Source organism: Jaculus jaculus, chromosome 4 (assembly GCF_020740685.1).
Source record: "Jaculus jaculus isolate mJacJac1 chromosome 4, mJacJac1.mat.Y.cur, whole genome shotgun sequence".
Lineage (NCBI taxonomy): Eukaryota > Metazoa > Chordata > Mammalia > Rodentia > Dipodidae > Jaculus > Jaculus jaculus.
Window position 1 is genome coordinate 5,300,406 of NC_059105.1, and position 144,179 is coordinate 5,444,584.

At 42.6% G+C, this 144,179-nt stretch overlaps 2 protein-coding genes across 3 annotated transcripts; both read right to left on the reverse strand.

Moving 5' to 3' along the window:
• Positions 1-17,674: 17,674 nt before the first annotated feature.
• On the reverse strand, positions 17,675-65,594 carry Daw1 (dynein assembly factor with WD repeats 1). The gene is made up of 13 exons (XM_045148096.1): positions 65,533-65,594; positions 52,929-53,001; positions 48,068-48,212; positions 44,671-44,729; positions 41,492-41,614; positions 38,536-38,635; positions 34,914-35,021; positions 32,627-32,733; positions 30,867-30,969; positions 29,490-29,604; positions 25,502-25,578; positions 23,087-23,249; positions 17,675-18,091 (listed from the first exon to the last, which is right to left on the reverse strand). Exons 1-13 carry the CDS (start codon positions 65,570-65,572, stop codon positions 18,057-18,059), a joined length of 1,248 nt encoding a protein of 415 aa, XP_045004031.1. The 5' UTR covers positions 65,573-65,594; the 3' UTR covers positions 17,675-18,056.
• A 43,931-nt stretch (positions 65,595-109,525) lies between these two features.
• Positions 109,526-112,278, reverse strand: Ccl20 (C-C motif chemokine ligand 20). Of its 2 annotated transcripts, none has more exons than XM_004662863.2 (4): positions 112,145-112,278; positions 111,014-111,128; positions 110,309-110,386; positions 109,526-109,716 (listed from the first exon to the last, which is right to left on the reverse strand). In XM_004662863.2, the coding sequence occupies exons 1-4, from the start codon at positions 112,221-112,223 to the stop codon at positions 109,695-109,697; spliced, it is 294 nt and encodes a 97-aa protein (XP_004662920.1). In that variant the 5' UTR covers positions 112,224-112,278; the 3' UTR covers positions 109,526-109,694. The 2 variants fall into 2 exon arrangements, with proteins under 2 accessions (XP_004662920.1, XP_045004254.1); XM_045148319.1 differs by having other exon boundaries at positions 111,014-111,125; positions 112,145-112,268.
• Positions 112,279-144,179: the final 31,901 nt, after the last annotated feature.

Below are 144,179 nucleotides of genomic sequence, written 5' to 3' on the forward strand. Positions count from 1 at the left end.
GTTGGAAATGCATGACATAATATGTGCCAAGTTAAATTTTTAAAACAATCTGTTGCCCAAAATGAAACATGTTTGACCTTAAGGATTATAATGCATTAGATACCTGGGGACTAAAGGCGTGCCTAAGAGTAGGGGTGCAATGGGAAAACCGAGCGGGGTAATTTTCAAGGAGTGAGACGTGTGTGAGCTAGACTGAGAGCGACAACACGGAGCACAGGTAGTGCTGTGCCCGCATGGCCCTGCCCCCGACGGGCATCTGAGCTCTGCAGAACGTGAGTCCATGACAGGGCGGGTGGGATAGTATTCCTGGCTCACAAGGATAACACTCACTATCATTAGACCTTACGGTTTAGAAAGCTCTGGGGAAGCAAGCTTTGACCTACCTCCAGTAAGTAGCCTGGATAGCAGGCAGGAAACACATATTCCAAAGTACCTACTGAGTGACTAATGTACAGCATAGCCCCTCCCTCTTGTTCAATCCAAAGACATATTCAACGCAGTCCAGAACAAAGCATCTTAAGCAAACTCAATGTTAACCTGAAGCCTTTGCAAAATCTCCTGGAAATAATCAGGAGATCCTTCACAATGCAAATAAAGAGTTCAGAAGCACTCCAGCAGTTTCTCTTAATCTTGGCCTTACTAGCACATGGGAGCTGGAGTCGGCTGGAATTGACAAAGAACCTCAAATTGTGAACTGAAAACTAGTGTTCCGGGCCAGGGGCTCAGATTTATTTAATCATACCACTCCAAAGTTGAGATAAACAGATGGCATAATTAGCTAATAAATTTACTTCATATTTAATAACCACAAGAAAAAGTAATTCTCCTTTGGCTGCAAAGTAGGTCATTCTCAGACTCTTTTTAATTCAAATGTGGTAAGCATTATTGGTAAAGAAATTTTATTATTTAGTGAAGTCATAAATACCAAAGCACAAATGTAATTTTCTCACATTTTCACTCTGACCAGCTCAGATATATGTATTAATAATCACCCATTGAAATACCTCCCACTAAACAGTCAGAAGAGCCCTTTGCCACAACAGTTTTCCATGTGACTACTTGACTTGCAGCCCTAGAAAGAATTACTCAGCTCCAATGTGGAAAGTTTAAAGATAGAATCTACTTTCAATAATGAAAGATACGCTTTCAAATTAGCTTCTCAAAATGCCCCAAATTAACTATTAATGTGAACTTGGGGAAAATATATTTTATGACAGATAATCAACAGTAAATTCAAGCATTCCTGGCTCCAAAGTTTCTATACTGTTTTTCCTTAACAGGCATTGACTTTATAAATATTTTATTTTTAATCAAAGGGACTTTAAGGAACTCATGAGGGAGAGTTTATCCTCCTCCAAACTGAAAGTTCTCAACACTAGAACAGTTTTCAAATACATTTTCTTATGAAAATCATTGCCCCATTATTTATCCCTCTTAGAAGGATTCTGTTTATTCCAACAGAGGAGAAAATTACATTAAAGTTAATGTCTACTACCATATGGTCTTTTCTGCAAACAAGAAAAATTATGATTGTTTGTTCATGCCAGCTATGAAGTCCTCAGTATGAGCAAAGAGGGAAATAAAACCTCAAGGCAGTTAGGTACAAGCAGAAAGAATATAGTAGATTTGTACAGTCGCATGTAGAACACCCTTTAAGGGACTCTCTAAGGTCAGCTTCATACTTAGAAGTGAACTTTCCTGCCTAAGGGAGCTTCAGCTTGGATGCCACTTTAGTTAAAAAGCATGGATTAGACACTGTTGTCCCCAGATAGCCTAGAAACAAGACGATCTCAAAATCCATGTTCCCCTAAGAAGCAACCTGATAAGCAAATAACTATAACACACAGAGACCACCACAGCAAATGCCCACTCAGGAAGAGAGCTACAGAAGTTCCTTCGTGGTCTCCTTTTGTACATCTTCAACAGTATTCAGTGCTGTCTGTGCACATATTTGTGTTAGTCTCACATGTCCTATGAAGAAAACGTTACCTCTTGGGTTGGAGAGAAGGTGCTCACTGACAAAGCCAAAGGACCTAGGTTCAATTCTCCAGGTCCCATGTAAGCCAGATACACAGGTTGGAGTTGGTCTGCAGTGGCTGGAGGCCCTGGTGCCCCTATTTTCTCTCTTTCTCTTCAATAAATAAATATTTTTTAAAAAATTTTTAAAAAGTTACTTCGTAATATAAAAGGGTCCATATGGAATTATTATAGAAATACTAACACATGAATCCACTGCTTCTGACTGGGTAGCTTTTTTTATTCAGTCATCTAAGCATATCAACTGTCTCTATCTGCTCTCTCTCCTAAGTAAATAAATACTATATTTTAAATGTAAAAAGAAATAGCAAACTCATATTTGTGCAAAAGGTAGGGCATAGTCACCTTTCCATTACTATAATAAATTCTGAGAAAAAAAAAGACTTATTTTGGCTCACAGTTTTAGAGATTTTGCAGTCTGTTGGCCTCATTGCTTTGAGTTAGACAAGGGATTGAGGCAAGCATGTGACAGAGCAAATGTCTGGACAGGGGCCAAGGTCCAGCCTCAGCGGGGCTGTGGAACTCCAAGGCGTGTGGAGTAGGCGTTGTGAGGAAACATTGTGGACCAGAAGCTCAGGTGAGGCACACTGGACGCAGAGCAACACTTGGCTTCGTTATTGATACTTTTACAATACATTATTTTTTTTCAAGCAAGACATAGCAACTTATTCATGTGGCTTGTATTCTCTAAGAAAACTTGCACAATATTCCTCTTTTCCCTTGATTTCCTTTGCTTAAGCTTAACTTATGAACCTCTTATGTCATAGACATTCTGATAACATCTTAAACAAGAAAGTCAAGGATTGCAAGCTGGTTAATATCATACCCAGGCTCATAGAAACTATCCAAGAGCCCTGGCAGGCAGCTCTTGCAGTTATAAGGTGATGGACATTTTTTACCTCAGAAAGGGTGGTGTTAGCCACTCTGTACATAATATTATCTTGAGGACTGAATAACAGTACGTTTCTCTATTTCTAATACAGTACTGATTTGATTGTCTCTCTATGACCTTTCTTTGTTGCTCCATTTTACTATTTGGTTCTGACTTTGCAAGTCTCTCCATAAAAGAAAGATTTTTATATTTAACTCTTTTTCCATCTTTCTAGACTATTCTTGCTCCATTAATGTATGCCCCTGTATATGGTAAAGGTTGATCTATCCAGCCAGTGTTTTTCATTGATGTCTTTCCTTTAGGAGCCCACCAAACTCTACTGTTAATTCTGAAAATGAAAGCAAAAATAAGTAGTAATAAACTTATGGTAACTCCAAAAATTCCAAGGAAAACATGGCAGTAGTGCAAACTGTCAGACAACAGGCACTCAGGAGGTCACTAAAAGAATTCTTGGCCCTGCCAAAGAGAGTCTTGGATGCCACAGCCCTGATGAACAGTGTCCCATCAGAGTCACACTCCGGAGCTGACGGTTGCTGCTGTTTGGCCACTGACAGTCAGGAAACAGCATAACATGGGGCTGAAGAGATCAGGGCCCAACAACTCCATGCAAGAGTCTCCCCTAAAGGCTCTCAGATGCTTCTCTGAGCCGCAAACCTTTTCCTCAGGAACCTGTGTGGCACTGCCACGGCATGCATATGACAAACTGGAGATGTCCATATGGACTGAAATCTTTCTTCTCTTTCAATAAAAACGTATTTTTTTAATCACTCAAAAAGAAACAAGTGAAATTCCAAACATGATTTCAGATTGACAAATGAGAAGTGGATGGATGAAAATAGCTACTGCTAAGCAAAATTTGGAGTGCCTCACAGGAAGACATCGTCAGGCCCTCAATGTCCTAGACCACCAAGGAGCATGGTAATTCCAGGGAACAGTCAACATGCCCAAAAGTTGGACAATTACAAGATTGGCACAGAAAATTGGGTTATCAGCTCTAACCTTTCCATTGCTCTGATTTGGCTAGGAATAATGCCTGAAAATACATCTGACTGCATTATGCAGAGACATTTTCTGAACCAGAAATAACCAAAATGGTAGCTACTAGTCACATAAGGCTAGGAATAGTAAAACTGTGGCAGTATTACTGAAGCAATAATTTCCTTTATTAGGATGCTAATAATGCAGAACTGACTCAAGGATTAATGATTGAATCACGTGAGTCTCAAACATGTTCATGTTTCATGTTCATGTCAATCCTAAAGAAATATATACATCATAGAGCCGGGCGTGGTGGCACACGCCTTTAATCCCAGCACTTGGGAGGCAGAGGTAGGAGGATTGCCATGAGTTCAAGGCCACCCTGAGATGACAGAGTTAATTCCAGGTCAGCCTGGACCAGAGTAGGACCCTACCTCGAAAAACCAAAAAAAAAAAAAAAGAAAGAAATATATACATCAGAACTATCAATATGGGTGCAACTACTAAAGGAATTGATTCTTTGATACTTAGAGCAGATAGAAATATGTGTCTCCTTCTTAAAACTCACTGTGATGGGCTAGAGAGATGGCTTAGCAGTTAAAGTGCTTGACTGCAAAGCCAAAGGACCCAGGTTTGATTCCCCAGGACCCAATTAAAGCCAGATGCGCTATGTGGTACATACATCTGGAGTTTGTTTACAATGGCAAGAAGCCCTGGTGTTCTTTGTCTCTTCCTCTCTATATATTTCTGTCTTCTCTGTTTCTCTGTCTCTGTCTCTCTCTCTCTCTCCATACACCTATTTCTCATTCTCTCTCAAATAAATAAATAAAATATATTTTAAAGCTCATAATGAGGCCTGGAGAGATGGCTTAGTGGTTAAGCGCTTGCCTGTGAAGGCTAAAGGACCCTGGTTGGAATCTCGATTCCCCAGGACCCATGTTAGCCAGTTGCACACGGGGGCCCACGCGTCTGGAGTTGTTTGCAGTGGCTGGAGACCTTGGTGTGCTATTCTCCCTCTCTGCCTCTTTCTCTCTCTGTCTGTCTCTCTTAAATAAATAAATGCATAAATAAATACACAAAAATTATTTAAAACTCATTATGATATTTTTGAATAAATCCTTTAACGTTCCTCTGTGCATCGGTCAGTTTTATGTGTCTATATAGAGAAGCTGTCTTCTCTCGTTTATTTTATCACCCTGAAAGGCATGTATGAGTATAAATGAAAGAACTCTGAATAGGTGGGTGTCACTTGGAGTGTCTAGAGCCAAGGGAGAGACTTTCTGCACGGCATCAATGTGGTTAGGATAACCCATTTCTGGTGCTAATGGGCATGGATGCGTCACTGCTACTCATCCAGTCTTGCCCAGGACTCACAGCGTGTTGTAGACGGGCAGAGCCAAGATGCTGAGGCACGCTAGCCTGGAGAGGAGAGTGAGACTCACCACACACACACACACACACACACACACACACACACACACACACACACAGAGGCAGATGGCAAAGATATTGGATGCAGATTTTCCCAACAGCTAAGTATGGATTATTGCACTAATCTCAGAGATCTAATCCAAATGGACTAAATATCACTAAAGGTCATCAATACCTATGTGTCTTAAATTGATGTGCACTCAAAGGGTATATACCCTTTCCTGTCTTTTGGAGGATGGTCAGGTGAAAAAGAAAGGTGAATGGAATAGCGTATATCCACTATCAGTTTTCAGTCTTCAGTCTCCCTTCACCATGGCCACGATGGACCGCACGCTGAGGTGGATCAGTGCATGAGCTTGCCATACGTGAGCTGCTCTCAACACCCACCATAGTCTCAGAGTGGTGAACGGATTATTCACTAACTTCCTGAGAAGTGAGGGTTTTCATTTCTGTGCATAGCATACTCTGACCTGTCCTAATGAAAACTAAGTAAATAATATGAACTCCATATGCATATAATCCAGGAACATGGGTTCATGTATCTCAGTTATTAGTAACACTCATGTTTTAAGTGAAACAAATTATTCATAATTCATACAAGCACTTACTAGGAAAGAGAATCAAAATATGATTTAAATATTAAAAAGCATCCCAAAAAAGGGCTGGAGAGATGTCTTAGTGGTTAACATGCTTGCCAGCAAAGCCAAAGGGCCCAAGTTCAATTCCCTAGTACTCATTTAAAGCCAGTTGCACAAGGTGGCACATGCATCTGGAGTTGGCAGTGGCTGGAGGCCATGGTATGCCCGTTCTCTCTATGCGCCTCTCTCTTAAATAAATAAACAAATAAGAGTATTAAAAAAGACAATTTGTTGGGCATGGTGGTGCACACCTTTAATCCCAGCACTCGGGAGGCAGAGGTATGAGGATCGCCATGAGTTCAAGGCCACTCTGAGACTACAAACTTAATTCCAGGTCAGCCTGGACCATAGTGAGATCCTATGTCAAATAAAAACAAGAAAGGGCTAGAGAGATGGCTTATTGGTTAAGTGCTTGCCTGTGAAGCCTAAGGATGCCGGTTCGAGACTGGATTCCCTAGGACCCACAATAGCCAGATGCACAAGGGAGCGCACACATCTGGAGTGCATTTGCAGTGGCTGGAAGCCCTGACATGCCCATTCTCTCTCTCTCTCTCTCTCTCTCTCTCTCTCTCTCTCTCTCTCTCTCTCTCTTTCTGTCTCTGTCACTCTCAACTAAATAAATAAAAATGAACAAAAAAAATTGAAAAAAACAAGAAAAAAAGTTAATTTCAAGTCAATTAGAACACATGTTCTCAACCTTACCTACTTAAAATCACATGAGCAAGACATTAGTGAGAGGGACACATCTCTACAGATTCTAACTGGTACACAGCAGGATCCTAGAACCAGTGTTTTTCAAAGGTCCATAGTTGAAATCAATGATAGTTTACTTAAGCCCTTGGAATTAGCCAGTTAGTTTTAAACATAAACATGAAATTTAACATGGAGATTGCAGCCTGAAATTGAAGATAGGCATAATGATGTCTTCACTATTCCCTCCTTGTGGTGATGTTTCATTTTGGATGTCAACCAGGCAAGTTTCCCAGATGTTCAAACAAACACTAATCTAGGTGTTGCCCAGTGTTGTGGAGATGCTTAATGTCCATAATAATTTAACTTTCCATAAAGAGAGACTGCCCTGCATGCTCGCGTTGGCTCGGATGTGATCAGCTGAAAAACCTCAGGAACAGATCTAAGGCCCCTGGGCAGCAGCTCTGGCTGGTGAGCTTGTCTGCTCTTCCTGATAGCCTGCCCCTGGGATTTCAGTCTTGCACAGTCAGCCTCAAAGCACGTAAAAATCATTTCCTTACAATGAACTTTTTCATATATCCTACTTACTCTATTTCTCAGATTGAATCTTGACTGATGCATTTCTTAACCCCCATTAACTTGTAAAGTGTGAGGCAGAGAGATCCGTCTTATTTATTAGGAGACCTTGTACCTAGTGGCCTATTCGGTCCATTACAGGCACCTAATGAATACATAAGGAATTAGCTCGTTAATTGATGTGTGAAGAAATCAAGCATAGAACACAAAGAAGGGATGACCCTGGAGAATAATAGATGTTATCAGAATTCATTGTAAGGAGCAAGTTCCTTTGGTCCTGGAAATCAGGGAAGAACTGCAACGGGAGCTGGGATAGAAGGTTGGATTACGGAAGCAGTCCACAGATGACAGACGATGAACAGCTCCTGACACCCGCATGCACAACACTGTTGTGTCAGCCAGTAGTGTGTGCGTGTGTGTGTTGTGTTGGCCAGTAGTGTGTGCATGTGTGTGTGTTGTGTCAGCCAGTAGTGTGTGCGTGTGTGTGTGTTATGTCAGCCAGTAGTGTGTGCGTGTGTGTCTATTCCTCTGGTTTAAGTTAAGTGATAAACGAAGAAGTTCCATGTGTTCAGCCCCTCGTAAGTTACTGCTAATACAAAGATTGAAAATCAGCATATTTTCTATCAATATTTCTACTTACTTATGCAAGCAGAGACAGAGAGAGAAGGCACTCCAGGACTTCTTGTCACTGCAAACAAACTCCAAATGCATGTGCCACTTCGTGCAGCTGGCTTTCATGGGTACTGAGGAATTGAACCCAGGTCAACAGGCTTTGCAAGCAAGTACCTTTAACTATCATCATCCCAGCCCAACTGAAAATCAGTTCTTAAATAATTTAGTGCATAATTTTTCACTCATTTTTTTATTCAATCAGGGCATCAATATTCAGTACTGTGATATGACACATTTCATTCCAAGAAACTTGGAGTAAAAAAAAAAAAACAAAACAGTCATGTCTCTCGATAACATGGCCAGTTTGAAAGGCTCCCCTGAGTATATATTTCTTCTGTACATGACTGAGGTTTGCTGGGTGCCTTCTAAGAACTTTGAAGCAAATTCCCAAGAAAATGAACCTCTGATAAAAAAAAAAAAAAAAAAGTGGCAGCTTTTGTAAAAACTGGATATATGCTTGCCATATTTTTTCTAACCTCATCTCTTCTCCATGAAGTTTGGCCAGAGCCCCGAGAAGAGGAAGGAAACAGAAAAGCGCTCCATCATACAAATCTCTGAGAAACATCAATGCAGCGGCCAAGCTGCTCCCCAGTTTCACGGAAGCACAGCTGCTGTGCCAACAGGCTCCCGAAGTGGAAGACGGCAACCATGGAGTGTGTCATCATGAGACCAGGACAGGCAGAGGGTTACAGTGGTCAGAGAAGGATTACTTGTCACATTGCATTCATCCGTCTTCAAAGAAACAGGATGTCAAGCAAACGCAAAGTAGCCCAAAGAGAATTAAAGCTCTACTTTCTACTTGTGTGGTGTGTGTGTGTGTGTGTGTGTGTGTGTGTGTGTGTGTGTGTGTGTGTTACTAGGACTGTATTCAGGGATTTTATATGCTAGATAACCCCTCTATCACTAAGCTTCATCCCCAGATCCCTTCATAATTTTTACTGATTTAATTTGTATTTCTAAAATTAAATGTTTCTTGACACGAGCCCAACAGACTGGCCTTGATTATGCGAGAGAGAGAGAGGGGGAGAGAAAGAGAGAGAGGGATGGAGGGAGAGAGAGAGGATGGGCGTGCCAGGGCCTCCGGGCACTGCAATTGAACTCTAGACACATGCAACCCCTTGTGTGCATGTGTGACATTACATGCTTGTGTCACTGTGCATCTGGCTTATGTGGGACCTGGGGAGTGGAACTTGAGTCTTTAGGCTTCACAGGCAAGTGCCTTATCCACTAAGCCATCTCTCCAGCCCAAATTTTATTTTTTAAAGATTATACTCCTATATCTCCTCTCCTTGAACCCATTCCACTGAGGGTCCTCCTCAGTGGCATTATGTTCACTTCAGGATTTTTGAGACAGAATCTCACTAAGTTGCCCAACCGGGCTGCAAACTCACTCTGTAGCCTAAATAGGCCTTGACTTTGGGATCCTCCTGCCATAGCCTCCCAAGTAGCTGGCATTACAATGAGCCTATTGCAATGAGCTGTTGCTTGGTCAATCTTACAGCACAGACATTCAGTTTTGTTCCAAGTCTCCTTATTACCAGAGTGCTAGACCTTCTCTAGGGCCAACGATCTTATCATCCAGAAGGTCTCCTATTTAGAAAATCCTCTAAGATGAGTCTTTCTGTTCTCTGAGTGGTTAGTCCCTTCCTACTTTGTCTTTATTTGTATATCCCATTCTTTACAGGAAACACAGAGCTAGTCTTACCTGCACTTTCTTCTCCTGTTCTTTCAACGTGATTCTCGGTACACTCCTAATCCAGGGCCACTGTTGCGATGTACGGAGGCTCTGGCGCTGAGCAGCAAGCACCACGGGAGCCTCACGAGATCACAACCATGGCTACGATAATCCTGTACTCGCCACCCTGGGCCAGACCCTCGATCCCATCTATCAGCACTCTATGACTCTCCTCCGTGACCATCCCCAGGGCCCCAGCTGTCAATATCTACCTTAGGCCTTAAGTACCACACTCATAAGTTTCCAGGCTCACACAAACCAAGGTCCATCAGGCATTAACCAGCTAGGCAACTGTTGTCAGTGTGTCTCCAGTGGCCAGACCAGCTAGCCTGAAGAACAGGGTGGAGAATCCTAGGAAACCCTGCCTAAAATGAGGTGGAAGGCAAGGACCAACACCTAAACGTTGTCCCTGAACTCCACATGCATACAGTGGTGTATGTGTGCCCACACTCACACATATGAACACACACACACACCCACACACACACCTACCTGCATCACACAAATGCACACCCACCCCCCATAAAAAACGGTGTGAGGAAAACTTGGTATCTGGGGTTAACTGTAAAGTATGAATAAGAAGTGCCTGCTTGCACTTCAGGAAAAGAAACTTCAGAAGAGTAGATAAGAGTAAACCACATAGAAGCCAGAAATGGTGGTGCATGCCTTTAACCAGCACTCAGAAGGCAGAGGTAGGAAAATCACTAGAGTTTGAGGCTACCCTGAGACTACATAGTGAATTCCAGGTCAGCCTGAGCTAGAGTGAAATCCTACCTCGTAAAACCAAAAAAAAAAGTAAACCACAGAGATGCACATTTTGAGACCAAAGAGTAGACATATGCTGGGTGAGTCTTGGTCACTTCTGTGCTGACTGAGCTGTCTAGGGTTGCTATAGCAGTGAACCTCTAGGCTGGGCAACTTAAACAAATGAAGATGGTCTTTATGAGTTCTGGAAGACCAAGGCCAAGAAACACATGGATTTGCTTTCTTTGGCTTTCAATGGTGCTCCTCCTCACTCTGTCCTCACACGCTCTTTTCTCAGCACACACATATGACTGACATCTTTCTCTTCTTATAAGGTCATGACCATCTTGGATTACAGGCACTGTGATGGCCTCATGTAGACTTTCCCTCTGTAGTACCCCTCACTTTGAGGTACTGAGGATTACAACTTCAATATCTGAATTGTGGGAGTGGCACAGTTTAATTCACAGCACCTGGTATAGAGGAATGAGAAAGATTAGGCAATAAATGGGAATTAGAATTAGATACCTTTGAATTCAAAATCAGAAAATCCAAATTTTCTCCACTGACATTATTCACAAATAATCTATATAAGTTAAATAATATATTGTGCAGTAACTAATACTTCCCTCTGAGTCTTGCTTTCAGTATAGATAAATAGCTGATAGATGGATAGATAGATAGATATACACACATATATTCTAAAATTTCTATTTTCTTGCTTAAAACAAAACCTAATAGAAAGACCCTATAGATATTTAAAATATTGTTTGAAATGAAAAATTTACAAACAAGAATGCTCAAAGGAAAGGTTGGTCTATAACTATTCCATTCCAAATGTGACTGATCCCATCAACAAGACAAGGGTTAATTAGTGCTTATAAACTTTAGCTCAAGTGTTCCAGAAAGTAGCCAGTGCTATCCTAAATATAGGTTACCTGCTCTGCCCAAGGGAGTCGGAGAATCCTGAGTGACTTAGAGAAGTACGCTGGAAGAGGGGAAGCTCCACGAGGCAGCAGCAGCGAAGAGCCTTCAGGGGAGAAAGGTGCTCATTTCTGCCCTCTGGGAGAGGCTGGAAGGTACTCACAATCATCTTTCCCAAAAACAAGTCAGTACCAATTCCAAACTTGCAATGTCCATCCTCCATGGCGTTAGGGAATGCTGAGTGCACTTATGGACAATCAGCTCTACTACAGGCAGCAAACTTGTGAATCCACAGAAGTATTACCTCATTTTATCCCATAATTATATTTCTGTTTTTAAGATGAAGAAACGAACTCAGAACTGTGAACTCAATATTCATAAAGAATGGGACGGTGGGCTGAGCATAGTCTCATCTGAAGGTCCATCCATCAGGTTGCCTGGGATTTCCCTGTGACCGGGTATAGGGTGTTGGGTCCACAGCGAGGACCTGCCCCAGGGTAAGCCTGAGCAGAAATCTATCTCCCTGCATGGAAATAGCAATATCTTAGGTCAAACCATATGAAATTACCTTTGTTGATCAAACTTGGAAGCTCCATATAATTTGACTTAGTTGCTTATTCATGATAATAACCTAAGAGCGCCGCAACAGTTTATCTACTTCCTACTGATGACTTTCTGGCCCAGAAAATATCTGCACAGTCCTTTTTGCCTCAGGCACACATAGAAAACAAGCCTCTTCCTGCCTGGGGAAAGGAGACCAGCACCATTGTTCACTCCAGGAATAATGTACAAACTTTGTGGGAAATGAGGAAAAGCCTCATTTGAGTTAAGCATAAATGCAAGCATTCTCCCTGGAATTTTTATTTTCATAATTATATATGAGTGTTTCCAAAAAATACCTTCAAGTAACAAAATCTTTAAATGAAAAATAAAATACTGAACAAGAAGTCACACCACTATAAGTTCCCTTCCCAAAGGATCCTCACTTGAAATAAAGCAAAACTAGAAATGCTGATGGGCCACACACCAGGAGCATCCACATGAAGTTCATCCACAGCCACTAGTTCTGAAGGATTCTGGACTCTGATAGGCTAAGAGTGAATGCAATCCAAACTTGCCCAAGCCTCCAAATATATCTGAACTACTGTATATCAGAGCACCCTGGGGAATGTTTCCACCACTAAAATTTTAAAGCACTTAATAATTCTAATAAAAATACCATCTCAAGTACTGGGATGATGGTTTCTAGAAGAGTTTTAAAACTCCACTTAATTAATGATATTTACATCACTTCTTATCAACAGATGATTTCTATTATGGTGGAGGCTTAAAGAAGTAGTTTAACTGAGTTCAAGGCATAGAGCTTGCAAAGGGGAAACGTGAAAGCTCCAACTGACCCAGCATCACAACCAGTACTTGGTTGATAAGGCAAAATTTCATCCACCTTCCTCATTACTAAGAATTCATGACAGAGAAGCACTCAAGGCACTCACTGTATCTCCATAATTCCCCTTTTGTTTCCTAGAAAAAGGTGAGTGTGTAGACTTTATATCTGTTACAAAGATGCTGCAAACCAGATTATATTGATGAGAAAATGCATTCTGGATGGGCAGATTCCTCCATGGCTCGTAAGTCCATTGAATTCAAGCCACTAGAGCAGAACCCCCACATAGCATAGGTCAATGAGTATTGATGTGTATAAGTCTCTTCATGTGTTTATTAATTTATTTGAACCTCAAAGTACCTCATGTACAATTATTAATTCCATTTGAAAGATAAGAAGACTGAGTGACAAAGTTTGAGTTCTCAAGGTGCTGGTACCAAAATGCAACGAGCAGAATGCTGCAAGAGGCCTTCCCGTGCCGTCTCAGAGCTCACGTGCTTAATCACCAAGATGTCGCTCATCTCATGGCAGTCTCCACAGCCAACCCTTGCCCCAGACAAGGGACAGGAGGAAGGCTTGAGCACAGAGAAGAAACCGTCATCGTCAATCTCCAGCGGTGCAAGGACGCGGACAGTGGTCCTCACACCCCCCACCCACCCACCCACAGAAACCTCCCACAATGCCGAGCATTTCCGCTCTCTTTTGAAGACCCCAGAGTGCTCACTTTCATTCCCTTGTATTCAAACCAAATCTGCTACCTGTGTCTGGAGACCAGGCAAGTGTCTTAACCAATAACCCATCCCTCCAGCCCACCAGCCCATACCTGAAGATCAATCAGAAGGTTTCCCTATTGCCAAAGCACCTATTTTCCTGTTCATTAGGGCTGGAGAGATGGCTTAGTGGTTAAGAAGCTTGCCTGAAAAGTCTAAGAACCCAGGTCCAATCCCCCACTACCCATGTAAAGCCAGATCTACAAGGTAGCACATGTGTCTAGAGTTTGTTTGCAGTAGTTAGAGGCCCTGCAATGCCCGCCCTCTCTCTCTCTCTCTCTCTCTCTCTCTCTCTCTCTCTGTATGCTTTTTTCCAACTGCATGTATTCTCCTGCAATTCTCATTTTATTTATTCTTGTTTTTACCCTTTTATTGACAATTTGTATACATGTACAAAATATACTTTGATCATAATCCCCTCACCTCCCTCTGTCTTTTCCCCATCCCAAATTCCTTCAACTTCACCCTTCCTCCCTCCAGGGAATCCCTCTACTATTTTTCATTATGAATTTTAATTTTTTTTTACATACTGCTCCAGTCTCAAAAAATGGCTTTCAATGAGAGACCAGTAGATAATTATTCCTTTTACTCCATAAAACTCTCCCTGTGAACATCTCATCTCCTTCTGAAAAGAAAGTTACACTAGGTGGGTTCCAGTTTATGAGTAAGCGGCCTAGTTGGGTGTTGAAATTGCATCTTCTACAGCCAAATACAGACTGACAGTTCACAGTTATGTAAAAATAAATATAAAGTTCTCGTGGTACTTACATTCTCAATGCATTGAAATTACAGTGACCTTCACAAAACATGAAAGCATTCCCAGTGACACTCATCTCTGCTTGCTGACAGGGGATATTTCGTAACCAGCGGCCTTACACTTCTGCTGCCTTGCCTTCCCCACAATGACAGACTGCGTCCCCTGCACCCTATGGTGAAATAAGCCTTCCTGTCTCACAAAATAATAATAATAATAATATATCCCATACTTGTTCTGATCAAATACAAGTGTGAAAGGACAATATAGTTTCACCTTCTTTGAAGAGACTTTATCATTCTAAAATAAATTATCATTCATTGGTCCCAACAGGAGACTTATATAGAAAATGACAGAGCAATACCTTATTCACCTTACTTTGTCTCAGTCCTCACAGACAGATGGGAAAATGTCTCCAAAGAACACCAAGACCAATGAGACAGGTCATTTGGCCTAGATTCATCAAATAGTCCTAATCTTTAAACTCTACCACATATATCCCAACATAACATGGGTCTATAAGGGGCACAGAATAAAAAGTTTAGTTTCCACACTATTTGTCAAGAAAATGCAGAACTTGTCTCCAGAAAGGCAAACACTGCCACCTGCTGAGGCAAGCGAACAAAGAGTGCAACCATATGTGCTTTGAGGCCTTTGTAACCTTGGTGAGAGGGACTTGCATTCTTCCCTGTTCTGGAGTGGACACAGAGTATGGAGCAAATATTTGACCACTATCCCATGTTTCCAGGAAAAGAGTATCCAAGGCAACTATTTATTACTCTTTGGGGGAGCGATGCTTCCCCCAAAGAGAAAACAAATGCCAGTCTTCACTTTGTTGCTTCTATAGCATCAACATTGCTGGAATTCATACCTCTTGCAAGTCCACAAATTCATCATGAACTCATTTCTAGAACTTCTATATAATACAGTATAAAACTCAAAATGCAAGAGAAAGTTTAGAACTACATAAAAGCTGATGGTTTCATCAGTGACCCCCCCACACACATATACACACAAACTTAATTATGCTCCCTGAAGATTTTAACTCAATATTCATCCTGGGAACTTCTTGTAAAATCTGGAGTATTCCAGAGGAAAAGAAAAGAGAAAGTTTTGAGACTGATGGCCTCAGAATCTTAAGGACTATAAAATGGCAAGTACCCTAACATGGCCTAAGTTTCTGCGGTAGGGCCAGGAGCTCCCTGTATGAATCAAGGCAGAGGAGCCACTTATGAGTCCAAAAAAATCATATGAACAGAGCCTGCATTCCCTGAAAACCAATCCAGGTATGAGAGAGAGAAATGGCGAAGATGTCCCAAATCAAATTAAAACCTAATCCCCCTTTGCAGTCAACAGAAACTGGGTCAGGACCCCTCCCTTTTCTCATGGGAGATTTTCCATCAATAAAATCAAAAACCTCCCCAAAAAGAAGAGTCCAGGACCATATGGCTTCTCAGCTGAATTCTATCAAACCTTCATGGGAGAACTGAAACCAATTTTCCTCAAAGTGTGCCACACAACCAGAGAACAGGGAAAGCTTCCCAATTCCTTCTATGAAGCTACTATCACCCTAATACCAAAAGCAAACAGAGATGCCACATGAAAACTATAGGCCTATTTCCCTGATAAACTAGGCACAAAGGAATTCCCATTGATCGGGATAAGACAGGAGTATCCACTCTCACCTCTGCTTTTCAATGTAGTACTGGAAATCCTAGTGCAAGCAACAAATAAAAGGGATGGATGCAAATTAGAAAGGAAGAAATTAAGTTAACCTTATTTGCAGATGACATGATTCTATACATAAGATACCTGAGAACCTTCATCTCAAAACTCTTAATGGTGATTCACTCCTGCAGCAAAGCAGCAGGATACAAAATCAACACACAAAAACCAGTAGCCTTTCAATATGCAAAAGACAAAGAGACAGAGAAAGAAAATAAATGATGTTGTCCTATTTATAATAGCAACCATAACAAAAAATACCTTGGAATAACATTAACCAAGGATGTGAAAGACCTTTACCATGAAAACATAAAAACACTCAAGAAAAAAATTGAAGACTTGAGAAAATGGAAAGACCTCCCATATTCCTGGATAGGCAGAATTAACATTGTGGAAATGCCAATCTTACTAAAGGCAATATACAAATATAATGTAATACTAATAAAAATCCCAACATTTTTCTTCACAGAGATAGAAAAAAATGATCTCAAAAGTCATGTGGAATGGCAGAAGGCCTCAGATATCTAAGCATATCCTTAGCAAAAGAAACACCTCTGGAGGTATCACCATACCTGATCTAAAGCTATATTACAAAGCCATAGTAACAAAAACAACATGGTACTGGCATAAAAACAGGATTATAGACCAATGGAACACAATCCAGAACCTGGATTTCAGGTCAAGTAACTACAGCTACTTGATATTTGACAAAAGCCCTAAGATTGCAGGCTGGAAAAAAAAAAAAAAGAGCATCTTCAACAAATGGTGCTGGACAAACTGGATAACCAGATACAGGAAAATGAAACTCAATCCAAACATCTCACCATGCACAAAAATCAAGTCCAAATGGGTCAAAGACCTCACTCTGAGACCAGAAATTCTGCTTCTACTGGAAGAAAAAATAGGAAGAACTTTGCATGATATAGGAATGGTAAAAGACTTCCCAAAAAAAACCCCAGTAGAACTTAAACAATCACTCAACCATTGGGAAGCTGGAAAGTTTCTTCACAGACAAACATACAATAAGCAGAGACAACAGATTACCCACAGAATGGGAAAAATTTTTTTGCTGGCTATACAACTGATGCCTAATTTTTAGAATCTACAACGAACTCAAAAACCTAAATAATAAAAAATCAGATAACCCACTCAAAAAAATGGGGCAGAGAACAGGGAGTTCTCAGAAAAAGAAATACAAATGGCAAACACACACTTAAAAAAATTTTCATCATCCCTAATCATCAGGAAAATACAAATTAAAACAACTATGAGATTCTGCCTTACCCCAGTATGGATAGCAAACATTAAAAAATCAAATGAAAACACATGCTGGTGAGGATATGGAGAAATAGGAACCCTCATTCACTGTTGGTGGGAATGTAAGATGTACAACCACTATCAAAAGCAATATGGAGACTCCTAAAACAGTTGACTATAGAGTTACCAACACACCCAGTTATTCCCTTACTGGCCATTTACCTGAAAAGCTCCATGCCTCAGATCAGAGAGATTTGCTCAACCATGTTTATAGCTGCTCAATTCATAATAGCTAAGAGCTGGAATCAACCCAGATGTCCATCATTAGACAAATGGATCATCAAAATGTGGTATATTTACAAAATGGTATTCTACCCAGCAGTAAGGAAAAATGATACAATGAAATTTGAAAAAATATATATTTTCATCTCACCCCCTAAACATAATGAAGCCTAATTCATGACAAATTTTGACCAACAGTTTTATTAAGCAGAAATTATAACAACAGCCTTCAGGGTAGGATCTAGATGGTACATAGTTAAGGCACTCTGCTTTTATTGTTATTGTGATACTATTCAAACATAAAACACATTGTAAACAGTTACCAGAATTTTCCAACCATTCTGCTATCTCCCATCAGACTCATCAAAAAAAATATGTATCAAAAATTATGTCATTTCTTCAGGGTTCATGGCGTGTGTGTGTGTGTGTGTGTGTGTGTGTGTGTGTGTGTGTGTGTGTGTGTACTGAAGGACAGAATGCTCAATGGCTGACTGGAACAGGTTCTCTGCAGGCTCGGGTTCTTGGTCGCTGTTCCTGGCAGGTCTTGTCGCCAGCAGGCGGCCTCAGTCAGCGCCATATCCGGCAGGTGTTGTCCTTGCTCCCTGAGGAAACAATTGCAGTCGTTATCCCCTTGCCTTACTCCCTCGCCCTTTCCTACCAGGTAGACTTGCGTGGGTCACTGCTACCCAGCCCTGTGCAAAATGTGTGCGCTCCGCTCCCTACAGCCACGGAGGCCCTGAGCAACCCCAACACTTTTTCAGCAACTATTTCTTTTATGATACCAGCCAGTCATAAGTTGAGCACCTTCCTACCCTATTCACGTCAGTAAGATTCACATCTTAGAACTGGAGTCGGTATAACACTAGCCAACCCTTCTGAATGGAAACAGTAGAAATAGGTAATTTATTAAATTTTATTCATTTATTTATTTATTTTGAGAGAGAGATGCAGGTAGATATAGAGAGAATGGGTGCACCAGGGCCTCTAGCCCCTGCAAACAAACTCCAGACACATGAGCCACGTTGTGCATCTGTCTTATGTGGGTCCTGGAGAATAGAATCCAGGTCTTTTGGCTTTGCAGGAAAATGCCTTCACCACTAAGCCATCACTTCAGTCCAAGATATGGTAATTTAAATAGAAGTTTAATAGAAATAGAAATATGGTAACTTAAATATCTACAGGTTTGGATGACAAGCCAAACCTTGAGGAAATGTGGGGAAATCATTGTATGTGGGAACATTTCAAAGTAATCAACATGTTTTTCTCACCACCAGTAAGTGCTAGTGATCCTCGTTCCTCCAAGGACTGGGGATGTGATGTCAACATAAGACAGTGAGGGCCGTTTGAACAGAACAAGTTTGTAAAACCTGCACTGCTTCGAGTTTAGAGATGGCTCTGCAGTTAAAAATACTCTGTTTGCAGTGGCAAGAAACTGTGACATGCCCAACCATGCATGCACGCATGCACATGTGCACACACTCACACAAATGGATAAATTTTTTAAACTGGTGGCTTCCAAAAACACATCTCACATTAAACAAATAAAGATGGGGCTGGAGAGATGGTTTAGTGGTTAAGCACTTTCCTGTGAAGCCTAAGGACCCCAGTTTGAGGCTCGATTCCTCAGGACTCACATTATCCAGATGCACAGGGGGTGCACACCTCTGGAGTTCATTTGCAATGGCTAGCAGCCCTGGTATACACATTCTGTTTCTCTCTCTCTTTTTCTCTGTCTCCCTCTCTCCCTCCCTCTTTCTTTCTCTCTCTGTTGCTCTCAAATAAATAAATAAAATAAACAAAAAAATTAAAGATGACACTGATCACTTTTCTAGCCGTTTGTGATTCTAAACCAACTGTGGACAGCTCCTAAAAAATGGAAGCCATTAATCACAGCAGGGGTCGACCATGAAAATATGACAAACTAGTTCAAAGGGACTAGTAGCTCGGCAGGACACAGATGACACTCCATCTAATGAGCCGTGTTATCCAGTGGGCCACTAATTAGCACTTAGACAGTCACTAAATCAAGGGTAGATTAAAAGAGCTCAGGAATTTAAGTACCTAAAGAACAACAGACAACTAATACTCCTCTGAACCCTCTGAGGTCGGAGGTGAAACCATCTAGGATTTGTCTCTGCTCTGTCACTGATGGCCTATCCGGAGTGAGCGGATGTTGTTCGTGTCTCCCCAAGAAAAGTTACACAGCACAGTTGTCACCAGAATAAGGGCCAACAGAAGCAGAGGTGGTTTGGGAAGGAGTGGCTAAGTTGCCCCTGTGATGGATGATGAGGTAAGCACACGGGCTTGAGCTCTCCGAGGGTGGAGCGCCTATGATTGTGAGATGGCTGAGCTCCCCTGCTGTAGGGGTCATTGCATACACTTGGCCTGTAGTAGGTGAACAGACCTGATACCAAGCCTAGCTGCTTCAGAAAGGACAGTCCTTTTGAGGAATAAAATAAAAAAGCTATATACTCAAATTGTAAGACCAAGAGAAATTGTTCATGTAAACTTACTCATGTCCTTCAAACAAAAAGTAGCATAGTGCCTGCCCAGCAGGTTCTCAATAAATGAGACCTGAGGTTTTGGGTTGTATCCAATTCTTGTCATTATACACAGTGCTAGGATAAGCATCAGTGTGTCATATCTTTCTCCATTTATCTTCTTAGAGCAATGAATAAGTGAATCTTAAAGAAAACATGTAGACACTATCCTCTGAATTAGCCTCTAATTTGCTGGGAAAGGTGCAAAAGAAAGACAAGAGAGTTAATGGTTCTTACAGCTGGTGGGATTCAAGGAGAGTACAAGTCAGGCCTGTGCTAAACATCCCTACCTTGGTGCAAAACTTTGGAGCCCAAGGAAAGGACTGAACAGTGGTGAAGGAGATGACAGAGAAATGATTGAAGATGGCCCTCAGTCAGACCTTTTGTTCTAAGAAAGGGAAAATCCATTATTCAGCATGCAGATGGCATCCATAATAATGGTCCAGATGGAAAACTGTGATAACTAGGGAATACTATGAATCTGAGCTGATTGAACTGGGAAAGACGTTCAAATGAGGAACCAAATGAGGTTATGGGATTTGGAGAAACACAGGACCAGTCTGGATGCTATGGAAATGGAGAAACTGAGTCATATAGCTACTTGAAACAAAGGTGACATGAGGGAAATCAGCCCCTGCTGGTCTGGCTCAGGGGAGCCACTAGAGATACTTGGCTATGGCTGGCAGAGGTTCCATGAATATCAGGCACTGAAGACAGCAGAGGAATGGCAAGTCTCACTGAGGGAACCGAGGACGAGAGAAGTTGTGCTTGATATGCACTTCACCAGGCCACATACGACTGCGTTTCCAGGAGAGGTAAGAAGGAGTCTGGATCAGCAGGGACCCTCAGGTCTCGTATGCAGGCTTTAGTAGTTGTTCTTAGCCTCATAAAAGGTAGGAGAAGCCTTGGTGGATATAGAACATGGATTAGATGGATTTAGAGGCCTGAATAATTTAGTCATTTAAATATCCTCTTAGTTACTGAGTCCCATGACCACTGTCACTTGCTTGCCACAGATGGCGAGGGCCTCTAAAGGTCCTGCCCATTGTCTACAAAGTCAGCCTTCAGTGCCTTTCTTTTACACTTTGTTGCCATCTTGACTCACATATGCAATGATCATAAACCCCTCCTACCACCCTCGAGTGTCATAGATTTGGAAAAGTATCTGAAAGAATGGTAAAAATATCTGTTGAGGATTTTGAACAAATGCAACATAAGGTTTGTGAATGAAAACCCTAGCGCCAGGGGCACCGTTTCTCCCTGAGTTTCTCCCATGAAAGTCCCTGAGATTCTACAAATGACAACCCTATTGACACTGCTGCTGGTTGTAAAACAGAACTAGATGGTAAGACCTTACAGCTAAAAACATCCCTCACTGTGGCATGACATTAGGAAGTCAGACTGGGACTGAGTGTGAATCTCACTTCCTGTCAGCTGGCTGTGGTAATCTTGGAAGACGTGATGTGGGCTGGTGAGGGGCACCGTCACCTACTCGGTTCTGGATCACGCGTGGGACACCACACCAATCTGTCAGGTAAAATGTGCCTGCTGGTCCAATAGCGGCGTGACTCTTAGGGGGGCAACAAATTGCTTTCAGATTAGATTTAAGGTAACGCATGCCTGGTATTTTAAGCTATAACACAAGGAAAAGACTTATGAAAGGGGACATCAGAGTCCCCAATGGGGAAGCCAGTGTTACTAGTTTGTTAAGCTGTCATGATGCAGCTGTCAAATAGCCTTCTATGTATGTGTTTACTCGCACAGGCTCCTGATGGGGTCAGCCTTGGACAGTGGCCAGTGATAGACTGCAGCTGGTCAGGACTCTGAGAATAAGTGACTTGCTGTGGCATGGGGTCTAATGCTCAATCATGAATGGAAGAAAATAATCAGACATCAGAGTCACCCCCTCCAGGGCTCATAAAACATCAAAGAAGAGTGAGAGAAGAGAATGTAAGAACTCAAAGAAGGGGTGGGGTGGACGGTAGCTATTCCCTGTGAACTGATGACTTTCCTTCTGCAGGAAGGATGGAGGCTCAAAAGATGCAGGAACCTAGAGAAACGTACAAGACAGGACATTCGTGAAACAAAGGAGTCACGGCACACAAAGAGCAGTGCCATTTGCAAGGCCCCTTCTGGAAGTTACAAACAACTGCTGAGGACAGGAGACTTCCTGGTGGCACTGCCTTCCGGGTGGACAGGGGGCTCCAGGAATGCAACGGCCATCAGCCATCGCCCATGCCGAAGTGGCTATTTCAGCCATGCAGCCGCCTCTGAGTCACCCGTGCTACTGTAAGCAGCTCCAATAAACTCATTGTCACCAAAAGAGACTTGGGTGCAATGATGTCTTTGGTCTCTCACTGGTGTCCTAATTGGATGTTTGTCTGCATCTCCCCCCCAAAAGCCCTATAACAATGGATAATGGATGAAAATTATTCGGCATGTGTTCTTTTCCCAAGGTATTAGCACTTTAGTATGAACTATGTAAGAAAAACAAGAAGAAATTTAGCTCAAATGGTAACTCTTTACTGGGCTATGAAATAAGCTATGGACAGCTCTGGTCCTGGATTATTTGATGTCTTCTAATATCAACTGAGCAGTAACTGTTTCATCCATGTATGGCTGAGAAAGGATCATAATGAGTTACACGAACTCACAAATTGCTGCCTTACCTAGAGCAACTAAAATTCAAAATTTACAAAGGCTACAGCCAGTGACAGAGCTCACTCAAGGAAGTCCTGGCACAACTAAAATTAACCAGCAGGAGCTGGTATGATGGCTCTTGCCTATAATTCACACACTCAGTGGGCTGAGTGAGGAGGAGTGCTGCAAACTTGAGGTCAGTCTGGGCTACATGTTGAGACCCTGTCTTGAGAAAATACAAACAAAGCCAAGAACAGCACACAAAATACTGGGAACAAAACTGACATGCCAAGGCAAGCCAAGGACCCTGGAGCAGGGACAGTGGTTGGGAGTGGCGTCCTTTTAGAACTCAGCATTGACATTCTAGAAGGCAATTGGGAAGGGAAACTGATCCTGAGGTGTGTGCTGCAGCCACACCTGTGATGACTATGTCGCCTTTATAGTTGAAGAAGCAGGAAAAGATCTCATCAGTGTGGCCCTCCAGAACCTGGAGGCACTGGCCAGTCCGAGCGTCCCAGACCCTTGCTGTCCTGTCCGTGCTGCCCGTCAGAAGACGAGTCCCTTGAGGGTTGAAAGAAATCTGCAAAACAGGAGTGAAAATGAGCACAGGTTTGTTTAGTGGTTTCCAATAAATTTTCAACAACAGAAACAGGACATAATAAGACACCAGTCTTAGAATAATTTCTTCCTGGTGAGCAAAACGTTGTAGGGATTAATGGATGGAAATCGAAATCCAGATGGAAAAGTTTACTTCCTATGTATTGCAATTTTAAGAATAAAGATTAAAGTGTGATTATTCCCCGCCCAGCTTGTATCCAAGGGCTCAGGATTCCCTCTTCACCACCAAGAAAGACAGGTCCTGGCCGTGCATAAAAACAAAGTGGACTCCTTCATCTGCAAAGCCCAGTGTCATCTCTGCAACATAACCTTCTGTGTTCAAGAGCGCAGAGAGTGCTGCACCCCTCCCATCAGAATAAGTGGAGATCCACGAGAGAAGGCTTCATCTATTGCCTCCCAAAGTGCAATGCTGTCTACAGAGCCACGTGTTCTCCACTTGTGCCAGAGGCGTGAGCCCGCTCATCCTCCACTCACCGGATAGCCACAGTTATACCTGCAGTGGTTAATCTCAGTTGTCAGCAGGTCAGGATTTGAAATCATTATGGAAAGAAATCTCTGGGCATGTTTGTGAGAGATTTGGCTTAAGTTAGTTGGGGCAAGAATACCAACTCCAACTCTGGGCAGCACCATTCCATGATTTGGAGTTATGGACTACATAAAAATGAGGCAGGTAGCTGAGCATGCGTTTAGCTCTCTGCTTCCCAACTGCGGACACGTGTGACCAGCTGCTTCACGTTCCTGCTGCCGCCCCTTCCCCACCACGACAGACTGCGTCCCCTTGAGCTGTATACCACAACAAACCCTTCCTCCATGCGCTGCCTTTGTCAGCTCTTGTATCCCAACAATGACAAAAGTCACTCATGTAATGTCCCTCTATTATTGTCACACCTCAAAGGATTTGGGGAGCCTCCTCTAGACTGAAGACTTGGGACTGGCAAGGGCTATCTGTTTCTCATCACTGCCCCACCAGCGTGTACACAGCACTTAAAACAGTGGCACCTCTCCCAAAGACTTCTGAATAAATGAAAATCTGGATCCCTTAAAATGCATTAACAGATGGCAATTCTATACACAATATATGTACTTAACATGCATAAAATTTAATAATATGCTTTGAGTGTTCTTTATGATGACACCTTCACAGAACAAGCAGTGCCAGGCATTTCAGGAGCTACCTACTGCAATGCCCAGGAGCAGGGCTGGGCTGCCACCTCACCTGCCTCCCTGCAGCCACTCATCTCCTACTCATGAAGAAGGCACAGCCCATATTGCCAGGGAGACCAGCACCATCCAGCCTTAAAGGCATCATCACAAGCAGCATGGCAAAGGCAAGGTGGGTGGGGGGGAGAATGCAGTAAAGGGGGATTCTGGGTCTGCCTGAGTCCTTCACAGCCCTGAAGCGGCTGAGCTGTTATTTTATAAGGAAAAAGTAGATTTGTCCTCAGATACGAGAGCAAGGATTGGGGCTAAGCTGGGAAGTGAGTACGTCTCAGCACACTCTGCCATGTTCTAGTGACATCCTGGATTCTAAGGGGGGACGCTGTTCTGTGGAACTTTTGAAAGGTTTATAGAAAACTCTAAGGTACAGCTTTCAAGTTTCAAAATGGATAATTTCACACTAGACAGTTCCACCGTCTGTGGAATCAATGTGTTTGCAAACATTTTGAAAGAAAAATTAACTGTGATTCTGAAATTCCTACTAAATCAATTGGCAAAGTTTGTCTACTTCATCTGAAATTCTTTGGTGTCAGTGGAAAGCACACTGCCAGAAGCGAGCCTATCCAGAAAAGACCGAGCAGCATGGGAGGCTTCAGTTGTGCGTTTCGGCAAGTGTCTGTATTGGTGGCTGAGTGGCTTCCGATGCACCTACATGTTGGAGCAGCGGCTACGCACAGGCAGGCGCTGAGCAGGTCAGGGATGTGACTTCTCACCAGGCATCTCTGCAGCAGCTACCAGGCTCCACTTCAGACTCAGACTCAGCAAGAACTCACTAACCTATCGTCCTACTCCCTTAACATGATTCTGCGCTCTCTGTGGATCAGCACACCAGATGACTTATGAAATATCATTGCTCTGCTTATCCCATATTAATAAATGTTGAGTGCTTTAAAGGCAAGTTATAAACTATTAACTCAGGATTAATTATCAACCTCTATTACCCTATTCATATTAAACATGCCATTCATTTCTATTTCACATGAGAAAGAAACTCACCTTTGAGATTTCCCCATCATGGCCTTCCAGTTTGGTTATGCATTTTCTGGTGGCTGTGCAGTACACCCGTGCTGTCCCTGAGGAGCGGAGACACCGAGGAGCTCACTGGAAATTCAGAACTTTGGAGCAAAGATCTTGAAACGCCTAACTATCTATCTTCTGACACAGGAGCACCACACTATATTTCTATCGCTTCATAAGAGCCATATTACCCTCCAAATGCAAGACGCCCCTCAGCCTTCTTAGAAGAGAACGGGAGTTTCAAGGTAGGAAAACAGGGAGAGATGGGAATCCAGCTTTGGGTCTGAGTCTGCTCCCATGGACATGCACTGTCCTTCCAAGCACACTGGCCATTAGTCAGTGAGCAAAGGACAGGCTTGAGACCCGCAGCACAGAGCGACTCTACGGTGTCTTGTTTCTTGCTGCACCCAGTTCACAGAGTGCCACCACGTGACAGAGATTCCACAAAAATGAAGGGAAGGAAACAAGGAGGGAGGGAAGGACAGAGAGGGGAAGGAAGCTAGAGGAGAATTTTCCTTTTAATTAAGGAATAAGAGGGTTAAGCAGGGGAAGCAAAAATCTATCAGTGGATTTGTAGTCAGAAGGAAAGTTTCAATTGGCCTGGCCAGATGCATTCTTAACATAAATTACACTAAGTAAATGTAAAATATAGGCAATAGATAAAGCTCCAGTGGTTTTATGTGTGTTCAGGAAAAGTAAAAGTATTTCAATAAAAAAAAATTTTAAACCACCTTTTGGACAATGTTAATTTCAGAAAGAAGTAGACAAACTAATAGAAAATGCTGTTTTAGAATTAATGTGAATAAAAACATAAAGCTTGTTATCAGGAAGCTTCAGACTTTGGAGATAAGATATAGTGAGGCTGTGCATGAGCTGATCAAGGACACACCACCATGTGACGTCAGGAAGGGCTGACACAAGCATAGTGTAGCAACACAGAGTCCTGATTCCTATGCACTATGGAAGCATGTCGATGATGTCATAGACAGCTACAGCATCAAAGAATAGCAAAAGTACATCCCTCCCTTTTTTTGAAGGGAAACATAACTTTATTGGAAAAAATTTTAAAAAACACCTGAGATAATAAGTCTGTTCAATGGATGCCTTTGTGTAGTAAGAACAGCATGGTACTGGCATAAAAACAGGAGTATAGACCAATGGAATAGAACTGAGGACCTGGACTTTGGGTCAAGCAACTACAGCTACTTGATATTTGACAAAGGCCCTAACAATATAGGCTGGAAAAAAGACAGCATCTTCAGCAAATGGTGCTAGACAAACTGGATAACCATATGCAGGTAACTGAAACTTGATCCACACATCTCACCATGCAAAACACTCAAGTCCAAATGGATCAAAGTACCTCAATATAAGACCAGAAACTTGGCTACTACTGGAAGAAAAGATAGGAGGAATTTTCCATGATATATCCCTTTGTTTTGAGAAAATTCACAAGATGTCATCACGAGTATTATAAATGAATGGAACAGAAATAAATCAGAGTCACATGTAGTGATAAAGGAGATGATGTGGACATCATGTGATGTCCTCAAAGAAGCTGAGGTATTTTTAGAGATGAAGTGACATCAAATGGTTTCATATGTAATAATAAATATACAGCTCTATTGTAGCATTACATAAAGTAATACAAGAGTGATACAGATGATTATGGGATCTTTATTATCAATGGAGTGATGACTCTACACATAACTTCACAGAGTCATAAAAACTATCACTCCAACATTCTAGATATTTAGAGATTGTTGTCAAAGAAATGACACCGAAATAGTTTACCATCACAGAGAATTATCAGGCCAAGAAATAGTCATGGATTACATAACATAAAGCATTTGAAGGCATGATGCAGACATCTTGAAGCAGTAATCACAGTCTTCCCAAAGCTGACCTATTACAGACAATATCATTATTTACTTTGTTGTCAGGGAGATGATGCATATGTGTGTGATTGTGACTATTGGGATCTGACACTGGGGTATGGTATTGTGATGGCTGACTTTATGTGCTAAATAGGATGGGTTAAGGAATATTTATGTCTGTGAGAGTGTTTGAATAATGAAGACACACCCACAAAATTATGGAAAGGCATCATGCAACATGCTGAGAACCCAGACAGGACAAATAGAGGAAGATTAAATTCATTGTCTCTTCTTGAGATGGCACCATCCCTCTTGTTTGGAACTTGGCTATCAGGGTTCAGGGTCTCGGGCTTTCAGACTTGAAGTCTTACATCATTACCTCCCCGGATCTTAAATATTCAGCCTTGGGCTGAATTATACCACTGGTTCCCCTAGTACTGACTTGATCCTTGGACTAGTGATGACACTACACCTTCGCTGGTTCTATAGCTTACTGACAGCATATGTAAGGTTTCTCAATTTCCATAACCCTAAATTCTGTAATTTCCATACAAGCCAATTCTCATAAGAAATCCTGACTTCTTAATCCATCTATCATCTATCTATCTACCATATTTCTTTCTATCTATCTATCTATCTGTCTGTCTGTCTGTCTGTCTGTCTATCTGCCTGCCTGCCTGCCTGCCTGCCTGCCTGCCTGTCTGTCTGTCTAGGTGGATAGATGAATGGATAATCAGAGAGATAGATGTATTGAAAGACAGACATAGATGTCAGCATCCTGCTAGTTCTGTCTCTCTAGAGAACCAGTCCAAGTATGATGCATAGTTTTGTAGGACACGATGCAATCCCAGTGTAGCATCATGAGTGGAGGTCAAAGAAATGGCATAATGTATCAGCACACAAGTTGCCAGCCGTTGACCACATGGTGCAATGCCCACATCTTTTATGGAGATGATGTGTGATACGTATCATCTGTGATGTGTGACAGCATATCACACGTTGTGTTCATGTATCAGCAATGATATGGAACAACGTCCCAGCATATCTGGAAGCTGATGTACACAAAAGGTATGATCAAATACTTTTCTCAAAAGGGTGATGTAGGCAATGATTCCACAGACATGTCTGAGGGAGATGAGGCAGAAATATTACACATAAACTGCTAAGAATGGAATCAAACACGGCATAGATGGTGAGAGAGAATCAGATAAAGATATTGAACCAGAATAGGAGAGACAAAGCTGTGTGTGGATACTTGTGCGTAACTAGAAGGTGCCACAGACAATGTAAAGAATCACACGTGGTTATCAAGGACATGACATGGAGCAGGACCTGTTGGCACAAGTTTCACAAATACCACTATGAGGAAATGGAGGCAAGCAGACCATAAGTTCACGACCAACTGGAGCAACTGGGTGAGAGTCTGTCTCAAAATAAAGCAAGGGCCAGGTATGGTAGCACATGCCTTTAATCCCAGCACTTGGGAGGCAGAGGTAGAAAGATCACATAAGTTCAAGGCTACCCTAAGACTACATAGTGAATTCCAGGTCAGGCTGAGCTGAGCTAGAGTGAAACCCTACCTCAGAAAAAAAAGGGGGCTGGAGAGATGGCTCAGCAGGTAAATGTGCTTGCCTGCAAAGCCTGATGATCTGTGTTCAATTCCCCAGCACCCATGTAAAGCCAGATACACAAAGTGGTACATACATTTGGAGTTCATTTGTAGGAGCAAGAAGGCTTGATGCACCCACTCATCCCCTCTCTCTCTCTCTCTCTCTCTCTCTCTCTCTCTCTCCCCCTTGCAAATAAATAAATAAAAACAGTTTAAAAACTGAAAAGAATGCTGGTGATATTCATCAGTGGGAAAATGTTTGCCTAGACTGTGCCATGCCTGAGAATCAATCCCAGCAGGACAAAAGAGAAAAAAATGCCCCCCTGGCACACTGTGTCTGTAGTGACATCTATGTTCAACATGAAGATACACAATATTGTTTCCAGGCCCTTGGGATCATGACCATCATGGAGAATCATGGATATTTAACAAGGAGAATAAACAATTCCCCTTAAGTGAAGTGCATGAACAAACTACCTACCATCAGCTGAGGCAGATGCGATAAGCTTCCCAGTGTAGTCAAAGCAGCTGTCGAGTATTTCATCCTCATGGCCCGTCAATGTCGCGACACACTGTCCACTTGTAGCATCCCACAGCTGCGTGGGAAGAGAGACAACTGAATTCCTCTGTCAATGTCGCGACACACTGTGTACCTGTAGCATCCCACAGCTGCGTGGGAAGAGAGACAACTGAATTCCTCTGTCAATGTCGCGACACACTGTCCACTTGTAGCATCCCCCAGCTGCGTGGGAAGAGAGACAACTGAATTCCTCTGTCAATGTCGCGACACACTGTGTACCTGTAGCATCCCCCAGCTGCGTGGGAAGAGAGACAACTGAATTCCTCTGTCAATGTCGCGACACACTGTGTACCTGTAGCATCCCACAGCTGCGTGGGAAGAGAGACAACTGAATTCCTCTGTCAATGTCGCGACACACTGTCCACTTGTAGCATCCCACAGCTGCGTGGGAAGAGAGACAACTGAATTCCTCTGTCATTGTCGTGACACACTGTCCACTTGTAGCATCCCACAGCTGCGTGGGAAGAGAGACAACTGAATTCCTCTGTCAATGTCGCGACACACTGTCCACTTGTAGCATCCCACAGCTGCGTGGGAAGTGAGACAACTGAATTCCTCTCTAAAGAGAGATGACCAGTTGTCTACGTGACATGGGTACATCTGCTTAAATAACTATGCCAAAATTATACAAATAATTCTGCCAGATTTATTCTTCATGGATTTATGACAAGAAACCACAGCCAACCATCTACCAAGGTCACATGAGAAGAACAAAGTTGAAACCCTTAGAATCTGCCCAATATTAAGAAAAAGAAAAACAACCAGGTATGTGCACCTGCAACTGGCATGAAAGGTTCTTCTTTTTATAGGAAAAGCATTAGATGATAAGTGTTTCATCCCAACTACAATGACAGAAAATGAAAAGTACATTATGTACTTCTAATAATTGCAAAAAAAAAAATCAGATGAGAATTTAAGATCATATGCTCCCAGTAACCAGTTTTCAAAGAGCAAGAACTTCAAAGGCAGGGAGACACTTAGCTGAGGCTCCTTGGGGGTCATGCCAATCAAAGCGCAGCACATGAACAGCAGGACACTGGACAAAAGTGACTTGCTTTTTTCTTGTTTTTCAAATGAGATCGTTAGTACATTTTAAGCAGTCAAATTTGCATTGGTACCTCATAATGCTTTTGGACTTGGGAAATCTGGAACTTGGAACAAGTATTTCCTGTTAGTATTTATAAATGAACATCTGTGTCTTACAGCATCTCTGAAGTGACTCTGTGATGGTGCAGAGAGCGCAGGTACAGTGCCAAGCAAAGCTGTCTTTGAGCTCACCATGCAGGTCTTGTCCATGGAGCCCGTGAGTATCAAAGAGCAATCCCAGCTGAACATGGTGCTGCTGATCTCGGCGCAGTGACCGATTAAGGTGTGCACCCTCCTGCAAGGGGAAAAGTACTGCGACTGGTGAGAGAGCTTCCACTGCGCGTGCTCACGGGGTTAGCCCAGCCGAGCCCATCTGGGTGAGACAACCTAGACTACGTCATTTACAGACTAATACCTTTTACAATGAAACAAACATGCTTCTGTGCTGTGGCTCAGAAGGACGTTACTAATTTCAGGAAAAATACTTAAATTTTAAACAATCAAAAGTAACATAAGTATAACTGACTAATTCCACTTAACATATTTCTTTTTGGCTCCAGGAATTTTCTGCTTTGATTGGATCAGTAATGCACTATATCATGTATTCAAATATCGAAATTACCCCACAAATTTGTGCAATTATGTGTTAATAAAACATTCAGAAATTTTAAAAAGCAATGCTCAAGGCAATGTATATGTTAACTGCACTGTTTTGATCATTAAACATTGTATACTTGTATGGAATTCTCACACTGTACATAAAAATATGTACATGTAAAATAACTTTTAAAACTATAATATGGCTGGGAGGTGGAGATACAGTTTGATGGGTCAAGTGTTTACTCTGCAAGCATGAAAACCTGAGTTCCATTTCCAGCACCAAGTAAAATACCAGGCAAAAGTGGTGCATGTGTGTAATTCCAGCTCTAGGGAATGGAGAGAGAAGGATCCCTGGAGTTCCCTGGCTAGCTAATCTAGTCTGATGGTGAGCTTCAGGACAACGAAAAACCCTGTCTCAAAAAGAATTAGACAGGAACTGGAGAGATGTCTCAGTGGTTAAAGGCACTTACTTACAAAGCCTGATGGCCTGGGTTTAATTTCCCAGGACCCACATAAAGCTAGATGTCAGATGCATAAAGTGGTGCATGCATCTGTAATTTGTTTTCAGTGGTAAGAGGCCATGGCATGTCCATGTTTCTCTCTCTCTTTCTCTCTTAAATAAATAAATAATATTTTTTAAAAAGAAGTGGATGGCATTCTTGAGGGTGACATCACCCCAATTTCTTTTTGCCTCCATATGCATATGCACACATATCAGGACATGCATGCATTTCACAGAGGGATGGGTAACAAACAGCTAAAGCAGTCTGAAATTCTAGAAGGGTTCTTATATCAGATGAGTGTGTGAATGAATGAAAGGCCCTTCCTTCCCCCATTTCCTCTTGAACATACCTAGATTGATTGCCCTGATAATGAACTCTCCACCAAAATGCAGTCTAAGAGTAGAGTCTTCCAACACTAATATGCTACTTTAGCAAAGTTTTTAGTAACTAACTCCAAACTTACTAGGAAGGAAACTGAAGTTTGTGAGCTAAATGAAATTTGAGACATTAACTATGGTTTTATTTATTCATGATAGTCATAATTACCATAATAAGTCATTGAAATTTGATTATGTAGTGCATAGAATAATAGCTATGTAACCAAGCTATTGAAGATGTTCTTCTCTTTTGTTACTGTTTTGTATTAGTTGCTCAGAATTCTGAGAAAGTGTGTTTCTGCTTCCAATCCATTCATTTTGTTGATCAGAAATATCATTAAAGAATAAATCATGTTCTCAATGTGTACTGCTCTATAGCAATCCATAGATAAGTTATACATTAAACTAAGGATATATGATCTTCTTACCCCCAGACACAGGATTTTAAAAATTATAAAGGATTAGAAATCACCTTCCAGTACCAGCGTCCCACACTACCACTGTGTGATCAAAGGACCCTGTGATGATTCTGCTTCCTGAGTTGTCAAATGATAACGAAATGATTTCTGCCAGGTGTCCCTAGAAAAAGAACAGATACTGTCACGCACACCTGTAGATGTAACAAGTCCTCTGGGTATACTAACTGTATTAACATCTGAAAAGAAAGGTGCAAAAAAAGGAACCTGTGGCTGGCTAGAGGGAGGAAGGGCTGTAAAATGTACAGGTTTCTTTTTGCAATGCCAAGAAAGCTGTAAGGGTAGAATTTAGTGATAACTACACAATATCATTACACTGGAGAGACTGCTTGATGGTTAAAGTGCTTGTCTTCAAAGCCCAACAACCCAGGTTCAACTTCCCAGTACCCGCGTATAGCCAGATGCACAATAGTTCATGCATCTGAAGTTCATTTGCACTATAGAGGTCTTGGTGTGTCCGTCCTCTCACTCTCTCTCTATGTTTCTCTTCTTTCTTTCTATTGCTCTCTACTTGCAAAGGAATGAAAATTAAAATTAAAAGATGAATAAACCTCATTGCCTCCCATGTATAAGCAAGTTCATTTTAGTGCAATAAAGATGTTGTAAGGGTAGGGTTTAAAAAGAATGCTTGGGGACATTAGAGGGCTCCTTTCATACTACCATGGGAACACCAAAAAGGGCTTTGTCTTCATAATAATCAGTGTTTGGAAAAATAGAAAGTTGGTGGAATGAACTTAGTAGCTTTCGGGATACTGCTAGGATAACTGGGTGTGTAATCTCTGCCTTGGCACCGACACCCTGCTGATGAGCCCCATGGGGTGAGAGCCCAGGAAGCAGTCTCCCTTGACCCAGACTCTGCAGCTCTGCTGAGAGGGTCCTGTTTGGAGTGAAAGACTCATCTTCTCGACTATTTCAGTAAATAAACCTAAATAGATGCTTCATTTGTATTATTATTGCTTTGGTTTTGGCATGTAGCCCGGCTGGCCACAAACTTGGGATCCCCCTGTCTCAGCCACTCAAGTGCTAGTATTGCATGTGTACGCCACCGTGTTCAGCTTAGTCGTACACTAATAGAATAATCTGAAAAGCTCATTTATGGAATGATTTTCTGGGTGATTCCAAATGGCAAATGTGAAACATGGCTGAGCACCAGGCTCTGAGGCACAATGGCGCTCTCCGCAGAGCCAGACTCCTCTTCCAAATGCACTGAGAACCAGCCACAGTATGAAATATTACGGGGTTCTCCCCTCTTCATTTTCCTGAAAGAAGGGGTAATAAGGAAGCATGGCCCCCGAAATCATGAAAACTGATGTCACAGGTGTGCTTACACTGACAGTGCTGTGTCCTTGGGTTTCAAAAAGGAAAGCTCTTGGTATTATTTTAAAATGGTAATTTTGTTCTTTTGTTTTAGTAAATTTGTAATAGGTTTAGTAGCATATGTGTATAAAGTAGATGTGTGCTGTGGTATGTTTGACGTAGGCACATGTGTGTGCAGACATGCATGCCCCGTGCGCTGTAGACCCAGCTCTTACAGCCCATCTGTGTGCGCGTCCTCGAGACGCAGTTTCTCTCAGGCCGGAGCTGTGTCTGGCAGAGAGTTCCAGCCATCCTCCGCCCCACGCACACCCCACTGCGATCAGGCCACACCCAGCATTTTTTGTGGATTCTAGGAAGTCAAACTTGACTGCCTCTCATCCAAGAGGCCTTCTGTTTAACTGGCAAGCGCTGTTAACTACTGAGCCATCCTCCTCAGTCCAGTCTTTGACTTTTTAAAGGGAAAGAATTCAGCTTGAGTTTTCTAATTCACTTGCAGTTTTGAAAGGACAAGGAAATGAGATCCCCATCCAGTCATTCCCATGATTATCACCCAGTCACCCTTGCTTGGTTGTGACCACTTGGGCTGGGGTGGGAAGAAGGGGAGGTGACAGGCCCCAGAAGTTGACATTCATGTGCTGACGGGAAAACTCAGATCCCACTGGCACCCACTGTGGGCTGTGTCCTTTATCCTGTTGGTCGTTGGTCACCAGCCTCGTCCTTCTACGTAACCCAGGAGAGGTCTGTGATTGGCAGGAGGGAAGAGGGCACACTGCCCTTCCACAGAGGAATCTTCCCAACAAGCCCTTCAAAACAAAAGCCTGTCTCCATTCTCTAACACCTCCACCAAGTCTTTTGGAACAGTCAGAAAATCTGTTGTAACATCTTCCATGGTTTGAAAACCACGAATTCAAAACCATCTTCTAACAAATGCAACTAAAAGCGGAAGGTTTATTAAAATTGACATACTATTAGAGTGAACACTTCCTCTCCGCTCTGGATGTCCCACAGCTTGGCCACTGTGTCCATACTTCCAGTAGCCACCACGGTACTTTGAGGGTTAAACGACAAACATACCTACATGACAGGAAATAGAAGAAACTTGAGAAAAGAATGCTTAAAATTCTAAACTCTGCATGGATACTGTTGGAATTACTTTAGAAAATGTGTTTCATTCTTTCTACAAAGGCAAACCTTCAAAATCAGAAAGTCGATATGATAGGTGGAGCCCTGACACAGCTTCCTCCTAAACAGAAGCCTGTTCTCTGGCATCACCTGCTCAGTTTTCTTTTTTGAATATTTTATTTTATTGATTTATTTGAGAGAGATAGAGAAAGGAGCAGATAGACCGAAAGAATGGGAGCACCAGGGCCTTTAGCCCTGCAAATGAACTCCAGATGTATGTACCACCTGGTGCATCTGGCTTACGTGGGTCCTGGGAAATTGAACCTGGGTCCTTCAGCTTTGCAGGCAAGCGCCTGAACCACTAAGCTATCTTCCCACCTTTGGTCTTCTTTTGTCACTTTGAGGACACAAAACAAGAGCCTGAGCTCACCCTGTCTCCCTTGAGTCTCATTCCAGGAGCTCCCCTCGTCCTTGTTTTCACTGCTACAGTGCTTCTGAGCAAGGCCCCTCACTAGCCAGTTGTGATTACCATCCACAGTATCAGTTACCATGTCCTTGGCAGCCTCTTGTGTGGACGGTCCTTCCAGCACTCCAGACCCATGCCACTGGTCTCTACTTCAGTAATTACTCCTATGGCTACAAGAGGAATGTCTACCTTACCTTCTCCAGAAGGTCTACCACCAACTCACCCATCTCTGTCTAGTTTCAAAATTCTTCCTCTCTCACTCCCCATCCACGCCTCCCTGCAGGGTGGTTTCCACTGGATGGAGATCACCGTGTTTACTCCTGACCTGTCGTCATTCAGTTGACTCTGGAAGCATCACTCCTGGCTGCATCTTCAACACTGAAATTTCCTACTTGTCACATTTACTCCCCATGCAAACTCCTAACATTAACTTTCACCAAACGATGGTTTTAAGTCATCTCCCCTCTCTGCTTCATTACTCAACCACAGAAGCGAGGAAATCTTCATAAATGACTGGTGTTGCTTATGCGGGCCTTCCTTCCTCAACGGTCCTCAGCACTGTGGACTTGAATATGCCTCCAGCTCAGTGCAGTCTCCTCTTTCCGCTATTCCTTACTTTTCCTCAGCAGGTAAACTAGCCCTACCATATCCCTGAGAAACACACCTCCCCCGAGGGAATTTCGTATCCTGATTTTCTCTCCTGTGTCACATCCAGAAGGGTCCCTTTGCACATCTTACCAACCCTCCCCTGAGCTCCATGGGATATGCACCATTCACTTTCCTTCCCTGAACCCTGTCCCCTCCAACTGGCCTATAAATATGCTTGATTTTTCTCTACATTAAAAACAAATGCTCATTGACTCTATATATTCATTTCGTTGCTTTTCCTCTTTATAACTAGATTCTCTGGAGCAGACAGTGACCATCACCCCTTGCTCATTCCCTCCTCACCCCTCCATACTGCTGACACCATCCAGCTCCATGTCAGATCTAAGAGGCGCAGCCAGCGTGGACGCCTGCAGTGTTGACTTCTGTATTCTCGAACTTTTTGCAGCTTTGAGAATTCTCTGCTTTTCTCCTCTTGTGTTTTCTTTTTGTTGTGTGTGTGCATGTGTGTGTGTGTGTGTGTGTGTGTGTGTGTGTTGCATATGCATTCAAGCACAGGGACATGTGTGCCACAGCCACAGCACACAAGCAGGAGTCAGAGGACGACTTTGTGGCATTGATCCTCATCTTCTATGTCATTTGAAACAGGATTTAGTTTTTTACCTTTCCATTTAGCAGGCTAGCTGGCCTGTGAGCTTCTGTTGGAGTCTCCTGTCTTACCTCCTGTAGCAGAAAGCTTTAGGTTCACTGAGATGAACTTTCAGACCACACACAGTTATGGAGGAAGGGATATTTATCGAAGCCTACAGATCCAGGGGAAGTTCCATAAATGTCAGAAGAAGCTGGCCTGCCTTCACAGGACCAAGCAGAGAGAGAGAAGTATAAGCCTAAAGGTCAAAAGCCACTGCATACTTCAAAAACTCAAGCTGGGCACACTTTGTATATCTTTAGATTGAAATCTGAAACCCACCACCACATCTTAAGATCACCCAGTGACACTGCCTCCAGCAAGGTGACTGCAGATGCAAACTAAAAACAGTAAAGAACTGAATATATTGGGGGCCATCTATTCAGACCGCCACATCTCCCTTCTCCGTGTAAATGAGCTAGGACTTCAGATGCCCTCTGCAGCACTGGGCTCTTATGTGGGCTCCAGCAATCCAAACTCAGGCACTGACCGCTGCACGGCGAGCGCCCTACCTACTTAGCCGTCTCCTTAGCCCTCGGTACCCTCAGCTAGTCCTCCAATTTGCAAAACGTCTATCACTTAGGAGTCTCAGGAGACAGAACTATGTTACTACATGCCAAACACTCATGACCAGTAAGTGCCACAATTTAAAAGAGCCACTTCAATATCCTGTGTCTATAAAGGTCCTTACATACAACATGTTCAATGAATAAACCATGAGTTTAAAGGATGTATATGTGCCAGGTGTGGTGGTGCACACCTTTAATCCCAGTACTCAGGAGGTAGAAGAGAAGCCATGAGTTAAAGTCCACCCTGAGAATACACAGTGAATTCCAGTTCATGCTGGGCTAGAGCAAGATCTTACCTCCATAAGCCAAAAAAAAAAAAAAAAGCATAAATATAAAAAAAGGTGTGTTGGGCTGGAGAGATGGCTTAGCAGTTATGGGCTTGCCTGAGAAGCCTAAGGACCCCTGTTTGAGGCTCAATTCCCCAGGTCCCATGTTAGCCAGATGCACAAGGGGGCACTTGCATCTGGAGTTCATTTGCAGTGGCTGGAGGCCCTGGCGTGCCCATTTTTTCTCTCTCTCTGCCTCTTTCTCTCTCTGTCTGTCCTTCTCAAATAAATAAATAAAAATAAACAGTTTTTTTTTAAAAAAATGTGCTCCTAATATAGGAAGCCTATTCACTTCCAAGACTCCCATGTGTTTTATAAGGTGTGAATTATCTCACTAATTGTTACAAAATATAGTATAGAATTAGTTGAAGGCAAGGGCCTCCCAAGGGGGAAGCTCTTTAGAACATCAGACTACTTGTAAAAATTTGAGTTAGTAATGATATCTACAAATAATAAGCCCAGATATCTCTCACAATTCAGAAAAGTTATTTTAAAGCTAGTGTGCATCACAAACCCTCATTGAGTCAGTTCTTCAATAAAAAGCAAATGAAAACAAAAGGCAAGGTTTCATGCTATGCTCATAGACTTATGAGCTCATGTCTGCTTAGTGTAAGATACCATTCTTTAATAGTATCTGCAAATTGCTAAGGTAAGTGCTTTTTAATTAAATCAATACCACCATAGATAATGCATGCAAAGAATGCATGGTTGAAATTTTAATTCTAATGATGAAAGTTGAATTCTGCATTCATAATGAAATTCTGAAAAGAAAGCAATATAAAATACTCTTTAAAATATTAACGATACTCACTATTTCTGCTGTGTGGCCCCTGAAGGTGTGGAAACACTTTCCTGTTTCTGCACTCCACAGTTTGCAAGTCTTGTCAAAGGACCCAGTGGCAACTTTGTCACTGTAATTTTTCAAAGTTTGGATTAGTTTAGAAGAAGAAGGGTCTGGTGGGAGGGAAGGAGATAAGAGAGGGCAATGGGGGTGAATAGAGTCAAAATACATTGTATACATGTATGAAATTGTTAAAATAGAACTTAAAACTAAATTCAGCTACATTGTGCTATGTAACCAAGATGAGAGGCACTGACGTGTGTTTGTCAATGTACTTAGACATTTAGCTCGCCTTAAGAGCTACAAGAATCTTATGTTTGTTTCAATGACTAAGAAAATAAACATGTAAGTTTAATTTTTGAATGTATCAATTCACATGTTCAGTAGAAAAGATTTTACATTAAAGATGCAAATGTTTGTGATTATAGCACTTTAAAATTAACATGATGAACATGACAAGATTAAGTTTAGAAAATTAGTAGCATGAATATCAATATGTATTATTATATAGTATTAGCTATGACCTCTGAGCTACATTCTCAGCCCCTGAGTTATCATTTATGGATTTAAATTCATTTTCCTGAAACCTAAATGCCATAAACTACAATAAAAAACCTCCTCTTTAACTCATCAGTAAATCAGTCATCATATTGGGATTTTTATTTCCATAATCCAACAAGGGAATTTTCATCAGAGGCACAGGTAGGGTCCAATAGAAAGGGGCTACAATCCCAGACAACCTTATTTTAGGACACCCACAAATTCCATATTTGCTAAGGAGATAATGGAAAGATAGTATCATAGAGAAGTGTATTGTGGTAAAAGCAGAAATTATACTAGAGGTAAAATAGTAAACTTATAATTTCAACATTTTTCACTTCCACGAGTTAGTATAATAAATTATTAGATTTATCATCTTCTATGTAGTAAAAATGCCTACATCAAAGTTAAATTTTCTACAATTTAATTGTAACATTCAATCAGTTTAATGTACCAATTAAGGTTAATTGTGCCATCAGAGTTAATGTGTTTTGAAGGCACTGCATTTTTAAAGATATAATGACATTAGAAATCTAGATATCGATGTTTTTAATTGTAGGATAAAATTTCTTCTCTAAGTGCATCCAGTTTTTAGTAGACTCCTTCCACTCCCTCTGTCACTCTGCCAGTGAAGTCTTCATCAAGGCGTGCGTGGATCCTTGTCCCTGCGTCCACACGGAGCCCTTGGCCTCCATCCTGCGCTGTTCCCCCCGCCCCCACCCCCCAGGGCAGTCCCTCCGCGGGGTGCGCCCCCGCCCCGTCCCCCCGCTGTGTGCACACACCTCTGCTAGCGGCTCAGTCCTGCGGGGCAGTCTGCCCTCCGCAGAGGCCTCTGGCCTTGCCTCCATGTTTCTCTGCAGAAAGTGGCCACCTGAGCGGGACTGACTGGTTTCCAGCCTGCCGGGCAAGTCCACACTTTGTCATCCTAAAATGCTTCTGTCTCCTCACCCAGGTCTCTATTTTCAGGCTCAGGCTTTAACCTTTTTTAAAAATAATGTACTTATTTATTTAAGAGAGGGGGTGGAGATAGAGAGAGCAAATGGGCATGCCAGGGTTGCTAACCACTGCAAAGAAATCCAGTTGTGTTTGCTACCCTACATCTGGCTTTACATGGGTACTGGGTAATTGAACCTGGGTCCTTTGGCTTTGCAGGTAAGCCCCTTAACCACTAAGCCATCTCATCAGCCCTTAGGCTTTAATCTTGGTCAGCTTTAAAAAAAAAAAAAAAAAAAACTCAAACATGAAAAACAACCCCAGTGATTCCCTCCTCTAAGATTCTATTTAAACCACAAATTGTTTTGTCGTGGTCACCAAAATAGAAAGTACATGAATCAGTTTCATTAATGAAGAAGTTATTTTAAGTGATTAGTGAACAGTTGTGGAACAAAAAGATATTGTTTAAATTTTTACTCAAATATCTATAAAAATACATTGATTTGTCAGTTCTGTAACAAAGTCCCAAGACCTGTGAACTCACCAAGCCAAAGACGTGGCTGTGCCCGGCTCATTCAGTGCTCCATCGCAGAGCCCTTATTGAAGCTCTACGACTTTGAGCTTCCTTGTCATTAAAATGGGAGGATGAGGCTAAAACTTTAAATGCACTGGAAGAATAACCTGAGGGCAGAGTCCTTACTTCATGATGCCTTCTCTAATTTCCTGTTGATCCTACCCACAACTTCACTTAAGAACGTTGACTTCACAATAGCTAAGGCCTGGAAACAGCCCAAACGCCCATTGTCCACATGAGTGGACAATGAAAATGTATGCACGATGGAGTTCTGTTTGGCAGTACAGACAGGCCTCTTGATAAGCCAAGGAGCTTGAAACGAGAAGTGGTGTAAGCACACCGGTGGATTGCCTTGTTGCTACAAACACCCAGCGGGCCGTGAGCGTCAGGAATGCGTCAGGTGTAGAGTCAGAAACCGCTCCTGGGTCAGCTTATCAGACAGTGTGAGCGCTTCTACTGCTCTGTGCACTGTCGCTTGGCACGTTACTATGTGTGTTTTTTCTACGTAGAAAGACTGAAAACTAACATCCCAACGAAGTAAGCCACGCTACCCACATACGAATGCCATCCTCTCCAGAGCCACCTCCTCAGGGCCCAGTGCTGCCCACATCCAGAGGAGCGTCCGACCAGGGACCTCTCAAGGGCAGAGACTCGGCCTGGGGCACGCGGCCACCGCTTCTCCTCCTTACACCGCGCCATCCTGGGAAGGCTGGTTCAACTCCGCATTCCGCGTAAAAGGAATACCTACCCCACGGGCAGCAGAGACTGAGGGACACCCTGGACAGGCATCCAGGACACAGAGAAGGCGCGCGATAGCCATTACCCCCGGCGGGGTGAAGGGCGCGAGTTCAGGACGCGTGAAGGGATGAGCAAACCCACCCGTAGGGATTGTTGAAGGCTATGGCGTACACCACGTTCTTGTGGCCCTCCAGCGTGTGCAGCTCCTCTCCAGATGCCATGTCCCAGACCTTGCACGTGCGGTCGTAGCTTCCTGTGATAAAGCTGGCGCAACACAACACGGGGTGTGAGCAGGAGAAAGGCAGCCCTGAGCTCATAACCCTTCAGCTTCTGCCTGAGGACGATGCGGAGATTGCGTGCGCAGAGCAAGCAAAGTAAGAGCAACATCTAAGCTCTGGACTAGAAACTTGCCAAGAAAAATAAAATAAAATCTACTAATACATACTTTATCTCACTAAATAATGTGTGTTATAGTCAGTTACATGTTAGGAAACTATAAATATATCTCTATAAATAGGTTGTTTTTCCAGTCATTCAGACCATAACATTTTAACAATATCTCTGTTCCCCTATTCCTCTGCATTCCACACACCCTCTATCACGATATCTGCAATATCAAAATATACCCCCATTGGGGTTATTTCATCCCAGGCCTATTGCCTCCAACTCTCGCTTAACCAAAAGGCCACATCTAGCAGGTCATCACAAATGCATTTGTTTTTTGTTTGTTTGTTTTTCATTTTTTTAGTTATTTATTTATTGGAGAGTGACAGATAGAGAAAGAGGCAGAGAGAGAGAGAGAGAATGGGGCACGTCAGGGCCTCCAGCCACTGCAGACAAACTCCAGACACATGCGTCCCCTTGTGCATCTGGCTAACGTGGGTCCTGGAGAATTGAGCCTCGAACCGGGGTCCTTAAGTTTCACAGGCAAGCACTTAACCGCTAAGCCATCTCTCCAGCCCCACAAATGCATTTGTGTTGAGAGATGTTGGTATTTCTTTATCCTCCATCAAGTGATTTCTTAGCAATTCAGAGGAAAATTCAAACTTCTGCCCATGGTCTATAAGGCTAGCAGCCTGGCTATGTCTGAGGTCCCACTGAGGTCCTCCCTGCGTCTAAGATCCCATCCCGCCCCTGGCTGTCACTGAGATCTCAGCTTCTCCCAAAACACACTCCCTGGCCAGCCATGGTCATCTCCTCGCCCACTCCCTGAAGAACCAGGTGGCTTCACTACAGCTACTGCTATGGTGGACCCTTGTCCCCAACGTCAGATGACTGCATGCCAGGAAGTACTGTAGAAAATATCCTGCTTGTATTAAGTTAAAAGATGTTCCATTACCACTGTCCTACCACAGAACAGCTAGCACACTGGCATGTAATATTTTAAAGTACAGAAGAAGCTTCTAGTCATTCATTGAGTATTTAATGAGGAAAGATATTTTCTTTTTAAAACATCTTTGAGGGCTGGAGAAATGCCTTAGTGGTTAAAGCTCTTACCTGCAAAGTCTAAGGACCCATGTTTGACTCTCCAGATCTCACGTGAGCCAGATGCAGGGCAAGGTAAGCACAAGGCTGCACATGCCCACTAGGTGATACAAGCATCAGGAGTTTGATTTCAGCGGCTGGTGCCCTGGTGCACCAGGTCTCTCTCCTTTCCTCCCTCCCTCCCTCCTGCCCTCTAAAAATAAATAAATAAAATCTTTGAAATAAAAATATTACTTTAAAAGTAAAACAAACATATATTTCCCCAACACAGAAAAAAAAATATAAAAGATTGACTAGCCAGTCTGACTGTGGAGTGGTGAGGATAAAAGTGAAAACAAATTCAAACACTTAAACCCAAGTAAAGAGAAAGTGATTAGACAGCTTTGTCCTTAACATTGCCTACTGGCTACATTGCCCATACCCTTCCTCCACCTTGGACAGATGCAAGCTTATGTGTACAGTCACACACATGCACACTATAATCATCTTCACTATGGGTTGAATTGCCAAATTTATATGTTGAAGGTTTAACTCTTTGGTACCTCAAAAAGTGATTTATGTAGAAGTAGGGTAATTGCATATATAATTAGTTACAATAAGAGAAATCTGGGCTGGAGAGATGGCTTAGCACTTAAAGTGCTTGCATGCAAAGCCAGAGGACCTTGGTTTGATTCCCCATGACCCCACGTTAGCCAGATGCACAAGGCATGCTTCTGGAGTTCGTTTGCAGTGCCTAGAGGCACTGATGTGCCCATTCTGTCTCCCTCCCTCCCTCTCTCTCTCTCTCTATCTCAAATAACTAAATAAATAAAATTAAAATATTTTTTTAAATACTATCCTATTCCTTTAAAAAATAGGGGAAAACTATTGGGGTCTAATGTGACTGGTGTAGACACAGGCCATTCATCCCACAGGACTGACATCCCAGTAAGTGGGCACACAGAAAGCATCTGTGAAGGTGAAGGTGACGGCAAGGGGGGTTCTCAATGGTCACAGGCACACCCCCAGAAGGCAGAACAAAGCAGTGAAACAGGATCTTCCTCGGTACACTGAGAAGGAAGAGTCTTGATTTGCACTGTGTTACACAATGGTCCTCGCAAACCAGCTGGACATGCTTGTTATCAGGTCTGTAGGTCAGGTTGACCCTCTTATTTCTCTCTCCAACCCAGAACCTCAGATTTCCAAGCTGATCAAAGTATTCTCTGGACACAGCCTTGGAGATTCAGTTCATCATCCATCCCAAATCCAGAACTGCATGGAGACTGCACCCCCTGAACTGACCAATCCTGACCAACACTGTTGCTGCCCCTGTCTAGCTGCTCCTGTTGCTAAGGCAAACAGGTGGTCACCCCAATGACTGTTCCTGAGTCCTGTTGCTCACAGCTGTCATATATGCTGAGAACCCAGGGTGCCTCCAACCCAAAATGACACAAATGTTCTTCAAATAGTTGGAAGGAGTGCTTTCATTTTTCCTCTGTATGCTGCAGGACATGGAGATAAGAGAGGTGAACACAGTACATCTGTAACCGACTGAAATATTTTTAAACTCAGATATATTTATCCCTTGATTACTAAAATATGGAAATAAAGGGCTGGAGAGATGGCTTAGCAGTTAAGCCCTTGCCTGTGAAGCCTAAGGACCCTGGTTCGAGGCTCAATTCCCCAGGACCCACATAAGCCAGATGCACAAGGTAGAGCATGCATCTGGAGTTCATTTATAGTGATACCCATTCTCTGTTTCTCTCTCTCCCTCTTTCTCTCTCTGTCTGTCAGTCTCAAGTAAATAAAAATATACAAAAAATTTTTTAAACAACTAGAAATAAAGAGAGCCTTACCATGAGCCTGACTTGTTAAGCGCCACATTGGTCAGTGGCAATATGTGCGCTCTGAGGACCTTGAACAGAAGAAAACACCAAATTAAGTTCAATTCATTCATTTTAACTTCAAATAAATAAAAACATCCTATGTATTCATTGTTTTTGCCTTGTGCATGCATAAGTAAGAGTATTGTGATATGTGGTAATCAAGGAGAAAGAAGAGAAAGCTAGCTTCATTTAGACAGTTTTGGTTAGAAATTAAGGCCCAGAGAGAACCAAGAGATGCCACCCCATATGCCAACCCTCCTTGGCAGGAATGGAGGTCAATGTCTGATCAAGACTCCTCTAAAAGACTGATCTACAACTGGCTACAGTGCCCCTACTGCCTTGCTTTCTCCCTAGGTGGGCTACCCTCTGGGGGTCCTCCCTCCACATCTACAAACCAATCAGGTCTTCCCCTTACATTCCTGAATCCGATGAAGGAATACATTTTAAACCACTGTAAAAGCTGAGTTCTGCCTCCTCACACACATCTCTCTCTCTCTCTCTCTCTCTCTCGCTCTCGCTCTCGCTCTCGCTCTCTTGGATTCTCCTGGCCTTACCTGTACTGACTGGATACACATGAGTCCAGCTGGATGTGGGGGAGAGCATGGTACTGTTTCTTGGTCTGAATAATTCTCTGATTGCCTCTGTTTTATAGCATGGGGTAACTTTTCACTTTAATGACATATATGCTTTTTCTCTACTCTCTGAATCTACCGCATGCATACTTCCCTTGCACTCCATATGTACCGCGTGGCTGCCTCTCTCACTCTAGGCCTGTTACCTGTGTAACTTCCCTCAATCCCGGGTAGCCATGGGGATAACTCTCTTCTCATTTCTCATCTGAATATCGTGATATTTGCCCTCTGCTAATCTTCCTCAAGCTCCCACCATTTGCCTTCAACTTCCTTGTGCTTCCAGGAAGCACATATGCGACGTGTGTTTCTTCTAAATCTCCCTATATTCTCATCTACATTCTATCTTCTATCTACTTCTATCTAGTACATATTTGTGGCTCTACTCCAGTCCTTCCCTAAAAACCTCAACTTCTCTTTGATGAGTTTTATGAACTGTACTCCACATGCTCTCGGCTCTTTTCCAGTCTTTCCTTAAAAACCTCAGTTTCTCTTAAATGAATCTTGTGAACTATGCAGTGTTTTCCACATGAGTGTGTGTCTCCTACATCCCACATGCTTATGACTCTGCTCTAGACTTCCTCCTCGATCCCAATTTCCATAAATAAACCACAATTTGTGACTTTTTCCATAAATAAACTTAATTCATAGTTTATCCTTTAGTTCCCGTTTATCAATTCTTTGTTAAAAATAGAACAGGAGCCAAAATTGGGGTTCATAATTCTGGGGACCCTGCCTGAACCCCAAAATCCTGCATTGGTATGTGTGTGGCATATGCACAAGTGCATGCATGGGTAGAGTATTGGGGTGTGTGATACACGTGTGGAATATGCACATGGGTGTGGAAACGCAGAGGAGAAAATCGGGTTCCCTCTTCGGCCACTCAGTCACGTATTTCATTGAGAAGTTGCTCTCTCAACTCACAGCTGCTGGTCTTTGGTCAGCAGACCCAGTGACCCTCCATCCTCTGTTTCCTATAGGACTGGTGTTACAGACATGCAGGCCCAGTGACCCTCCACCCCGTCTCCTATCGACTGGGGTTATGGACTTGCAGGCCCAGTGACCCTCCATCCTGGACATGCATGGCCATGCCAAGGTTTTTATGTGGGGGTTAGGAAATGGAACTCCGCTGGTCTGGGGTCCTCTTAGGCCCTCATGACTAAGCCGCAAGTGCTCTTACCAGCAGAGCCATCTCACTAGCTCTGTGCATTCTTAACTTGATGTGATAAATGGACAATAGCCAACATCCAAGCAGAGAAAAAGTTGCGCCTCCTGTGGTGGTCTGATTCAGGTGTCCCCAGTAAACTCAGGTGTTCTGAATGCTAGGTTCCCAGCTGATGGAGATTTGAGAATTAACGCCACCTGGAGGCAGTGTATTGTTGCGGGCAGGCTTATGGGTGTTATAGCCAGTTTCCCCTTGCTAGTATTTGGCACACTCTCCTGCTGCTGTTGTCCACCTGATGTTGACCAGTGGGTGATGTCCACCCTATGCTCATGCCATCATTTTCCCCTGCCATCATGGAGCTTCCCCTTAGCCTGTAAGCTGAAATAAACCTCTTTTTTCCCACAAGCTGCTCTTGATTGGGTGGTTTCCACCAGCAATGTAAACCTGACTACAACACCTCCCATTAACACAAATTTATATTTGGAAGTTATGGATAATTACAAAAATAGTGGACTCTGTGTTTTCCACTCAAAAAGATAACAAGCAGTACTCTCTTGTAACTTTTCCTCTTACATACAAGGTCAGTGAAATTAGAGCTCATATTTTTGTAGATAAATGCTGCCACCTAGTGGACTTAATATATATTGCATGGACAACTTGATTTTTCTATGAACTTCAATGGATAAGGACCAAGGAGCACATGGTAGTTTATATCAGATAGAATAGATGAGTGCATAAGTGTCACGGATATTTCTTATAACAAGTATACTTAAAACATAAAAATAAAATCAATGCAATATTAAGCAATTTTAAACTAAAATTTTAAATTATAAAAGTTGCTCTTAGAGTACTAAGTGGCATTTGTTACTTTTTTTGTTGTTTTGGTTTTTGTTTTCGAGGTAGGATTTCACTCTAGCCCAGGCTGACCTGGAATTCACTGTGTAGTCTCAGGGTGGCCTCAAACTCATGGTAATTCTCCTACCTCTGCCTCCTGAGTGCTGGGATTAAAGGCATGTGTCACCATGCCCGGCTTTTATACTTTTCATTTAGATATGAGGAAATGGGAAAGAAACTAAACATGTTTATATCACGTTCAACTTACATATGTCATATGAATAATTTACCAAGGTACAATTTAGTTCATGTAGAAACATGAAATGTTAGTGTAGCATAGAAACACAATGTCTTACAATTACAGAAACTGGAAAATTCTTTTAGTTATTCAAAAACAAAGTCTCACATTAATGGTAATAACCCTTTACATGTGTCATTATAAAGGGGAGCTAAATTTACCACAAGTTTTCATTGAACATCTCATGAAATAAATAGTTTGAATTTCCCACACTCATTCGAAAAGTGATTATGGAAACTTGGTCTTAAATATGTAAAGCACCCAAGCCAGAAACAAACATCCTTCTTGGAGGGGAAAAAGCCTCTTTCATTCATTTATTAGCATACAAAGACTAGGTTTCATAGGTTAAAAACATACTTTAAGAGAAAATTACTTTCATAGGATAACAAAACACCAAATCTTTCACCACAGTGGTCCGTCTGCTCCTCGTCAGCGCCTCACCTTGAACAGGTAGAAGCGGTGGCTGCCCTGAGGGGCCAGTTTCTCCTGCAGCCTCCGGACGAGCAGTTTCACCTGCTCTGCGCGGGTCGCTGTGATCAGGGGCTCCGCTCTCTGAATCTCTTCCACCAAAGCACCCACATCTGTGCTGAAATTCACCCCAACACGTTTGCAAGTCAAGGATTGCAATATATGTTCATGATACTGTGCTTATGAAGCACAAGATTTATAAAACAATGCTATAAACATCATACTCTTTTCCAAAGAAAAATCGCACGGGTCAGTAAGAAGCATGAGGTGCGGGAAGCAAGGTGCTGGGACAGTTCCTTCCATACCTGAGCTCTTTCTGGTGACCACTGTGCCAAGATTCTCGGGCAGCCCCTATAGCTATGGCTGGGATACATATGCTCTCACCAAAATGTATGTTGAAATGTAATCACTATGACATACTATTAAGAAATGGGCTGAGACTAGAGTGAATTCCAGGTCAGCCTGGGCTAGAGTGTGACCCTACCTCAAAAAAAACAAACCAAAAAGACAATGGGAGTCAGGAGGTGACCAGCTTGAGGGGACGTTGTCCTTCTGAAGGGGCTAAGTGGAAGAAGTTTGCTGTTTCACCCTCTCTTTTCTCCATGTGAGAACACAGTATTAAGATACCCGAGGAAACAGAGTGAGCGCCAAGCAGCCATGCCTACCTCTACTTGAGCTTGGCATCTGCAGTCCCCAGAACTGAGAGACTGGACTTCCTGTTCCCTCAGCCTCGGGTATTCTTGTCAGAGAAGCACAAATACAACCAAAACGCCGAGTGAGCTCGAGGACACACCGGTTCTGAGCACGGTGAACTCCATGCCTTTTGTACAGTTTCCACTGACCGTGTTTTGAATGTGCGGGGCACTACACTTCCTGACCCTATGTACGTTTTCTCACTGAATTCTGTAACCTACTAAGGTAATGCTTTTATCGTAGTTACTTCAAGGATGAAGATGCTGATGTAGAAAAGTTAGGCTTTGAGCAGGGCGTGGTGGCGCACGCCTTTAATCCCAGAACTCGGGAGGCAGAGGTAGGAGAATCACGGAGAGTTCGAGGCCACCCTGAGAATACACAGTGAATTCCAGCTCAGCCTGGGCTACAGTGAAACCCTACCCCAAAAACACAAACAAAAACAAAATTAAGGGCTTTGAATATTTTGAAGAACAGAGGAAATACCTAGCTATAAATAAACTTTTAAAGGACGTTGTTAATTATTGTTTCTTGTGTGTGGACATTTCCTTAAGAGAGCTAAGCTGAAAATAAAGTATGAACAGATTTTAGATTGCCTCAGAAATCAAATCACACAAGAAATTCTGGTAAATATTGCTGATGTAGAATGAGTTCATTTCCAGAAATGTATCAATGTCCTTATACCAAGCAGCCAAAATAGAGTCTATTTTCACATCGTGTCACAGGCATTCCTGGAAGCTGCACTGTGTGGTGCCCCGGCCAGCAGGGAGTTGAACAAGGAACTCAAGGAGAAGCTAACCTGGGTGAAAGAAGGCAAACAGACACAAGAAGGAGACCATGCTAGGTGTTTGTCACGGCCTCAAGAGCTTATTCTTACATGTAGGTTTATATAGGGTTGTAGGGGGAAGGGGACGTGGTTAGGGCAAAGATCACAGAGTTATTGGTTAAACCACAATGCCTTTGTTTCTTCATCAGCTACCGGCAGGATGGGGGAGTGTTTAGCCAGGTGTACGATCCCATTGTTTCTGGTAGTTGAATATTAGGTGAGGAAGTAGAAAGTTAACTTGCTATATGGCAGTCTTTGTTTCTAGTAGTTGAGTATTAGATGAGGAAGTAAAAACTTAACTTGCTATATGGCAGTCTCTGTTAACATGGCCCAGGTTTGGTTCATAGTTCCCAACAGTGTGGGTCCAGCTGCAAGGAGGACTCCTGGCCAGCTATAAGGAATCTAGATAGCTCACAAGCGCCCCCTCGTGTTCCTTCGTGGTCACTGCAGCACTGACACCAAGCCCGCAGTAAGCAATGGGCCTTTTCTGCCTCAAGAGAGACTCTTCGAAATAACCCACTTTGCTTGGTGGCTCCCCTTGGGTTGGTAGGGATCTTTATCCAGATGGCAGAGTCCCAGATGATGCGGTCCAGGCTGCAGCAGCCCAGATGGCATTGTCCATTCTGCATCATCCCAAAAGATGTGGTCCAGTCTGCAGCACCCAGTCTGCATCACCAAGCGGCTCTGGCTCAAGGTAGCTCACACTGGGGTCTGTCCCAGATCTCACTGCGTGAAAAAGCTCGTACCCACTGATGGCTCTCTCAGCACGTCCTTCCCTACATGTGACCTCGAGTAAGCACACCTCCCCTCCTCTTTGGTCAAGATTCCCCTGAGCTCCAGTCTTAACCAGGGCACTGAGCTAGAAGCCTGTGCGTTTGATCAACTGTTGAGTATCTCTGACAGCTTAACCTCTGCGAATGCAAAAAATACAAGCTGGGCCTCAAAAGAGTCCAGTTAATTAGAATAGGAAGGAATATTATGAACAAAAATGGATTAGAGACCATTTATAACCATTACATGGATAAACTCAGATTATTCAGTAAACAGAATGGTTTTAATGGGATGGGGAAGGGAACAGGAGAAGGGAGTTGGGAGCAATAAGATCAAAATATATTATATGCATGGATGAAAATGTCAAAGTGGATTTTTTAATGTAAAGAACTACCCTTTCATAAGAACTAAAAGAAAAATAATGCCTCTTGAATGTTTGTTTACACTTGCTAAGGATCAAAGCAGATTTCCTGGCAAGATCCAAATTAATGAGATCCTTAGTATGGACACCCAGCCCTGTGCAGTATTCTAATCCAATGTGGCATCTATAAGGCACCTTTTCTTTTTTATTTTAAGGCACTAGTTTTGTAGGCATAATACTTTCAGGTTCTTGAGAAGAGCTAGAAATAAGAGTCATACTTTTTTAAACATTTAGATAATGATGTACTGTCCCACAGTCTCATTGTGGCTTTTGAAGCGTAAACTATGGTGATCTTGGGAAACTGCAACTCACATCTCCTCTGGGACACAGATTACAGCTGCGTGATTATGTCATGTGTGTGGCCATGCCCAGACTTTCACAGGGGTTAGGTTATCAAACTCAGGAGTTCTCAGGCCCTCTCAAGCTCTCATGCTGAAGCAGCGAGTGCATTTACCTACTGAGTCATCTTCCCAGTCCCCATAGCTGATTCCTGAATACACAGTAAGCCTACTGAGGGCAGAGATTATGAATAGCATCTTTGTTCAATCTTCAGAATCCAATCTTGAATTACTCTGCATGTGGCAGGTGCAAACATAGAATCACTAACTAAAAAGGAACATAGCAAACCCTGCAACCTAGCACGCTCACATGAATCAGTCACAGACCACTTACAAAAGTAATCAAGGTTTGTTTGATCTTAAACCCTCCTCTTACCTGAAAATAGATTAAATAAACAATTCTGTGGATAAAATTCAATGACATTATTTATTTGTGTCATTGTTTATTTGATTTACAAAACTACCTATCAAGTATCTGTTTTGCACTAGGCACCCAGAACAAAATGTCGACCCTACCTGGAGCGGCATCCTCTGGGCCACACCTTTTTATTACCCTGAGATAAGCGTCTCCCTTAAACACCCCGGTGTCATCAGCTCGAGGACTGCCCGCCCCTCCCCGGCTGGCTATGATGCTATTTGGGATCATTTTACAAGTACAGAGAAGCCCTCACGTAACTGTCCTTTCGCTGACAGTCTCAAGCCACCACTCCATAGCACAGTATTTCTATTCTAAGATTTAATTTCCACAGCATTCACCTTATCTGGATTTGAACTCCCACTGTGCAGACACACTCTGACTCTGCTGAAGTGGAGAATTATGCATGAGATTTCCTATGGTGAGACAGTTTTTGGCATTTTGACTTTCTGGAGAATTCCTCTGGGCTCACACCATTCTACAGAGATAGTTCAAAGCTCTGCCCCTCCCTGACAATCAGTCAGCCCTGTGAGATACATATTTACTGAGACAACAACACACTCGAGAATGCTTCTGAAACTCAAGTAAGAAACCAGTTCTCCTTAAGAAATATAAAGGTCCCTGACGATAAAGAAACTGTCACAGGGCTGGAGGGACGGCTCAGCAGTTAAGGCATTTCCCTGCAAAGCTGAAGGACCCAGGTTCTATTTCCCAGGACCCCCATTAGCCAGATACACAAGGGGCGCACATATCTGGAGTTCATTTGCAGTGGTTGGAGGCCCTGGTGCTCCCATTCTCTCTTTCTCTTTCTCCCTCCTGCCCCCCTCTTTCTTTCTCCCCCCCCCCTTCTCCCTCTCTTTCTCTGTCAAATAAATAAATAAATCAAAATAAACTATTTTTTAAAAAGAAACTGTCACAGCTAACTTGAGCCCAAGGAGATGAGTTGATTAAATGTGTTATGCTGACCAAGGTCCTGGAAGACAAAGGAAATTACAGAAAAAGTCAGGATGCGTGAATCAAGTACTCAAGTACATTAGTAATAGCAGATCAATAATGATATGTTAACTGCGACAACTCTACTGAGTCAATCTAAGGTGTTATCAATAGAAGAGGGCTATGCGGCAAAGGGCTCAGTCTTTAGAACTTTTCTAAAACTATTCCTGACCAAACAATTTGTCCTTAACCACCACTACCTCAACACTCACAAGTCCAACTCATGGAGACAAGCAGGAAATAGCACCTGGCACAACAATGTCTGAATGACGCGTTCCCTGTAAGCAAGGCAGTCCACCCTCCGTGCATCACCCTGCACTGGGGTTTTCCACTAAAAGGCTCTGACTGAAAATACGTACTACATAATGCCACTCGCTTACCTAGGACTGAGTTCAAGCAAGTCTATGGATTTGGTCTTCAATTTTCCACCTTTTTCATACTCCAGCATAATTCCTACAAAATAAACAGACATACACAGAATTTTAAAGTTAATATAATTTGACTAAGTTCTTTTACTTTTTTTTTTTTTTTGGTTTTTCAAGGTAGGGTTTCACTTTAGCCCAGGCTGACCTGGAACTCATGGTGGCCCTCCTACCTTTGTCTCCCAAGTGCTGGGACTAAAGCATGTACCACCACACCCAGCTCCATGTTTTTAATTCTTTAAGATAAAATCATACATACTGCTATCCACCTCTGGGCCAAGGTTGCATAGGGTAACTTCTCCTGGCCTTGTCTACTAAATGTCCTTGAAATTATTCAACAGACAGTGAGTCATGAACAGTGGGCTAGAAGGTGGAATCGTTGCTTGGCTAGAGGATTGATGTGAAGAATAACAAAATGTGAGTTTCTGGGCTGTCTTTTTATCTCCTAAATTCCCCAAACTGGGACCCAGCCACCTGAAGCCAGAATCGGCAATACGCACAGGCTGAGAAACAAGAAGCCAGCAGTTTGTTCCCTGTTAGGAACCAGGCAGAGGGCAGCCAAAGCATAGAAGGAGCCTAGAACAAGAACATAATCTCAAACTCCACCAAATCCAGGAAAAGGCAGTCAACATACGCCAGTATCCAGTATACAACAGTTGCAGCTTCCTTCTCATGGCTGGGACAAACGCCTGGCGCGATGCAGCTCAAGGGAGGGAAGGGTTTATTTCCAGCTTACAGACTGGGGGAAGCTCCAGCACGGCGGGAGGAGGCTGGCTCGCTCCACCATGGCTGCACAGCAGGGACACAGCAGCGTGCCCCAGCGGGCACGAGCCCCCTGAACACACACAGCTAGACCAACGTCAGGGGACACACGTCATCTGGCAGGACGTCGCTAAATAGGAAACGTAATCACACCAAACAGGAAACTTAATCACAAACACCTGAGGGCATAGGGGCATTGCATTCAAAACCACCACAACAATATTCTTTTAAATTCACTCATCATACCAAGAACTGGAAAAAAAAAAAGTCAATAAGAAACACTGATCCTGAGATGAATGAGATTTTGGAATTACCTGATAAGGATGTTTAAGAAAGTGTTCATTAAAAATAAATGCCTCAGTGGGGGCTGCGGAGACAGCTCAGTCAGTAAAGTGCTTGCCAGCATTATTGGTACCTGAATGCAGCCCCCGGGTCCCACCTAAGAAAGGTGGACATGGTACAACCCCAGCACTGGGGAAGCAGAAACAGGCTAGTCCCCGGGTATCGAGCCACTTCGTGGGTTCGAGGCCGGCAAGAGAACCTGTCTCTCAGAAGCCGGACAGCACCTGCAGGAGTAAGGGTGTTCTCTGCCCTCCACCTGATCACACACACATGAGCACCCACACGTACGTGCACATACACACAAAAGGCCTCAGGAATCACAAACCCACTTGCAATAATTTTTTTAAATGGGAAAAAATCTCAGGAAATAAACTGAAGTTAATAAACTGGATCGCAGGCTGGAGAGAGGGCTCAGTGGTTCAGCGCACTTGCTGCACAAGCGGGAGGCCTGCGTAGGGCGTCAACTGTCCGAGTTCAAACCTCCACTAACTCCAGTCCAGCAGAGGAGGACACAGATCAGGGAAGATCCCAGGCTTGCAAAACTGACAAGAGCCGGTTTCAGTAAGAGGCTCTCACTCAGACAGGAGCAATGGGCTGAAGAGCGGAGCACGCGGCGTGCAGCCCCGGCCACGGCGGTGAGCGGCCTCTGTCATACGTGAGCATATTCGATGTGCATATGCCATGCCACATACATACACATGCATGCACACACACACACACATGCAAAAACAATGAATCGTACAGAAATTACAGAACCAAACAATGCAATAACTTAATTTAGTGAATGAGTGCAGTACTAGATATGACAGAGGACAGAGTCAGAGACCTTTAGGACTGGGAAATACAATATACTGACTGTGAACAACAGAGAGAAAGCAAGTGGGGGACTGGCCACCAATCTCATTTGTCACCTGTCTCGTCGCAGTCCTCTCTGGATGTTGTTTCTACTTATAAACTCAGATTGTTGGCCACTTTGAAAATTCAGCAAGGACACAAAAAGGCATTTATATGTAACGTTTTCCTTGTTAAAATTGAGGGATTTTAAATGTATCTTAGGTTGATGGAAGGGTATGTGTGTGTGTGCGTGCAATGGGCATGACACCCCGTGGGCCAGTCCCCGCCTGCCCCCACGTATGAGGCAGGGTCACTTGCTGTTCACGGCTGCATTCACCCGAGCAGCAGGGCTCACATCCTTCTGGGGCGTCCTCTTGTCCGTCCCTGCCATCTGACCACAGAAGCGCTGGGATTACAGACACGTGCTAAGGCTTGCTGCCTTTCACGGGCTCTTGGAATCCACACTCGGGTTCTCGGCTTGTACAGCAAGAGCCTTATCCACAAGCCAGCTCCCCAGCCCTTAAGAGGTTTTACAGTAGATTCAGTCTATACACATGCATTTATTTAAAAAAAAAAAAAAAAAGTGGTCTGGAAATACTGCTTAGTGGTTAAGGCATTTGTCTGTAAAGTCTAAGTACCCAGGTTTGGTTTCCTAGTACCCTCACAAGCCAGATGCACAGGTGGGCACATTCATCTGGAGCTTGTTTACAGTGGCTAGAGGCCCTGGCATGCCCATTCCCCACAAGCCTGCCTCCCTCTCTCTCTCTCTAATAAATATATAAAATTTTAAAAATAGCCCCATGTTTCCTCTCCCCCAAAAGTCAACAGTATATATACATAATTTTGCAGCATCATTAATATCTGGCCTAATTAAGACCAACTGGATTCTCACTCTGTCTCGGCCTTCAAGATATTGCCATATATTGTCTTAGATAAAATACAAAGAAAAAACCTGCCCATGCATACATAAGTAGCATTTAGCTTTTGTAGATAATTGTCATTCTTTTTGGGTATGGTGTTAAAACCCAACAAATCATAGTTTCGTAAACGCTAGTTGCAATGTTGACTTGGAAGCCACTCGGGGACTCTCCCACACTTGCCTACAGTAGAGCCCTTACTTTGCATGGCTCTTCTATCCAGACATGATTGAAAGGTACTGTCTCACTGCATTATGCATATCCACTAAATGCTGGCATACTTTATCACACAGCTCCCAGCAATCACATTGGTTAATATCACTTCCTCCAACACTACAAAACTTCCTGCTGGCAAGCTTTTAACTTATGGTAGATACTAGTTTTCTGAATTTCTATTTTTTGTTTGAAAGCTCAAATCTTATCACTGGCAAGAAATGCTGACAGTTTCAGTGGAAACTTTCAGGCTTACTTTATTCTTTATCAAAAAGTGTCTGCCAAATCCCCAAAGCTGGACAAAATCTGTTTATCTTTAAAGTGAAAGGGATGTTTGGGCCTGGGGAGATGGCTTATCTTAGTGGGTAACAACATTTGCCACACAAGCTTAAGAGAGTCTGAGACAGCCTGGATTTGACTCCCCAGCACCCACATAAACAGCTGGGTATAGCCACGTATATCTGTAACCCCAGTCCTGTGAGGAAGAGAGACCAGAGAATTGCTGAGGCTCACTGGTCAGCCAGTCTGACTGAAAATAGCAACTCTGGGTTCCCTGAGAAACTCTCAAGAAAATACTCAGACAAGCAAGAGGAAGACACCCAGAGTTCTCCTCCGGCCTCCGCATGTTGCACATGGGGCATCTGCACACACATGGGCATATACCACTTGCTCATCAGAGCATTTAAAGATACAAGCTGTGGTGGTTTGATGCAGGTGTTCCACATAAACTCATGTGTTCTGAATGCTAGGTCCCCACCTGGTGGCAGTTGGGGAATTGGAGCCTCCTGGAGGCAGTGTATTGTTGGGGACAGGCTCATGGGTGTTATAGCCAGCTTCCCCTTGCCAGTGTTTGGCACACTCTCCTGCTGCTGTTGTCCATCTGATGTTGGCATGCATATATCAACACAGTGAAAAATCAGACAGCACCTGCTATTGTTTGCATACCCTTAGTCACTCCTGAAAACGTTCAAAGCTGCAGGGGCTTGCTACACACGTTGAGAATCTCTGCTCTACACCAGACACAATGGCTCTCCTTTCTCCACACGCCAGAGCAAGGGGGAAAGCAAGGCTCTGACCTATGTAAATCCACCTGTAAACACTGAAGCACAAGGTAGGAGCGTGGCCTTGCTGTAAAGGCATGCTCCTGGATAAGACTAAAGTTTGAGCTTCTTCTTAATCCTTTTCCATTGTCATACTGACAAGTTTTTTTTTTTAATTTATTTGTTTGTTTGCGAGAGATAAAGAGGCAGAGAGAGAGAGATTGAGAATGGGTACACCAGAGCCTCCAGCCACTGCAAACCAACTCCAGATGCATGTGATCCCCCTGTGTATCTGGCTTATGTGGGTCCTGAAGAATCGTACTGGGACTCTTTGGCTTTGCAGGCAAATACCTTAACTGCTAAGCCATCTCTCCAGCCTATAATCTCTTTTTTTATTCATTTCTTTTTACATGTGTAGAGTGTATGCATGTATGTGTGTTCATATGAGTGGAGTTCCACATGTGTACACATAGGTACTCATGCACATATGTGGATGTGGAAGCTCGAGTCCAACATCAGGCATCCTCCTCAGTCACTCCTGGGTTTTGGAGATAGGGTCTTGCAATGAGCCTAGAGCCTGTACATATACATATATATATGATAGTCCATGTAGGAAGTCTAAATGACCAGGTGTTTCCTTGCTGTTAACCAAATATGGTCTGTGGTATGACCCACATGGTCCTTTGAATCACAACTGCTCTTAAGTCCTCTCTTCCCAGCGAGACCATAACATCTATGGGGAAGGGAGAAAAGCATATCATATGTGAATCACTTACTTTCTCAGTTTGGGGACAAAATACACAACCAGAAGCAACGTATGCAAGGGAAGGATTTACTTCAGCTTACAGTTTTGAGGGGAAGTGCCCATAGTGGAGGGAAAGCATGGCAGGCACAGAGAGAAGATGTCATATCCTCATACCAGCATGGAAGAGTAAAGAACAGTCAGGGCTGGACCAAAACACCTCAGCACCTGACCCCAGTGACACACGTCCATCAACAGGATCCATAACCTTCCACAACAGACCACCAACTGGGAAGTAGGGATTCAGATACAGGACTCTATGGGAGGCATTTTACATTCAAAACCACCACAATATGTTGCCATATATTTCTTGGAATAGATTCTTCTTTAAAGGTCATTATTATTTATTTATTTATTTATTTATTTGACACAGAGAGAGATTGGGTGTGCCAGGGCTTCCAGCCACCGCAAACAAACTCCAGAAGCTTGTGCCACCTTGTGCATCTGGCTAACATGGGTCCTGGGGAATTGAAACTGGGTCCTTTGGCTTTTCAGGCAAATGTCTTAACCGCTAAGCCATCCCTTCAGCCTGGGATAGATTCTTCATCTTAATTCCTGATGACGTGAGCACCAGATGTACATGATTTGGCCAGAATCATGCACAAGTAACATTTTGAAAATCACACTTTTCCCTCCCAGGCTCCCATTTCTCTCCCGACGGTTGCCTGCCCCGACTGCCATCTCCATTGGGCTTTCAAAGCACTCAAGCAACGCTGCGCGTGTCCCTTGGATGCTTAATTCAATTGCCACTTCCTATCTTTCCAGTCTCGTGACCTTTCAAAGTGTTGACTAAACCTTTTAGCAGGGGAGACATGAACACAGTCGACTCACCCAGTTGTGCAGGGGGCCACACAACTCAGACACGAGCTGCGCTGCACCCAAATCCAATTCTGCTGAACCAGTGAGTGTACTGGGTTTACTCATGGTACGGCTGTACAGTAACTTCCTCTTTACTGTCAGGCTTTGTTCTGAAGGAACGTTCGTTAAGGTCCAGGAGGAGGTAAGTATAAGTACCCCATAAGTCTTGGGATGCTCCTGAAACTTACAAGATCATAAGACCCCTGGATGGCGAAAGCGGCAGTAAACAAATGCCTGATGAGAGCCTCTGGCCACCCAGCTCCCTGAAGACTTGCAGTGTGCCCGGAGGATGCCACTTCCGGGGGTTGCCACCTGTGGGGAGCTGGGCCCTGTGGTGACGCAGCTGCCTTGGACGCCACGCTCCTGTCAGCAGCCTCTCACCCCCAGCTGGCTCTGTAAGTCACTGCAGTCAGCTCAGCGGTTCACCTCAAGTAGGTTTGGTCTGTCACTGTGTCCTGCCTGGCATGGACAGATGTGTGCTCATGACTTACCAACACAAACTAATCACGCCACAACCAACCCCCATTTTCCTCAAATCTATTCACTCTGGGTCTTTCTGCAGTCTCCCCTTTCTCCTCCTTCTCCATTGCCTTGTTACTTTTCCTCCCCCTTTAATAATAAATATTAGTGACTGGTCTTTAAAGCTCAAGTCCAAGAATTCTTTTCTTCTCAGTTTATGGCTTTCACTGCCATCACTAGGCTAACCAGTGATCATAGCTCTGCAGTCTAGACCTCTGGCCTCCAGACATGGGGGTGACCTGATTCGCCTTAACTAAGGCACACTCTTTCCTGACAGTCTGTCTTCCTTTAGGGTCCTTCCTTGGTGTCACAGTCTTGGAAAGAATCCTTGTCCACAGTCTCACTGCCCTGACTTGGTAAAACCCACACAGGTTCCCCAAGCATCTGTTGAGCAATGAAGCTGACTACCTTAGAAGAGAAAAGTCATTCAGAACGCTTTGAACAACCCAGGAAGTTGCCCCGAACACTCCAGAACAGAGAGCAAACAACTAGAGTTAAGAGCTTTGTTTGGCATAATTCAGTCTTGAAATTTCCCCCAAACTGTAGTTCTTTTGCATTAAAGATTTGAAGTCAAACTCTAGTCTGAAAAAGCAAGGAAGGGTTTTACACAGAGCCAACCACTGAAAATTACAATTTTTTAGAGTGAAAGTATACAGCACTTTACAATTTTCAAAATATGAATTTTATAACATTACAAAAATCTTCTTTAAAACCTAGTTATATGCCATGTGCCCTAGGAATAATTGAAAGTGATATATAAAAAATAAACAGCCGGGTGTGGTGGTGCACATCTTTAATCCCAGCACTTGGGAGGCAGAGGTAGGAGAATCGCCATGAGTTTGAGGCCACCCTGAGACTACATAGTGAATTCCAGGTCAGTCTGGGCTAGAGTAAGACCCTACCTTGAAAAACCAAAAATAAATAAATAAACAGAACTTCTCTCCCCCCCCCCCCTCACTTTCTCTCTTTCTCTACCTGGCTCTCTCTCTCTCTTTCTCTCTCTAAGGTTGAAAGATGAGAAGCAGATATGTTGACAAATGTAGATGCTGCTAGTGGAAACAGCACATTTACAATTAAAAAAGAAAAAAATAATGACTGAGGATCTGAAAACAAAGTTAATGAGAAACATACAAGATCTTCTAGAACTATTCAAAATGAAAATTGTAATAGCTGGACAGATGCATTTTTTGTTGCAGAAGTCAGTGTTGTAGAGATGTCACATTAATACATGAAACTGATGTGAAAATTTTATGTTTGGAATCTGAAAATTTACTTTTCTAGTTATTGTAAATAACTTATATTGCACAAAATTAACTGACCCAAAATTAAGTCACTGAGTTAGAATTATCTCTTCATTGAAATTTTAAAGTAAGGTGAGAATACCATATCAAATTAATGGGAAAATAGTTTGTTTAGGGCTGAAGAGATTGCTCAGTGATTAAAGGCATTTGCTTGCAAAGCCTGCAGGCCCAGGTTAGTTACCTAGTACTCACATAAAGCCTGATGCACAAACGAGTGCATATGTCTGGAGTTTGTTTGCAAGGGCAAGAGGCCCAGATGCACTCATATGTATTTCTTCCTCTTTCTCTCTGTGTGTAATAAATAAATAAAATATTTTAAAAGAATTACTTAATAAATGTACCAGTTGTATTTTTGAAAAATTAATAATAGATTTCTACCACATAGTGAACACAAGTTTTTCAGAAATGTTAACACTTAAAATAGCCAGAATAATAGAACATATTTATATTTTAGTTTCTGTAATAATTTTTTTTTTTTAGTTTTTTTGAAGTAAGGTCTCACTCTATCCCAGGCTGATCTGGAATTCACTATGTAGTCTCAGGGTGGCCTCAAACTCACAGCCATCCTCCTACCTCTCTGCCTCATGAGTGCTGAGATTAAAGATGTGTACCACCATGCTTGGCCTATGACCTCAAATTTATTTTATTTTACTTATTTGAGAGAGAAAGAAAGAGGCAGAGAAAGACAGATAGGAAGAGATAGAGAGAGGAGAGAGAAGGGTGTGCCACGACCTCTAGACACTGCAAACAAATTCCAGATACATGCATCACCTTATGCTTCTGGCATACATGAGTACTGGGGAATCGAACCTGGATACTTAGGCTTTGCAGGCAAGCACCTTAACCACTAAACCATCTCTCCTGCTCAATAATTAACTTTTTAAGCATGATTTGAAAATCAATAACTAGGAGATGGGCAGATAAATCCATGGTTAAAAGTGCTTGTTATGCAAGCATGACCTGGAAAATTGGCTATTAATTAACGGTACTTACACATAAAGCCACATGCAAAGTAGTACATGTGCCCGGTATTCGCTTCCCATGGCAAGAGACCCTGACACCCCTGTCTTCCCCCTCTCCCTCTGTCTGCCTCTCTCAAATAAATAATAAAAATATTTAACTGGGGCTGGAAAGATGGCTTAGCAGTTAAGTACTTGCCTGTGAAGCCTAAGGACCCTGGTTCGAGGCTCAATTCCCCAGGACCCACATTAGCCAGATGCACAAGGGGGCACACATATCTGGAATTTGTCTGCAGTGGCTGGAGGCCCTGACATGCCCATTCTCTCTCTCTCTCTCTCTCTCTCCCTCTCTCTCTCCCTCCCTCTCTCTCTCTCTCTCTCTCTGCCTCTTTCTCTGTCTGTTGCTCTCAAATAAATTAAAAAAAATATTTAACAAAAATATGCATACTTGTAAATACACACACTAGTACATACACGTCATGCAAAAGAAAAAAACAGAAAGGACTAAGATGATGTTTTGACAGATTTTTCTGAAGAAAGTTTCAGACTTCTATACAGTAAAAGAAAAATGACAATTGGCAAAAACATTTCAACAACAAACAAAACTTAGGGTATTTGATATGAAGAACTCTAAACCTGATTTTAAATGAGCTTTATTCATTTAGGGCATGAAAATAAACACAGGCAATGATGAGGAAATAAGCAAAACAAAGGGCTTTCCTGTAAGCCTCATTAATAAGAAAAATGCAAGCTAGAAACAAATTTTCTTCATCAGAATAACAAAAATTACAAAGACATTAGCTGCTTAAAGAAACAGTGTTCATTTAACGGTTAACTAAAGCAACATGTTAAATGGCTTTTTGGTGACCATGACAAAAAGAGAGTAAAGATAATAGTGCTGGAAATTATTTGAATATAAATGCTTCACAAGGCTACTTGACCCCAATAAGAAACAGTACTTTAAAAGGTATAAAGCCAATCTGGGCATAGTGGTGCATGCCTTTAATTCCAGCACTTGGGAGGAAGAGGTAGGAAGATTATTGTGAGTTTGAGGCCAGCCTGAGACTACATAGTGAATTCCAGGTCAACCTGCACTACAGTGAGACCCTACCTTAAATTTAAAAATAAAATAAAATAAAATCTGTGAAGTTTACATAAATTCAAGGCATAAATATTGTTAAGAATTATTTCTTGGGCTGGAAAGATGAGTTAGTAGTTAAGGTGCTTGCCTGTGAAGCCTAAGAAGCCTAAGGACCTATGTTTGACTCTTTAGATCCCACATAAGCCAGACACACAAGGTGATGCAGGAGTGCAAGGTTACACCTGCACACAAGGTGGTCGTGTGTCTGGAGCTCAATTACAGTGACTAGAGGATGTGGCATGCTAATTCTCTCCCTGCCTCTCTCTCTCTCTCCCTCTTGCTCTCTTGCATAAAGGAAAAAGGTCAGTCTGTTGGGCTTGCCTCAAGAAAAAAAGAAAAGAATTATTTCTTTCCCTTTCTGTGGTTGTGGGGCTTTTACATTGTATATAAAAGTGTTCAGTGTGTACTGCATATTCATGAGGAATGTATGCACTCAGTGAATATAAGTACGCTATGAACAATGAATAGATATATAATAGTCTATAATGAAAAAATTAAAAGATCACATCTTATGTAGCATAATCTAACATTTTTAGGAAATATATCAAAACTTACTACATGAACAAAATTCAACTTTCTCTATTTGCTACTGTCTTGTTTCTAGAAAAATGAACAATATTCAAATCCCTTATGCTGACTACTGAAAATCATTTGAGTTGCTGTACAAATAGATTCAAAAATTAAGTGCAAAATTTGAAACATACAATGTCCAATGTCCATAATTTCATTGACCTCCAGCATAAGCAAAAGGCTGTGGCCTGTTGAATAAGGATCTCAAGAGAAAACAGACAAAGAAGCTGGCATAAGTGTGTATATCTTCCCTTGGGACAGTTTTCCCATAACATCTCAACATTTCTCATCTTCCCTTGATTATTAATAATTATACAATAAGCCTAATTCTCAGAATACTTAGGCAAAATGCCTGTACCTGCATAATTTTGCCAAGTAGGAGACCATGCATCAAAAAATAACAGGTTGGGGCTGGAGAGATGGCTTAGCGGTTAAGCGCTTGCCTGTGAGGCCTAAGGACCCCGGTTCAAGGCTCGGTTCTCCAGGTCCCACGTTAGCCAGATGCACAAGGGGGCGCATGCGTCTGGAGTTCGTTTGCAGAGGCTGGAAGCCCTGGTGCACCCATTCTCTCTCTCTCCCTCTATCTGTCTTTCTCTCTGTGTCTGTCGCTCTCAAATAAATAATAATAATAATAAATTTTAAAAAAATAACAGGTTGGAGAGATGGCTTAGTGGGTAAGGTGCTTGCCTGTGAAGCCCAAGGACCCAAGGGCTTCCCTGGGTTTGATTCTCCAGAACCCACATAAGCCAGGTGTACATGGTGGTAATGCGTTGGCAGTTTGTTTGCAGTGGCTAGAGGACCTGCCATGCCCATTCTCATTCTCTCCCTCTCTCTTCTTCTCACTCTCTCTAATATATAAATAATTTTTAAAAATTAAAAATATACACACAATAGTATTTTGCACTCAGATTAGTAGAAATATTTAAGTGCTTAGCATATTAGCCAGTTTAATTGATGTTTATCTACTTCCTGGCCAGGGAATGTGGGACCTTACACAAAATAATAAAGGAGATATATAACCTGTCAAGATTGATTTCATGTCTACTCTTCACAAAGCCAAGAGTTGATGGATTAATGAACATGGCCAAAATGGAAAGAAAATGCCCTGTGTTTGGTTAGCCCTATGCTTTTGGTCACCAGAGATTTAGGTAGGAGGAGGGGTACTTTACTGGATGTTAGCAGAAGGATGTTCCAGTCTTTGTAAGTGGGCGGGCTGAAATGAGAGGATTGGAACATCAAACAGAATTGCTCTACATGCAGCAGATAAGGGGAGTATGTGAGTGATTCAGTAGCAATTTTGTTTCCTCTTTGATAATGTCATTGAAACACCCACCTGCTATTCAGTGGTGTCTGGGAAACTTGCATATACTATGGCACACCAATGACTGAAACTAGAAATTAAATATCTAACATAGTCTTACTATAAGACAATCATTAAGGCAAGAGTTGCAAACATGAGTGTAAATAAAATGGAATCAGAAACTAAGTAGCTAATGGTGGTAATGTGACCTCATTGTAAGACAATCTTTAAGAGCTGCACACTTGAGTTTAAATAAGTCTAAAACAAGGAACCACTGGCTTTCCGAGTTGGAACAAACAGAAATCACTTATCTGATAGGGATGTTGAGTCATGAGAACTGTAATTGATAATAAATAATGTGATAAATTCATGGACTGCTGTGGAAGCATAGCTTACAGGACCTCTTGATAGAATAAAGAGAGTGTAAAAAGCTGCAGTGAGCAGCGAAATAAGGCATGGCCACCACTGGCTTTTACGGAAAAACAACCTGAACGGGTGGTGATGTCATCTACCACGAGAGCAATGCAAAAATGGAATTACGGTGAGTCATGAGATTTCTGCCTACTAGACATTTTACTCAATATGTTAACTATTTGGTGAGATGTTAACTATTGGCTACATTGCTGGGGAGATGAGACATGAACCCTGACATTCCTTAAGACCCTCCCTCCATAAAATTAGCTTACCTGCTTCAATGTGATCATCATTCCAAGTTCACTTTCATCATGTCACCCCGTGTCATGTTTTGCAGACTTTATTTTATTAACTTACTCTTAGGACACATTCTGACTTAGAACACAAAAATTCTCTTATTTTGCCCCTTACAAGCTTGGCTTCACTTGCTCTCTAAAGATGACTGTTGTCACACTGTAAACAAGGGGTCCAGAAAGGTCTGTCCTAAAACTATAGACTTACACACACGCACGCACGCACGCACGCACGCACGCACTGCCCCAGACCTTCTCAGTCCAGCAGCCCAGGATCTACATTTGGGGACCCCGTACCTGGCGGGTAATAGCGGAGCAGGAGACTCTTGAGCTTCATGTTTCTCCACTCGGATGGGCTTCGTAGCCATGGAAACAGACAAACAGCAGCTGGTAGCAGCGCGCATGCGCAGGTGACTGAGCTGGAGCGCGGCTTCCTCTGCGGAGCCGCCTGCAGAGCGCGGTGCCTCCTGGACTGAAAACCCTATTGGTGAAACTTGCCTAAATTGACTCGCTTATTCTACCTCTTGTTTAAAAAGTGAGGGGGGGAAAAGTTACCATGGTAAAAAAAAATTACATACAGTTTTCAATAGTGAGCAGGTAAAAACTGCAACTTTTTAAAGCTATTAAATTAGTATATTTTCTTGCCAAAGGCTCTAAACCCAAGACCTTTTCTTTCTTTTATTTGTTAATAAATAAATAAATAAAGGAGAGAGAGAGAGAAAAAAGAATGGAAACTCTGAGATTTTTTTTTTTAGACTGGCTGACAGCCACCTAAGCACTTCCTGTACTCAGAAGACCAGAAAGATCTTTGAAACAGTAAAACTTTGCTAGTCAGTAACACAATTAAACACAGTAGAAATGAGCAATATGAAAAATCATCTCCCGTACCAGCCCACATGTTTCCATACTGGGCAAACAGAGCCTTGTAAACGCTGAGCTTGCTTTCAGCTCCTAGTCACTGGGGCTGGGAAGAGGTAAATTAGGAGGAGGGAAGCCCATTTGATAGAAATGAAGAAGTGTTCGGTAGATTTTCTTTTCCCCCATATGCACATGTTACTTTAAAAGGGGACCGCAGACGTCATAGGTAGGTAGAGAAAAGTCTTGGTCTCAGGGGTGCGCATACCTCCTAGTGAGTTGTTGGTCAGGAAGGCCCATGAGGCTTCCAAAACAGCACAGGCTACTGTCAATGCTCTTGGCTCCCACTACAACTAGAACATAAAACATCAAGCCCGCACTGAGTTCTGGGCCTCCTCTGCTGACTAGCTGTCACAGTGCTGGAAGAGAGAAAAATCATGCCAGGCTTAACCAGCAGTGGATCCTGTAAGTTACACGCCTGACCATGTGCCAGGCACCATGTGCCCACCACTGCAGCAGTAGCATGGTTGTGTGGAGCTAACCAACTACCTCCTGGAATCCTTTCCTGAAGCCGGATCCATGGGAGGAAATGAATACCTGCTACTGAGAGCCTGTGGCTTGTAAGGTCATGGGACCTAGGAGGAAAACTGCTACTGTTGCTTGGCTATATGGATACATTATGCCCATCAAATTCTCCTTTAAATATTTACGTTTACATCCATAGATTAGTGCTGGTCTCGCCTTTGGTCAGAAAGGTATTTTTGTTTGTTTGTTTAAGTTGGCAGTAACTACTGACAAGACTCAAAGCTCATCAAAATACTGAGTGCTTAGAACTAAATGAGACCTCTCTATCATGTGTTTGACGTTCGGAGAACATTGCAAAAGAGGAGGTGAGGAGACTGTGAGAACCAGAGGGTGGGGAGGTGTGTTGTGAAATCCCTTCTTCCAGACACGGAGTAGGCTCTGCATTCATGACCTCACAGTGACTATCACCACTTGCACAAGCTGCACAATATTGGGCCTGTTAACATTCCATCAAGGGTGGTGAAGGGGGACAAAAAGAAAGACATCAAAACAGAAGAGGAACTAGATGCTCTTTACATGAGAACAATTTTTCCAGGGGTCCCAAAAAGCACCTTGATTTGGCTTCCAAAGCCTTAGCTTCTCCCAAGAACCTGGAGCATCTCCTATAAATAGCTTGCCTAGGGTCCTCAACTGATAACTTAGAACTTTTATCAAATTCCCAATTTAACCCACTCTATCCCCCTTTTCTAGAAGACAACAGGTTATTTAAAATGAAGAGGTGATCTAAAGGAGAGCAAGTGACGTTCTTGGCATGGACCTAAACTGAGGTTAAAGCTGTGTTGCACTGCCTCGCGCCTGCGCATTGCCAGAAGCTGTGGAGCCGTGCCCTCAGCCCGACACAGGCTTCTCCCACCTGCAGTGCGTCTGTTACGAACGATACACAGACGTTCGCAAACAAGCACATGCATCGCTCGGGTGATACTCCTCGCCCCTGTCTAAGGCTGACCTTGGTATGGCTGCCTTACAGGCTACTGTAGAGGCCTTCCTGACAGTTTTGTAACTCTGAATCTAGTAATGGCGCCCTCTACACTTTTGAGCATTGCCTCGCCATAGGAACAATAGATTGATGCATGGAAATACAGTATTTGGCTCTGGGTTTCTTCCCTGCATTAGGCTATCTGTGCAACCCCTACAAACTTCATATGTGAAAATTCCAAACCAAATATTATCATCTAGAAAGTGGAATCTTCATGAAGTCATAAGAGTAGAGCTGTTATAAAAGGCCCCCTTTCTACCATGTCCAGTGAGACACAGACAGCTTGCAGTTCACAAGAACTGAGTAGGGAGGCACGTTGAGCTCAGACTTCCCAAACCAGGAGAAATAGGTTTTTTAACGCATGAGCCACCTAACTGGGTTTAGCCTCTTGAGCTAAGACATCCTCACTGCAGCCAGCCGTGAATGGCCAGAAGCTAAATTGTGAGTGTCATTAATTTCATTCCTCCAGACTAATCCCAGGTAGTCAAGTGAGGCTACTATAGCCTTCAGTCCTCACATGTGTTCCCTCCTCTGCAGCAGCAGCCATAGGCTGACCTGAGGTCTCCTTGGAGACGCTGATTCTTGCCTCTGTCCTGCCTCCCTAGACCTGCGGGATCTGGAAGGTGAGTGGTCAGGCTCAACAGTCCCTGTGGAAGCTCGGTTTCCTGGTGACCATGGCAGAGGGTAGCTTAATAGGTGACTCTGGCTTGACAGTGAGGAGACGGCCCCAGCAATTTAAAAGGGAGAAAGGGGTCTATCAATTTACAAGTTAGAGAAAGTCCAGAGATCATTCTTTTTCTGTGCTAGTCCAAAACACCGTGGGAAGGCCCAGGATGGGCAGCACCTTCCATTACCTGTGTACAATACGTTCTTGAGTTAGCGATGCTTAAGAACTTGGCCGATCCATCTGGAAGAGGGAGTAACTGACTACACGTAAGGCTGCGGAAGGGCGGTGAGATCAGGGTGTGGAAGCCGGGTCAACTCGATATAATTTTGTGCCGGTTCATAGCAGCAATAAATTAGGCTGTGCTAGCATTTGGATCTAGGATGTCCCCCAAAAGTTCATGTTTTCAAGGCTTAGTCCTAGTTTGGTGTTGTTAGGAGATGGTAGGACCTTTAGAATATGGGGCATCTCCTTCCCTTACATTAATAAAGTATCATTAAACTTTATTTTTTAAATCTTACTAAGATTATACTAGGGTGTGCACTCAGAGGCAAAGGGAGCCTAGCTTCTTCTCTCTCCCTCTCCCTCTCCCTCTCTCCCTCTCTCCCTCTCTCCCTCTCCCTCCCTCCCTCTCTCTCTCTCTCTCTCTCTCTCTCTCTCTCTCTCTCTCTCTCTCTCTGTGTGTGTGTGTGTGTGTGTGTGTGTGTGTCTTGGGCTTGTCTGCCTTGAGGTGAGAGCTCTTCTCTGGCACGCGCTCCCCACCATGACACTGCCTCACCACAAGCCCAAAGCATCAAGCCCAAACCCTCATGTCCAGAAGCCTCCAAAAGTGAGCCAAGATAGCTGTCCTCTCTCAAATTTGATTTATCTCAGGTATTGCTTACAGCAATGGAATGATGACTAACCCAGGCTGTCTTCCACAGTCCAAAGAATTTCCCAGTGTTAGAAGCGTTATCACAGGCATACTGCAACCAGCTGCCAGGACTGGTACAGGGCACAGCACCAAATTGGCTGAGAAACAGAAAGAGATAAGATTTCCCTCATGATTCTAAGATTGTGTACATTCTCGGTGTCTGTTTTCACAAGACAGTAAAGGAAGAGAGGTAAGTCAGTGTGCTGCTACTTGAAAGGCTAACCAGCCCTGGTCCTCTCATCCATAACCTTTATTAAGCAAATTCTTATCCTTCTCACCCTTGGTGACTCAACTGCAGATGATTTTCATTCGTTCCGTTCAGCTCTCACGTACCACAGCCTACTTATTCCTGCTCTGGAATTGTGTTCTTGCCATGCCTGCTACCTGATAAGACTCCCACTTCAGCTGTTTGAAGCCTTACCAGGCTAGAATCATCTTGTCCGTGTGCTCAATTCAATTTTGTGTCACTGTGTGGTGGGCGTGGATTGCATGTCACAGATTCCAGAATGCTTCATTCTCTTATCCCAAACCTCCATATACATCTGGCCACTCCCAGCTAACATCACATGAACCATGGGTTCCTTACTCACTTCATGTTGAAATCTTCATTACATCCCATATTCTTTTTTTTTTTTTTCTTTATAGATCTTACTCCTTTTGATGTTTATTTCCTTCATTCTAAAATCCTATGGAAACATAATCCGGCTTCCAACTGGGACACAGAAGTCCAGCCCCTAAAGGATGGTGAGTCCTTCCTTTCACACCAGGGTCCCAGGAAACCTAAGACAAGAGACAGAAAAGCTGAATAAATGTAAGCCTTGGCTACTTCATGGGTAATGCGTGGGCAAAACATTGGCCTGGGACCACTGTTCAGCAGGCCATGTGTGCTATTTGCCTGCAGTTCTGCATTTTTCACGTTCTGCCCTAGGAAGTAACCAGGACCCATGGACAATCTTTTCAAGTCCACCAACATCATTGCCAGAAAACTACAGAAACTCCTGAGAGCCACTCTCTCAACGGTCCAGTATCCAGCAAGATTCCAGTTTCCTGCAGGGCTCTTGGGTACTGGTCAGAGGAAAGGGCGGTGTTTGTTCCCTGAAATCTTCATGCCATCTCCAAAAGTACTCACATTGCAATATGGGACTTTGCCATCCTGAAAGGACCTTTCCAACTCTTGGTAACTTCCACACTGTACCCCAGAGTCCAGTGGTCTTTCAAACACCTACAATTGTCTGTTTCACAAGAAAAGAAAAAAAAGGGAGAGAGACTTTTCTCCAGCCTACAGCTGGCTGACATTTCTGCTTAATTTCCACCTGTTTTGATAATTCTTGAAATCTCCTTTGTGGGCTTTCTAGTGAAACCTTAGGGGATATAGGCATTATCCACTTTTTTCATCTTGGATCCCAAATTCTGAGGAAGTTAGCTCTTGCCCTCCTACGTCTGTGACAATGTCTCTCTGCTCCCTTCATATACCCAGCTCAATGGACCGCGTTCAGTTCTCAGACTCCTTGGCCTTGCCTGAAAATTCCAGCAATGCTTACACACAGCTGCCACTAGCAAATGCTGGGCTTTGAGATAATCATGAAAAATGTCACCTCTAGGTTAAGGAGAGTTCCTTCATACTCCAGGGCCAGGTCTGAAGAGGATATTCCCACAGTGTGGATGCTAGAACTGAGAAGGCCAGACTTGACCCCACTCATGTTCCTTAGCAGAGGTCTGTCTGCTGACTAGACTGGCAATTGTCAGTGGGAGCTGAGTGTCCTTATGAGCCTTCCATGGGTTATCCAATTTAGGACAGTTTGAAGTTTTTGAGTTTTTTCCTTGTACAATGGGAAAGAAATATTACATAGCAGAAATCATTCACTTTGAGTTTTGAATTTTTGATTTTCACTCAGGCAACAAACCATAGCTCCCAATTAGCTCCAAGATCTCAAGGGCAACATGGATAATACTGGACAGGGTACCTACCATGCCGCTAAGCTGTGGTGTTCAGTGGGACATTCTCAGCTTGGAGGAGATGTTGGGGTGTAACTAAAGACGCATCTGTATTTGCTTTTCAAGGTTGCTTTTAAACAAGGAAGTAGGGGGAAGATGGTGACATGCATACTTAGGTTAGCATGGCCAAGAGTCTCCCGTCTTCAGGGAGGAGAGACGCCATGGTCGTCAGAGGACACAGTCATGGACCAGAGAAGTCGATGTGTGAGCATCAGTTCTGCCTCTTAGTCACAGAGCCACTTCTAGAAGGTTAGTTTCCCCAACTTAGAAAGTGGGAAGCACAACTTTCTGTCTCACTGTTAGAGGATTTAACCATCTGTTCAAAATAAAATCACTTTCAGGGCATTTTGCAATTCAGGAATGTTTCTGTATCTGCTGAATAGCTTACTGCCAGCAGAGGGCAGCAGTGTACATACCTCCTCCATGGGCAAGGATGCTTTTCTTTGCAAGCCCATGGCCCAGCCAGACCAAGAGTATTTATTATGTACTGTGCTAAGTAAACACCTTCATTTTGGCTTTCTGAAACCTATCTTTGAAGGTAATTTCTTTGATATACCAAAAGAGTATATAGACATAGTCTTATTTGTTTTTTGGTTTTTTTCCTTTTTAAAAGTGTGCATTTGGGCTGGAGAGATGGCTTAGCGGTTAAACGCTTGCCTGTGAAGCCTAAGGACCCCGGTTCGAGGCTCGGTTCCCCAGGTCCCACGTTAGCCAGATGCACAAGGGGGCGCACGCATCTGGAGTTTGTTTGCAGAGGCTGGAGGCCCTGGCGCGCCCATTCTCTCTCTCTTCCTCTATCTGTCCTTCTCTCTGTGTCTGTCACTCTCAAATAAATAAATAAATTTTTTTAAAAAGTGTGCATTTATTTATTAAAAGTAATGCAATGTGAAGGTAAGGTGTCCTCTTTGCTTTGAAAGAATGTTCAAACGTGATGAGCTAGTTGCATACATGCACTGAAATGTCACAGGGTACCCCATAAATATGTATAATTAATAAATATAAATTAAATATAAGAAGTGTATCTTCAAAACTTTTTTAATTGATGAATTTGGGCAGAAGAGATGGTTCAGCCATTAAGATGTTTGCCTGCAAAGCCAAAGGAGCCAGGTTTGATTCCCCAGTAGCCACAGAAAGCCAGATGCACAAAGTGGCACTTGCGTCTGTAGTTCATTTGCAGGATCCAGAGGCCCTGGTGCATCTATACTCCCTCTCTCTTTCTCTCTCTCTCTCTCTCTCTCTCTCTCTCTCTCTCTCTCTCTCTCTCTCTCCTGCCTCTTTCTCTTTCTCACACTGTCTCAAATAAATATAAATAAATAAATAGACAAATTGATGAACTAGATTTGCTTGCCATTTTCTACTGAATTTAACTTCATGAATTTAACTTCATGTATTTAATACTATTGTAGTTTTAGCCAAATCTTAATGCATTTGGCTGAAACAAAGAATATATCCATGTCTTGAATATATAATTGAATGGCAACAGTTATGGTGGACAGAACTATAGAATTAAAACTCCAGATTTGAATAGCCCTACAAAAGGCATACAGATATGCTAGAAGCAGCACTCATAATTCACATTCCTTGAGTGCCCACTGTTTCGCCCAGTGCTCGCTAAGTACACTACACAAATTATCACCTAATGCAATCTTCACTAATCTCCTTGACATAAAGACCATTTCTGCCATTTTAGAGATGAGAAAATGAGACTCTGAAAGGATTTTTTAAAAACTTGAGCTTCTTACATTCTGTATTCATATATTTCATGGTTCTTTTATTTAGCCCACTTTCTTGCTTGCCTTTTAGTGTACATTGTCTTCTTTTAACAAATGAAACTGTATTTTCTTCTGTCTTTGCTTGTGAGAATGAAATGCCGTCACCGTGAACCCAGAACTGCTGGTGCTGGTTTTCCAGTGCTTTGTAAATATCTGCACGCACAGCACACGCTCTCACCACGGAGCCGTCTCCCCAGCCCCTCCCTATGGATGATGCTGAGAGACCCATCTCTGGGCTTGTTGCCATATAGCCTACAAATAAAAAATAATAATAATAAGATGCTGCACTCTTTACCTCATCCCATTAAGAAGCAAAAGTTGGGGCTGGGAAGATCAGCAGTTAAAGGTGCTTGCTTGTAAAGGCTGCCAGCCCAGGCTCAGTTCCTAATCTACCCATGTTAGAGAGACATAAAAAATAAAATGGTGTAAGAGTATGGTGCTCATTTGTAGCATCAAGAGGCATTAGCATGCCCTCCACCCAGTAACACACACAAAGAAAGAGAGAGGGGGAGGGAGGTAGAGAGGGACAGAGGGCAGGGGAAAAGAAGGAAGGAAAGAAGGAAGGAAGGGAGGGAGGGAGGAAGGAAGGAAGGAAATCTTGGTGAGAATGTTTTGAGTTGTCAACTTTGACTTTATTGTAAAGTAAACCAAGCAACCTGAACGGAAAGGAGTTTGAGAAAGATCTTTATCCGGTCCAGGAGAGATGCAAGAGAGTGAAAGGGTCTCTGGCTGCTGAGGACATGGCACTCAGCCAGGCACTGATGGAAGAATCACAGTGCAGAGCCCAGGATTTGAAGTGATTCATCCCCTCTTCTCTAAGTAATTCTTCCTTTGAAAACAGTTCTTGGCTTCCTACAGGGATCTGGAAGAGACTAAGGCCAGATCTTGTAAACAGGTGTCTATCCTGAACTGACTCATCGACCCATGATCCAGGCAAAACCAACAGCACGCTAGATTAGGTGGGAAAAGAATTTACAGTTTCTGGTCAGAGAAAATCCTGAGTCAGTTATGTGAACAAGTGTTAAATCTGCGCATGGCTCCTTGCTAACGTCCTCTCCTGTGCCCGTGTCTACAGCTCCATGGAGAGCTCAGTTGGTTTCAATAGAAAAGAAAAATCAAGTATAGTTAAAGTACGTCCTCACAAGAGGGAAATGAACTGCTGCAAAGTTATAGTCCCAGCCAGGGTGGCCCTAAAGGACAGTGTGGATGAAAAGCCATGCCGTGAGACTGAACGTGGGCCAGCCCACACTCACGCCCTTCACTGGGAAAGGAGGTGGGAGGGAGATGGTCTAGTGAATGGGCAATTGCTGCAGTCTGGGTCAGGGTTCAGAAGGAAAAACATAAAATTTGAAGATAAGGAAGTCTTGGAAGAAGGAAACCGCTATCTAAACCCCCACAGGGGGCTGGATTACGTGAACGCTTACCAAAGGCCTGCACAGGAGTGGAAGGTCTCAGCAATGGTTGTGAAGACTTCTTTTTCAGTGTCAGTGATTGTACCCATGGCCTCGTGCAGAGGAAGCACCCTATGACTGAGCTATATCCCTAGCCCTGGAAAGATAACCATTAATCAATAGAAAAAGAAACCCCCAGTGGAGCTGTCCATCATGCTTCCTTCCCCCACCACCCCACCTGAACCCTGTACTCAATGGGATCATGCATGAGCTTTGTAACTCACACCCACACTTGAGCTATTGTCTTGGCTAAACGTTGAGGTATGTTCCGGTAGGAAAAATGGGAGTTCAACTCCCTCTACTACTACCAAATCCTACAAGCAAGTGGGCAACTTATTCACTACGTAGGAGTCTAGGCTTCATGGTCCCACGTGAAAAGGGCTCTCCATACCTGGGAGGATTAAAGAAAAAAATCGTAAACCACCTGGCACAAGTCACAAGATACTGGTTGTCTATCCCTTAACAACTGACACATCAATTTGGCACTGTGACAATTGGTCGTGTCTTTTCCAAGGACATAGCAAGTAAAAACTGTGCAATGTTACAGGAGTGATAAGAAAAGAATTTATGATATTGTCTAAGTGGGCATGAAGCCAGGGGAAATCTTACCCCAACTGGGGTCTGGTATCTTTATGACTGTGAAAAGTTCTCTAAGCAAAAGCTTCCCGAACTCACAGTGAAACCTGCAGCATATCTCACCACCTCCAGAAATAAGTACTGAGAGTCTGTCTGTAGTTGCTGGGGATGAGGGGCGGACTTGTGTTCACCTGCAGACCCCCGCGCCCTCTACCACCTTAGTGTCTGTCTTACCTGGAGCAGGAAATGCTGTTGAACACATTGTTATTACCTTCAGGGATATCTTTTTCAGTACTTTCCAAGTTAAAGGTCCTGAAAGATGTTATTACACGCTCTCCAGTTTCTTATTAAAGCAGAACAAGTTGAAATGTTTGTTTTTCAAATTTGATTGTGAGTTTAACTTCCAGAAGTGAAAAATTCAAGTCATTTCTTCACAGTGGAAACCACCCCTTTTTAAACAATGAGGTGCAGTGAGCCATCCTCCTGATTCTGGACACCTGAGCACAGTGGGCAGAACAAGAAGGCTGTTCATTAGGCAGGAACAGAACACACCGAGCGTGAGAGTCCCCACGGTAAGCACGTCAGGACTTCCTGAGCAGAAGGTCAAGCGAGAAAGTTCCCCTTCTTATTGGAAGGGGAAAGGAATCTGTTTTCTCTTTTATTCAAACATGTCACGAGTTCAACTAAAGTTATGCAGGTGATACTTGAATATTTGCAGACTGCTTTACCTTTCTACTGTAACCAGAAGCATAGAAACAGCTTTAAAATATTTCTATAAGTATAGTAGTTAGACATTATTTCATAAACACAGGTATAAGCAGTTGTAGGTAGCTCTTAACTAAACCAATCTCAAAGTTTAGAAGTTGGGAAAGATGTGGGAGCAACGTTGTATATTTCCCTACTTTGAACTCTTGTGCTGAGGTTAGGTTGAGGGATCCTCAGAACAGAAGCACGGGTCAGTCACAAGTATTTGAAGAACTAGACTCACGCCACAGTCAGTTCAGCACTACTGGATCTTTTTGGAAATCAAGGATGCTCTTCACAGAACACTGGGAGATAACTTTCTCCTAACAGGTTAAGTCCTCCTTCTTGTATCGACTACAAACTTTAGCCCTTCACACTGTAAGGAGCAAATCCAGCTCTCTTCTCCAGGACAGCTCAGTAGAAACCTACTGGGCATGCCTTTGGAGATCACCCCAAAACCCCCACTGATACCTTTTATCAGTTTTTTCTTAGTCCTCAGCTAGTGGTGCTGTTTGGAAGCTGGTGGGACCAGACGTTTCGACCAAGTTGGTTGCTGGGGATGGGACAGTCTTGGGGATTATGTTCCTGCCTCACTTCTGGTTTTTGTTCAGCTTCCTGATCTACTGAGATCCGAGCCACACAACAGCTCCATCCTGCATGTTCTCCCCACTGTGAAGATTGTATCCCCTAACCCAGAGCCGAAATAAAATCATCCTCCCTGAAGTTGTTTATTTGGGGATTTGGGGTAATTAATTCACAACCCCAGACTCCTTTTCCAAGTGTGGCTCATTTTTCGGGTGTGGTCCAAATAGCACAAAGGAATAGGACCACATTCACCCTCATTCTAGAAGTCTATCATACTGTGCTTTCCATTCAAACGATTTGGGGACACAGCAGAGGAACATCATAAATAAGAAGAGCTCACCCTGAAAAGCGCCTTACAGCTTACATGCCTTGCACTGAAAATCAGATTCTGTCCCCTCCTCTGGGGAGCTACTGAATAGTGAAAGGCTGCATGTCTTTACTCAAACAAACATCCTGCACTCACTCTCCTTCCTGCTGGGAATGTCCCCAAGTACTCTTCCTTCAGCTTCTGCGTTTAACAAGGCTCTCTGTGGACTCACTCTAATCAGTTAAACCTCTGTACTGGCTTCCCTCTGGAAAAATCCCTCCATAAGCCCTTTCCCAGACAAGTGCTAAATACTTCTGGCCAACAGTCCAGTGAAGAGGCAAACACTGAGCAAGGCCACATCCTACACAGCAGCAGGAATCTAAGCAGTAGACCTAACCTCCATTCCCTCGCCTGCAACAAGAGGGTGGTCTGTGGGAGATATGCTAACCTCTGCACCCCTACCGTAAGACTGGAGGCTCAGCACATCCTCAGGAAGTTCTGCTCCCTGTCATTCTGCTTACCCTGGCTCTGCATTCTATGCAAGCCCAGGATTTATACACTGAGGAGTGGCAGACTATTGGCTTCAGAGTATCATGGATGGTATTGCCTAATGTTGGGCTCAAGGAATGGCATGCACATGCATGCATTTTCTCCTTAAATACTCTACTATGGTTGCAGACCAGCATTATGTGGGGAACCTTTATAACTTTTCTGTCATGGTGTTTCACTAGCCATATATATTAATTCCATTTGAATAAAGTCATTTTTTAAATGCAGTAAATTTAGCTTGGTTTTCACATTTAAAAAAATTTTGTTCATTTTTATTTATTTATTTGAGAGCAACAGACAGAGAGAGAGAGAGAGAATGGGCATGCCAGGGCCTCCAGCCATTGCAAACGAACTCCAGATGCGTGTGTCCCCTTGTGCATCTGGCTAACGTGGGTCCTGGGAAATGGAGCCTCCAACATGGGTCCTTAGGCTTCACAGGCAAGCGCTTAACTGCTAAGCCATCTCTCCAGCCCTGGTTTGCATATTTTTGTATGTATCTGGAGAGCTCCTTTAAGGCCAGTATTTTGAAGATATTGTTTCATAAGGATTCAATTATATCAGTGGGGCCCAGGTATTTGTACATTGGTTAAGCATCTTGAAGTATTTTTTAAAGTTCTTTTTCTCATTGTTTAGGCTCTTATTTATGGCGCAGGGGCCTTCCCTGTAAGTTAGACAAGAGCTCTATACTTGGTAGAGAGCAGCTATTTCCAAGACTCTGGATTTCATGGACATATTTTAAAAAATCATTGGGCAGAAACAGCAGTAGGGGCACAAAGAAAAGAATTGTCAGTTCTTTATTTCCAAGTAAGGTCATTAACACAAAGAACAAGCAACATTTCATTGATGGATGCATATTTTAACATTGAATATGTGGAAAGAGCAGTTTCAGATGTGGTACTTTGAATAGATGCCCCCAAATATATTCAGTGTTTTATTAGTTTGTATTTTTCATCCGCAGCCACCTGTCACTGGGCGGATCTTAAGGGATAATGGTGGGTTTGAGATTTCAATCTAAAGATATGCAAAGTGTGCCTTGCTGGAGTTCCTGAAGTGTGCTGTGCTGTGTGGTTTTTGACTTTTAGGCTTGTGCTTCTATCTGTTTGGTCCCATTAAAGCAGGCCAATTTCTTCTGCCATTATGGAACTTCCTCTGGATGTAAACTTCAGTAAATTCCTTCCTCCATAAGTGTGCCTGGTCTGGAAGTTCATCTCAGTGAACCTAAGGCTGTCTGCTACACAGAACAATAGCAAACATTTAAGAAATCATCAGAGGTGAACTTATATTGATATGTAAGTGTCTGAAAAAGCATATTGAAGAATTTAGATAGATAAAAGTTATAGCACAATGGCTTATTTGGCCTTATTTTTTTTTCTTGATACAAGTTTGTCCATTCATACACCTATTCTTGGTGCAGTGCAAAATGGAGTGACAACAGCCTACATCTCCTAGATTTCATTTCCATCAGTCTATTACTAAAAATCTGATCCCGTACGTGTATCTGCAGATATAGAAATGACTACTTACTTCAGGCTATTTGTTTCAGGTGAAAGTACTATGGATAGAGATAAAGAGGAAGACATCAGTCATTTTTCTATCTTGTCTCATCCTCACGGAAAGAGAGACTACTGTGGTTGATTTGCTCCAGGGTCACTGTTTCCTGGAATCTACTCACAAACAATGCTGATCCGTTGGGGGCTTGAAGCCAAGCCTGTGGGTCCACATGAGAGAAGTCTGGCCAGGGAAACGTCCTCCTCAGTAGTTGCTATCATGCTGACTTCTGTTTGGGAGCCAACCTTTGCTCATCAGCTTGCAAGTCAGTGGTCATTAGAGCAGACCAGAACTAACTGTGTAGATTTAGAACCATGCACTTTTCAGTTTTACTTCAGACCCACGGGATCAGAGGTGCTGGGGCATCGGTATCATTTCTCCTTGAACCACCCGGGCAGTCGTATGCCCACTTCTCTTAAGAACTCGTAACAGCTTCAGCGTCACAGGTCTACCTAGGGCTGCTTCTACTTGAATGTCCGGTGACATGATGGTGCTGAGGTGGACTTTGCACTAAAAGTTATAAACGTTCCCCACATAATGCTGGTCTGCAACCATAGTAGAGTATTTTAGGAGAAAATGCATGCATGTGCATGTCATTCCTTGAGCCCAACATTAGGCAATATCATCCATGATCAAATGTTTCTGAGAAGTCGGGAATAGCGACTTCGAAAGTGCCCTTTTGGAATCAATAGAGTCAGGCAGGAGAAAGAATGTTAGATGGATGGATGAATGGATGGGTGTTGAAGCAGGAAGACAAGAAGGGACTTGGAAGAAAGAGATGATTAGATGTAAAAGAAGAGGAACCCATGGCATGGGCAGCATTGAGAAAAGAATGAGGAATCATTTTCAGCCCCTTCTGAAAATGAACTGAGATGTTCTGGTTGTCCCCAGTGTCCTTTCCGGTAGTGCGTTTCCTGTGTGTCCGTCAGGTCACCTATCAGTTTCCTACCGTCACTGCAACAAGTCAGTCGCAGCACCCTTGCCTGGCCTCTCACAGTGGGAAGTGAGGGGACCTGCGTTCCAGGGATCTGTGCAGCCCTCCTGTAGCTCCAGGCAGGCCGAGGCGATTTGCATCTTCTGCTTCCTTGTTCTGCTCATACCTCTCAAGATTGCCACATTGCCTTGGGATAGGGTGGCCGGATTGAGCAAATAAAATTACAGAACAAATCTTTAGCCTTGAATTCCAGAAAGCAGTATATTTTTAAAACTACATGTGGGTTCCAAATACTACATAGAACGTAACTTTGTTTTAATTTTTTTTTTAACAAACAACATGCTCTTTGTCTGAAATTCAAATTTGCTCGGGCATCTCCTCATTTATTTTTTCTGGCATCCTTCCTTGAAGATCATACCTGACTCACCCTGCCAGATGGAAAACGCCATACGGAATCATGCTCAGAGGGCTATTTGTGATCTGGGTCAGGCCGTATTAGCTCATCAAGCAGTAGCCTCCGACACTGGCTCCACACTCTGCCCAGGGTCTCCTACATCATTTTCAGCCCCTTCTGAAAGTGAACTGAAATGTTCTGGTCATCTGGAAAGGACACTGGGGATGACCAGGACAGGCACCAGGCACTCTAGTCCTCCTGGGCATCTGCTGCAGGATGCAACTTTGTGCTTGTAGCCTCTTTTTATCGCCCTGCCAGGCCCTTCGTCAGGGTGCCCCTGCCAGAACCCAGCTCAGCAGCCTCCTCTATGACCTGCTCCTGCTGCCTCCACTTCTGCCACAGGGCTCTTCTTCCTTCCCTCCTAGAATTCCTTGTTCCAAGCTGGAGCCATCCGCACCTTTGAAATTGCCCTGCAAGGAACACATGCCATAACAGACATGAGCCCATTGTCATTTGAGACCCAGAACCAGCAAGGAGGGGCTCTTTTGGCTAGTTTTCCTCTTTCCTGTGAAATCAATCCCAGATGGTCTCCTGTCTGTGGATTTTTGACTCAGGCTCTCTAACTGGCCTGGGCAACTCTTCTCAGCATCTCCAAAGAGGTAGAATGGAAATTGATGATAGAAAATGATGCAAACTATGAAATGATTTAAGGCAAGGTGGTTTTGAGATTTCCATTCAAATAGTTTTTTTGTAATTGTCTGACCCAGTTTCCAACTAGGCCAAGATGCGGTTGACTGAGTGAAATCATGAAAAGCACAAGTTATGAGAGCCAGATAACTTTGTCAAGTAACTTCCGGGGCGCTCTGTTGGCTGGTGAAGAACTTGCCCTTCCAGTGGAGTGAGTGTTGTACCCACAGGGGTGAAGAGAGCTGAATGCATAACTCAGTCCTCTGCTGGAGTTTTCCCATCCTCCTCCCAGCTTTTACCCAGTCGCACACTCCTTTCTGCAGAGGTTAGTTTCCCCTGTGCCAGTGACCGGGGACGGCTCAAACTGGATGAATGCAGTGCTTTTCATTTTTAGGTTTTACTTTTTAGTGAAATCAGGTGCAAGTAGAATTGACTTTAGAGACCTTGCCAGCTTTTTGTTTTCAATATTTGTGTCAGTTTATTTTGGAGAAAGAAGGGGAGAGAGGAGACATGAGCTCACCAGGGCCTCTTGCCACTGCATGTCAACTGCAGATGCACACGCCACTTTGCGCAGCTGGCTTTACGCTGGTCCTGGGAACTGAACCCAGGCTGACAGGTTTTGCTAGCAAGAACCTTCTACCTCAGAAACAGATCCCCAGCCCAAGAATTGACTAGTTGTTTTTACTTTAGTTGTATATATCTTCTGTGGCATCATTTGGTCCTTACCAAATGATCAATAATCAAATTAGTACTTCCAGGTTAGCCACGTTTTCTCTTACTTGATTCTTCTGATCTTGGAAATCTGATTCCTTTTGATTATCTGCAAAAGTTTGTTCCTTTAAAAAAGGAGAAACAGGCCGGGCGTGGTGGCGCATGCCTTTAATCCCAGCACTCGGGAGGCAGAGGTAGGAGAATCGCTGTGAGTTCAAGGCCACCCTGAGACTACAGAGTTAATTCCAGGTCAGCCTGGACCAGAGTGAGACCCTACCTCGAAAAACCAAAAAAAAAAAAAAAAAAAGGAGAAACAGGGCTGGAGAGATGGCTTAGTAGTTAAGGTGCTTGCTTGTGAAGCATAGGGACCCAGATTCGATTCTCCAGGACCCACATTAGCCAAATGCACAAGGTGGCACATGCATCTGGAGTTCATTTGCAGTGGCTAGATGCCCTGGTGCACCTATTTTCTCTTTGTCCCTCTCTCTAATAAACAAATAAATTATTTTAAATAAAAATGAGAAATAAAAATAGCCTTAACTTGCATGTTTCTTTTTTATGTAATTCTGATTAATTTCTCTCTTTAGGCTAACACTGATTTTTACCCTTTCTTCCCCTGACGAGGAATGTTTGTAAACTCTCCTGTCCTCTCTGCTTCTCCTTTCTCCCTGTAGCTCTCCCTTTCCCCTGCTTCTTCTCCAGAAAAAAATTGCTGAGTCACAGCGTACATTTTATTAGAAAATGCCAAAATTATTTTCCCAACACTGTTGCCACAGTTTACAGTCCAACCAGCAGGGAATGGGAAATCCTTCCCCTCTGCAGTCAAAAGTCTTGCTCATAGGATGGGAAAAGGTGGGATTTTCATTTCTGTTTCCCAGAGCTACCAACTTGACTGACACGTAGGAGTTTCCATCCATTAGTTAATTCATAAAATTCCTGTGCATCCATGAATCATTCATTACCAGCTCTTTCTCTGTCTCAGAAAATTTCCAGGGATTAACGTTAAGATGACTTGTGGTCAAGAACATATGAACAAATCAAAACCTGCCCCCCAAACATCTATTTTCCATTAGCTTATAAAATATTTTTTTTACTAGTACTGTAAGTTTATAGGGCAAAGTGTATTAAACTTTTTACAGAACAGGGTGTGGGAGGCAACAATGTATCACACAGCCAATACATAAAGCCCTAAAGGATGGGGTTGACCACAAGTCTCCTCTCCTCTCCTCTCCACAGGGCACTGAACCCAGGTTCAGGTCCTCACGTATGCTAATCAACCACTACATGGTAAGAGTCCTAATAACCATATGCTTGGTCTCAGGAGAAATCTTCCACCACTACCTCACATTTAAGTTCTGTGTCCAGGGGCTGGTGAGATGGCTCAGCAGTTAAGATGCTTGCCTGCAATGCCAAAGGACCCCGGTCTGATTCCCCAGGATCCACACAAGCCGCATGCACAAGATGGCACATGTGTGTAGAGCTCATTTGCAGTGTTCAGAAGTGCTGGTGTACTCATTCTCTCTCCTCCTCCTCCTCGTCCTCTGATTCTTCTCTGTCTCTCAAATCAATAAATTAATTAAAATAAGTTCTGTGTGCAACAGATTTGAAATTGCTTAGAATTTCCAAAGAATTCTGTTAGTTTGTGGAGCCGAACTGCTAGGAGGATACTGCTTTTCTACCATCACTATGTGGAGCTTCCACTTAAATTCCACCACCAGTAAATAAATTGATACCCAGGTCCCTACGTGTTTATTTATTTATTTATTTCCTTTTGAAGGGTACTCAAGGGAGGGTCTTGCTCTAGGCTAAACTGGAATTCACTGTGTAGTCTCAGGCTGATTCAAACTCACCAATCTTGGCCTCCTAAGTGCTGGTATTAAAGGCCTGTGGCAATAGACACTTTTAAATAAATCTAACACTGCTCCATGATATAAAGAAAAAAATAGACCTAATTATCTTTCATATTGATGCTAAAACACAGATAAACAACATTACTTCAGGAAATATTTTAACACAGAACTTTGTAGAAGCTATAGGATGCATTCCAAGGTCAAGTAAATAAATTTCATTCCTGGGTTTTATTCACAGAAGCCATTCTTTTTCTCTAGCCATAATACTTGTACATGTTTGTGAGGGATGGTGCAAGGGTTCAATATATGCGTGCCTTTTATGACGATGAGCCAGTATAAGTAGCGTTTACGTCACCTCAAACATTATTCGGTTTGGTGGAGCAACCATATCCTTCACTGCCTGCTTTTCTAGTTACAAAAAGAAGATGAGGTCCTGTCATGTAGCCTAGGCTGGCACTGATCTTCTTACCTCTGTCTCCCAAGTGTGGTGATTATAGGTGTATTCCATACATGTGCTATGTAGAAATGCAGTGTCTTAAGGAGGAGGAAGAGGAGAAGGAGATGAAGAAAAGGAAAGAGGACTGGAAAATGAAGGAAGATGGAAGGAGAAGAGAAGAGAAAGGAAGAAAATAAAAGAGGAAAGAAAAGAGAAACAAAATGGAATGAGGGAAGGAGACATATATTTGCTGATAATGTCAGTTATCTGTCATTCTGCATCCTTAACCTGTAAAACAAGGGCTTCATAAGAACAACAGATTAAAGGGGTAGATCACAGATGAGCCTAAATAATGGTACCAAACTGCCTGTATTTACTGAAAAGAAAACTAATAAATTAAATTAAAAAAAAAAAAAAAGAACAACAGATTACCCCGGGAAGTGGTTGGTTCCAGCAAGTATCACTGTGTGTATCAAACAACCTCGTAAAATCCTAACAGGGAACTGGATATGATGTCACAGGACCGCCCCATGAACTGTCATGTGTAAAGGAAACCCTCCAGGGAATAAACAGATCCTCTGTCACAATCTCCCCAAAGCAAACAAATTAGCATTAGTAATTGTGGGACAGGCTGGCATGAAACAAAATGTATAATGCTAGCCTCGTATATGAAACTATGTCAGAAACGTTTCATGAAACTGTGAAACATGATGAAATAAGAACCTTCCCAGAAAGTCAATGTGATTTTTAAAAAAGATACTGAGGGAAATCACAAAGAATTTTTAGATTCATCCACTAAGTACAGCCCATAAACCTTTGTTGGAATATAATTTGGAAAAAAAAAAATTTAACTCAAAAGACATGTGAGGCAGAGTTTTGAGAAGTGTAATATGGTTGGATATTAGATATATTAGAGATTATTAATTTTAATAGTTCTGATATTGACATTAATTTTAGGAAATAATTTTATTATCTTTAGGAGATTTATACTAAATACATGTGAGATATTGCCCTCTCTGCAAATTATATGAAAATTTCAGGTAAATAAATCAGAGAGAGAGAGAGAGAGAGAGGATGATGTGGCAAAATGATTACAAGTGTCAAAAAGTAGTTGGTAGATAGACAGTTTTCATTGTTGCAGCCATTTGACATTTCTATACATTTAATATTTCATAATAAAGGGTTTTAACAAAAACAATGAATAGTGATAAATACAATGTGTCATAACCTCATAACAAATAACGTGATTTTAAAATAAGGCAGCATCCAATCAAAATATGTTTGTTTCAAATAAAATTAAGTAAACTTCAGAGCCAGGCAAGCCTGGTGGGATAAGCTTGTAACCCCAGCTAGAGTCATTGGCCAGAGAAGCTCATCTTCAAGGCTTGACTGAAGACCAGAACAAGTTCATGACAATCTTGGGTAACTTATCAAGACCCTATCTTGAAATAAAAGTAAAGTAAAAAGAAGGCTAGAGACCCCGAGGCAATGGCTCAGTGGAAAAACCGAAGCAAGCATACTGCCTGACTTTGAATCCTCAGAATCCGCACAAAGCCAGATGCCAAAGCGCAAGCCTCTGGAATCTCAGCATCCTGTGGATAGCTGGGGATCAGAGACCCAGCTGTCTGGAAGCTCACAGGGCAGCAGTGAACCGGTGACCCTGCCTCAAGTACGGTAAAGGTAAGGAGGGAAATCCAAACTCGTGCCGTGACCGCTGCATGTGCACCTTAGTCCACATTACGTGAGCATGCCGACACACGACAAAAACACATAACACATGCACCCAAATACATCAATCAACAGTAAGAGGGCTGGCACAATAGCTCAGTGCGCAGGGCTGGCCTAGCACTGGGGACAATAGGCTCATTGCAAACACGGGCGTGGGGAGGGTCCCGACGACTTTCCTCCATTCATGGAGGCACAGGTCCTGGTCTCTAATCCAATCAACGCCTCGTGACAAAAAATGACTTTGCAAAGACTTCCATGAAGTAAAATAAAAATGACAACCGATTTGTCCCCTGAAATACTCCTAGTCAGTCAGACAAATGACTAGCTGACAGAAAAATGTCTTTTGCTCCAAAGACTGCTTTGTTTTCCCAGAGTGAGAGATACTGTAGATGGTTACCTCGATAGTAGTTCTATCTTCCTTCCTCCCTCCCTATAGATTAGAAAGCAAAGAGCAACATCCTTCAAGCTGCTTGTCATCCACGCAGCAGGATGGAGGGAGTCGCATGTGCCGTAGATGGAGCGCTTCAGGACTAAGAGCGGGGAGCGGGGTGGAACATCGTTACTTCCTAGCTTGCTGCTGCTATCACCTAGAAAAGCCGTGCGTGCTGACTGTTTACTAGCGCTCTACACCCGTCTCCAGCATCAAACGAAGTGGGAAGGACTTCCTCCTCTCCCATTTCTGGATTGCATAGCATGAAACTCCTTAGACAGTTGAGAAAAGCAATATATTCCCAGATGCCTCCCCATCCTTAGAGGGTAACAATCTCTGGAGGTAGAACTCAAATGTGTATGATGCATCTTGTCTAGCATGGAAATCCAAGCCCTGCTATGTAAGATTTTTTTTAATGTAAGGTCACATAGATGTCATGCAACCCAACCTGCTTCCTGATGCAAGAGTCTCGGGGCTGACATTTTCGCGTTGCCTAACCCTCCTCTCCTGCGCATTCCAGGCCCCTGTGTGCAGCGCTTTGTCCGCCCCGCCCGACCTGCCTACCTGAGGTAGACAGCATCGTCACAGAAGGAATGAAGTCACTGCTTTCGAAACTACCTAGTCAAGTAAGCGTCATGTTGAAGTGTGACACAAAATACCGCAGAAAATACAAATTAGGCTCACAACAGCATGGACTGCACAACTGAACTCTTTAGAAATTTAGAAATGGTGTGAATGTAAAACTCTCTTCACAGGCTCACATGTTTGAGCACTTGTCCTAAAATGGTGGTGCTGTTTGGGGAGGTTGTGGAATCTGAGACCTAAGCCCTAGGTGATGGAAGTGGGTCACTAGGGACAGTTATCAAAGGTTTTGGTGGCATCTAGTTTCAGCCAGAGCTCTCTGCTTCCTCGTCATTTACCACAGATTCTCGGTGACACAGACTAAGACACTGCTACCACTATATGGACTTAAACTCCCTGGAACTATGAGCCCAAATAAATCCTTCTTCCTTATGTTGTTTCTGTTGGACATGTTTGTCACAGCAATAAGAGCAGTGACTACTGTATGAATTTAAAACACATCCCAGGGCTCGAAAGATGGCTCAGGCAATAAAGCGCTCCCCACCCAGTGCCTGAGTTTGATCCGCAGGCCCCAGAGAAAACGCAATGGTAGGCTTCTGTAATCCCAATATGCTGACACTCATGGCAAGACAGCCGATATGGAGACAGAATTTTCTGGAAGACCGTGCTGAACACAGCAAAGGGAAGCTGTGTTAGCATGCAGAGCAAGAGGCTCAGCTCAAATGAGGTAGACAGGGGAGGGCTGACTACAATTGTCCTCTTAACCCCATCATGTGCTGTGGCATGTGCATACATGTACACATAGAACACACACATAAATGACAATAAAAATCTAAAAGCATATTCCAGGTACTGTTGGTATACAAAAGAGGACATGTTATCAGCATGCCATGGAAATATGGAATTATAAAATTAGAAGTAAACTGGAGGATGATTATTTTATTTATCTTATTACACAGATCTATAGTTGAAGGCATACTTTAAAATAAGAACACTGGGAGAAATATGAACTCATGGGCACTTACCCTGCCTGGTCTTTCACTCAATGACTAGTTGTCCAAACAACAATGCATTGAAAAGGGAATGTGGGGTTCTTTTTAAGTAAATGCCAGCACATGTTCATTCCCTCCTTATTCATCCTTTAATTTTATTGAAACTATTCTTTGAGGTGTTCATTAACATATCCCCTTCTGCGGATAGCATTTTAACATAAAGACAGAAAGCTGACAAGAAACGTTCTTGGTGGTCGATAAAACAAAGGGAAGTAAGATAAAGGAAGCAGCAATCTATGATTGTCAAAGAGGTGAAGGAACAAAGCCTCCCCCAAACTCACTTCAGCAAGCTCCCATTCCAGAAAGCCAGCCCATCTTAGTGATCACGCTCTGACGCCAGCACTGCGCTGAGTCACTTTTCTCTCGACGCCAGAGGTGGGACACAGCTGAGCCCACGTTCCTTTGAGTTTTTCCTTCCCTCTTTTGGGAAATACATGTGTTTTCTTGAAGCTTATTATGACTGAACAGGTGAATGTTAGTTAAATATCACAGAAACAGTCTTAAGTGACCTTTAAAGAATTGTTATTCACAATTAAAGAAACACGAGACATTTACACATCCTTTCTAGCCTGTGCAGAAACAAGTTCCTGGTACACAGCTTCACGCAGATTCAGCATCTGATGAAAATGAAGTCCGCCTCAGAGTTTAGAGTGGAAACTACTGCTACCATGTCCCATCAGAATGACTGTCAAGAAAGACTGTGTGCCTAACAGAAAACAGGAAACCAACTAGCTGCTCAAACCTTGGAACATCACACCTTTATTGTGCTGCACTTGTCCAGGTGAACTCAAGATCCTTCAGGTGGTGAGATGTGCCCTGGGTACCTCACAGGGGCCAGGTGCTCTGTCTACCTGGGACAGAGTGGTGAAGAGGGTCCTTGTTACTGTTGTGCCTATGACCTTCAGGGCGTGGTACAGGTGCCTGGAATGTTGCTGGTGGCCCCAGGCTTGTTTTTTCTCTTTCTCTCCAAAAATACCTAAAGACATAAGCATTGGGGCCAAGCTGATGTGGGCTTGATGACCAGTTTCACCTCTTGGTAACCATGATTATTGGTTCCATCTCTTGTCCCTCCACTTCTCGGCTCACCAGGAGGGATGTGTCCACTAACAAGGTACCACTTTGTGACAGCAAATGATCTGATCTCACAGTCAGAGAGACACTTCAACTGTGTCCTTCAGAAGAGGAAGGCCAATACTTGGAGAAAGAAAATAAAATTCAGATGGGACCTCTGCCACCTGCCCCGGGCCTCCACTGAGGAGAATAGTCCTGTTCCCTCTGCATGGACTTGGTCCAGAAGCCATGGTCACCTGGTAATGAAAAGGGGCTGCTGCACATGCCTTGGCCCCACTCAAGGTCTCATACGTGTAGACCACTGGGAATGTCTATTTGTAACAAGCAATATGGAAAACGTGCAACTTAACGATCAGACACCTCTGGACACAGTCTAACGCACAACTTAAACCAGATGGCTTGCCAACTACCAGAGAAATGTTCTCCCAAGGTGCTCCCAGAAAATATAGTCATCCAATTTCTTTGGACACCACCAGGAGTAGCCTAACTTTTAATTACAGGATATAAGGAAAGAGGGCTGGCATATGGTACCTTGTTACAACTTCCCCTAGTATTCAGGTTTTCTTTGAAATTGAAGTGTTGCTTTCCTGTTAGATTCACAAATATTTCTCCAGGCATCCTACAAATGTACTGCCAATATATCTTATCAGAATTCTAGATAACTTTCTTTTTTGAACTTTCGCTGATTATGAAATTAATGCACATACATAGCATTATGTTTTGTAAAAGGAAAAACATGTTAGGAAGAAAACAAAATGTGTTTATTGCCTCAAGGCTTACAATTAAAAAAATATTTGATCATTGTTTCTCTTTTCATTTTGTTTAATATGCACATATATAGTGACTATAATATTTTTCTACTTCTATCATTTATTTGCTTATGCTTGTATGATGTATGTGTAAGCTCATATGTCCCATGGTTTGTACTATGGCTTCATGTGAGCTCTAAGTCAAACTTGGGTCAGTGATAGACTTGAAAAGAGAAGGTTTAACCACCAAAATATCCCTCCTGCCCCTAAAAGATTTTTGTTGTTGTTGTTTGCTTTTTGAGACAGTCTTACTTCTAACCCAGGCAGAACTGAAACTAACTTTGTAGGCCAAACTAGTCATAAGAGCATGATGATTATCCTACCTCAGACTTCTGAGTGCTGAGAATAAAGATGAACCACCATATTCATAATGAAAATCATACTATAATACAGAGATTTCCTTAGCTATTTTTATATTTATTTTCCTCTTTATACATAAAAATGCATGGTTAATATTTATACATGTGATATATAATATATCTGTGTATATATTGAATACATGTCTGATTAACATTGTACAGAAATCATTTCCTTCACCATTGTTAACAAGCATCCCCTATGTGCAAACACTGTTTCAAGTGTTGGGAAGGCAACAATGAACAAGAAGGAATAAACTACTTCAATGGTGAGAAATGGTCAAGATACAAAATAACCCATGCATGAAATAAAATAACTGTAGGCAATCTGAGAGTCAAGGAAGATAACATTAGGATGTGTGGTGGGTGTCAGGAATGGTTCACAGTTAAGCTCAATTCTCACAGCAGCCCTACATGATAAGGACTAAGATGAGCTGTTGGGCCTTGAGAGGCCCGGACGTGAGGCCTAGTGGAACTTCCTGAGCCTAGCTAAAGTTTGGCGATCTGTCTCTGGCCAGCTATGACTCAACAGGATGCCTAATGGCCTCTGGCCTGCTACTTCCGTGTAGGAAGTTGGAGTTCTCTCACGCGTGCTTAGAACCAATCATTTCAAAAGTTTCAGTAGATCAATTTTTAGCTGTCTTAGGAACCTCCATACTGATTTCCACAATGGCTGGACCAGATTGTATTCCCACCAAGAGTGCAGAAGCTAAAAATTGATCTACCATATGACCCAGATATAGCACTCCTAGGCATATATCCTAAGGACTCATCTCATTTCCTTAGAAGTACGTGCTCAACCATGTTTATTGCTGCTCAATTTATAATAGCTGTGAAATGGAAGCAGCCTAGATGGCCCTCAACTGATGTGTGGATAATGAAGATGTGGCACATTTATACAATGGAGTTCTACTCAGTGGTAAAGAAAAATGAAGTAATAAAATTTGCAGGAAAATGGATGGATCTGGAAAGGATTATTCTAAGTGAGGTAACCCAGACCCAGAAAGCCAAGTGCCACATGTACTCCTTCATATGTGGATCCTAGCTACAGATGATTAGGCTTCTGTGTGAGAAGGAAAAAACTCAGTAGCAGAGACCAGTAAGTTAAAAAGGAGATATAAAGGGAAGAGAAAGGAAGGGAGGAGGGTACTTAATAGGTTGGTATTGTATATATGTAAGTACAAGAATAGATTAATGGGAGTGAAAAGGCCCAAAGTGAGGTCAGGGGAAGAGATTGAGTAAAGGGAGGGCTAATCAAAATCTAAGAGGATGCAAATGAATCATATGGAATTCTCCAGTTTAGGACAATATAACACTCAGAAGCCATAGATAGTTGTTAGAAAATTTTCAGTGCCAGGGATGGGATACATCCAGTGAGTCATTGGCCAGGAAGGTCCCTGATGCCCCCAAAATATTATAGGCCATTGCCGAGGCCCTTGGTTTACCACCAGGAATAGATGGTAAGACCCTGTTGCTGAAGACTCCACCTACTTGGGCTGCAAGGCCACTGAAAAATCCTGCTGGAACCGAGCTGATAACCTCCTCCATGTAGACCAGCTTACAGAAAGATGGAAGAAGCCATTCTACATGTAGTTCAATGGGAAAAAGAAATACTGCCAGTGAAGATACTCAACAGTGGACACTGCAAGCCTTATAATTGGCCAGCCAGGCCAAATGAGCCAACAGGTGCAACAGTGGCACGTCTGTCATGGTGGAAACCAACTGCCCTCCAATTGGACTGGAGGCCCGCTCCATGGGGTGGGGGGGAATACATCCCTCATACTGAAAACTTAAAACAGGGATAGTCATGAGCCCTAGTAGTGTAACATCTGCTGATGTCTGGATAAGTGTTTATACTATGCTTAATCAAACTACCCAGTAAGCACATCTCTTAATTTTTTTTTTAATTTTTATTTATTTATTTATTTGAGAGTGACAGACACAGAGAGAAGGACAGATAGAGGAAGAGAGAGAGAATGGGCGCGCCAGGGCTTCCAGCCTCTGCAAACGAACTCCAGTCACGTGCGCCCCCTTGTGCATCTGGCTAACGTGGGACCTGGGGAACTGAGCCTCGAACCGGGGTCCTTAGGCTTCACAGGCAAGCGTTTAACTGCTAAGCCATCTCTCCATCCCACATCTCTTAATATTTATATCCTTATATTAATGCTACTCTCACTTTGGGTAGAGAATCTTCTCTTTTCAGATGGCAGTGACTTTAGGATGACTCAGAAAGTATCATAGTGCTGGAAAGAAGTGACTGGAGTACTGAGTAATGTCTCAATCACACCTTCCAAGGCTCAGGGTCTAATGCGAAAGAGGTGGCAGAAAGAATTGTAAGAGCCAAAGGAAGGGTAGGACTACTTACAACATGCTCCTCCAGACACCAAATGGCCTGCATATCCATGACCTCACCATGCCTGACACTACCTACACAAGACCATCATAAGAGGAGGAAATGATCATGACATCAAAATAAAAGAGAGACTGATTGAGATGGGGAGGGGATATGATGGAGAATGGAATTTCAAAGGGGAAAGTGTGGGGGGGGTGGAGGGTATTACCATGGGATATTTTTTATAATCATGAAAAATGTTCATAAAAATTGAGAAAAAAAAATTTTTTTGGCCCTTACCTATCCCCCATCCTAGAATCCCCACCCTTGTTCTCAATGATATATAGGTACCTGCCTGTTACAATAAAGTGAGATCCTGCTTTGACAAGACTCCCGGCTTTGTGGTGTGTTCCTGGCCATCAACACTCACCCTCCACCTCAACCCCTTGGGAGGAACCATCAGGCCTGGTCCTTCCTCAGCACTACCTGCCGGGGGAGCCCGGCAGTCTGGCACCCAACGTGGGGCTATGGGAACCAAGCAGACTGGTGCCCTTTGTGAGGCATTCTCATTGAGGAGGTCAATGGTTGTGTGGGTGAGTGTACCCTCATAAGTTATGAGGCAGTCTTCATATTTAATGTGCTAAACTTTGCTTCTATAACCTGTACTTGCTTGTCAACATCTCCTCATTCTCTTTCCTTTCACTTTTGGTCCACTGGCAAGCTGCATCTGCAGCTCTTGTATTTCTGAAGGGGTCATACATCCCTAGTGGTCACACCATGTGGGCAGACCTGGAGGAGACTCAAGGTATATTGCCCCCTCATTTGAGTGAGGGCTCTGTCCTGGAAGACAAAGCAAATTTGCTAGGGAGACCTGCTCCCATCAAGCCATCCCCTAAGGACACAGACTCGTCTGGACATCACAAATCTAAACTGAACTCAATGCTACCGCATGTTCACCTGTCTTTTGGGTCCTTGTGTTTGTGTTGTACTTTGTGTCTGGGGGTTGCTATTGCCCTAATTTTACAGACATTTGTCTCTCAACTTTATAATATAGGATGGTCTACCTCTAAATCCAGTCCTGCCTTAGAATCTCCCAAGACACTCCTGAAGAGTAGAGGGCTTGATATGACTAATAATCAGGTTCGACAGACCTGGGATTGCCTTCTTAAGGTGGTGCCATGGCTGCTGGAAGTAAATTTCTTTTATTGGGACACTTGGGACAGGGTGGAGGCCCTTGTTCATCGGGCACATGTGGAGAAGGGTCAGATACCCCCCCTTAGGGGTCCTCCCTACTATCTCCGCCCTTAAGGGCTACTTCCCTCCAAGACCAACCAAACAAAAACAAAAGACAGAGGAAAAAGGACAAGATAGTATACAGCCTGATCCAGCTACTCCTCCTGGAGATGCAGCATTAAAAACCTCAGAAAAAGGTGGATCCTTATACCCCTTACTCAATCCCTTTGGGAGTGCTCCTTGGCCTTCAGGGTGACCTCCCCCACCTTCTCCATCAACTATGCCATTAGTCATATGCATCAATGCTTTGCCACCCTTGGACTACCTGACCAAGTTAAGACAGATAATGGCCCCTGCTTCATAAGCAAGGCCTTTGTAGAGTTTCTCCAGACCTGGAAAATCTCACATTCCACAAGCATCCCATACAACCCCCAGGGCCAGGCTAATGTTGAAAGATATAATTAGACTCTCAAGTCTCAATTACAAAAACAAAAGGGGGAATCCTTACCCCCACACGACCAACTAAAAAAGGCATTATTTACCCTAAATATTTTAAAATTTTCCAAAGAAGATAAACCATTATCCCCTTTTGAAAAACATTGGTCCTCATCCATTACCTACAGTTCTATCTGGGTAAGGTGGAGAGACCCATTGACTGGGGCCTGGAGAGGACCAGACTTGCTCCTCACAGCAGGGAGAGGGTTTGGATGTGTCTTTCCTCAAGATGAAAAAAGACCCATTTGGGTACCAGCGAGAGACCTAAAATATTTGTCCCAACAAGGGGACACTGACAATCACTTCCCCAGGGAGTGTCCCACCCCTGAGGACTGATCCTAAAATGGTCTTCTACTACCAAACAACTCCCTCCCCTGCAGAGGATTGCTGGCTTTGGCTCCACTCTGGGCCTCCCTGGCTGCTTGCAGTAATTACCAATTATACAACTACAGTTGCCCATATCCATATGACCCTAAAAAATTGATCAGCCACCTCCCCATCCCCATCCAGCTTTTCTCAGTGTCTCCTTCTGGAACTTGCCTTTGGGCCCCGCCTTCCCCTAATAATTCCAATATAGATGTGGGATACATTCATCCTTCCTTCTGTATTTTTAACACAACAGAGCCCAGTACTCAACGCTGCCCACCTTCTGGAATGGTTTGATTGTGGAGGTGGGATGGCCTATGACTTTCTGCCCACCAATTGGACGGGCCTTTGTGCCCCAGCCACCTTAATCCCAGATGTAGATATCACTCCTAAAAATGAGGCCCTCCCTATACCCTCTTTTGATTATACCCGAGGGAGACCTAAGAGAGCTGTACAAATGATACCTTTATTCATTGGGATGGGAATAACCACAGGAATGGCCTCCAGAATAGCCAGGATAGGTATGGCAGTCCATCTCCACTGAAAGCTCTCTCTTCAGTTGATTAGTGACATAAAAGCCATGTCCAACACTATCCTTGATCTCCAACAACAGCTAGATTCCCTGGCTGAGGTAGTCCTACAAAACAGGAGGGGACTAGCCTACTAATGGCCAAAAAGGGAGGCATATACTTGTTTTTATAGGAAAAATGCTGCTTTTATGCCAATAAATTGGGAATCTTCCAGGACAAGATTGAGAGGCTCCAGGAAGTCTTGGAGAGGAGGCAGCAGGACCTCCAGGACAACCCACTGTGGACGGGCTTACATGGCTTCTTACCCTACCTTCTCCCTCTACCTGGACCCCTCCTTTTCCTTATCCTCATCCTCACTGTCAGGCCTTGTGTAATTAACAAAATTACACAATTCATTCACCAGTGGCTAAAGGCAATAAAACTCCATCATGTTGAGCTACATTACCACAGGCTGGCAAATCAGGAATTAACTTCCTCAGATGACCCACTGCCACCTCCTCTGCCCTCCATGTGACCGAGGACGGGTAAGACCTCAGACTGACTGAGACAACCTAAGACAGGCCATGGAGTGGGTTCTCAGTGAGCTAAACACATGGTACCCAGTGATGGGTAAGATCCCCAGAGGGGGACAACCTAAGGCAGGGGCCATGGTGACTAATGCTCTTACAAAAACAAAAGGGGTAGATGTTGAGTCTTGAGAGGCCCGGATGTGAGGCCTAGTGGAATTTCCTGAACCTAGCTAAAGTTTGATGACCTGTCTCTGACCAGCTATGACTCAGCAGGGCGCCAAGTGGCCTCTGGCCTGCTACTTCCACATAGGAAGTTGGAGTTCTCTAACACGCACTTAGAACCAATCATTTCAAAAGTCACAGTATACCATTGGTCCTTACCTCTCCCCTGATCCTAGAATCCCCACCCTTGTTCTCAACACTATATAGGCAACCACCTGTAACAATAAAGTGAGTTCCTGCTTCGACAAGACTACCGGCTTGGTGGTGAGTTCCTGGCCATCAACACTCACCCTCCTCCTCAACCCCTTGGGAGGGACCAGCCGGCCTGGTCCTTCCTCAGCACTACCTGCCAGGGGAGCCCGGCAATGAGCCTCATTTTTCAAGTGCAAAGACAAGAAAAAATTATGTACGAATATGTCTATTAATGAGATGCTATGAAGTAAATCAGTAGGAAAACCAATTGAAGTCAGGTGACCAGGAAAATCTTCTCTGAGGAGATATTTGCTTAAGGACTATACTTTAGAGAACAAGGATATTGTAATTTAAAACCTGAGTAGAAGGGCTGGAGAGATGGCTTAGTGCTTAAGGTGCATGCCTAAGATGCAAAAGGACCCAGGCTTGAATCTCCAGGTCCCACATAAGCCAGATGCACAAGGGGGCACATGCATCTGGAGTTCATTTGCAGTGGCTAGAGGCCCTGGCACACCCATTCTCTTCCTCTCTCTCTCTCTCTTTCTCTCTCTCCCTACCTCCTTCCTTCCCTCTCTGTCTAATAAAGAAATAAATAAAAGTAAATCTTTAAAATTTGAGTAGGAGAAAACTATAAACAGTGGAATACCCCCTTTACTATTTTGCTGGGTAAGGCAGTGCTCCCTTTAGTTTCGATGTTGTAAAGAATTCTGGGTACTTTGGGAAGGCAAGTCTAATATTTTTTACAAATAATAGGTCGGCTGCATATAATCCATGGATGCACTGGATGTGCAAGAATATAAAGCCACAGTATATTTAAATTATCCCTCCTATTTAAATATTTCAATACAATATTTCAAGAGCTATTTTTAAAAAATAGGGAAGCTTTTATGTGCATTTGTATCTACACATTTATGTGCCCTCATGCAATGATTTCTTTAGGATAAACTGTAGGAAATAGAAATGCTATAAAATCTATACATATCATTACAAAACTTATAATGCCCTCTGAAAACTTGTCTTTAGAAAAATTCTATAGTTATACTTCTCCTAGTTTTATAGATAAGAATGCTGGTATGTTTCCTGGGAATAATCAAATCATTTTCAGTACCAAAGACCACTTTCTAGGCATGATTATCAAACCTAGGCACTGCAAAAAATGAAAAATAAATACAGTATAATATTCTTCGCCTGAATAAGAGCACAGTATTCTGCAGAAATGAGGAACATATGGTAAGTACATAAAAGTACATGGGAAAATAATGGATATATTCCATCAGTGGCAAAAAGATATATGTGCTATGGATTAAGAACAGGCAGAAGGGCTGGAGAGATGGCTTAGTGGTTAAAGTGCTTGCCTGCAAAGCACAAGGATCCAGGTTGGATTTCCTGGTACCCATGCAAGCCAGATGCACATGGTAGTGCATGCATCTATCTGCTTCTTTTCTCTCTCTCTCTCTCATAAATAATTAAAATATTTAAATATTTTAAATTATGTTGAATATTTAAATATGCTTGTCTGGATGAGTTTGTGAATGATCCACATTGGAGCTCAAGCACTGGAGATGAGTCTTGTTTATATAGTGCTGAAGGCGATGTGGAGTATGTGGTACACTTAAGTGGTTCTTAAAATCAAGCAACACTCAGTCATAAGGGCTCTGCAATCCAGGATGAGGACTTGACGTGTAATGGAGACCCAGGAACAATTTATAATCCTGAGAGTTCCAAGATTGTTATTGGGAGATAAAGATGGCCTAAGGACAAGAGCTACAGAAAGAAGGCGAGGACAACGGACAAAGAGCAGGGGTGACAGTGTTCATAAACAGCAATGGGCAGGAAGGTCAGCCATCAGCGGAGTAGGGAGCAGAGGATGGCTTTGGAGGGTTAGAGCCCAAGTGACTCCTCTGGAGAGAAAGAAGGTTGGACAGAATAACAGAGGAAGTTCAACCTCAAGGTGAAGTAGGAGGTCGTGTGAGTCATCTTCTTGTTATAATAACTAGCACCTGAGATAAATGAGTTGATAAAGAGGAAAGTGTCCTTTGGGCTCACAGTTTTCGAGATTTCAGTCCATGAACAATAATCCCTGCTGCTTTAGGCCTGTGGGAGCACAACATGGTGGAAAAGCACAGCAGAACAGAGCTGGTCACCTCGTGGCTGGGGATGAAAGGAAAGAAGGCATGGGTTGTGGTACCAATGACCCCTTCAGGGGAACACAAATGACTGGAAGGTCTTCTACAAGCCCTGTCTCTGAAGGGTTCCACTGTCTTCTGACAGTTCTAAGCCAGGAGTGAAGCCTTTCACAGATGAGCCTACGTCTAACTGTAGCAGGAGAGAGAGGCCTGGTAGCTGTCTGAACACAAGAAGGAAGAGCAAAGCTGTTTGAGAATCAGAATAAAATAATTTTAAAACTCACTTATTTATTTACTTGAGAGAGAGAAGGAGGCAGAGAAAGAGAATGGGCATGCCAGGTCCTCTAGCCCTGGCAAACTAAGTCCAGATGCATATGCCATCTTGTGCATCTTGCTTTATGTGGGTAATGGGTAATTAAACCCAGGTCCCTTGGCTTTGCCAGCAAGTACCTTAACCATTAAGCAATCTCCCCAGCCCAAGAATGAAGTTACTTTTGGACCAAAGTTATGAGAAAGATAAATAAAAGGTTCCATGTGCTGGAGGGATGGCTAAGCAGTTAAGACACTTGCCTCCAAAGCCTAAGGTCCCCAGTAACCATGTAAAGCCAGATGCACAAGGTGGCACAAGTGTCCTGCATCCATTTGCAGTGGCAGGAGATCTCTGATATTGATATGTTTGTTCCCTCTCTCTCTCTCTCTCTCTCTCTCTCTCTCTCTCTCTCTCTCTCTCTCTCTCTTTCTCTCTCTCCCTCCCTCCCTCCCTCCCTCCCTCCCTCTTTCTTTCAAATAAATAAATGTTAAAAAGAGAGAAATTCTTGCTAGAGAGGATAGGGTGACCTTGGTCTAAGGCAGAGTCCATTTGTCAATCAGAGTGTATTCCCTAGCCTAAGGACATCTGCCAATGACCTCTGTTCCTTGTGAGGCATAAAAAATGAGGGTCCCTGAAGGAGCTGTGCATGATGACCCCTTGGTGATACAGGAACATGGGGTGTGTTTGAGAGTGACAACGCCATCTTTGGCTCTTTGTTGAGTTTCAATCCAGGAGTTAGGGTGCCAGATGGTCTTGGTCACTCTAACTTTCCAGAGTCAGTGGCTTCTATGTTTGTCTTTCATGAGTTCCATAAATGAAATCTTTGGAACCACAGAGGGTGAGGTTTAGGAAGGTTTTATTGTAGACCTTAAGAGAAGGAAAGAAGACAGAGTTCCCTTCTAGCAGGAGGGGTCCCAAGAGAGTCATCCACTCAGAGACTCAGATAAAGATTTCTTATAGGAATAATACTTCATTGGATGGGGGGATGAAGTGCTGATATCCGGAAAGTTTAGGAGTGGCAGGGCCCCAAAAGCAAAGATAAGGAATGTCCTTGAGTTTGTAAGGGACAATCTGAGTCACACTTATCTCCTTCCCCAAAGGACTAGAATCCTTACAGCCTCTACTTTTCTAGAGGCCAGCAACATAAGGGAAGAACCTGGTTTCCCCATGTCTCTCTCTTTCCCAGAGGAGACAACTAAGTCATGAGATCACTCCCCTCCCTGAAAACCTAGCGGCACCCAGACACATGACCAGTCCAGCTCCCCATCCAGTAGACTCCCATAAAAGACCTCAATCTGGGTCCCTAGGTGGGCTTCCCCATTTCTTTGAACTTTATCCTTGCCTCCTCTTGGACAGGAGCTCTATATTCTTTCCTCTTCCATCTCTACCTGTGCTATAATCAAATCTCTCTAAACTCAAGCCTCTGTGATCTGTGAATATCATTCTTCAAATTCACTAGACCAGAGCATGGGAGGTGCTGACTCGGCAGAAGCTTTGTGTGGTTGTGGTGCTAAGAACCCCAGATCCTGCCACCCAAGATGCAAGAAGGGCTCTGTTGCTCTCAATGGTGCTCCCAAAATTCCTGTATCAATATGGCAAAACGGAGTAAATGGGACATGTAGACAAGATAATTGGTTTGGTGTTACATTCAGGGACTTAGGCTAGCTGGAAAAATAAGTGGAGCCTATTGACAGATGGAAAGAAAAAGGAGGAATCAAGGGATTTGAGGACTTCATGAAAATTTTTTTAAAAAGCAGGTGTAAGTACTGAATAAAATGGATGCCAGTGAAATTTAAATAGCAGGAACAGCAGCCTTCTGCAGAGAAATGGGCAAATTCAGAAGGGGCCACTGGCTGCTGGAGTCTGTTGGGGGTTGCTGGTGTGTCGGGAATGAAGGAATTTCTTTTAGACAGCTGCTGCCTCGTGCACACTCATCTCCAGCCACCTCTACAGCATGGGCACACGCACACTCACTAGCACAGCCGCACACACGCTGGCCCATGCACACGTGAATTATTGTGCACACACTGATTTCTCCACCGGAAAACTTAGAACACTCTAAGCAACTCTTGAAAGCCTTCTCCAAGGCCCAGGTAGAAATCACTGTCCTCTTATCCTCTGTAGCATTTATATTAGAGTAAAAAAAAAAAAAAAAAAAAAAAAATCTGTGCTTCTCAAGTGTAGGTTAAAATGGGAGAGTTAGGATTTTGTTCATAGTTTTTCATGTTGGTGGGAGACAATAATTTATCCCCAACCCCTTTGCTGTGCAACAGAAAACATTCTTTCACTCAAACTGACAATTGTACCCAAAATGACTCATGTGCAGGCAGGTTGCATCATCCCGAGAAAGTCAAGCTGCGCTTTCAGAGCAAGCGTGGAGCGGGGCAGGCTGGGTCAGGCCCAGGCAAGGTCAGACGTGGGCTGAGCATGGTGGCAAAGCGGGAGGCGGTGGGAGGGAAGCCCTGGCCAGGACCCTGAGGGTTGAAACTAGAGAAGTGGAGTACTTTCAGCAAGTGAAATGCAGTATTTGGGCCAAATCAGATTGCACCCTGCCCTCCGAATACAGGGAGCCACCGGAACCAGGTGATGAAAGAGGGTGGAGGGAGCTGCCACAGTCACCGTAGACTTTATCTCCCTAAAGTAGGCAAGCACCACGCAGCCTATATGCAATCTCTGCTCTCATGCTTCTAACAAAACTCCGTGACCAGGGAGAACACAGCCAGAGACAGAGATTGTACTAGTCCTCTGTTCTGTGCCCTTCAGCAAAAACAGCCATTCCCACCTTCACCAGGAGCAGCTGTGACCACCTATGAGTGACCCTGGACAGGGAGCTTGTTGGCATTCCCTACAGAAAGCAGGGTATGGTTCTTAGACCCCCACCTGAAATCTCACCTGCTCACTGTGCCGGTTGTTTGTGGTGATGTGTGAGATCTCATGGTGCCAGAGAGACAGAGCATATCTAGAGTACAAGATCTAGATATACGGAATGGGGACCTTCATATACACTACTGTGGGGAGCGGTCATCCACGCTGGGATGAGACTCAGCGCTCTGGCTGCGCTGAAGTTATCCATGCTCCTGAAATAACCCCTCACCTCTGCTCCACAGGGAGGTGCAACGTCAGCGGAATCATACTTGAGTCTGTCCTTGGCTCTCTACCTCAGGGGAACAAGTGCTTGTCTTCATCTCCCCAGAGAAAAGTTAACACGACACTCCCCACGCCCCATCCAGGGTACGGGAGAACACACGTATATACACACAACCATATCCTTCATCTGCTTCAAGGCAAACCATGCATGGAAGACTCTGCCTTGTGATGGAATGGATTGTTTGCAAATAATTAATTGAGGTGGTATGGGTCAGTCCATTAATTAACAAAGAAGCATTGTCACTTGGTGGGTGTAGTTTCCCCATATAGAGCTAAAATAGACGTGAGAAAGCGTTGGTGTCTGAGGAACTCACGTCAGGATTTGAAGATCCTATAAGAAAGTGCAGTTTCGGTGGACATTGCAAGTGGATTTATGGACAGATGTGTCCCAAAGTTAGGCTTCCCTATGGTCTTTTTGACGTTTTGTATTTTGAGTTCCAGATCCCCACCTGCCTGGATACACCTCAAGATCTGACCTCTAGGTGGCGAGAAGTCTGTTTTCTCTGTATTTGGGCCTTGAAGCTCACTATCTCGTGAGTCTAATGTCTCTAAATCCTACCGTTCCCAATCCCCTGAAGTTTAGGTAGATTTAACTTGATATGTTACTGTTAAGATTATTATTATTTGGCCTGAGGAGGAAGATAGCAGGGCCATAAAACATGTAAAGATGTTCCTGTGTTAGATTTTCAAACCTATGACGGACTGTTCCTTGCTAACAATGCCTTGATGCCAATCACTGGGAAAGGGAGATGGTTTAGCATCCTAGGCTATGGACAGCATTGTCCTTAATCACATTGTTGCAGAGTGATTCGTAAGCAAGGTTTACTTGTTTTCACTGAACAGAAAACATACCCTATATGCTATAAACCATAAGTCAACTTAACAAAGAAGAAAGGCACAACACTGAGATGTGCATCTGCCACTGCCAGGGAGAGTGGCATTACAACTGAAGCTTCCTCCTTGAAGGAGTGCCCTTTGGCAGCAAAGTCTTTGTGATATAAAGAGAGAAGTCTGAAATAGCCTAGCATTTTGGTACCTTCTAAAGCTATGGAGCGGGTTCAGATGAGGACTGCAGAGAGTGAATATCAAGGACCCCGGGAGGCCAAAAGTGCTTCTCTCTTCATTGCCACAGATAGGCCTCCTCACCCGAGGCCTGGGTACCATGCACAGGACTACTAATTCCGTGATTTCTCTAAATATGGAGTGGCCTTTAGTAAGCTCCTTAATTCCACCTATAGTCTTTATTCCTTTACAGTACTTTACTCCTCTGGTCAGGAGGATGTGTCTTTATCCAACATATGTGTATTCAAAACTCACACCTGCTTCGTGTTTAAGTGAAATAACATACTAGCAGTATTAGCAAGCCATCTTAGCACTAAAACATATAGTGAGGCAAGTAGGCATTAGGGTTAGAGGTCATTGAAGAAAGAACTTCATCTTCTGTTTCCATGGAAATCCACCTTCAAATGGCTCTACAAAAATTAACTCTTTACCCAGGTCCCTTCTGATTGTCCTGCAGGGCCTGAAAGTCAGCAATAGTGGAGACCGTACAAAACCGTCTACTCCTGGGTGAAGTCTAAGCGAGCTAGATTGAGTTGCCACCCATCTCCTAAATGACTTTAGAGTCTTAAGTCTTGAGTGGGGGATGTTGTAGGTAGGCAGACATTGGTCTTAGAGGTCTTTATGGAAGGTCTGCACCTTCTGTTTTTCTGACAATATTAGAAAAGGAAGAGACACTTCCTCTGACCCACCTTCTGTATATAAATTGAGGTCAGAAAACAAGCCAAGAACTATACATGCAAAGCAAGACCTAGAAGGCCAGCCACTACAGAACAAGTGCTCTTGTTTCTCCAGAGAAGAGATTGCAAAAGAAAGAGAAATTGGTGGTGAGGAATTTTCAGGTTACAAGGAAACATAAACAAAGCAAGGAAATGCCTCTCCCTGGTATCTTCATTCAAATAGCTGAACTTAAAAAAAAATTGAAGAAAATCTGAATATTGACTAGATATTTGGTGCACATTAGGGAATTACTACTGATTTTTAAATTTATAATAATGAATTTATACATTTTAAAAGTATATATATATATATATATATATATATATATATATATGACTGATATTGAAATATTTATAGACAATTTGATTCAGGGGATTGCTACAAAGTGATTTAGCAGACAGAGATGGGGAGAAGGGAGTTGGGTGACACAAATAAAAGAGGACTGCCCACTAGTTTGTTGACGCTGGTGGTGAGTAAATGTCTGTTCTTGTATTTCCCCTGAAAAAGGGAGGGAAGATCAGTAGCGATGACTAACCCATCCCAGGGGCACTCAAACCTCCATTGCCCGTGAGCAGAGCACCCAGTCACACCCCTGGACCTTGGCTTCTGCATCTGCCTCCACCCTCAGGCTACCCACTCTCTTCTGCCCTTTGAACACATCTGAAGGCCTTTTATCTGGGGCCTCTCCATTTCCTGCTGGTCTAATCCAGGCTCACTGTCTGGTCATGCACTCTAAACCCCATGATTTTGTGCTGCACCCCCTTTATAGACACCCCTGTCATCAGCTCCTCTCCTCTGCATGCGAGGCCTCAGCTGAGCTTGTACAGCCACTGGCCCCACCCCACAGTGTATGTCAAGTGTGGCCATTGCAGCTCCATGACCGGCAGCCTGGTGAAGGCCAGCACCATGGGGCGACCCTCAGGGGTCTCCCACCACTACTACTCTGGAGCTTCCTCCAGCTCCAAGGCCCCACTCTGCCCACTCCACTGGCTCATTGGTATCCATGGCAAACCAAGGCAAGTCCACCAGATTCAAGCCCACCAACTTCCTCTTCCCCAAAGTAGGAAGTTTTCCTTTGCTATTCCCATTCTTTCTCTTCTCCCTCCTCCTCAAGGTGGCTGAACCACCATTTATCCCAGTCTCCCTCCCTTCCCCCTGTCCTTTTATCTCCCTCCCCTTTCTCTCCTCTATTGCTTCTTTGTATAATTTTCCATTCCACAGCAGACTAATTTCTAGGTTGTTGTCTCCTCTTACTTTGTTTGCCAAAACACTTGTCACCACTCATTCCTCAGCTCATTGTCATTGAGGTGGCCTCCCCTATGTCTCACTGAACCCCTCCAAATCTCCAATGATAACAAATTTCCAGAGTCAAAATGCAGCATCCTATCCTTATCTTAGCTGATATCTTAATGACTATGACATCAGCGGATCAGTGAGGCTCTGAAGAACTTGAAGACATCCCTAGGAAGACACAGTAAGATCCACATACCGGGTCCCAACATGAGCCATCTTAGAACGTTTTGAAATATATGGCTTAAACCTCAGAAGCACTAAGATGGCCAGAAAGCAATTCCAGGAGATAGGCATAGACCCATGTTATAAGTCAGTGGTGGTTTGTGTTCTCAGGAGCCTGTATGAGCCATAATTATCTAAGTCTGAGGATAGAACAGACAAATTCTGTGGTATTACCTCTGGAGAGTCCAGGGCTTAATGGGGTTTGCCACTCTGATTCACTGCGTCACCACTGCTTGAACCTAAGAATAAAAATAAATTCATGGATTACATATGTAGTTCAAAATAAGTTAACCAGTTGAAAATAACTTATAAGGGAAATTACAAAGATTTTGCACCGCAAAGGACACAGTGAAAAAAGCAAAGAGGCAACCTACAGAATGGGAAAAAATCTTCGCCAGCTATATATCTGAATGAGGATTAATATCTAGGATATACAAAGAACTCAAAAAGTTAAATAATAAGGAATCAAACAAGCCAATCAAAAAATGGGCTATGGAGCTAAATAGAGAGTTCTCAAAGGAAGAAATACGAATGGCATATAAGCATCTAAAAAAATGTTCTACGTCACTAGTCATCAGGGAAATGCAGATTAAAACTACATTGAGATTCCATCTCACTCCTGTCAGATTGGCCACCATCATGAAAACAAATGATCATAAATGTTGGCGGGGATGTGGAAAAAAGGAACTCTTCTGCACTGCTGGTGGGAATGCAATCTGGTCCAGCCATTGTGGAAAACAGTGTGGAGGTTCCTAAAACAGCTAGAGATTGATCTACCATATGACCCAGCTATAGCACTCCTAGGCATATATCCAAAGGACTTATCTCATTTCCTTAGAAGTATGTGCTCAACCATGTTTATTGCTGCTCAATTTATAATAGCTGGGAAATGGAACCAGCCTAGATGTCCCTCAACAGATGAGTGGATAATGAAGATGTGGCACATTTATACAATGGAGTTCTACTCAGCGGTAAAGAAAAATGAAGCTATGAAATTTGCAGAAAAATGGATGGACCTGGAAAGTATTATACTAAGTGAGGTAACCCAGACCCAGAAAGCCAAGCGCCACATGTTCTCTCTCATATGTGGATCCTAGCTACAGATGACTGGGCTTCTGCGTGAGAATGAAAATACTTAGTAGCAGAGGCCAGTAAGTTAAAAAGGAGACATATGGGTAGAGAAAGGAAGGGAGGAGGATACTTAGTAGGTTAATATTGTACATATGTAATTACAATGAATGTAATGGGGAGGTAATATGATGGAAAATGGAATTTCAAATGGGAAAGTGTGGGGGTGGGGAGGGAGGGAATTATCATGAGATATATTTTATAATCATGGAAAATGTTAATAAAAAAATGAACAGAAAAAAAAGAAAAGAAAATAACTTATAAGGGAGACTCCAATGAAAGAAGCCAGGTACCAAGAATATATTTTGTAAAGCTCCACATAGGTTAAATAAAGAAAAAGAAAGTGAATCAACTGTGAAATTAGTGCAGACAGATATTGCAATGAGGATAGCATTTTCAGCCTTACTTTTTCCCTCCCAGATGAGAGAGTGTACAAAGACATATTTCTGGGCACTAAGAACATCAAAGGAGCACAGTTGCTACACAGATATGTACCACCTTAAAAATTCATTAAGCCTTATATCGATGTGTATTTTGATACATGAAACTGAACTGAGAGCATATCCCTAATCCAAGAACACGGTTAATCCAATAAGAGTAATGGATGAAATGCTCAAATTACAAAATGAGCACCCCTACCACCACCAAGCATTCAGGCCAGCCTTTGTGATTTCAATGTGACTTCTCAAGTGTCTTGCTCACCTCATCCAACTGTGAGTTCATATCCATGCACTTAACTTTCATTGATGGCCACTCTGTCAGGCAGCCATTCTGTCCTGGAGACTTTGGTTTCCAGAAACTTGCCTAATAGTTATTCAAATGTCTCATTCCCAAAGACTTAGGCACCGTCAGAATATTAACATGTTTTCTTAAATTTTCTCACCATGCAAGGCTTACCTAGTGGGCTCTCCTAGCAATCAAATTTTGTGTCCCTTCACGATGACGTTCTTTAGCTGTGCAGTTCCAAGAAAGAGTGCCTAGTCGGGGTAAGCTAGAACGTTGTCTAGGATGCCTCAGCGTTCACTACTTGTCTCTTCTGAACGTTTTCTTCTATCTCATCGGTAACTGATTAGTGACATTCCTCATTGCTGTGACAAAACACCCGGCAAAAACAATTTAAAGATGAGATTAAAAAGAGTTATCTGGGCTCATGATTCAAGGACATAGTCCATCAGAGCCAGAAAGTAAAGCCACAGAGCATGAGGTGGGCAATCACATTGCATCTGCAGTCAGGAAGCAATGCGATAAGTGTTGGCACTTGGCTGTCTCTTTATTTGGTCCACGACCTCACCCACCCATGGAATAATGTTGCACATAGTTACGGTGGGTCTCCCACTTCAATTAACCTGATGTTTAAAAAGTCCCTCAAAATATGCCCAAAGAAGGTCTCCTATGGGATTGTAGGTTCCGTCCAGTTGGCAATATTAACCATCACAACTGACATTTTACCAGCTCTCACCTTACGACAGGTACCCCTTGTACGTCTGCTTCCCTTTGCCCAGCCTGCCTTTCCTGTGCCACCCTGAGCTCACCCTGGACCTTTCAGTGGCTCCTCGATGATTTCACGTTCAAGGTCAAACCACCACACCTACGCCAGCTCTCGGCCCTGTGCGATCGGCAGCTACTCGGGCCCCACCGCACCCCCACGTCCGTGCTGCTGGGTACGGCGCGATTCAGGGGAGGCGTGAGTGTCACTTAGGGAGAGACACTTCCTCACTGCGCAGAAGTGCCTCGTGCACTTCAGCACACTTAGCATCCCAGGTTCCTGTCAGCCAAATGTCTGTGGTCCCCCACCCACAGGTATTGTGACAACTCCAACAGGTCCTCGGTGTTTCCAAGCACTGCCTGCTGCCCCTTCCCATCTACCCGCCTCTCCTGGTCCCTCTCGCCTCAGATGAAGCCCTGGGCTGAGCCATGCCAACCTCCTTATTCATAGTCTAAGAACATGGGGTTAGCTATCTGATATGGCCAAACTCAATATTCGGTCCATCCGAAGCCTTCCTAATGATATCCAATGACACCGCATGGTTTCCTTTGCTAAGGATGCTTGTCACCATTGCTGTAATAGCTTGGTGATTTGTTATCCCTCCCTCTGGCCGCATTGTTCAACCCTAATTAACTATGAGCAAATTACAAACCTTAAGTCACTCCATCTCTCTAGCACTTGGCGCAGTGCCTGGCACGCAAAACAACTAAGCTTGAATGAACAACAGGATGTTGAGCATACTTTCCCTGATGACTCAGGGTTTCTATTTCATGGCAGGGAGATGTCTCCAGGGCAGATTGAACCTCTTATACTTTTTGCCTCTGCATCAAAAGACGCACCTCTGCTCTGTCTTAGGGATGTGTGTGTGTCTAGAGTGCACGTTGCTTCATCAGCATGCATGCCTGAAGTGGTCCTTCCCATTCTTTGGAAACTGAGGCAGACCATCTGCAGGGCTGTGGTGAGGCATTCTGTGAGCTTTGGCTCCCTGAATATTATGAAGCAACTGTATCCTTTCAGGATCCGGAGTCATATTCCTGATTCTCATGAACTTTCATATGTTTTGAGTCTTGGTTTATGGGACCCTCCTGAGCAATTATTGTATTTTGGGAATCTTCTTTAAAGATGTTTAAAGATATATGTGTATGTTTAAAGAAGATGCATTGTGCCAGCTGAAATGATTGGTTTATAACTGAGTGATGTACTAAGTGATTTCTCCAAGTATCATGTTTCTTGGTCACAAAGTATCTGGCTGTGCCTCTTTATATTTTTGGATGACTTTCAACTTACAAACAGCAACATTTTCATTGTAATTTATATATAATCAAGCCTGAAATCTTAAGAAGATAGGTAAACAGTCAGGCATAATTAAATGATGATTATAAATTTTCAGAAAATTTTCATAATTATTGTGCCTTTAAATATTTTCAGTCAGGGGCTGGGAAGATGGTTCAACAGTTAAAGGTGCTTCCTTGCAAAGCCTGGTGGACTAGGTTCAATTCCCATGCCACCTATATAAAACTGACAAAAAATGGTGTAAGTGGCTAAAAGGATGGATTAGCAATTAAGGTATCTGCCTGCAAAGCCAAAGGACCCGGGTTCAGGTCCCCAGGACCCACATTAGCCAATTGCACAAGGGAGCACATGTGTCTGGAGTTTGTTTGCAGTGGCTGTAGGCCCTGGCATGCCCATTCTCTCATTCTCTCTCTCTCTCTCTCTTCCCCTCTCCCTCTTTTTCCATCAAATAAATGAATAAAATATTTTTTAAGTGATGTAAGTGACTGATGTTAGATGCAGTGGCAAAGGCCTTGGTATGCCTCAAACCCCCCCACACACATACATATGCAAATAGGTAAAGAAAAATTTGTAAAACTATATTTCAGTGGGTATCTTATAAAAGATGAGACTCAGTCAATAAGTAGCTTGTTAGTTCCTTTATTTTCAATATTCATTCTTATAATCAGTTTCTTCTTACAAAGTAATTATAATTTATTAGACAAAATTAAGCATACAGAAGAAAATTTAAAAGTTTGAAAAAATTAGCTGGGTGTGGTGGTGCATGCCTTTAATCCCAGCACTTGGGAGCCAGAAGTAGGAGGATTGCCATGAGTTCAAGGCCACCCTGAGATTACATAGTAAATTCTAGGTCAGCCTGAGCTAGAGTGAAACCCTACCTCAAAAAATCAAGAAAGAAAAAATTGCTTGTAAGAAGCCCCATATAATCTTATTCCCCCCAAACCATAGTATAATAACTTGCACTGAACCACATAGTTTATGGGAAATTAGTATTAAATAACTAACTATAGAACATCTAAAACTATAAATAACTTAAAATAAAATACAGCATAACTCTAACATGAGCTGAAACAAAGCAAAGTATGATGCAATATGAATCAATTTCATCCATTGGACAAGTCCAATGAGACACAGATCATGTAAGTGCTGAATGGGGTGCGGGTGAGATCTTTGACCCCAGTTGTATTCTTTTACTTCTTGGGCTGTGTCCAGTTCCATCACAGAAGACATCAGTTCTCACATCCTCTTGACTTTTCGGCTGTAGGAAGAAGAGTGCACACAATGAAGGGGGAACTAGTTGGTAGGGATGGCCTTGGCACCTAAAAGTTTCCTCACATACCCTCAATCTCATCTCAAGAAGCAAAGCAGCTCAGAGTGCACATGAAGAAACTGAGGTTGAGGGAGGAAGTCTTCACCCAACACAACTGAGCTAGTTAAAAAAATAGGACATGACACTCATCTTCTGTTTCCCCATGCAGTGTCCATGGTACACTACTGTTAGGTGCCAGCTATGGAAAAAATGTGACCCTCTGTTATATTAATATAAACCAGAACCATTTGGCATCTTTTTAACTAATGTCAGGAAGTCTAATATTCGTGTGGTGTGTGTGTGTGTATAAAGGTTCAAGCAGCTAGGGACTAACAAATGTACAGGGAAATCTAATATATAATGTTAAAAAGAAAGTAATCACAATAATGATGATAATCTATAGGTGGAAAATGTATTCTTTGCTTGCATGGTCCAATCTAAATTTTTCCTTCCATTGTACTTAGGCAGGAGAATTCCAGCAGACCCATGATCCACCTTTCTTGCCCATCCTACCTTTATTTCCTTTGAAAAGATCTCATACCTGAGGATTTGAACAGCCTTCTTCACCCAGCTCTGTTTTGGATTGGCACACACAGACAACTTCATTTTTGTGTGAAAGCTGAAAAGCAGAAAGTTTGATTAGTGTTTAGCAAGCTTTTTAATGCCTTTTACAGAACATGCAATGGGAATTTTAAATCCCAGATGACTCTACACACTAAACATTTTACTTCAAGACATGAAATGAGAGGGAAAAACTGATTATGATAAATCTTGATACAAGAAATGAAATTGATTCTTCTTGACTTTCTCTGTAACATAACAGGTGACCACACAGTGTGGGAAGATAAAGTCCAGAAATTATCATTCAACTTTGCTGCTTTGGCTGCATGTAAAACACATGAATCTGATTGATAACGTATCATTCCAAAACATAACATTCCATATGATTCATAAATATCATAGCTGACAATATAATTAGTCCCAAACATTGTCCAGTAGAAGATGCACATTTCAAAGCCTATGCTTTCGTTGCACGGCATTCAACAATGTATAAGTTTATCTAAGAAAGCGATTTCTGCCTTATGCTACCTAGCTTAAAAAAACCAAACAAAGTTTTTGGCTTATTTCCATCTTAAGTTAAGCTTTGAAGAACATATGAAATAAAGCTATTCTTACCACAAAAAAGTGAAAGAAAATTATACCTGTATTCCTGACCTAACTGAGTGAAAACGGAGAGGTAACTTACATAACAGCATCGATGTCACAAGCCTCGTTGGCCGTCTGCTTGGTGAAACCCACAATGAGGTGGTTAGGGATGGTCTTCTCCGTGTACCGGAGGCAGCAGTCAAAGTTGCTCGCTGCTAAAAGGAAAACAAAAGGCATCAAGTCCACAGCAATAAACTTCTCCTATAACTGGTATTGTGGAATTAGTTAAAGTTGCTACAAGTCTACTGCATCTGATTTTTATGGTAAACAATCTGTGTAGTGGAAGGGTTTTCGGACCTTTGAAACCTGTTTGGGGTAATTAAGATCCAATTTAATGGTTTCCAGTGATTATTTTAAAATGCTGTGCTGAGAAGTTCAGGTTCACTTATGTTGTTTAGAAACCACAACTTTTCTCTCTCTAGCAAGAAATGTAATTGACCGTTTCACCATAGTTACTCAAGAAGATGGACACCTATCCCAACCTCAACATTTAGGAAATATCATGGTTTATTGTCTATAATTATGTAAGTTGTCACTAAAAATAGTTTTAAAAACACTTCTTTAGATATATTAGGCTTTCAAATTCAGAAAAAGATAATGACAGGTTTTAATTTTTATCGGGCTTTGCACCTGCAGCTTAAGTGAACACCAGTAACAAAGCAACGCTTGAACACCCCGCTGAGTCACCCTGTGACCTGCTGTAAGGTGCTGGTAAACACGACCTCAAAGCTAGAGAGCAGTGTCCCCATTCGGGAGGACATCCAAGTGAAGTTCCACAATTTGCACCTAAATGGACAAGTTATGAACTTTCCTGACATTTAGTTGGGAGGTGAAAAGGCTGGGAAGGGGAAGCGATCTCTAGATCTCAGAAGGACCTTACATACTGGGAATGCTAGACAGTGTTACCTCACCCCGAGGACCTTGTCCTGAAGTTCTGACACTTCTGAAAGAATATCACGCCCTAACTTTCCTGGAATTGCCAGCAGGGAGCCTGCCTGATTGCTAGCCATGGCGCTTCCCTCCTCCACTCCCCAGACAGCTGACGACTACCCCCTCTCCCTCTGCTACACTTCCTAGCAGGCTGGCATCCCTTGGGCCTCCTGGGTGAGCCTGGGGCTGAGGGAGGAAGGAAAACAGGCGTCTCTGCTGCACAAGCATCCAGGGTGCTTACCTTCCGACTGGCTGCAGAGGCAGAGGAGCAAGGCTGACCCCACAGCAAGGAGAAGGAGAGTCTTGCTGCTGCATGCCATGCTCAGCTCCAGGGGAGATCAGCTCCTCGCCCAGTGCCAGGAGTGCCAGCTTGGCTCTGCCAGCCGCCCTACTTATAGCAAAATATTGGGAATGTACACAAAGAAGGCGGGCTCTCACTGGGGTTTTCCCCATTGATTAATCTGCCCCACCATGGTGTCGTCACAAAGAAAACCCACAGGGAAAACTTCCTGCTTTCCTTAATGTTGGGAAGGTGTAAAGTTTAAGTAGGGGTTGGGGCGGGCTGGAAAGGAAAGAATTATGTCAATTCCTCTGGATGTACAAAGAGGAAAAGCAGCTCCTTGCGTAGCTCAGAAATGGCTTTTGTCCATTGTTAACTGGATTGCTCTTGACTCTGAAATAGAGGAGCCCCGGTGATACGAAGATCAGCCCCTGCATGGAAACGTTTCAATACTTTTGCACCCTGCGTCCTGCCCACAACCACACAGGGAGGGGAACAGTTAGGTGGGATGCCAGGAATCCTCGGACACACACTTAAAATTGTATGATTGAGAGTCAGCTGAGAGAAAAGCCCTTGGATTTCTAGACCAACCTTCACAGCGGGTAATGTAAGAGCTTGGTAGTTGCCCAAACTATCATGGAAAAAGCTAGCATGTAAGATTGAGATTGGAGCCTCCACTTAGGTCAGTTTGATGTCAGTGTATCTAAGCATCTTATCTATTTATATGGCTCAAATCAGTGTTGCAGCCCAGAAAATTAGACCCACCTGCCTACATTCTTTGTGATATGTACTTATACAACACACAATTTCAGAAGGGTCAGTAAAAATCCTGTCAGCAATAGCCAACCAGAAAAACATTTCTAATGGTGACAACGACTATAATGTGTTAGGAATTTCTAATCTAAGGTGGCTTAACAAGAACTGCTCACCAGGATTGAATTGATTGGAAGAAAAAAGATATGCTTTGAAAGAATAAACACAAGAGGGCTAGAATTGCAGACAAAACATATTTTTAAACAAAATAATCCCAGCACCATGAATTTGAGGCCATCCTGAGACTACAAAGTGAATTCCAGGTCAGACTGAACTAAAGCCAGAACTTATCTCAAAATAGCAAAAATAAGTTATTACAATAAAGATGAATTTTCTGAATATTAAAAGATCATCAATCAATGATCAGGAATATACATATATATGTATATATATGTGTGTATATATACATATATATGTATATGTATACATATGTATACATATATATATACATATATGTATATATATATGTATATATATATATGTGTGTGTGTGTGTGTGTGTGTGTGTGTGTATGTGTATTTATAGCAAAGAAAAAAAGAAAGAAAATTCCCACAGAAATAAATGTACATCACTGACTGGAAAGAAACAAAGGACTATAAGGCAAAACTATAAACTCCACACCAGCAAAAAAGAAGATGCAAATTAGTAAAATATATGATTAAAGAAAAAAAGATATAAAACAATAATTAAATAGAAAAATTGACCCAATTTATGACAAGGTATCATACTGATAATTATCTCTTTTCCACAAAGAAAATCCCAGGACCAAATTTCTTCACTGGTAAATTCTATCAGTCAAAGAAGAAATAGTGTCAACCTTCCAAATCTTTTCCAAAAACTTAGAAGAGAAACTTTCTATTTATTTTATTTTTCTGTTTTTTTGAGACAGGGTTTCACTCTCGGAGAACTGTCTAAATCCTTCTATGAGTAGAACCCTGACAATAACAATGTAAGAAAAGGACAGACCAGGGAAAGAAAACTGCAGATTTATCCTCTCATGAATACACACATGAAAATACTCAACAAAATAGTACAGTACATTTAATCTTAGATAAAAGGATTATATATTATAATCAATTGGGATTTATTATACAATCCCACCAGGGCATTGACCACTCAGAAGAGTATGAGTTGAAGAAAATGTAAGACAAGAGTTAGTGGAATCAAAAATGAAATCCATATGAAAATACTTGACTATTTTCTCATGAGAAGAGCACTCAGCAAATAGGAATAGTAGTGAAATTCTTCAGTCTGATAAAATTAATCTGTAAAAATCCCAGAATTCAAATGATACTTAATGTGGAGAGGCTGAACACTTCCCCCGAGATCATGGACAAGGCCGTCTGCTTCCAGCATTTCTACTTAGCCTTGTAGTGGAGGTGCACTTAACACAGGAGGAAATGGGCAACTGGGCTATACAGGAAGGAGTAACTATGTTAATTTGTTGGTGACAGTATGATGTATATGAAAAACCTAAAGAATTCATTAAAAAGTAATAAATGAGTTATGCAAGATTCAGTATCTATATACAAAAAAAAAAAGAAAGAAAGAAAGAATTGTGGGCTGTAGAAATGGTTTAGCAATTAAGGCACTTGCCTACAAAGCCAAAGAACCCAGATTTGATTTACCAGGACACACATAAGCCAGATGCACAAGGTGGCCCATGTGTCTGGAGTTCATTTGCAGTGACTGAAGACCCTGGTACACCCATTTTCTCTCCCTCTCTCTCTCTCTCTCTCTCTCTCTCTTTCTCTCTGTCTCTTTTTCTCTTGCTCTCAAATAAATTTTTAAAAATTTATTTCCTATATATTAGTAATGCACATTCTGAAAATAAAGCTACAAAAACAACTCAATGCATGAAAAAGAATAAAATATGAGCTGGGTGTGGTGGCACTTGGAAGGTTAAGGCAGGAAGTTCCTAATAATTCTGAAGCTAAACTTGGCTACATAGTGAATTCCTGACCTACCTTGAATATATAACAAGACCCTATCTCAAAAGATAAAGACAAAACAAAGAAAAAAATCAAATAGGTATAGTATTGATTCAAAAAGTTAAAATGTAACTAAAAATTATAAAACATCATTTTAAAAATAAAAAAGACCTAAGTACATGGAAATGTTTTCTATGTTCATACACTAGAAGAAAGTATTATAAAGCTGACAATATTCCCCTCAATTAATCTACAGATTCAACAAAATTCCTAATAAAATACAAATTAGCTCCTTTTTAGAAATAGGAAAAAAAATTAAATTCATATAGAATTTCAAGAGATCCTGAATAGCCCATAAAATCTTCAAAAAAGAAAGGAATAAAATTAGAGAAGTGAGTTTCTGATTCTAAAACTTATTATGAAACTATACCTGTCATGGCATGGTACTGGCATGAATCTGATTATATAGACCAGTGACATAGAATTGAGAACCCAGAGATTGCCTTGCTGACAGTGACCAGAGCATTTAATGAGAGGAATAAGTCTCCAGAAAATCATGCTAATTACATGAAAAAAATTAAGTCAGACACAAAATACACAAAGTGTGTCACAGTAAATTTAAACTATGAAACTCTAGAGAGAAATCAATCTTCATAACCTTGGGCTTAGCAAGGCTTTTTTTTCAGACATCAACAGCTCAAGTAACAGTATAAAATATAAATAAAATGGATGATAGCAAAACCAGCAGGAAGGCAGAGGGGGTAAGAGGATAGTATGGTTGAATAAGAAAAAACTGTAATGACATATGCATGGAAAGGTCAAAATAAGATCCATCCCTTTGTATGCTAATTATTTTAAATTAAAACCTTTTTGTTTCAATGAATGCCATAAAGAATCTGAAAATAATTCCAATGGAAAGGAAGGAAATATTTGCAAATCACATATATGGTAAAGAGCTTCTCATGTATCCAGAATATATAGAGAACCCTTACAATGATATGGTAAATAACTTAATTGCCATCTAAAATTGAAAACTGAAAAGCTACCATTTAAAATTTAAAAATTAACAATATATGTAAATAGACATTTCTCCAAAAGGAACACAGAAATGTCCATGAGGTACAAAAAAACCACAAGATGTTCAGTGCTCTTAGTCGTTAGGGACTGTCAACCAAAGCCTCCACAACATGCCAGTGCGCACCCACAAGGGTGTCCATAATCAAAGACAAGGAGAGCTGACAGGGAAGGAGAGAAACTGGAACATAATGTGTCGTTGCTGAGAAAACAAAAACGAAAAGATGGGTGGCAAACATTCCTCAAATGAGAAAATTCCTCAAATGTTTAATCATAGAGTTGACTTCCCACTCCTAGGTGTACCAAAGATAAAGAAATACATATTTATATATATTATACTTTTAATATTTATATATCATATTTAATATGTTATATGTGATGTATATATACTTTGTATATGAATGCTCATAATAACTGTATTCATAATAGATAACATGTAGTAATAACTAAAATGTCATCAATTGACAAATACATAAATAGAATGTAAGAAATTTATAGCAACCTAAAGCAATCTACACATTTAATGCAATCTCTATCAAAATTCCAAAGGCTTTCTTCATGGAAATAGAAAAAAACAATCCAAAGATTCATTTGGAATCACAAAAAAACTCGAATATCTAAAATAATACTGAGCAACAAAAAAGAGGCTGGTGGTATCACCATACCTGATTTTAACCTATACTACAGAGCCATAGTAACAAAAACAGCATGGTACTGGCACAAAAACAGACATGTAGATCAGTGGAACAGAATAGAGGATCCAGATGTAAGCCCAAGTAGCTATAGCCACCCGATATTCGATAAAAATGCCAAAAATACTCATTGGAGAAGAGACAGCCTCTTCAGCAAATGGTGTTTTGAAAACTGGAAATATATCTGCAGAAGGATGAAAATAGATTCTTTTCTCTCACCATGCACAAGAATTAAGTCCAAATGGATTAAAGACCTTAACATCAGACCGGAAACTCTGAAACTGCTAGAGGGAAAAGTAAGGGAAACCTTTCAACATATTGGTCTTGGCAAAGACTTTCTGAATACAACCCCAATTGCTCAGGCAATAAAACCACAGATTAACCACTGGGACCTAATGAAATTACAAAGATTTTGCACCACAAAGGACACAGTGAAAAAAGCAAAGAGGCAACCTACAGAATGGGAAAAAATCTTCGCCAGCTATATATCTGATAAAAGATTAATATCTAGGATATACAAAGAACTCAAAAAGTTAAATAATAAGGAATCAAACAAGCCAATCAAAAAATGGGCTGTGGAGCTAAATAGAGCATTCTCAAAGGAAGAAATACGAATGGCATATAAGCATCTAAAAAAATGTTCTACGTCACTAGTCATCAGGGAAATGCAGATTAAAACTACATTGAGATTCCATCTCACTCCTGTCAGATTGGCCACCATCATGAAAACAAATGATCATAAATGTTGGCGGGGATATGGAAAAAAAGGAACCCTTCTGCACTGCTGGTGGGAATGCAATCTGGTCCAGCCATTGTGGAAAACAGTGTGGAGGTTCCTAAAACAGCTAGAGATTGATCTACCATATGACCCAGCTATAGCACTCCTAGGCATATATCCAAAGGACTCATCTCATTTCCTTAGAAGTACGTGCTCAACCATGTTTATTGCTGCTCAATTTATAATAGCTGGGAAATGGAACCAGCCTAGATGTCCCTCAACAGATGAGTGGATAATGAAGATGTGGCACATTTATACAATGGAGTTCTACTCAGCGGTAAAGAAAAATGAAGCTATGAAATTTGCAGAAAAATGGATGGACCTGGAAAGTATTATACTAAGTGAGGTAACCCAGACCCAGAAAGCCAAGCGCCACATGTTCTCTCTCATATGTGGATCCTAGCTACAGATGACTGGGCTTCTGCGTGAGAATGAAAATACTTAGTAGCAGAGGCCAGTAAGTTAAAAAGGAGACATAAAGGGTAGAGAAAGGAAGGGGGGAAGATACTTAATAGGTTGATATTGTATATATGTAATTACAATGATTGTAATGGGGAGGTAATATGATGGAGAATGGAATTTCAAATGGGAAAGTGTGGGGGTGGGGAGGGAGGGAATTAGCATGGGATATATTTTATAATCATGGAAAATGTTAATAATAAATAAAATAAAAAAGAAATTTATAGCAACAAAAATAATGAGATGCTAGCAGAAACAACAAAATGAATGAATTTTGGAAAACACTGTGCCAAGTACAAAAGGCCACTAAGCATGATTCCCTGGGTATCATGTGTTCAGAGCTGGAAATCTATACACTGAGGGTCTAAGACAGGCTGGCATGCTAGGGAACAGAAGAAAAAACAACAGGATGGGGAGTGTGCCAGTAGATAAGTTTTTGTTGTTGTGTATCTAAAAATAGATACTGCCCGACCTGGGGAATAAAGCTCACCGGATTGTATAGTTCTCAACGAGTGAATTTTATGGCATGTCAATTGCACCTCAATAAAGCTGACAACAAGGGAACTCTCCATCCACCTGGGTCTAATGCCAACCCCAGCCCACAGTCAGCCCTTCCTCTTCATCGCTACAGATGGCTGCCAGCGTTTCTCCATCCTTTTGTCTTTTCCTCCCCCCCTCCCCCGTCTAAATCACGTTTATCCCTTCAGCTTCCTTTAGTAGCCATTAAAACAACAATGACTTTTTAGCTTTTTATGCTTATCAAAATGTTTGTTTCTCTCTGTTTCAGTGTGACGTATCATTTCAAATGCATCACTTGAATACTTTCTCCTTGGGCAATTTTTTTCTATTTTTTGTCAATTTTTTTGTAACTAAAATATGTTTGTTTGAATAAGCTTCAAATATTCTTTCATTTAATTCTATTATTGGATAAAAATTTCAAGCCGAAAAGAGTTTCATGCAGTGGTGGATTTTGCTATATTTCTTTTTTTAACTTTTTGTTGACAGCTTCGATAAGTACAGGCATTTTGGCATTTTATTAGTTTTTTTGTTAGCATACAGAGTATTGGACTTTGCTAAGACATTATCAAACATTATTTATGTTTCATCCTAATGCATCTGCTTCCCTGGCGCCTCCCTCTCCTCTTCCTCCATTCTGGCCAGTTCTCTATTGCCCCTGAACAGTAGCAACTTCTGCTTTCATGTGACATGCATTCCACCACCTTCTCCCCCCACTCTCTTAATATGGCTTTTTCTCCCCTCATGATCCCCTTTCTAGTTTCATGTTCTACACACACACACATACACAATCTTTAAACCCAGAATCCACAAACAGAAATCATGTGATATTCGGCTTTGTGAGTCGGGCTTATTTCAAGTAATGTAATGATTTCCAGTTCCATCTATTTTCCAGTTAAGGTTGCACTTTCATTTTTACCTATGGCTGAATAAAATTCCATTATGTGTATGCACCATATTTGTTTCATTCAGTTGTTGATAGACATCTAGGGTCTTTCAGTGTCTTAGCTATTGTGAATAGAGCAGTAATCGGCATGGATGTGTAAGTAACTGTGCCGTATGCTGAATTGGAGTCCTCAGTATATACCCAGGAGTGATACAGTGGGTCATGCGGTTGTTATATTTTTAGGGGGGGTGAGGAGCCTCCATTCTGATTTTCACAGTGGCTACACCAGCTCACATTCCCACCAGTAGTGAATAAGCGATCTTCCTTCTATATTCCTACCACTATTTGTTGCTTTCTTGACAGTAGCCACTCTGACTGGGATGAAATAAAGTATCAAAATGGTTTTGCATTCCCTGATGTCTAAAGATATTGGGTATTTTTTTTAATATTTTTGACCATTTATGCTGCTTATATTGAGAATTATTTATCCAGTTTCTTGATTGGAAGGCATGTACTTGATTTTTTGCTTTTCTGTATACATTCTAGATTTCAACCCTCAGTGTGACATATGGTTGGCAAGATATTTTTCCCCATTCTGTAGGCTGTCTCTCTGAGTGATTGTTTTCTTTTCCGTGATGAAGCTGTTTAATTTCATGTAGCCCCTTCTGTCAGTTCTTGGGGTTATTTCCTCTGCTGTTGGCATCCTGTTCAGAAAGTGCTTGCCTGAACCTATATCTTGAAGTATTTTCCCCTAGCAGTTTCAACATTTCAGGTCTTAAATTAAGGTCTTTGATTATTTTCAAGTTGGTTTGGATGCAGTATTAGAAACACAGGTCTAATTTCACTCTTCTAAATACGGATATCTTTTCTGTCCAACACCACTTTCTTCAAGTGTATGTTTCTGGAACCTTTGTTAAAAATTAGGTAGCTGTATTTTTTAAAACATCTTAAAAATATTTTATCTATCTGCAAGGAGAGAGAGAAGGAGAGAACAAGCCAAAGTCCTCTTGGCCCTGCAAACAAACTCCGGATGCATGTGCCCCTTTGTGTATCTAGCTTTACATGGGTACTGGGGCAGTGAATCTAGGCTGTCAGGCTTTGCAAGGAAGTACTTTTATCTGCTGAACCACCACTATTGCCTTAGATGGCTGTATATGTGTGAGTTTATTTCTGAGTTCTCTATTGTTTTCCACTAGCAACATAGCTAGCTTTGTGTCACTTTAAAACTTTCTGAAATGACCCTTACTAGTTCTTTTGTTTATTTGATTATTTGTTTGGCTGAGGATGGGATAGCCAATGAATAAGGTAATAAAAAGATGGCCTAAGAAAATTATTTTCATGGTTTTAGCATAAGTTATTAAAATGTTATGCATTCTACTAAAGTTCAGACTTTTTAATTTTTTATTTATCTTTTCAAGCAAAGAGAGACAGAAAGAGAAGAGAGAAAAAGAATAGGCATACCAGGGCCTCTAGCCACTGCAAATGAACTCCAGATGCAGGGCCACTTTTTGCATCTGGTGTTACATGGGTACAGGGGAATTGAACCCAGGATCATTTGGGCTTTGCAATCAAGTGTCTTAACTGTTAAGCCATCTCTCCAGCCCCATCAGCCATTCTTTTTTAATATGTCAGACAAACTCTTAGTGAGTCATAATTCATGCATGCCTTAGGGTTTGTACTTTGTTTTCCGCAAAATTATGACAAGTATCTTTTGGAAAGAGTTTAGTGGTGTGCACAAATGGCTGGAACTTGAAGTTTGAATGTAATGAAACTTACAAGAAGATGGCACACATCAAGCATCGATAGAATGATGCAATATGCAATGTGTCATGTGCATATTATTTAAAACACTATCATAGAGATAGTTAACAAAAGTTATCATCTACAAGTTGCATAACTTCTCTTCCATTTCCATGACAGTTGAGTATTATCTTGGTGTGCTCTGGAAATTGTGTGTCCATCTAAAGTGTTCTCTACCTGGTGAATTTCCATGACAAGTTTTAGGAAGATAGTGAGAGTTCCTTTTAAAAACTATACATATTGTGTATGTACCAGTTGCAAATTGTCCTAATAGAGAATGTAGTATGAAAACAAGGAGACTCTTTAATTCTTCCTAGGTAAAGCTCATTCCAGAAGGAATGTCACTGGCCTGGCATGGTGGCACTGATCACTGAGTTCCGCAACGGAAGCTCAAAAATGCTGTGTTAAAGAGAAAGCAGGAGCTCAAGTGGCATGAGATGCCCAGGTAAGTGTAGGAGAAGTGCCAGGGCATCGACTCAAAGTGAAATTACATAGTCCTTTCAGAAGATCAAGTTTGAATATTCCCAGCCTCTCTTCATGATCACCAAGAAACCAACAACTTTAAATTTCTTATGTCTTTCAGTGAAACTAAATTATGCACTTACTGGAAAGTATTGTGTATTCGTGCAGATTTAAATCTTAGCTCTCTCCCTGACTACTTGGCTTTGAAAGTAAGATTTGAACTGACTCCCAGATCTGTTTCTTGTGAGTGACATAATGAAATATTTCACAGCCCAGGGTGGGGTGGGTTTCAACAAATATTCTTCTCTTCTTCCTTCTCTCCTTTACATTTTAGTCTTAGACTTATGTCTACTTTTGACTAAAAATAATAGTATATTCATGTGCAACAAAACAAGGCTAAGATGATAAGGAAATGGGAAATTTCTGATTGCCTAGTAATGTAGTCATAAGAGCGTCTTAGCATTGCTCATAAGTGGTGTTGGTTCTGCTGTAAATGAATGTACCATGCTGTCAATGCCTGGAATAGAGCCTACAATGATGTATAGCACATGACAGTTGCTTATGGTAATAACTTACCATGTCACTGGCTTATGGGCTTACTAAATCATGGTTTTATTATCCTTTTTGAATATATGTTTATTACTTAAATTTTTTTTATTTTTTTTTTAATTTATTTATTTGAGAGCGACAGACACAGAGAGAAAGACAGTGGGGGAGAGAGAGAGAATGGGCGTGCCAGGGCTTCCAGCCTCTGCAAATGAACTCCAGACGTGGGCGCCCCCTGTGCATCTGGCTAACGTGGGACCTGGGGAACTGAGCCTCGAGCCGGGGTCCTTAGGCTTCACAGGCAAGTGCTTAACCGCTAAGCCATCTCTCCAGCCCTATTACTTAAATTTTAAAAATCTATCTTGGTCCTTCAGGAAGCCATTGTTACCCTTGGGGACAAAAGTTCCACGTTGTCATTGTCTCTGAAGACCTTCCACCAGGCTGGGATGTGGAGGCAGAATCCAGTGATATTGCTGACATCGACCCAGCTTAGGTATTGTCCCCCACAAACTCCTGTGTTTAAACACTTGGTCCCCAACTGGTGGCATTGTTTTGGGAACTTGGGGCCTAGCTAGCAGAAGTGGATTGCTGAGAGTGGACCTTGCAGGTAATATGTGCTTCTGATTCCAGCCAGAACGCTATTGCCTGATATGCTAAGGTGCAAACATGTTGTTGCAGTCTAGTTCGCATAGCTGGTAGAAATCACCCAACCAAGAGCAACAGAAAACGATGGCATGAGCAGAGGGTGGACATCACCCCCTGGCTAACATAAGGTGGACCATAGCAGGAGAGTGTGCCAAACACTGGCAAAGGGAAACTGGCTATAAAGCCCATAAATCCGCCCCCAACAATATACTCCCTCCAGGAGGTGTTAATTCCCAAATCTCCATCAGCTGGGAACCTAGCATTCAGAACACCTGAGTTTCTGGGGGACACCTGAATCAAACCCCCACACACGTTGTTCCTCACGCACCTGTCACCGTGAGCAGACCGTTCCAGCCACCGTGCTTTCCCTACCATGATGCACTATCTCCTGAAACTGGGAGCTAAAATAGGCCACTCCTTTCTTGAGATGCTTCTGTCAGGAATTTTGTCACAGCAATGCGAAAAGTAAAACAGCTGCTGTTCCACTGGCCCCAGGGTGTGACCAAAGAAAAGAGGCAGACAGAGCCCGCATCGCAGAGTGAAAGTTACTGGGGGACTCATTGACTCACTGACAGAAGTATGGTCCCTGGATTATAGAAAACCCATGTGGAACTCCACAGTTTGGGTGAAAAAATGAGGGCTTAAACCATTGTTAAAACTAAAGTGACTTCCCCCAAGCTGGAATGCACCTAGTTTATCTCAAGATAATATCAGAGGGTCAGGCCTCTGCCTGGCACCATTGTAAAGCTCCATACAGTAGCCTAATAGCTTTGTCTTTTCATAGTAGGCTTGGAAAGTGAGGGGAAAACCAGCTGAATTTACTCCAGAGAACCACACGAATTATGTCTCAAGATGGCTGCACCCATGGGAAGTAAAATTCACATAGAGGGCCTAAGCTAGTGTGTGTGCCTGTTTCTTTTTATTCACAATTAAAGTTTAAAAAAACCTGGAGCTTATGAGCTAACTCACTTAGTAAGTTATATCGTGCATAAGCATGAAAAGCTGGGTTCAAAATCCACAACTCACATTAAAAAAAAAAGAAAATCCAGAGCCGGGAGTGGTGGCGCACGCCTTTAATCCCAGCACTTGGGAGGCAGGGGTAGGAGGATCTCCATGAGTTTGAGGCCACCCTGAGACGACATAGTGAATTCCAGGTCAGCCTGGGCTAGAGTGAAACCCTACCTCAAAAAATCAAAAAAATAAATAAATAAATCCAAGTAAGGATTTTTATAATCACAGCACTGAGAGGAGAGAAAGAAACTAGATTCCTGAGGCTGTCTAGCCCGCCAGTGTAGCCTACTTGGAAAGTTCCAAGCCAATGAGAGACTCTGTCTCAAAAGCAGGTGGGCAGCGCCTGAGGAAGAGCATCCAAGATGGCTCTCTGGTCTCTACCCATGCGCACATGAAACTGCACACACATGAACACACACATATGCACAGGAAATGGTCTTAGTTAAAATAGAAAATACCCTTTGGAGCAAGGAAATAAAGAAGGAAAAGTGGACCAGGAGTGGCAGCACACACCTTTATTCCCCAGGACTCGGGAGGGCAAGGTGTGAGGGTTGCTGTGAGTTCAAGGCCAGGCTGATAGTACAGAGTGAATGTCAGTTCAGCCTGAGCTAGAGTGATTCTACCTCAAAAGCCAGAAAGAAAAAAATAATTAAAGTAAGAAGAAAGGAACTATTTCTGTGCAGTCACATGCTGTGTTTATGCTCGAAGCTACATGTCACAACGAAAGTCAAACAGGTTTTAAGACTTGAAGTCAATAGAGTGGAACTACTATGGCATGGAAAGGTTAATTTGTTACTTAGGGACTGGCAAATCTAGTGTGCCCTGTGTTCTAGTACTTATAAACATGGCAGGGGTTTGGACCAGTGCCCCTGGCCCTCTCATCACTCACCACTCACTGACTCACCCAGGGCAACAGCCGTTCACCGTAACTGCCTTGTACAACCTCACCATTTTTTACCTTTTACATCCTACTTTTATTGTGCCCTTTCCATGTTTATGTACGCAAACACCTAGACCTGTCTGCCGTAATCAGTACGGGAACATGCTGTGCAGGTTTATAGCCCAAGAACAATGTGCCATACTGTATAGCTTAGGTTTGCAATGGGCTGTACATCCAGGTTTGCATAGGAGACTTGGCCTGATAGGAACTCCCAACCACACATTTCTTGGAAGTAAGTCCCATTGTTAAACAATGCATGACTACAGTTCCTTTCATTGGCTTAAATCAAAACAAGTTTAATTTCAAGAAATTTCTCACAAAAATAGTATTCAGTATCTTCTGGAATCATTTTGTGTCTTCTTGGAAAAAAACATGTCATGCAATAACATGACATAAGCCTAAGGGGTATCAACATATCAGTACTAAAATACTGTTTTTCTATTTATTTCTAAAACATTGATAACACTGATTCATACTTACCTGCTTTCTGTCTCTGAAAATGTCTTTCATGATAATGCTATCATTTTATCATTTCTTTCTGTTTTATCATAATAGGCTTCCCATTTTTATACTTTCTTTTAAAAGTAAAAACATGCATGTGATTACTGTTATTTTTTATATATGAACACTTTCCTAATGACTAAAAAGATAGACATTTGCTGTAAAAAAATAATAATAATAAATAAAACCCTTCAATCTCACCCAATTCCAGGACTTCTCGACTGCCACTTGCTACATTGTGTGCAGTCATTGTTTGCCATCAGAGCTGCTGCACTGTGTAGTGCCCCGTGGAGCAATAAGCAGTCTTCTTCCCCCTAGCTGGGGTATCCACCACTGCCTCCCACCTTCAGCTATGACACATGAAAGGTCAATTGCCCCTGGAGGAAAAATAAAAAGCATCTCCAACTAAGAATCATAGTCCCACAGCCGGGCGTGGTGGTGCACGCCTTTAATCCCAGCACTTGGAAGGTATAGGTAGGAGGATTGCCATGAGTTCAAGGCCACCCTGAGACTCCATAGTGAATTCCAGGTAATCCTGGGCTAGAGTGAGACCCTACCTCGAAAAACCAAAAAAAAAAAAAAAAAGAATCATAGTCCCCAGTGAAGCACAGCTCATACTTTATTTTATTTCTGACTAATAATTTTCAAATATACATCTTCCTTTAAGAAAAACTGCATAGCCTATTTTTTAAAAAAAAATATTGTGGGTATTTTCTCATAGTATAATATTCTGTGAATCAAGAGTCTTCAAACTATGGCCCACTCTCCACTTTGTGAATAAAGGTTTGTTAGTATGTCACCCCAAACCCTTGTTCAGGTCTCCTACAGCTGCTTTATCATTCCGTGGCAGACATGAGTACTTGGGATGGACTATGTGGCATGAAAAACCTAAAATACTGGCCATCTAGTAGGGTTGTCTAACTTTCTGACATTGAGAAATGACTGTCATCAACAAATGTGCTGGGGCACATCCATGGTTATCCCAAGACTCATGTGGAGATTGCAGGTTGGACACACCTGGGACTTTTCACAAATCTGCTTCCCAAACCATTTTCTTAAATATGATCTTTAATGGCTACACAGTGTTTCATCATTCGGGTAAACTACAGTTTAGTCAATCACTTGCAACATTTAATTGTTTCTGGTTTTTATTATGAGAAAATAATTTTTGGTGAGCAAATACTTTGTATTTGCACTCTGGGACCGATTATACACTATAGGCAATTAGTCACTGCTTTTTTGTGTAATCTTTTCAATCTTCAATGATGGATAAGGTAGAACATTTCTATTCATCTCACAAGACTTTTATTCCTTTTACTCTAGTACAAATGAAAAAAAACAAACCTGACTTACTATCTTGGCTATTTCTCAATATTACTTATTCCACTAACTTCCTGGTCAGATACATTTCAATACATCATCAATATAACCATTATATTCTTATCAGAGTTTTTGAATAGTGTCAAACTATACAGTTTCCGAAACAACAGAAAAAAACAACAACCATAAAGGCCATTTAGTCCAATACGTTAATATTCACAATGAGGACACAGAAGCCAGAGACACTTGAGACATCACCCATGACCATCTGTGAGGGACAAGGACTGGAAACAGACCTGGAACCTGGCCTCCTCTCTAGGTCAGTGAGTTATTCCATTTCCTCCCCAAGGGTTTATTATCTAATAATGGTATTGGATCTCATTACATGTTATTAACCTACACCTCAGAGTTTTTTTTTTTAGGTAGTAAATGAATTGTAGTTTCCATGCACACTTAATCATATATGGAAGTATTAGAAAGATCACTAAAACTGGGGCTGGAGAGATGGCTTAGTGGTTAAGTGTTTGCCTGTGAAGCCTAAAGACCCTGGTTCAAGACTGGATTCCCCAGTACCCATGCAAGCCAGATGCACAAGGTGGTGCATGTATCTGAAGTTCATTTGCAGTGGCTGAAGGCCCTGGTGTGCCCATTTCCCGCCCCCCTCCTGTCTGTTGCTCTCAGGTAAATAAATAAAAATAAACAAAATTTTAAAAAAAAAGATCTGTCACACAGCTCTAGTCTCAGCTACTCAGAAGCTAAGATGAGAGAATTGCCCCAGCCTAGAAAGGATTGAGCTGAAACCTGGGCAAAGAAGCAGGATTCCAAGACCCTGTCTCGGAACAGAAGACAGATGACAGATAGTGATACAAAATAAAAATAACAAACCACTCTTTCATGGGTGAAAACAACTACCTGAATTATTATATTGCCAAACACTGGCAAGGGGAAACTGGCTATAACACCCATAAGCACACCCCCAACAATACACTCTCACCAAGAGCATTAATTCCAAAATCTCCATCAGCTGGGAACCTAGCATTCAGAACACCTAAGTTTATGGGGGTCACCTGAATCAAACCACTACATTCGGCCCCTGGCCCCCATAAACTGATATCCATTCATGATGTAAAATACAACGCATTCAGTCTGACTTTAAAAGTCCCATAGTTTTTATCAATCCCAATGATGTTCATACATCCCCATAGTTCAACATCTTTTAACTGAGCCATAATACCAAAAAATAGCCTCAAAAAATAACCTCAAAAAAAAATACATAATGGCACAGAATAAATATTCACAGTGCAAAAGATGGCATTGGGCATAGCAAAGAAACATTCAACCAATACAAGATTTAAAACAACTAGGGAAAACATCAACCTCTATAGCTTCAAGTCCAGCAACTCTAGCCAGTGACAAATCTTCAAGTCTGATAATTCTAATCAGCATGAATTCTCTGGAGTTCCAATTCCGCCCCTCCAGCTAGACTACTCACAGTCCTGGGAAACTTCATCAGGGCCGGCAGCTCTCCTTGGCAGCCATCTCATGGTCCCGGCATCTCCACTGGGTCTCCACTGCAAGCCACAGTTCATCCTCATGGCCCCATGGGGTCTCTATGCAGTCAACCAGCAAACCCACTTCACACTGCCCATGGCTATTTCCAAAACACAAGACAGTGTTGCAAACTCAATGACCCTCTTTCCAGCCTTCCTTATACTCCACGATACCAGGTAGGGTGCCAAATTGTTAATCCAGGGGGGAATAAAGCAGACTTTGAAGAACAGGACACTCCTTGAGCATTCAGACCCCTTCAAAAGAGTCTACATTCTTCCTGTTGCCCCAGCACAGGTCAGCTAGCCCAGTCTCAAAGGTTGTAATCTCTTAGTTGTAGCTGAACAGGCAACAGTTCACCCAAAGATTTTTCTTACTGTGCCATATCCCTCTGCACACACCAGTTCATTTCTACGCAAAGCAACCCTGCACAACTTCTCAGGACATTTGCATAAGAGCAAGCTTCTCACACAAACTGCTAGCCCAGTCCAAACAAAGCTCTTTCTCACCCTCATAAGCCAAACCTCATAGTCCATAGTTCTTACTGCATTCAAGTCATGCAGCTCAGACCAGAATAGTCCATCAAGCTGTACTTACAGCACTGCAAGGCATCTCTTAGGCCAAGGTTTCAAATCCCTGCACATTCCTCTTGAAAATCAGCCAAAGCCACACAGTCAGGTGTCTAGCAGCAATCCCACTCCTCAGTACCACTTTACTTTTGCAGTCCGGTTCGCATTGCTGGTAGAAATCACCCAACCAAGAGCAGCTTCTGGGAAAAAGAGGTTTATTTTGGTTTACAGGCTCAAGGGGAAGCTCCACAATAACAGGGGAAAACAATGGCATGAGCAGAGGGTGGACATCACCCCCTGGCCAACATAAGGTGGACCACAGCAACAGGAGGGTGTGCCAAACACTGGCAAGGGGAAACTGGCTATAACACCCATAAGCCCACCCCCAACAATACACTCCCTCCAGGAGGCATTAATTCCCAAATCTCCATCAGCTGGGAACCTAGCATTCAGAACACCTAAGTTTATGGGAGACAGCTGAATCAAACCACCACACCCAGGTATGCTTTGACATTGTGATTCTCCTGCCTTAGCTTCCTGAGTAGCTAGGGTTATGTTTGTATTACCAGGCCTACTTTCAGCTGCTTTTTGTTTTTGTTTTTGTTTTTTTTTTCTGAGGTAGAGTCTCACTCTAGGCCAGGTTGACCTAAAATTCACTATGTGGTTTCAGGCTGGCCTGGAACTCACAGTGATCTTCCTACCGCAGTCTCCAGAGTGCTGGGATTAAAGGCATGTGCCACCACACCTGGCTTGTTTTTGAAGGGTGAAAAGGTTTACATGGATACTATTGTTCTCTAAAGAAGGATAGACTAGCTAGGCATGGTGGCACACGCCTTTAATCCCAGCACTCGGGAGGCAGAGGTAGGAGGATCATGGTGAGTTCAAGGCCATCCTGAGACTACATAGTGAAATCTAGGTCAACCTGGGCTAGAATAAAACCCGACCTTGAAAAAAAAAGGGGGGAGATAGACTAAATCCACTTGCTGATTCAGTATAAACTTACTGGATACCTCGTTTGTGCTACACTATGCATGGGACATGTTCTCTACCCACATGCCATTTGGATTGTAGGAGATGAGACAGATGAAGAAAAAGCACAATTAATTTGATATGAAGTAGCAGAAATATAATGGAGAGAAACAAAGCAATGAGTTTTCCATGTTAGATAACGTGGCCAGGAAAACATCTTCTAGAAAAGACACAGAAATCACAAAATCATTCATAGAAAGGAAGAGATGCTGCCCTGTTACCTTTCCATTTTGATGTTCAGGTTCAATGTTTTTGTGATCAAAAAGGTTCGTTATTAGACATTAAAAGGAGAGAGAGAGAGAGATGGCTCATGATTATTCCAGACCTTTACTTCTGCTGCATGAGGAAGTTAGGAACTTGGCTGCCTTCCAAAGAACCTTTTGTTGTTCTAAGAAAGCTCAGATTATTAATGTAATGAGAGCTCAAAGGTTTTTGTAGGAATTTCCCACTGTGAGTTTTGCAGCCAATAGCCTTCTGTGCCATTGCAAGTAATTTGCATAACCAAGCCAGTCTGTTTCCCATGGCTCAATTTTCCTTTCAATAAAACTCTGCTCTACCAAGATTTATTTTTCAACACACTAATTCATTGTTAAGATCTTCACAACTTTCAGCCCTCTTTCTGGATTTCAGAGTATAGATCTTCGTTGAAACAGCCAAGTTTGAGGTACTCAGTTAGTGAATGAGTAGAGAAATGCACAGTTGGTTTGAGAATAGTAAGATATGAGTACTCTAAATTTGACTGGCTCATCCAAAACCTACCTGAAATCCAAACTGACTGAGAATTAAAATTCTGCTAAGAATCAAGATAAATACTACTTTATACAGCAGTGTCGATGCTGCAAGTCTGTTCATGTGAGCATGCTATATAACTATGTGAAGACACCTGAGTTTTCTAGGTGCATTATGTTAACACTTGTGCACTGATTGACTGCACCTCATAAACATTCTTCACTCTCTGTATTTGTGACACTTGGACTGGAGAGATAGCTCAGCAGTTGAGGTGTTTGTCTACAATGTCTAATGACCCTAGTCCAATTCCTCAGCATCTACATATGCACACAAAGAGGTACATGCATCTAGAGTTTGTTTAAGTTTGTTTGGAGTAGCTAGAGGCCTTGGCACACCCATTTTCTCTCTGTGTCACCTTTAAAATAAATAAATAAAATATTTCAAAAAATTCATCTCACTAAAGTTACACTTTAGCTGCATATTTAAATATTCTGAGGCATTCATTGTATTTTCTTCAAAGGACTTGCCTGGAAGAAATACTAAACTTCTTGTTATAGTAGAGTTCCCTAATAATAATAGTCAGTGGGAAAATATGACAAATATTCTGCAACAATTTTATAACTGATGTTAGTATGATAACTTCTCAAGATGCCAAAGAGATACCAACCTCTTGTGAAAGTGTTTTGTTGATAAGGCTCTCAAGGAAAGAGCATCATATGTGCTTTGAGTCTGCGGAGTTATAATACAAAGATGGCATATTTGTAGGCCTCTGAGCCTCCCTCTGGATTTTTAATGTGGTACTGATGCAATGATTAAATATTTGATCTTTTCCATGTGAGGAGATTTTGATCACAAAACAAGATGTGTATATTAAGCTAAATACATAAATCTTCTAGTCTTTCCTTTCTCTTGAAAGTTGGAGAAAATCTATGAAGTATAATACTGAAAAAGTAGTTTCAAAGTTTACTCTGTACTTAAAAATGGCCATAAGTGTTGGGTATGATAGTACACATCTTTAATCCCAGAACTCAGGAGGCAGAGGTAGGAGAATTGCCTTGAGTTCAAGGTGATCCTAAGACTGCATAGTGAATTCTAGTTCAGCCTGGGTTAGAGTGATACCCTACCTTGAAACTCTGAAAAATGGGGGATTGGGAGGCCATAATACATACCCTGTTAAGATATTGAAATACATAAGTCATAAACTCAGCATCCACAAAACTAGAATTAAACTAGAATTAAATACTGTATAACTTTTAGACTGATTTCTCTTTGTATATTTAACAGAAGTTAGATGCATCTTAAAATGAGTCCTCTTTATCTAAGGCCATGAATATGGTCACCTGTCTATGTCAAAAAATTAATTTTTCATACCATCATTCAGCTAATTTTACTTTCTATTGCATGGTTATCTGTGATTTTATTCCCTAGGTTGTTATCAATTTCTCAATTATTAAAAATAGTGCTGCATGGCCGGGCATGGTGGCACACACCTTTAATCCCAGCACTTGAGAGACAGAAGTAGGAAGATCACCATGAGTTCAAGGCCACTCTGAGACTACATAGTGAATTCCAGGTCAGCCTGGGCTATAGTGAAACCCTACCTCAAAAAAAAAAAAAAATAGTGCTGTGTAGGGGCTGAAGAGATGGCACCATGGTTAAAAGCATTTATAGACACAGCCTGTTGACCTGGGTTCAGTTCCCCAGCACCCATGTAAAGCCAGAATTACCAAGTGGCACATGAAAGTGGAGTTGCTTTGCAGTGGCAAGAAGTCCAAGCATGCCCACTATCCCTTCTCTCACTCTTTCTCTCTCTCTCATCTTTTCTCTCTCACTTTCTTCTGGAAAATTTAAAAAAGATGAAAAATTAGTACTGTGAAGAATATTTTTGCAGGGGAGTCTTTGAATATATTGTTAATGATTTTCTTAAGATAAATTAAATATGTAATCTTGGAATTGAAAGGATTGGGTAACATTGCAAAACTACCTTCCAGAAATTCCTGGTTGGGCAGCCCTTCTTCCCTACATAGTGCACAGACCAGGAAATAAGTGAATTTTCTCAGGCAGGGGTTTATGAAACAACTAAATCTTCTCCTTGGTGAAATGATTCAGTAGTAGCCCCTGCAGTGAAAGGCCCTGGCGTCTGCCTCATGAACAGCTGGGGACTTTTACTTTTTATGCTGGCACAAAGAAAACATGCCCAGTGAAGCATAGACTCCCTACCCTCATCCCTTAAAGTCAATATTTTCCCAGATAAATCAAAGAACCAGAAGGAGAGAACCAAAGGAAGGAGGGCAGGCAGTCTCTATCACCCCCGTACTTTCCAAAGGTGCCTCTAGACCCTAAGTGTATTTATTTATTTAACAGACCAAAGGTTTTGAATATGTAACTGAGCTATCATTCTGATGATGATGAAATCTTGGTAGCTCCCTATAGTAGACTGGAAAATTCCCCTGCACAATTTCTCAAAGCTGCCACAGAGAAGCCAACTAAATTAATATGTGACAATAAAAAACTTTTTTTAAAAAGCCAACCATAATAACCATCTGACTAGTCAGAGTAATTTGCAAAGGAAGTCTGTCCGCTGGAGGTGCCATGTCCCATGTTCCTTCACAACACAAAATTTCAGGACAAAGCCAAGGATTTTCCTTTAGTCCTTACAAATGACCTTAGCTAAGAGGCCAGGATGTGTCTATGTGCTATGCTGAAATCCTTCAGTTTCAAATAGGTTTAAGTTTACTGTACTTCTGAGAGAAGTGTTCAGATAGCTGTTTGTTATATGTCTAGAGCCTAATTACTTATTAAAGACAACATGTGTCTATTACAAATACAAGAAAATTGTAAACTTGTTATTCTCCTGCTTAGCTTCCTGAGTTAGGTTTGCATTGCTGGTAGAAATCACCCAACCAAGAGCAGCTTGTGGGAAAAATAGGTTTATTTTGGCTTATAGCCTTGAGGGGAAGCTCCATGATGGCAGGGGAAACAATGGCATAAGCAGAGAGCGAACATCACCTCTTGGCCCACATAAGGTGGACAACAGGAACAGGAGAGTGTGCCAAACACTGGCATAGGGAAGCTAGCTATAACACCCATAAGCCCGCCCCCAACAATAGATTGCTTCTAGGAGGCTTTAATTTCCAATTGCCATCAGCTGGGGAACCTAGCATCCAGAACACCTAATTTTATGGGGGACACCGGAATCAAACCACCACATGGTTTTAAGTGGCAGTGGCTTTATTCACTTGGAAAAATGTATCCCTAAGGCAGTTTTCAAACAGTTTGTTGTGTATGGGTTGGGATGAAGAAGGACTGACTATCCATGCCACTGTGTTTTGGGGGTCTTGTCAGCTCTATTAGAAATGTGCAAATAGTGAACTCACAGCAGCTGGGGTCACCTACACAAGACCTGCACAAGCCAGGGTCAGTTAACCGTCCACCGTGCACGAGCTGTTGGTTGCTGGGGTAGGGGTCATGCCTTTCAGTGCGGTATCCAGTGAATATACTATGCGGTAAAATGGACTCAGCAGGGGCGGAAAGGAGGTTAAGAGAGGGTAATGGGGTCTATATAATCAAAATACTAAATAGATAATGGATTGATAGGCAGATGATAGACACATAGCTAGATGATGATAGATAGATAGATGATAGATAAAATGGCAGAGAACAATTTTTTTTAAATGTGCAAATATCTGCCCTCTAAATGTTTTTGGGGAAATAGTATCAAAAAAATTGCCATACATTTCAATAGTATGAAATAATGTTTATTACCTATTATTGTACTCAACAGAAAAGTTACTATAAGCTCTTACAATATTACAGCCTTATGATTTAAGCCAGCTTATACTAAGCCAGTTTAGCCAGTAGACTTGCATACTCTCTTGCTTTCCACCATGGTCTGACCTTACATAAGCTTCCACTTTGACCCATGTGATTCTCCAGGACTGTATTACATCACGCCATTTTCATCATCCATTCCTCTCACAACGTAAGTTAGGCAAATCTTAAACTGCCTTGAGTCTTCCTACTCCATACATGACCATCTATGGCACAGGTCGCCAGTGCTCACAGGTGCCACAGGGAGTAAACCCACAGCAGAACCAGACAAGCCACTGTGATGCCTCATCATGTCCTCCAGCTCCAGCCAAGAGCCATTGATCTTCTTGGAATCTGTATATACAGAGAATGAAATGAATCATCAGGGCCATCCCAGGGATGTAGGGATTGCCACTAAAATGAGCCACAGTGATGAGATATCTACCCAGAGAGCAAGGCTAATAAATCCAGCATTTGGGGACAATGTTGAGTGATTAATTGATTGACTCTGTCCATTTCTGCTTCATGGGAGGGGGAAGAATGTATAATGGGTCAGAACAAAATATGATTTCCACTAACCTAAAAAAAAAAATCAACACAACTCCAAAACTACCTCACAATCTTTAAGCAGACTGCCCAACAAGAGCCACCCATGTGATGAGGAGAGAGAGAGGGTGAGAAAGATGGGAAGGGAGCAGGCACAAGGCCTCTCACCACTGCACAGGAACTCCAGTTGCATGTTCTAGCTTGTGCATCTGGCTTCACACATGAGTTCTTTCACCTGATGTGAGAACCACTGATTCTCCTTGGTGGAGACTCTCAGGTGAACAAAGTGAACCCTTCAAACTCCTGGACCACACAGACCAAGGACTCCAGAAAGAACCTGCTCCTAGAGACGAGTCAAGTCTGTACAGATGACTTACCTAAGCTGGAGGGAAAGTGGGACCATGAAGGAATTCAAGGCTAAGAAAACTACTACATGATTTTAAGAAATCAGGTGTCCCACCATGTAGGTCATGGGGGCTTTTATTCCCTAAACCTATTTGTTTCTAACAACAGAAATGCACAGTCATGTTAGAAAGGTGATTACAATTACAAGAGAATATAAAATATTGAATGTAAGATGTGTTACTTCATTTTTCTACTTTTTTGGGGGAGGGGGGAAGTTTGAGGTAGTGTCTCACTTTAGCCCAAGCTAACCTGGAATGTAGTCTCGAACTCATGGTGATCCTCCTACCTCTGCCTCCCAAGTGCAGGGATTCAAGGTGTGTATCACCACGCCACCAATTTGTGCATTTTTTTTTATTCCTTACTCTCAGTGTCAAATAATAACATATGACTAGAATTTGGGGCTGGGGAGATGGGTCATTGGTTAAAGGCACTTACTTACCAAGTTTGCCTGCCTGCCCAGAGTTCAATTCCCAAGTACCCATGTAAACCCTGATGCACAAAATAGCACATGCATCTGGAGTCCATAGCATTGGATGCACCCATTCTCTCTCTTTCTCTCCCCTTGCAAATAAATATTTAAAAGCATATAAAAGAAGGGCTGGAAATATGGCTTAGCAGTTAAGGTGCTTGCCTGCAAAGCCAAAGGACCTTGGTTCGATCCCCCAGTACCCACTAAAGCCAGGTGCACAAGGTGATGCATGCATTGAGAGTTTGTTTTCAGTGGCTGAAAGCCCTGACATGCCCATTCTCTTTCTTCTCTCTCCCTCTCTCTCTCTCTCTCTCTCTCTCTCTCTCTCTCTCTCTCTCATTCTCTCTCTCTCTCTCATTCTGCCTCTGTCCCTTACTGAAATAAATAAAAATAAAATATTTTTAAAATAGATACTAAAAAGAGCAAGAAATGAACGCTTAACAGCAAGCAAGTTACTGTAAATATGTGAAATACGATCACACAAACATTTCGTGAACATCTGCCATGTGCTCAGATGACCTGGAAGAAAGAGTCCTACACCAGAGAGCAGAAGAATTAAGTTCTAGAGTCACCTCTGCCACACGCTAGTCACGTTAGCCATGTGGCTCTGACCAAGCCACCATGCTTTAAGCTCACTTTCTGCATCTGACGAGCAGCGGACAGACGTGGCCTATCTAAGCACCATTGAGAGGAGTGATGAGGGGATTGCGAGAAAGCACTTTGTATGCTACAGGACAATCAAATACAAACTATTGTGATTAACACCACTTGGACCACACTAAACAAGGTGGTCAAGCTAAAGACATAAGAGAGACAGCCTCGCGCTTGAGAAGTCTTGAATTTTCAGAGAAGAACAAAACATAAATCCAGAAACAGTAGAGGCAGGTACTTCCATAGCTCAGCTATGCATATTGTTTGCATGATCATTATAATTTGGGGCGGCAGAGTAGGCAGTTAGATTAGTGAGGCAGGCCCGGGGCAGCCTGAAAGGGAGCGGTCTTAGGACGTCACACCCTCCCATGGCCCGTCTCAACAGCCAGTCTCGGGATTTACTGTTTGCCAGGCTCTCCCAGTTAGATACCTCTCAAGGTGCACCCTGCCGAGGTATGGGTGGATTTCTCCTCTAAACACAGGCCAACTGCCTGCGACTCCTGTGTAGGTGTGCCCAGGTGGGATGCCATAAACCCTACATCCCCCTGGATCCACAGAGAGAGGGGACACTTTTGTCTCTCTCTCTCTCTTCAGAGCTGGCAGCAACATTTTGGGGGCTTTCCCAGGGTGGGAGAGACACTTGTGATGCTTCTTGAGAAGGCACGTTTTTTAAAATCCCTTCTCCTGTTTTATTGTTTTCCCTAAGATCCCCGCTAGGTTATATGGACTCCTGGGCTATACATGGCCGCTGTGGGTTTTTGGCTCTCCGTGTGTCCTGCTCTCCCCCTTACCTATCTCCCCGCGCCTCCCATTTCCTCGCTTCCCCACTCATTTGTGAGATCCGAATAAAATGTGGTATTCTAAAAATCATTTTTCTTGAACGTGGAATTGTAAATTCTTTAGTTAAATTGCAGACATGAACTCGGGGCTTGGAGTTCCAGAAAGTACCCCAGAACCCCAGTTCCACCCATTACATAGCAATAGCCAATATTCTCACATACTCTAATTTTGTATATTACAGACTTACAATTCATCTTTAGCTAATGAAAAACTATAACAAAAAAATATGAAGTAATGTGCTCAGAGTCACAGATAGTAAGCAACAGAAAAGAGATCTGAACCAGTAGTAGGGAGGAAGTCACAGAGAGGGACAACAGAAAGAAAGAAGAAAGCAAGGAGAAGGGCTGGGCTGTGGCTCACTGGATGGTGCTTGCCAAGAATTCATGAGGCCCTGAGTTTAATTTCCAATATTGCCAAGGAAGGAAAAAAATGAAACATAGAAAGAGGACTGGAGACATGGCTTAATGGTTAAGGCCTTTGCTTGCAAACCCTAACAACCCAGGTTCAATTCCTGAGTACCCATGTAAAGTCAGATGTTCAAAGTGGCCCATTCATCTGGAGTTCATTTACAGAGGCTGCTCACACTGGCTGGTGCACCTATTCTCTCTGTCTGTCTCTCTTCCCTCTACCACTACGCTTGCAAGTAACTAAATAAAAATATTTAAAAGAAAACTAGAGAAAGAGAAACAAAGAAAAGGAAAGAGAAATAGGAGAAATGGTCCTAAATTCTGTGTTTCAGCTCGATGTTGCTAAAGGAGACTGTTATTGAGGTCACAACCTGCTGGCAACCCACAGTAATGAGCACATTCGGGGACGAGGAGGTCTAGAAGCTACTTCTCTGCCGTTATTAGGGATGCACTTTAAAAATAAAAGATGATGGGGTATGGGACTCAAAAACATGACATCTTTACACAAAAGAAGAAATAGAGCTGTTCACTCCCCACCCCCCACCACGACTGTTACTTCAAAACCTGTCAAGATGTAAAGAAGAGAAATTCCTTGTTAAGGAGTAAAAGACACTCTGGAGATGGTAATGAGGAGATATTAATTGATATGTTTTCACTCAATACTAATGCCAAAAAAACCTGGGAAGTTCCTAAATGTGGTGAGATTGCCCCTGGGTACCTGCAGTCATTTTTTTCATGAAGGGCCTCAGGAGAGTCAGCAGCCACATCCCACTTCTTGCTTGACGTTCCAAAAGAGTTTGCAATCCTCCCACACTGCATGTGATGCCAGCCTACGAAAGTTTCCCTCCATGTGTGCCATTTGGCCAGAGGGTCTAAAAGGACTCTACCAACTTCCTCCTGCACTGCAACTCTTGCAGCCTGACGCCTGCTGATCTTGGTGCGGCCTTTCTGGTGACCTATTTGCCAGTTCCTGCATACCTTGAGACTCTGGAGTAGAAAGTAATCTGTCAGCATCTCTTCCCAGCAGATTCTTTAGCACTTGAACTTGCTCCAGTTCCCGGGTGTGACTAACAGTACTTCAGCATGACCGCACTTGACCCACCTGGTCCTCTTCTCCAGGCCGAGCAGGAAAGATGCTTACAGAGAAACTCAGACGGGACGCATCAGGCCTGAGGTCACAAAGCAGGGTTTGGAGATCAGGAGGACACTGCTCGAGAAGTAGAATGCAAAACATGCTCACTTATGGCAAATGGCAGCCACGAGTGGTGGGAAAGGGTCTGACTGTACTTCTCTCCCTGGGGTTCCTCTGCTCCTGTGGGAGCCAAGCTTCCATCACCCACCACAATGAAGACTCCTTGAGTGGGTAGCATTCTCTACATAGACCTATATGCCTGGATGGTAGGGTAATCCTCATTTAACAAAGCTCCGTTCATACTGGTTGACTGCAAGTCCATGAGCCAAACAAGTTTCTCAGAAACCTCTAGACTTATCTCTATGGCTCTCCTGATCCGAGGGTCTTCCTCTGAATCCTCCATCATTTCTTGAGTGAACCAGTCCATTGTCAGTATGGGATGTTCCAATCTTATTTATTACTCCAGATCCAACTCAAGGCCAACTTTTCCAGGACAGTTCATGCATTTGGATGAAACAGGGTTTGACTGTGAACTCCCACAGATCCTTTGGTTTTTCCCACACCACATAGTCACCTGTGTCATCCTGACCCTGTTTGTTTAACCTCACAGAGGTTCGCAGGGAAGCTGAGGATGTTCGTGTGCGCAATGAAGCAAGCATTTGAAGTAGCACTGTGTTACTACCAATTACTCCCCCCTTATTTCCTGCATCTTACTAGTCTCTCTTTTTCACACTTTAACTCCCAACTCATGCCCTTCTCTCCCACCTCTGCTGTCTGGTCTCAAGTTTCAGAATTCAGTGTCTACATCAACACGTCTTAGTCACAGAAGCAAGGACCAACACACAAAAAAGATGTTTCCATTGTTCTAGCGTGTCGAACAATGGAAACTGATGGCATGCCGTTCATCTTCTCCAGGAGGTGGTTTCACTCGTTCCTGAGGAATGCCACCCACCATTCTGCAGCAGCGTCTCTCGTTGACCAGAAGCTCACCAAGTAGGCTGGACTAGCTGCCTAATGAGCCCTAGGGATCTCCATGCCTCGCCACCCTAGCACTGGAATTGCAGGCGTGTGCCACCACGCCCAGCATTGTTACGTGAGTTCTGGGGTTCAAACTCAGGTCCTCATGCTTGCAAGCCAAGCTCGCTACTGATTTAACCCTACTTCATTGCATTTATCTCAAGTCATCTTTTATTTTGTTACTCTCAAGGGTGCTCTATTGAGGGGGCGGGGCTTGTGCATTCATGATACAACAACTGCATCTCTCAGAAGACACACCATCTTCAGTAAGCACACGGGCTTGAACCTGACTCACTCCCAGGGCAGAATCATGTCTGCCCTCTGTAAGCTTCAGAACCAGTCTCACAAAACGCTGCCCTTGGGCGAGCAGAGCTGACCAGATCCCCAAGGCCAAGTCAGGCCATGCAGGGACGGAGACGTGGGGAGGAGGTGGAGCAGACTGTGGGCAGTGGCCAGGAAAGGCCCACTGGGCACCTGAGGAAAGAGTCTCTAGGCCACACACACTTGAATGAGGCTAGGAAACGCAGGGCAGCACCAGGCTGGGAAGAAAATCCTCCTGATAGTCATAGGCTCATACCAGGACTCAGCTCTGAACCCTGAGTACTCAGACACCAGCTGGCCCAGGTTAAGGGCGTCCATGATGTCTCTCACAGCCCTGGGAGCACAAATACCAAGGATGAGGGTCCTCACAGGGCAATGTGTAGTTTTAACATAAATCTTGCCAAGCCTCTCCAATATGTATAGTACTGAGATACTTTCCTCTGATGAGTGCAAGTTGTGTCCTCACCTGTGCGCACGTCGTCCTGCATAGCCACGCCCGCTGCCCTCACGCCTTCCCTCCCCCGCCCACCCGGCCCCTTCCTCTGCCCTCACTTCAGGGGGCTACTTTTGACCCAGGCAAGAATATTTTGTGTGAGTACATCGTGAGAAGTGAAAGAAGAGTGATGACAGATTGGTTGAACATCAGCGGAGCTCAAAATTAAGAGGAAGGAGGAAAACGTTTGAATGGTTTGGACGTTTTGTTCAAGGATTCACAGTGGGAAACCATGGCCTGCCTCCTTTGCAGGAATCCTGCATGAAAATGGCATCCACTTGCAAGAATTTTGTCTTTGACCTTTGGGACTATGCAATGTCATGTGGACAAATATTAGATCATGAAACACTTTTGCCTTACATTGGCTACCATGGGACCTCGCGATCCCAGAATCTTAAAATTCATGAGAAAACTTACCTCACTAACCCCGTTAGGTATAAATAAGAAAACTGGAATCCATAGAGTGTAAGTACCCTATGCAAACATATATACAATATTTTGGAAACTGGTACCCTAACATCATTCTTCACAGTGGCTAGAGGACCTGCCATGTCCATTCTCTCTATAAAGAAATAAATAAAAGCCAGGCATGGTGGCACACGCCTTTAATTCCAGAACCCAGGAGGCAGAGGTAGGAGGATCACCATGAATTCAAGGCCACCCTGAGACTAAAATGTGAATTCCAGGTCAGCCTGGACTAGAGTGAAACCCTACCTTGAAAAACAAACAAACAAAAAAGAATATTTTAAAGAAAAAATGTGTATCAGACAAACATACCATAAGTAGAGCCAATAAATTACCCACTGAATAGGAGAAAATCTTCTCCAGCTATACCACTGACAGAAGCCTAATATCTAAAATCTACAAAGAACTCAAAAAAATAAACAATAGAGATTAGACAACCCACTCTAAAAATGTGGCCGAGAAGTGAATAGGGAGACCTCAGAGGAAGAATTACAAATGGCTAACACACACTTAAGAAAATGTTCAACATCCCTAACCATTAGGAAAATGCAAATTAAAACAACCATGAGATTCCACCTTTCTTCAATAAGGATAGCAAACATTTTTTAAAAATCTAACAAAGAGCTAGGCGTGGTGGTGCACGCTTTTTAATCCCAGCACTTGGGAAGCAGAGATAGGAGGATTGCCATGAGTTTGAGGCCACCCTGAGACTCCATAGTGAATTCCACATTAGCCTGGGCTAGAGTGAGACCCTACCTCAGAAAAAAAAAAATTCTAACAAAGATAAAAAACAAAGACAAAGATGTGGGGAAAGAGAATCTCTCATCCACTGTTGGTGGGGATGTAAACTTGTACAACCACTATGGAAATCAATATGGAGATTCCTGAAAAGGATGAATATAGAGTTACCAACAGACCCAGTTATACCCTTACTGGCCATTTATCCTAAGTGCTCCATGCTTCACTGCAGAGATATATGCTCAACCATGTTTATAGATGCTCAATTCATAATAGCTAAGAACTGGAATCAACCCAGGTGCCCATCACTGGATGAATGAATAACAAAGTTATGGTACATTTACACAATAGAATTCTATTCAGCAGTAAGAAAAAAATGATACAGTGAAATTTGTAGAAAAATGGACAGATTTTTTTTTACAATTTTTTTAAAATTTATTTATTTGAGAGCGACAGACACAGAGAGAAAGACAGATAGAGGGAGAAAGAGAGAGAATGGGCGCGCCAGGGCTTCCAGCCTCTGCAAACGAACTCCAGACGCGTGCGCCCCCTTGTGCATCTGGCTAACATGGGACCTGGGGAACACAGCCTCAAACCGGGGTCCTTAGGCTTCACAGGCAAGTGCTTAACCGCTAAGCCATCTCTCCAGCCCCAGATTTTGAACAGATCATACTCACTGAACTCACACAATCACAGAAGGACAAACACCACATGGCCTCACTTCTCTGTGGTTCCTAGCCTGGATCTGCTAGAGTTGCTGACATACCTGATAGGCAACACAAGGCCCAGACAATAGCGATGGAAGGGCTTGGGAGGAGGATAAAGGGAGGGAGAGAAACAAACACAAAACTAAATCCAGAATGAGCCGGTACCATAGAAACCTTTATCTTTGGAGATAGACTGAAAGATATAACCCTTAAAAGGAGTAAGGGAGGAACACCTGAAAAGTAGGGCCCTGGAGAGGGTGGAATGAAGCCTGAGCTTAAAAGAAAATTGTTTTCTGTCTCTGCCCTGTAACTCCCAGTACCAGAAGTTTGTTGCTACCCACATTGAGCTGTAGATCAGAGAGATCGAGGAGGTCCCCAAATCAAGACAGCTTTCTGTCAAAGCACTTGGTTACCAGTCTCAGGCAAAAGGTAAGATGCCATTGCTGAAGACACCATATGTGCTGACACAGAGCATGGAGAGACCTGGCTGGAATTCAGAAGAGAGCCAGTCCCCAGACAGTTAACTGGTCTAGTGCTGGAAAGTGCTACATGAGCCACTGGGGGAAAGTGGCCAACAATGGTCTGAGCAACCAGAGGTCTAAGCCTCTCAGAAGCAAACATGCTGACAGGATGTACATGCCAGTGCAATAGTGGCACACAGCCTTGGTGGGTAACCAATAGCTTTCTGATTGGCTAAGAGATCCACTCAGTGTAAGGGAACCCATATCTGGAATTGGGAACCAGATCAGAATCCTATGGAAACAAAGATTATGCTTTCCAGTGTCAAGCTCACATGAGTCTTTGGCTAAAAGAGGGACAATATACATCAAATTCTTCCTAAATTAATAATGCTTATGCCATTTAAACTAAGCTGACTTCACTCTCTGTTGGAGAATCTGCTCTTCTTTCTCAGAAGGTAGTGAGACCAGAGGAGATAAACTACCTCTTGCACTTCAGCTAAGCCACAGCTGAAATCACAGAGGAACTGGGGAAAGGAGCAAGAGTGCTGCTTCCATGCCGAACCTGAAAATCAGTGCCAGGTGAAGAAGACAGAACACAGAGGACACTCAACACCCACCAAAGCAGAGGTCCAGAGGCTCCTAAGAGCGCATCACTGAAGTGGACTTAAAACACACCCACCACAGCTCAGGGAAATTTGCGGAAGAGGGGACGGAAACATTGTAGGAGCCGCAGGTTGAGACATCATAGCCACGGGAATTCCCTCCCCCCAAAAATAAATGACTACTGCTCCTACAACCCCATAAGGTATACCTGCAACCCCACTGAGGAGGATCCCCAGTGGAATGGAGGCAGGGACAAGGAAAAGGAGGGTGTCAGCACATGATGTATCCATACAAAATATATTGTTAATCATAATAATAATGAAGGAAAAATGTGTAACTCCAAAGAGGAAAAGGATCACTGTTTGAAGTACTTGGGTTTGTCCAGAACAAAAGAGCAGAAAAGCAAAGCAAAAGTAAAGAAGGAAGAAAGGAAGGGATAAAGAAAAAGGAGGGAGGGAGGGAGGACAGAAAGGGAGGAAAGAAGAAAGGAAAGATAAAGAAAGAAACAAGGGACAGAAAGGGAGGGAAGGAAAATAATAGAAAAAAAGAAAGGAAAGGGTTAAAACACAGTTCCTGTTTTCCTTCTTGCTCATTTCCCTAAGCACCATGCAAAGGACTTTAACTGTCCAGGGTATATTTTCTGGTGGGGGGGGTAGGAACGGGCCCCAAATTACCCTCCGTT

Excerpts from the sequence above, each read along its gene's own strand:
- Ccl20 (XM_004662863.2), bottom strand. The coding sequence starts at position 112,223 with ATGGCATGCAGCAGCAAGACTCTCCTTCTCCTTGCTGTGGGGTCAGCC. Across the intron at positions 111,129-112,144 it reads CCTCTGCAGCCAGTCGGAAG|CAGCGAGCAACTTTGACTGC; the intron begins GTAAGCACCCTG and ends TTTTCCTTTTAG. Across the intron at positions 109,717-110,308 it reads AAGGCTGTTCAAATCCTCAG|CCGAAAAGTCAAGAGGATGT; the intron begins GTATGAGATCTT and ends TTCTTCCTACAG.
- Daw1 (XM_045148096.1), bottom strand. The coding sequence starts at position 65,572 with ATGAAGCTCAAGAGTCTCCTGCTCCGCTATTACCCGCCAG. Across the intron at positions 32,734-34,913 it reads AGGAAGTGTTCACTCTAATA|GGACACCTGGCAGAAATCAT; the intron begins GTATGTCAATTT and ends TTCTTTTTCTAG. Across the intron at positions 18,092-23,086 it reads AGGCGACATAGTCATCACAG|GGAGCAAGGACAACACCTGC; the intron begins GTGTGGCTGCAG and ends TTGTTTCCTCAG.